Below are 143,042 nucleotides of genomic sequence, written 5' to 3'. Positions count from 1 at the left end.
CTGTGACTTGCAAGCAACTTCAAAGAGCTCAATAATTACAGCTCTGCCACAGAACTATTGTGCCTTGGGTGGGACTGATATTGTTCAAAAGGAATAAATGAATTATCATAAGGCTATCAACTAAATCCAGAAAAGGTAATAAAGTGCAAATAATTGTCTCTTTCTGTTTGGAGGTTAATTTATTATCCCAAGGTGTTTTCTTGATTCAGCCTCCAAAGATGTGGCTCACTGGGCACCTTCATGCAGGTTTCTGTGTGCAGAAACCACCCCTTTTACTTGTCTGGTGTCACATCTGAGGGCTGGGCTGGAGAGAAATGTCTGGAGGTTCCATCTTCCCGTCCAGTGGGATCTCTCTCGTGGGGAGGAGGGATGTTTCTCTTTCTGGTACAGTCAGAAACTGAAACAAGACCAGAGATCTAATTCTCTCCAGCCACTAAACCGCTGTCTGACAGTCACTGCAGGCCTGGTCCAGGTTCAGAAAAGGCTCCGTCAAGAAACTTAAAATTCTGAGGTTGGAAACTATCCATGATAATCCACAAACAGCAACAGTACTATGTACTTTATCTAAACCAGGCAGTTCTGACTGACTCAGGAAATATATGGATATTCTGGGGAGGGGGTGAAATGTTTAAATACTGCTTAAACAAACGACAAGTTAAAAACCTGAAAGTTTTCCAGATTCACTTTTATTCTGTGTTTGGAGTCTTAGCTAAAAAAAAAAGTAATTAAAAAATACATTAATCCCCAGGATTGCCATGCATCCTGAAGAGTTTTCTTTGTGTCCATTCCTGCTGGGGAAGAGGGGGAGAATCAGTGGGTTTGCTTTTGCTGGTGATGCTTCAGGAGTTCACAGGGGTGGATGTTCCACCTCTGTTTATGGCAGAAAATGCTGTCACCTCCTGTTGCCTCACTGTTCATGGAGACAGCCAGGCTTTTAGCTCAGCTTTTCAGCCCATGGAACTAAGTATTTGTTTATGGGCAGTCTCAGAGCTGTCTCAGCGAGATTAAGGCTTGTCCAGCCGATGGGATCCCGGGTTCAGCCTCCTGCCAATTCGGGAAGGGCGGGCACGATGGATGTGCTTTGGTCCCGGTTTGTTTTCAGAGCTCTCATCTAAAACACCAAGTCCTGCGGTTGGGGAGACAGACGGTGCTCAAATGAATAGATCAGCTGCTTTTCCGCGAAATATTTGGAGCCATAGCTCTACCTGCTGGAACAACGGGAGATGACACTGCACCGAGGGGCTGGCACGGGAAAACTGCCTGGATGCACCGAAAAAAGTTCTTTTCCCTCCAGGATTCCCAGTTCAGCTTCTGTTTGCAATTGGAGAAAGTTTCACGAGGTTTTTGGGGTTACAAGGCATGAGGCTGGAGAGATCTCTCTCCCTTCCTTGCAATCCCTGCTGGAAATGCTTGTGCTGGGCCACAAACCAGCCTTTCTCTACTGGGGAAAATAAATGAGGGGAACATGAAGGTTTAGGACCTGCTCTGGTTTCATCTCATCTGAAATTTCTGGTACTGGCTGGTTAAGATGAGCTTAGTCAGTGGCCTATTTTCTAATGAACAGTAAACACAAAAAATTGGCAGGGTGGTTCATGGATAACATTTTCAGGAGCACCAGTTGAGCACTTCTAAACACTTCATAAGGTGCCACTAAGTTTCTATGAAGGCAGCAACAGCTAAAAATCTAAGTGACCCCTTTGGGGTTTATATAGTACAGTGATTTACATAGTTCTTTAATACTTCGTTTACTTTCTTTGATTTTGTTTGCATGTTGGTTTTAGGAAAAGCTTTGTACTTCATACCACTCAGGTTCAAATTAGCCTTATTACACAAGGAGCTTTCTCCAGAACTTATGCTAATCTTTTTTTATTTCTGTAGTGCTTCTATCTAAGATTCTCAGTTCTGCTTTTTTGCAAACACTCATTCGCAAGCCAAGCCATACTGTCAATGTGATCATCTCTATTATTCTCTTTCTGATGCACAAACCACCAGCACATCTTCCAAAGCTGGCCAAAACAGTAACTTATTTCACAAAGAACTGAAGAGAAAATAGATTTTAAAAACATCATCAACTCATTTGTGTGCCTTTGTTAAAAATGCATTTTGGTTCTAAGAACTTATTCTCTATTTCAAATTTTTATGTTTGCAATCAATGTTTTTTGCTGCATTGCAAGGGATCTTTGCTAAGAAGCTTTTTTGCTTTATGTGTTTTGTGAGAAAAAAGAAATGGATTTGCTGTTAGTTCTTTTTCCTCCTAATATTTCTGACACCTCTCCAAGACTGAACATGGCATGTAAACTCTCCAAACCTGCAGAATCCCAGGATGGGTCAGGCTGGAAGGGACCACAGTGGCTCATCTGGTCCCCCCTCCCTGCTCAGGCAGGGCCATCCCAGAGCACACCTGGCACAGGATTGTGTCCAGAGGGTTCTGGAATATCCCCACTGAGGAGACTCCACACCCTCTCTGGTCTCTGTTCAGGGCTGGGTCACTGCCCAGCAAAGAAGTTCTTCCTCATGCCCAGGTGGAACTTCCTGGGCATCAGTTCCTGCCCATTCCTGCTGTGCCATTGCTGGGCCCCCCCAGCAGAGCCTGCTCCATCCTCTGCCCCCTCCCTGCAGCCCCTGACACACCCTGGGGAGGGCCCCTCTCAGGCTCTGCTCTGGAGGCTGAACAGCCCCAGCTCCCTCAGCCTTTCCTGCTCCCAGAGTTGCTCCAGTCCCTGAATCATCTTCACAACCTGCAGGATCTGCTCCAGGACCTCCATGTCCGTCTTATCCTGAGGAGTCCAAAACTTGACACAGCACCCTAGAGGTGCCTCCCAGGGCTGAGCAGAGGGGCAGGATCACCTGCTGGCCATGATCCTCCTGGGATCCCCTGGGATCCCACTGGCTCTCTACAGCTGTATCTGGTTTGCCAAAGGCCCAGCCCACATATATACACCCCATAGAGAAGCAGCTGCTCCTCCTTGGGAGATGGAAACAACCCCAAGAACCCTCCAGAGCTGCTGCTCCTGCAGTGCAAAACCACAACCAGTAGCTAAGTCTGAGGTGAGACTGAAGTGGAGCTTGATCAGAGACTCAGAAACCCCTCTCTAATATCCTCTCCTGCTGGCTTGTGCTTACCTTTAGCACAAAGGGGAATTTGCTGCCTGTCAAGAGGGACAGTCAATGGAAGGTGGAAGGACACAGTGAGTATTTTTTCCATATTGTCATTATTACAATATATGAAATAGCAACTTGGGTTACCGTAGGAGAAGCTCCTTCAATAATGCAAAGCAATCAGCATCTGACAATATCATTCTAAAATACCTTTTCAGGCCTGGACCAGATGCTATGTGCATGTAGGCAAGGGCAAAGCTCATTTTTTTTCTGTAGTGTTGTTCCCAAACTTGTGCTGTTCTGAGGACTGGACTGTTGTGGTGAGAAGAGCCAATGCTCGAGGGCCAAGGAGTGCAGTCTCATGCTGAAGTAAATTCAAAGAGTGGAGCTTTCTATTCCTAAACTGGGACGGGCATCCCTCAAAGGGGAGAGATGCACAGGCATCTGGAGTGGGCTCTGTGCTGTCTCATGTGGTGTCTCTGCTGGAGAGAACCACCCCCTGCACCAGGAAAGGGGCTTTGAGCTTTTGCTTGAGGTCAGTCCTCTGATGCAGTGGCCAAACAAGGCTCTTTTCCAAGGTTTTCATCTGTAGTGTCTATAACAAGACTCACACAGCTCTCCCAAGGCCTGCAAAATTGTCTCCTCTTGCTCCAACAATACACTTTTAGGAACAGCTTATGCTGTTTTTGCTTATGCTACATCTGCTTCTCCTTGGGTGCATCTACAAATAGAACTGGACCAACACTGCACATGATTTATGATTGGCCTCTGCCAAATTCAACTCTAACATCCTCCCAGGGGCATAAAAAGTGGCCTTAAATGTGTCCAGAAAAAGATCAGGTAAAATAACCCTTTTTATTAAGGTTGCTCGCAAATTAGAAAAAAAAAATTCCAGCCAGAACAAGCTATGAAATTTTCATAATTTTATGCAAAAATACTGAAACTCTTGGCTCTCAGTGTAAGTTTTTCACTGGAAGCCTCTCCTTGTCTGGAAATTAGGAATTTCAATATGAAAAATCATGGTAAAGCAACATGAAGCAAAGGAGCAAAATACTGCCTGCCTGTGGTTCTCCCTGCTTCAGCCTCAGGGGCAGCAACTTAAAAGAGCAAAGGAATTTTGTTGGAAATAACTTATTAGAGTGGAAACTAATTTTCTGATTGTCATGGAAGCTAATAACAGGAAAGGGCTGTTTTGTTGTACTTGTTTGTCTGAAACTCCAGATGCCTCTAGGCATCTTTATTGCTCCAAAGAAAGCAATAATGATGATAATTAAAGGGTGAATGGATAATGTCATTTATGGCTGCAGATCTGCAGAGATCCCAGGACAAAGACCCATAAATATACAAGTTGAAATGCGTGAGATGTTAAGATCTCAGTATGCAAGCTCAGAAAGTAGGGAAACATGCTGATATGCCCATCTGTGGTACTGATAGGAGATACCACCATACATCTTAAAAACTGGGGAGTACCAAGAAAGAAAGCCACAGGTTTTGGTCATCAAAACCCCTGAATGTTGCAGGACTTAAATAACATCATAAGACAGAACCCTGGAAACCTTTGGAAAAAAAAAAAAAAAAAACAAACCCAAAACCAAAATCAGCTTTTTGGGGTCAGAAGCATTTCAACAAAAGTCAAGCACCTGATTGTGTTTGGGGCTGGGGGATGTGCTACTGCCTTTAGTTTTTTTGAAGTGAAGATGGAAGTATAGGTGAAATCAGTGTTGTCTGGTGGGCATTTTGGCCAAAATGAAAGGTGAAGTAGGTCTGTTTTCATCACGACACTTCTCCATGTCAGCTGGTAAGAAAAAGACCCGACCAAATGCAGACAGGAGCAGTTTGGGAATCATCCTGAGATGTGCTCAGAAAGTTTCATCCTGACTTTAGACCAGTTCAAGTTCACCACTAAAGTTTTCTGGAACTCCTTTTGCATCAGCTGAGCACGATGGCAATTAATGTGTAGGTGGAAACACCTTGTGACCCAGGCAGGGCTGGTGGAAGGATGGGAGCTGAGCTGTGTTCTGCATCTTTGTCTGCATGGAATAGCACCATTCTCTGAGAAATAAAGGCTTCTGTGTCTCTCCAATCAATTTTGAGCAGGTTGTTTGGAAGCAGCTGTGAGACTGCCTGGGGTGACTGTTTCAACACTGCTCAAATTTAAGTGCCTCACATCAGAATTAAAAGTGACCCCGTGCTCTTGTGGAGTCGAGGACTGGAATAGGAAATCCAAGAGTTCCCCTCTCTGCCGGCAGGGAAAAATGCTTTCTCATTTAGGGGAAACAGAAGGAGGGAATCGGGTTTCCATAGTGATCCATGAGGAAAGGACGTGGTTACCTGGTAACAGGACTGCTGAAAAAGCCTTCCTTATATTTGTTTATTGATGAGAGACCTAAGCCAGCTCTTCACTCACAGCAGTCGGGAGGTTGGACCTGGAGCAGCTGCTCTGTACCAGATTTGAGCACTGGCAAGTAGAGGGAGACACCAAAAACTTTCAGTGGGACCTCTACCACCTAGAAATGACTGCTCCTGTTTCTAAATGAAGTCTCTGTTGTCAAAGGCTTAAGGAAAGTGGCTACTAATTTGGAATAGTTGCTGCAGTCTCTGCTCCCCCTTCTCTCATTCTGCTCCTCAGACACAAGCAACTCCTGCAACACCTGGTATTTCCCAGGATGTGTTCACAGAGTATTAGGAAGCCAAATCCCTTTAAGGAGATGCCTGGAGCAGGTTCAAGAGCTCCCCAGAAGCCCTGAACAGGGATAGAACAGAGGCAGAGCACCAGGCAACAGTGTCATAATTTGGCCAGCTTTGCCCAGAAAAGCAATCACAGATAAATTATAAATCTACTGATTGAGGAAATACTGCTTGGGTAAGGAAGAGGAGGAAATATTTAGGATCATCTTGTGTTCTTCTGAGAATGTTCTCATTCCCTGGGAACAAGGCCATGAAGATTGTGCTCAGCATTAACTTAATGCCATTTCATGTCAGTTCAGTTAAATCAGGAGAAAAGCTAAGCCTGTGATTATGAGTTGTTTTCACTTGTCTTCACTTGTTCTAATTCCAGCTTGAGACTTAATTCAAAATCCTGTCTTTGATAGCTGACTCTGAAATCCTTCTGAAACAAAGAGGAGAAAAAGAGAAGTCCTACCTGGCTGTGTAATGAGGAAAACTAATCAGACTGAGCTCTGGAGCACACTTAAGTTATTGCTCTAACATAGTCTTTTGTCCTGTAAATATTTAGTTCCTTCTTTGTTTATTTAAACAAAAACTCCACCACACAATGTCTTACCAATGTTCTTATGGCAATCACTTCCCTGGAATGACTTTCTGTTCAAAATGGAAATATTTCCTTTTAGTTGCTTGAAGATATGCTCGAGTGCAAGCCTTCCCCAGGTCTGTTTCTTTTGGTAGAGATAAAAAAGATTTTTAGGTTGAGCACCAGCGGTGTACTTATTCATACTTTCAGATATTTTTACATATTTATAGATGTGTAGTTGTACCTTAGGAAATTGGTCTCCTGAATAGTTCCCTCAGTCCCCCCGTGTGCTTAAAAGCTTTGTTAAGCTGACATCACTTTAAACAAAGGCCCCTATTTTCCCTAAATGGTTTTGCTTCCCACATCACCCGAAGAGAGAACACTGACTGTGAGAACTATGTGTTACTCCTTCAGAGCCGCTGCAATCCAGTGATAAGGATACCATTTATTTTTAATTTTTAATTTATTCAGTCTGCTGTTGAGTCATAGCCAGAGTTTGATTTTATTTTTTTTTTTACTTTCAATGAGACAGATTGACAGGGATAAGAAAAGCACAGCTTCTGAGCAAAATAAGTAACCCCAAAAACCTTGACCGTTTTTTACAGCCCCCCACAGTCAGTGTTCAATGTGCGACCCTCCAATGGCCGTGTTTGCAAAGCAGCTGCCGGGTTCGGGGCAGGTTTAGGAACAGAACTCATCCCCGACATCCTCTGGAGTCAGCACACCACAGATTCCACGTCCTGAAGGCAGCTGGCGTGATGTGCTAATCGATTCCCTCAGCACAATGGCAGCCTCCGAGTTTAATCCCCAGCTGTTTCCAGAAATTCAGGCAGCAGGACAGCACTGAGGGGGTGCTCAGAGAGAGAGGATGTGGGGGACAAAAGGGCATTCCAGAGGGCAGAGCACAGGAAAACCACTTCCATTCTTTCAGCTGGTAGCAAATGAAAAAAAAAAAACCCAAACAAACAAACCCAAAACCCAACAAAGTTATGTTTCTCTGTCTGAATTACAAGAATACACAGAAGCTTCAGGTAAAATGTGCAAAGCTTCCTTTTAGGTGTTTCACAAAGAAATGGCCATGTTGCAAGAGATTTTACTGTTGAGGTAGTCCGAAATCTGGCTGGGAAAGCTAATTCCTGGAAGAGTGAGGATTCTCTCTGCCATGTGTTCTCGACCTGCAGCCATCAGTTCTGCTGAGTTGGAACTCCTTCAACAACATTCCCACTATTTGTATTGACTGGAAGGGCTGTTGTGTTACATCAAATCAGCAACTGCTGCAGCAGAGTGAATAATCAGAACAGCATAAACAGGAGCTTCCTTCTTATCTGATCCATATTTATGGAAGAGTCAGTTTTCAAACCTCCTGACAGGCTTGTGTTTCTAAGCAGGGGTAGGGACTGCAGAGCCTGCACCTCCCACAAAAGGTACATGGCCTTTCTAACCATCCACTTGGTATGTTCAACCTAGTCCCGACAAAATTCCTTGCAATCTGAACCCCAAATCGATCTTTTAACCCCTCTTTATCCTAGACAGCTTCAGCCTCGGGCTGCTTTGGTCGCCTCTTAGTAAGGCAAGTATTTGGCTGTGGAAAGGATGTGCTGCACAACAGAGCAGTGGGAGCAAAGCCAGTGTCTACACCTGTAGTGAGATAACCTGGGTGGGATTAAAATTCACTGGAAACCACGTGGATTTCAGGTGTTTCTCTGCCACCGTCTGCTCTGAGCCTGAATTCCCTGCTTTTCCCAGGCAGAAGTACTTGTAAGATGCTGCACAAACATGAACTAAGGAAAGCTTCCTTTTTGCAGTGCAATAAGCCAGGAGATGGTGCCTGAAACGAGTCATAGGTGGTTCTAATAAATTGGCCTCAGGAGCACAATCTTCTGCTTTTGTTATTTAAATAAGTTTACAGGTCCCCCATGAGCAGAGTATCATAAGCAATGAAACAAAAGATGCTCCTGTGTGCCGTGCAAGCACTGTATAAAAGAAGAGGGGAAGGGGAAAAGTATCCCAATGTAATCAGACCAGATGAGTGGTTTTGACACGGTGTCAAGTAACTCCTCTTATTATGAGAAGATATTCAGACATAATTAGGCTTCGTGTCACAAAGACTCAGAACTAATAACTCTGCAAATGTTTGCAAGCTGGGCTGATAATGTTCTCAGGGTCTCTGAAGGAGGTGCTTTACTTTCTGTCTGTTATGTGTGAGGACAATCTTAGAGTTTGCAGATACTCTGGAAGGTCAGACTTCTCTGGTGACACTAATTACTCTGGGGATGATAACTACCTCCTCACAGCTGATTAACTTTCCTTCTTATGTGGTGTTATAAAAGTTTACTTTCTTCATGATCCATTTAGCTTTCTTTAAAAAAAACTCCAGATGTTAAATACCGAGGGGGAATAGCCATGAGAAGCTTGTGTTTGTGTCGGGTTGATTTGAAGGACTGCAGTTGGGATTGCACTCAAATTCTGCCCTCTGATGCCTCCAGGTCATGGGTGTGAGCCCCTGTTGTCTCACACCTTGACACCTGTGAATCTCAGTCACTTCTAGATGGCAAAACACTGTCTTTAAATGGTTTTTGACAGCATTTTTACAGGCGTGAAGCTCTACAATAAAAATAGATATGCAGGAGCAAAGTTCACATTCTGTAAATCACTTTATTTGGGGTTTTTTGGGGGTTCAGTTTGGCTCCATCCCATCATGGTGACAGCTGATACTTAGGAGTGCTCAAAATCTCAACAAAAATGAGGAACAGCAGTTGATTTCAGCCTTTCAGCACACTGACAGGTCAGAAAACAAACACAGGAGCAACATATTCCATACTCTGTTGCTGATTTGATGGTCATTTCCCACGTTCTTTTGACCACTCACATTAACACTGCTTTAAAGGGATATTAAAGTGAATAAGACAGAAGTGGATGAGACATGGAAAGAGAGAAGACTCAATTAAGTTAATTAATGGCTGAAAAATAAGAGTAAAACCAAGAAGTTTCACAGTAAGTTGCAAGTGATACCAAATTCAGAGAGCAGATTGGAGGGAAATCTGTCCTTCTTATTTAGATTTTAAGTCACCTGAGGGACACCTGAGTGCTGCTCTATCTTTAGCTCAGATTTTGCCAGTGATGCATCTCCTATCACAAAAGATGTGCTCATATGAGAAGTAAAAGGATAATTTCACATAGAAATGATATTATTTATAGGGAACACCCAGCACAGGAGACAAATGGAGCTGTGGACACTTCCCTTCTGACAGATTAGAGTCTTATGGTTGAACTTTAACCTAAGGGAGAGTGGACTATAATAGAATTTCTTGCACAACCTGGCTTAGGACAAAAAAAATTTGTCATGTGACCTACAAAGTAAGAATATTATGGTGAAGGCAGTTTTAAATGTAGAGCATTCCTGCCTATAAGCTGCTGTCTTAACATTGTTTTATTAACTGTGCTTCCTATCAACCTTGATTATATGGAAAGCACACCAGAATTTATTATCCAAAGGGTATGAGGTCCAGGTGACACAATTTCTGAGGCACAAGGAATAGAGGAGAAAGAGTGCTCTGTAAAGTACTTTTATGTGTGTGTATATATATATATATGAATTATTTAATAGCTGCCTAAGTAACGGGGAGTAAAGGGATTTGTGGTACAATACAGCAAAACCTTAGAACAAGGAATAGAAAGGATTCCAAGTATTCACAAGGCTATTTCACAAATTCACCTCAGAGATATGGCAATTGTTTCCAAATAATTTAGCACACTCTGAAAGCCTGGTAACCTGCTGTGCCATGAGTTCATCCCCAGTGCTCAGTGTTGCACTGCTGTGACACCTCCTGAAAATCAAAATGAGGAGTCTGCACTTATTAAAATTAAACAGCCATCCCTGGAGGTAATTGAAGGGCTGGGATGTGCACTCTGCAATTCCTCCACGGAGCTAAGAATTGGGTTACTACCCTAACAGTGTTCTAAGGACGGGTTTGAACAACAAAATAGATAAATTGAAAGGTAAGGAAATGCTGGATTAAGAAGAGAAGTTCACCATTATCATAATTTTATGATTTTCCTCTTCATTAAGTACAAATCTGAACACTGCCTAACAATTCACAGAGCTGTTGACTCAGATGATTTTAGCAGGAGCATGAATTAACTCACTGAAAAGGTGTATTTATTTCCACTTCAATGGAATTTAACTTAGAGTGAACTGAAATCTTGTTACCGAAGCCTTCTCACAGCACTAGTGGGAGTAAGAAGGGAATGCAGCCTGGGTTGGTTTGTTTTTAAGGGGAAGTTCTTGAGATGTATTTAATACCTAAGATGGTATTTTTAAGTCCAGCTGAAGGAAATGTTTCAATTAAGAAAAATAACTCAGTCCTAAAAGCCTTTCAACACAGGCATTACCTAAGACACCACTGAGTTTCAGCTGTGCAAAAGCTCTGGTCACCTCACCAGAAGATGATTCTAGAAAATATTTTTTTTATTTTGATAGAAGAAACATTTTAGTCTTCATCTATAAATAACTTAGTGCAGTTTTCAATTCTCACACAACTAATGTTTTTACTGGAAGAGAAGAATCTGATTTTGAGAATGCACTACACAGTTGAACATAGAAGTTTTACCTTTGAACAGGACCACTGAATGGGCTTTTAAATTCTGTTTGCCATGGACTGGAAGATTCAGCAACTGAATGAGATCAACGTTGTTTTGCTGTTGGCTTCCCACATTTATTCCAAATCATGAAACTAATTGTTTCCAGCTAAGCTTCATCAGGCTGAAAGCAAAACTGCCCCTTCCATTTTCTTCCTTTCTGTCAAAATACCTGTGCATGGTAATTTATAACTGCTGGGCTTCTCATTCTTGGAGTTTATATGGCTGTAGTGGGTGTCACAATAAATGGTGAATGCACATAAATCTGTTTGTTATAAAGGGGCTTAGCAGAAGAAAATCAAGTGTTTTGTGGGGGAGCTTTTAACAGGCAGCTGCTTGATTTGGGGCAATTCTAATAACTCTGAGGAAAATGCTGAAATGAAAAAATCTGACAGAACTGTGCAGCTACCAAGCCTTTCGCTGTCAAGCTTTAAAATTACCGAAGTCTTACTTTCCTCTTAATGCTGTCACAAACATGAATTACTGTAAACTTAAAGTTAACTTGTCACGTTCTGGGTCATCAGGCACTCTGACTCTGCAATGCTTTTAGCACTTTATTGAAATGCAGTGAATTTTGCCAAGCCTCATTGCCCTCAAGGGCATCAGAGAGTCACTGAGGTTGGAAAAGACCTTCGAGGTCATGGAGCCCAACCCATGACTGATGCCCACCTTGTCCCCAGCCCAGAGCTGAGTGCCATGGCCAGTCCTTCCTGGGACACCTCCAGGGCTGGGCACTCCAAACCTCCCTGGGCAGCCCCTGCTAGTGCCTGACCACCCTTTCCATGGGGAAATTCCTCCTCCTGTCCCACCTGAGCCTCCCCTGGCACAGCTGGAGCCGTTCCCTCTCCTCCTGTCCCTTGTTCCTTGGCAGCAGAGCCCGACCCCCCCCGGCTCCCCCCTCCTGTCAGGGGGTTGCAGAGCCAGAAGGTCCCCCCTGAGCCTCCTTTTCTCCAGCTGAGCCCCCCCAGCTCCCTCAGCCCCTCCTGCTGCTCCAGCCCCTTCCCCAGCTCTGTTCCCTTCCCCGGACATGCTCCGACCCCTTTATGTCTTTCTTGTCCTGAGGGGCCCAAAACTGCCCCCAGGATTTGAGGTGTGGCCTCAGCAGTGCCAGCACAGGGGGACAATCCCTGCCCTGGTCCTGCTGCCACACTATTCCTGATCCAAACCAGGTGCCCTTGGCCTTCTTGCCCCCCTGGGCACACCCAGCTCACATCCAGCTGCTGTCACCAGCACCCCCAGGGCCTTTCCCAGCTTTCCAGCCCCTCTGCCCCAGCCTGGAGCTGCAGGGGGTTGTTGTCACTGGATCAGGCTTTAATTATCATCCTTTCAATTAATGAGGGAAAGCTTTTTCTATCTTCTTGCAATAGTTGTTGTATAAACACAGCTCCCCATCTCATTAACTGCCTTAAGCTACAATATAAATACAAAGATTTGATGGTGGAATGTTATTGTCTTTTCTCCTCCTGAAAAAAGTAGATTGCATGATACATCACTGTCCAGTGGAAGCACAAACTGTTATTGTGGAGGAAATTAATTGCTTAATTCCCCTCTCTAAGCTGCAATCTAATTAGCAGAGTAGCACTAAGCACTGGTTACCAGCTCTCCAGTATTTCTCCGAAATGTCTCTCACTCTATTTTGCTTTTTTTATTCACTCCCCAGAATGAACTCTCAATATCAGATGGTATTTAAGAATTTAAGCATAACTGCAGGTATTCTCTCCAGATTTCATATCAATCAAATTGTTCATGCAAGTGATCCTAATCCCAAGCTTATTTGTACTTCTGGAAAATGTTTCAGTGTATAAACACAGTACAGACACGAAATACAGAAGGTAAAATATGCTGTGGTCTCAAAGGAAAACGTGCAGTTGCTTTGGATTACACCTAGTATTTCATCAAATATCAAAACTTCAACAAATTACATGATATGACTCATAAGTTCACCTTTCTTTGGAGAATCCTGTTAGTAGTCCCTAAATAACACAGTTAATTCTTTGGAATGTAACCACTGTGTGTTGATTTCTGTTCTTCAGTAATCCTCCAGCTCACTGCTGGTTTTCCAGCATTGCTGAGAGACTTTGAATGATAAAAAGGCTTTATAATCTCAGCAAATGTTGCCCAGCACATCCACCAGCAATATAAATCATCAGGTGTAAGCCCATGTGCACACTCTTTCTGCTGTGGATAGGACTGGCAAAAGCTATGCTGAGAAAACATTAGGAAAGATCCTGTATCAGAAATTGGTTAAAATCTGTATTGGTATTGCAGAACTAAACTAGGTTCAGACCAACTCACATCCTCTCCATTTCAAATCAGTGTTAAATCCGAAGAGCTCCAATTCAATCCATTTCCATTTTAAAAGCTTTCAAATAATTTTGTCTCTGCAGGGTTCATTTCTTCCCTGCCTTATATTTCAGAAATATTGATAACCCTGCTTTCTTCTTTCTCTATCCTGCAAACCATTTTATGTAGAACACAGAATTTTCTCAAGACCTGGAGTCAGGTTTCAGATTTTCTACTGCTGTGCTTCCCCTTGCCTTGTTTCTTGGCTGCACTCCTCAATGAGCTTCTAAAATTAAATACTTTTTCTATAATTAAAAATTAATCTTTTCGCTTTTCTCCAGAATAGTAAAATGAGTATTTTTAGCACAAATTTCTCCCGTGACCTTGGCTGGAATTAGACAAATGGTGCTTTCAAATTCTATCTATAATTGGTTTAAGTTCTGATCTCCTCCAGGTGCTTTGCTTTCCTCAGTATCTCATGGCATTAGAGGGAAGTTGAATTGCTAAAATTAACTCCTTGTGAGCCTGCAGAATGCTAAAGCAAATCAGAGGGCTTGGGCTTTAAAATAAGCCAATGTTGTTTATTACTTTTCAGAAAGAGTTTTCCTTGTATGAGCAGAGAAAAGATGGGGAGAACTTCAGAGAAATGCCTTATTATCACCTCACTAAAGCTATACTAGAACATGTGGACAATGTCCCAAGTAAAGTTTGCCCAGAAAAGCTCAATTCTATTATTTCTTACAGTATGAGTGTTTGATCTTGTAGCTTCAGTGTTCTTTCAGAGCAGCTTTTCTTCTGTGTAGTAAAGACTGGGCTGTTGTTAATGTTGACTTACTGCCCAAAGTTGTGTTTGGGCTTCCAGCAGCAGAGCAGGTTCTGCTAAATAACAGATTGCTGACAATCAGCTGCTGGGGTAATTTGCTCACAGAAGAAGGAAATGTCAACGAGCACTATGTTTGCATATAATTATGTTACTGTCTTTCAGAACATCCCCATGAGTGCTGTGTTAGGCGCAGTTAATCAAATAAATCCCCGTATCTAATTCCCCCTGTACTTCCCGACCTGGAAGTGTGTCAGTTCTGGAGCAAGAGGAGCAGGGGAGAGGCTGGGCTGTGCTTTGGCCTTTGTGCATGCACAGCACTATCAGCAGGTGCACTCAGATCAGCATCACTGTCCCTGGGACATTTCCTCAGGAAAAAGCTGATGGAAAAGAGACAAGGCTTAGACAGAGACAGGTGAAAACAAATCACGTGCCTTTGTTCCTCAGCAGTGATGCCTCTGAATTTAGAGGTGGTAGAAAGGCTTGAGGACTTACTTGAATTCCTTCTGGTCTGGCTGTATGGTCCTTAAATATAAATAAGCAGGACACTTTGTTGGTTTTTAACGAGCACCCAAATTATTTCAATTATTAAATAGCATGGAGCCTGCAGGGAAAGCCCTGTGAGGAGAGGCTGAGGGCACTTGGTTTGTTCAGCTGGAGGAGACTGAGGTCAGACATGGGGGTCTGCAGCTCCTCCTAAGGGGCAGCTCCAATCTCTGCTCTCTGTGACCAGTGACAGGACCCAGGGAATGGCCTGAAGTTGTGTCAGGGCAGGGTCAGGTTGGATCTCAGGGAAAGGTTCTTCCCCAGAGGGTGGTTGGCACTGACCAGGCTCCCCAGGGCAGTGGGCACAGCCCCAAGGCTGCCAGAGCTCCAGGAGGGTTTGGACAATGCTCTCAGGGATGGGGTGGGATTGCTGGGGTGTCTGTGCAGGGCCAGGGGTTGGACTGGATGATCCTTGTGAATCCTTTCTAACTCAGGATACTGTATGAGTAAAACCCCAGAGCTGAAGGAAAACACATTTCTAAAGGCAAGTCACACTCGTGAAATGACCCAGCCTGGAACAGCAAATCAGTTTATTGGGAAGAGTCACTTAACCCAGGTGGCTTCAGGGACTGTGTTTGCTGGGTGGCCCCACAGGGAGGGCCCAGCTCTCCAGGCCCCTGAGATGGATGTGGGGTGTGAGTGCTGAGTCAGCACCTGCCTCTCCTGGCTCTGCATCAGACATCCCAGTGGCCCTGCTCCCGGGTACCTTATGCACCCACAGTGCTGGGGGAGGAGGAAGGGGGGGCACATGTGTGTCAGGAGTTCAGAACACTGACCCTGCTTCCTGGGGGAGAGCCAGCCCTCCCAGGGAGGGAGGAATGCAGGGATGGAGGGATGGAAGGGAGATGGGGAGGGAAGGAGGGATAGAAGGAAGGAGAGATGGAGGGGAGGGAAGGAGGGATAGAAGGAAGGAGAGATGGAGGGGAGGGAAGGAGGGATAGAAGGAAGGAGAGATGAAGGGGAGGGAAGGAGGGATAGAAGGAAGGAGAGATGAAGGGGAGGGAAGGAGGGATAGAAGGAAGGAGAGATGAAGGGGAAGGATGGAGGGAGAGGAGGAAGGAGAGATGAAGGGGAAGGATGGAGGGAGAGGAGGAAGGAGAGATGAAGGGGAAGGATGGAGGGAGAGGAGGAAGGAGAGATGAAGGGGAAGGATGGAGGGAGAGGAGGAAGGAGAGATGAAGGGGAAGGATGGAGGGATAGAAGGAAGGAGAGATGAAGGGGAGGGAAGGAGGGATAGAAGGAAGGAGAGATGAAGGGGAGGGAAGGATGGAGAGGAGGAAGGAGAGATGAAGGGGAGGGATGGATGGAGAGGAGGAAGGAAGGTTAGAGGGGAGGAATGGATTGAGGGAAGGAAGAGATGAAGGAGGGTCAGAGGGGAGGAGGCAGGAATGAAGTGGAGGGATGGAGGGAGGGACCCGCAGCCCCCCGGGGGGGTCGATGGCGGGTCTGTGCCGCTCTCTGGTGGCCGCGCGCGGCACCGCCGGGCCGGCATCCCCAGACCCCTTATTCTGGGGTAAAATGGACAGAAGGGACAGAGCGTGCCGAACCCAAGCCAGAGACATCCCAGAGCAGCGTTCTGTGCGAGCTCAGGGCAGAGGCGGGTGTGTGAGAGCAGCCACAGGGACAGGGACACATCCCGGGCAGCAGCACAGCGGGTGTCGGGATCACCCGGGATGGGGGGGACCGGCAGGGACCTCTGGAGATCACCCAGTCCGACCCCCTGCTCAAGCAGGGTCACCTGCAGCAGGTTGCACGGGACTGTGACCAGGAGGGGTTTGAATCTCTCCAGAGTAGGAGACTGTCCCTCTTCCCTCCTTCCCTCCATCCCTGTGGGATCGGTCACGGGTTGGACTCTGATCTCAGAGGTCCTTTACAAATATAGTGGATTCAAACTGACAGAGAGGAGGTTCAGATGGGATATGAGGAAGGAATTCTTCCCTGTGAGGGTGGGCAGGCCCTGGCACAGGTTGCCCAGAGAAGCTGTTGGTGCCCCATCCCTGGAAGTGTCCAAGGCCAGGTTGGATGGGGCTTGGAGCAACCTGGGCTGGTGGAAGGTGCCCCTGCCCAAGCAGGAGGTGGAATGAGATGATCTTTAAGGTCCCTTCCAACCTAAACCATTCCATGATGACACTACACGATCCCTGTAAGATCAGAAAGTGAATATCAAAAGCAGGTCTTGCCCAGGGATGGCTGAGGCTGAAGGGAGATGTGACATCCTGCTACAGACAGTGGGTCAGATTGATCAGAAGCTGCTTGCCCACGCAAACCCCTGGCATCAGTTCACAAGTACTCCAGAAAATCAATTCCTGCGTTCCCGTCTTTATTCGGTTTCCCCCACAGCCACTAGCTGCCGCTGTGAGTAAAGCTCTCCTGGAGCAGCCAGCAAACACGACCTGCAAACTGGCAGCGATGAAGAGCATTTCATTTTTTTTTCTCCCTCCCAGTTATTTTTCCCTCTCCTCCGAAAGATGCACACTGCTCCTGATATCTGGATTTTTCTGAATTGCCAATAAGGAATTGCTGTTTTCTACCTTCTTGTGTGGTTGAATAAGACACACCTGGATTTTCTACTTGAGTATTTTTTTCCTAAGGTTCCACCACTTATTATTGAACTTACAGAGTTAGCAGGCATTTTCCCAAAAGTCTTAAACTACCTTCATCCATGAAAATTTTTTGGCTGTCATTCACCAGAGATCAATAATTTCTATCTCTGAACTACTGAGAAAGATGGAGAGAAATCTGCCATCATTTTTAGGATCATCTCTTTTCCTTCCTGGTCAATAATTCTCCCTTTTTCACAAAAACTGAAGTATAAGATGTATTTGCCTCACCTTTTCTAGGATAAATATTTTAAATTTTACTGTTCTTTGTAAATCAGACTTGGAGAAATTTAAAATTTCTACATAAATTGGGTCAGATAGGCTTAATTATTCATTGCTTGTGTGATTTGTCTTGTGTGTTGCCTCGTCCTGTTAGTTCTGCTGAGGGGTTAGTAGAAGAGTTATGCCTCTTGAAAGAAAAGTCATCTTTGTGGGGAAAAACATTTCCCCATAAGCTCCTTCATTTTGAGTTCTCCCTGCCAGCAAGAGTGCCCCCATCCCACAATGGCTGGTTTTCCCACTCTGGGAATGATTGCATGTTGTAAGCCAGGAAATTCACAGTGCAGAATATTTATTTTTTCACTCTCAGCTTAAATATTGTGAAACATTGCACCTCTGCTGCTGAATATTTACAGCCATCAGTTTGTAAACTGTCAAAACAATTTAAATTATTTAGAAAATGTCAAGTTCTTATACGGGAAAAAACACGCAAAAATCCTTATTTTCAATTCCTTATGGTACCCCAGTAATAAATGCATATTAGCCCATTCCCATCTCTTCTATTTGTCTTCTTTCCATTAACTCTCAGGTTCCACAGCTCCAATAGAAACGACAGATTGGGCATGAAAGCTGTTAAGCTTTTGTGTTTTTTCTGTATCGTTATAATTTTTGGTCCTGGAAATCTGAAAGAAACATCTGGTGTAAGTGTATTACTAACCTTGTGATATGACAGAACCGTGGTGCAGATGTTATTTTTACGAACAGGACTCAGGAATTAGGGATTAATCAAACCAAATGTGTGTTCAGATGTTCTCAAAGTCACCTCGGCGATGGTCCCAGACCCCTGGATTGCTGTATCTGCACCAGAATGCTGTTAAAACACTTGCAAATTACATGTTTTTCATGTTGGGGAGACTTGGGGAAGCAGAAAAAGGGGAGGGATGGGTGAGTGACAAAAACCTAAGAAAAAAGGGAGGGATAGAGGGAAGGGAGAAGGAACAAAGCAAGGAGATAACCAGGGGATGGGGTAGAAAGTTTTCTTCTGAAATAAAAACCTGGCTGAGGAACTCTGCTGTCTTGATTTCACCTCCACCCCTCCTTCTCATCTTTGCCTGCCTTTTGTTTGTCTGTGGTCATTGTTGCTGATATCCCAGGCAATTATTTGAGTTTTCTGAGGTATTTGTTCCTCATCCAACACATGGGTGTTCAAATCACAGAATGTTTTCTGCTGTGTGTATAACTATTGCTGTGTGTAAGCCCGGGCTCAGAGGAGATAGTGGTCCAGACAGTGAGCTGGTACTGAGCCCAAAGTCTGTCCTGGCAGGTAATATGAACAGGGGATGGGGAGGTGGAAACATTGGAGCTTGTGGAGACCATCGTGGTCCATCTTTGCAGCCTCTGGGAGAGCTGGTCAGCAGAGGCCTTTTGGTTGTTCTGTGGGATGAAAAAGCAATGAACAAATCTTAAAAACCGATTCAGTACAAAGTTCAGCCAACTGAGGAAAAAGATGATTAAACTAGTCTTAAAACTTAAACTGTTCAGTTTGGTCTCTGACATGGCAAAGGTTCCAGCTCAAATGAGGATGTTTTCAAACATCACAGCACCTGTCACGCTTCTGTTTTGCAAAAAAGCCCAAGTGGAAGAGAAGCAAAAGTGTCAATGACTTTTGTAGAGTATTTGATCTCTGTGGGATCCTTTGACTTGATTCTCAGTCAAGGATCTCATTATTTAAGTAAAAACCACACTTGTTTAGCTTGTTATGTAGCTTTTTATTGTTTGCTCAATAATAACTTTTTTTCTTGGAAGGTTTGACCTCGTTCTTCTCTGTCATTGCATTCCACTGCTTGCTTTCTGCCATCTGCATTATTTTTATCCTAATCTAAATATTGAAGAGTAATTTAAGAGGACAAGAACAATGATAAGCATCTATTAGCTGCTTACTGCACTGCTAAGGCTTGTATGGAGTGTAGCAGATTCTTAAATATTTAATATAACTTACTCTTCCCTTTAACCATTCCGTTCTCTGTGAAGGATCTCATGAAATATGAATTATGCCTGTGTAATGTTTTGCATACCCTAGTGGCTGCCTCATTTCAGTCATATTCCATATACACTTTCTATGCAAAAAAAAAAAAAAAGAGGAAAAAGGTTTAGTAGAAGTTACTCTGCTCCTAATTGAGGTTCCCAGGTTTCCAGAGCCACTCCAAATTCCCTGCTAAGCACTGAGATCAAGAACTGGAGTTATAAGGAGCGAACTCATCGTGACAATTCCTGTGGTGAACCAAAAGATGATCAATTTAAACCCATGAAAATTCAACCCCAGCTCTTAGTTCAGCCTTTATGATGGTGTTGAAAGGAGAATTTTGCAGAGGGTTGATTTTCCAAAGCAGTTCCTCACGCACCATCAGGTACAGACCCAGCAGCTGCTCAGGGGTGCCCCAGTTCCCTCTGCCCACGTGAATGTTAGCCTGAGGCTCAGAGGGGGGCAGGGAAAGAATTCCCTGGGGGAGTTACATCTGGGAGAAGCGCTGGAGGCACCTGGACACCACTTTGCAGTGGCTGAGATCAGCAGCAGGAGCAGGTGCTGCTGTCACTTGGTGACACTTGGCCCTTGGTGACACTCGGGCTGAGCTGTGGCAGCTGGGGACCAGCTGAGGCTCTGCCCTGCTGGGAGACTGCAGCAGATGGAGGACATGCATGGCACTGCTGTCTGTGGGATGAGCCCCATTCCAGGCATCTCAAATTCCTCATCCCCCTCCTGCTCAGCCTTCCACCCACACAGGGGCCGTGCCCGACTCCCGACACCCCTCAATGGCAGCCAAGGCAAACTGTGAAAGGACTGAATTCCTTCCAGTTGCTTCCCCATGGTCAGGTGCTCACCTTGGAGAACGTTTTGGGAGCCACGGATATCAAAGTATAAATTGCAGCCCAGAAAGCCAGACATGCCCTGGGCTGATCCCCCAGCGTGGGCAGCAGGGCAGGGAGGTGATTCTGCCCCTCAGGTGAGACCCCCCTGCAGAGCTGCTCCAGCCCTGGGGAACAGCACAGCAAGGACATGGAGCTGCTGGAGAGAGTCCAGAGCAGGCACCAAGAGGATCAGAGGGATGGAGCAGCTCTGCTGGGAGAGCTGGGATTGTTCAGCCTGGAGAAGAGAAGCTTCAGGGTGACCTGATTGTGGCTTTTCAGTGCCTGAAGGAGCTAACAAGGAAGATGGAGAGAGACTATTGACAAGGGCCTGGAGTGACAGGACAAGAGGGAATGGCTTCCAACTGACAGAGAGGAGGTTTAAATTGGATATTGGGGAAAAATTCTCCCCTGTGAGGGTGGGGAGGCCCTGGCACAGGTTGCCCAGAGAAGCTGTGGCTGCCCCATCCCTGGAAGTGCCCAAGGCCAGGCTGGACGGGGCTTGGAGCAACCTGGGCTAGTGGGAGGTGTCCCTGCCCATGGCAGGGGGTGGAATGAGATGAGCTTTAAGGTCCCTTCCAACCCAAACCATTCTGGGATTCTATAAATTTGGGATAAATTCTTCCCAGTTACATAAAGGAGCTGTTTTGATATATAAGGTTCCTAATGAGAGATTCTCCACATGTAGCATATCCCTGCCTAGGCAATACATTCCATCTTACAGGTATGATATTTTTGTAGGGTCTCAGGTAATGTGGCAACACGAACTTTCCTTTAAGAACAAGATGTTTTAATTTGCGTGATCACAGAGAAGCTCTTGCTAATCTGACCCTGAAAAGCTCAGAATTATGACCTTAAGTAGAAACCAGTTTGACTCCATTGTTTTCAAGAGGCCTCCTGTACTTTCATCCCTTTGACTTGGCAATGTGTAGTAATTCCTACTGATTATTTTTTTTTCCTGTTTGATGTGAACAGGTCAAAATGAGGTGCTATTAGTTCATTTATTTATGAACTGAAACCTAGTGCAGGCATTATTCTTTTTGGGGAATACCTTGGAACAGCTTAGAAGAAATACTCTTTTCTCGAGTCTGTGCCAGAGAAAGATTGATATATGGAAGAAGTGGCAGCACTTCTATCAAAATATTAGTGTATTTGCCCCCTCTCTAAAAGAACCCACACAATCCCACCCCTCTTCCCCACAGGTCTGTTTTCTGTTTATAGCAGAATGGCTGAATAGCAGAGAAAAAAAGAAAAAAATCCTCAAAAAACCCCTTTATTTTCTGTAGCAGAACTGTTTGTGAATTTATGTTCTCACATTCTTCTCCCTTTCTCTTTCCAAAAGTACTTGAAACAAGACATAAATCAGTAAATATTTCCTCACCATTTACACACCACCCAATTTTTAAGCCTTCCCAATATCCTTTTGTATTATAAACACACAAACTTCACAGTGCCTTGGTGAAGACAAACAGCTTTTTTAACCCTTTAAATTTCTTAGCCATGTGTATTTAACCTACAAGCAGGTGTGGGATTGGACCAGACTTCAGAAGGTTCCTTCTTCAAAAATCTCTTCCATGAACTTTCATAGATACTATTTTTTATAATCCCAATAATCTAATATGCATTTCATTGTACATCTGGGACATCCTATATCTTTAATTATCATAACTCACGAGACATGAAAGCCCAATTCCAGCAAGGAATAGAAAGAAAAGAGAATAATAACAACAAGAAGACAAAGACTTCAGCAGGTATTCAAATTATTTTACAGAACCTGCCATTTTTACTGAATTTTAGCAAATCTAAATTTTCTTTCTCTGGTGGCTCATATTTCAACTGGGTAAGGTGGTACTTCTGCCTGTATTGCCTTCTGGGTTTTTTCTTGGTTGTTTCTGAATTTTTTTGTATGAGAAAAATACAGAAAATGCAACAAGAAATGCAGTGTTAAACACTGGGTGCCATTTGGAGGGTGCACTATTTAACACCTGATATTAAAGCAAGTCAAAAAGCCAGGTTAAAGTGAGGAAATCTCAATTTTCTGATCAAAGCAGTTCCTATTTTTAGTGAAGCAAGTACCTACTCAGCTTTTATTTTTACCAATTCTATCCAATGTTATTCTCTCCATGTATTTCTTTCCCTGTTTTCTATTTATTTGAAAGGCTGTTGTGGTTACTTTCCATGTTCTATTTATTAATGAGGGAAAATACTTGGTGTTTTCTCATCCTAACTTTGCTCTAAGCTAATTTATATATACCCAGGAATATATACCCAAGAGAAAAGCCAACTGAGTTTTTATCAGGGCATAAAACGATTTCCAGGAGTTGGGCAGACTGTACCTAGGAGGTTCTGAAACCAGTAAGAACAAAATATTCAGAAGATTTTAATTGGAAAAGTCATGTTTGTGTCTCTGTGGAATTTATTTTTCCCCCTAGAGTTTTTGCCATCATTTCAAATTAAGACCCGTGTACCACACGTGCAGTGATGTCACGGGGGGAGATGGTTGTTCCTCGGCTCCTCTGAGGTGGTTGGGGATCCCTTCCAGCTGCTTCATGTCATTTAGTGCTGTCCTTGGTTTCACTGCACCCCAAACACATCTGTCTTGCAGATTGGCTTGGGGTGGAATCTTCATCCTGCTGAAGTCGATGGAAATTTTACTACTGGCTGCAATTGCAGCTGAGATCTCGGAAGGACAGCACCGGTCACGTCCTGCAAGTTTCTTCATTGCAATGAAAGAAATTACAGCACATAGGAAGGCAACTTCCCTGTGCCTTTGGCATCCTTCTAACTTCCTCTTTCTTCCTCCCTCCTGCTCCTTCTCAGGGATATTTTGAAGCATGCTGTCAGCAAACTGCCACGTTTGCAACGGCAACTGCGCATCAATGATTTCTAGGACAGATTTCATTCTAACTCAGGATAAAAATAAGATGTGACTAAAGAGAGTGAGCATGTGAAATGTAATCTGTGTCTTACAGCATCTTCCTGGAGCTGTGATTCCTCCAGCCTGTAAACAGGCAGCCTCTTGTACACTGGAGTGTCAGGAAGAGGGCAAGAAATGCAGTCCTGGGTTTGTGTGGGCCATAAAGTTCACAGCAGTAAAGAATGGGATGGTGAGAGAGTATTTCCAAGGGCCTGGAGTGACAGGACAAGAGGGAATGGCTTCCAACTGACAGAGAGGAGGTTTAAATTGGATATTGGGAAGCAATTCTTCCCTGTGAGGGTGGGGAGGCCCTGGCACAGGTTGCCCAGAGAAGCTGTGGCTGCCCCAGCCCTGGAAGTGTCCAAGGCCAGGTTGGACGGGGCTTGGAGCAACCTGGGCTAGTGGAAGGTGTCCCTACCCATGGCAGGGCGTGGAACAAGATGGGCTTTAAGGTCCCTCCCAGTCCAGGCCATTCTATGATTATATGATTTTCCTGTAGTGTTTGTCATTTATTTTTTTTTTTAGTACCACTGTAACTCAGAATTACAGCATGTGACTGTAATTGGAATCTCCTTCATCAGCAGATTCCACAGGATTTTATGCTTGAAGCCAATGTGATTCCTTGGGTTAGAAATGGACAACTTTCCTGGCTCCAACACATCAGTAGCAGGGCTGGGAAGATGATGGATGTGTCCAGTGCCCTGGTCCAGAGCTCTAAGCAGTCAGAGTGAACGAGTCAGAACGAATTTGGCTTTGTCTCTGGGCACTGTTTCCTTGTGTGATGGAAGGCTGACATGGGAACTGCATCTCTTCATGTTTGATCTGTAGTGACAGCTGCCTGTGCCATGGTCATTCACAGCTCTGTAGTTCCTCACTGTGAGCCCTGTGTCTTCATCCTTCACTGTCTTCATTGCTTTCCAGGGGTTGGGTTCAACTGAGCATTTGTGCCTTGGATTGCAACATGTGATCAGATTAAACTGGTTATATTTTTTAGGGATTGTACTACTTCTGGTTCTGCCTGTGCACATAACTGAAAAGTAAGATTTTGGAGAGATTTGAGAGTCCATGAACATACTGTGTGCAGCACAGGGCTCTCTGCTTCCCTTCCCTCATAAGCCAGGCACCAGTTTATTTTAAAATGCCAGTTTGGCAATGCTCCTACAGGCAGCAAGGTGTAATTGTTCCTTTTCACCAAACAAGCTGCAATATTGGTCTTCTTCCTAGAAGAGACCAGCTTACAGCATCCTAAAATAAGGTCATTAAAACTGCCAGCTTAGTTTTGCTGTAGCCTTGGGACTGACAATGCCTTAGGGCTGAGAGGACATGACTGAGCTCCTGCTTCCTAGAAATCACTACCAAAAAGTTGCCTGTCTGTTTGTCCTGCAGAACTGTCCTGCTTGCTGATAACATCAGCTGAGCACTGCAGTGGTCACTGATGCTCCAAGTCCTGGTTCCCAGACATCTGAAAGCAAAAGCAATGAAAACACCTGGACAGTTTTCAGTGGAAAAGACCATTTCTGCTTTCCCTGAAGGTCTGCAGTTGGCCTGCATTTCCTCAGGAAATTAACTCCAGGACCTCAAATCATGATTAGCTTATCAAGATAAATTCTTTCACTCTGGAAATGCTGGAGTGTGTCAAGAGTTATCAGTGGTCTGACTCTCACAGCTCTTTCATATCAATTTTGTCATGTTTGCTCCGTTTGTTTCAAACAGTTCAAGTATTCATGAAGGACAAATGGGCATCTTGCCCTGGGAATGTCATCCTGGGCGTGAACTCGGGAAAATCTGCACTAGAAATGATTCATTCTGACTCCTCTGCAAAAATGGCACTAAACTGGCTTATTTAAGGGTATCAGATGAAACTTTTCTGATGCCTCTGCATTTCTGTGCTGGGTGTAGGTGCTGGGAAGGAAGGCACAATGCTCTTCAGTGGAGCTCAAGAGCATGAGTCAAAAGCCTGTAGTGAGAGATGGCTTTTGTAAAATCCCCGGGGTAATTCACAATAGTTTTTCCGTTCTTCAAATCATATCTTTGGATAGAACAGTCAGACCTTGGGTGTAAAGCTTTTTTTACAGATACCCCTTTGTGTTCTGACACTGATTTGGTGCCATCAGGTACAGAGAGCTGTCCTGCAGTTCTTAAATTTTGGGGGGGCTAAAATAGAACCTGTAAAAGTGAGCCAGAATGGGTTTGTTATTTTATTTCGATTTTACCTCTTTTTTTTTTCACAGAACCAGTTAAGCTGGAAAAGACCTCTGAGATCAGAGTCCAACCTGTGACTGATCACTACCTTTTCCACCAGGCCAGAGCACGGAGTGCCACGTTCTTTCTTCAGTATTTGATGAATTCCCAAGGCCCCTTTGTGGTAAAGGTGGTACTATGATTGAGACCCTTCTGTAGCTTCTGCTCCTCTTTTTCCAAATGTTGTTATACAAGAATGTGATGAATGATGATGCTGATCCCTCTGAGACCGATTAACATATCTTCCTGGCAACTCTGATAGTCTTCTGCTGGCAGCTTGATCTCTAAACAACACTCTCACCCATCTGTCTACTGAGCAGTGTCCCAACACGAGGATATCAGGATATTTTTTTCTACAGTAACTCTTTGGTGTGAAATCCTGTCAATGTGCTAGGTTAGGCTAAGTTACAGAATATTCTTGACTTTTGGGAAGGAGATCTTTTTAGGGCACAGACTTGCTTGATCTTTGCAAAGGTGAAGCTGCCAGGCTCCTCAATATCCAATATTCTGTTAACATGGGATAGCACTTTAGGAAAGATTTCTGATTATTCCACTGCCTTTATTACTCCCATTACTTACTTCTTTGCACGTAATTGTTGTTTTCAGCAGCAGCTGTTTAACCATCTGAATAATTTCATCCCAGCAGAAACCTATTTGGGAATGATCTTCTTTTTGCATAATCTTTCAGCAAGGCTGTGATAGTGCATTGTCTGTTGTGGGCACGTGTTTTGGGTTCCCTTGTGCACCCATCCTATGCCCCATTCGTGCCAGTTTTGCTGTTTTCACTTATTTCAGCTGTCACCACCAACTCCTGTGTTGGAAGCACTGAGTGAAATCCAGACTCTTTTCCAGGCAGCCCGTTCACAATTTAAACTGCTGTGGGAATACTGGGGACGTGCAGTCTCATCATTTTAGCTTGGTTCTGACTTGGTTTCTTCTTTTGCATTGCCCTGGGGAAGTCTGTAGCTTGTTGTGACTACATTTGGACTTCCAGCATCCTGCTTGCTTGCCTTGTTTCAGCTGCTGTGTGTCCCCTGTGCATCATCACAACTGGCTGAAGGAACAAACATCTCTGCCTTCTCTGCCATGTACAAGTATTTTTGGAACATTTCTTTCATGTCTTTCATGTAGTTAGAGTTTTTCTCTTTCAGCAGTACCCTGTGATGCCATTTCTGAATCCCAGGCACGCACTGAAGAGTCCTTCTGACTTTTTTCTAATTTGCTGCCAGTGCTTTACAGTGAAGGCCAGTTGCAGAATCTATTTTTAATGTTTAACACATCCAAGAGTTCATTCTGTCACTTGCTCTGCTGCCATGATTTCACTTTGGAAAATACTATTGTTGTAGGGTATAATTTGCTAAAATACAAGTTCAAATATAAGTGATAAAATATTCCTTAAACTTGAGAAACTTTTAATGTGACATTGATCCTTTGAAGGCAGTTTTAGGGAACTGAAAGCAGGAAGCTACAATTACAGAGTATTTTGCAATATTCACTACCATGTGTTGCCTGCTAATAGCAATAATAATAAATGGCATTTGTTTATAAAATCTGGGTGCCTCTCCAGATCTCATGAGCTGAGAGGCCCTGTGATTTGCTCCAAATTTTACCGTGGTTGTTAAAATTTTGACTTTCAGTTCCACTGCCATGAATACCTTTACGTAAGAAGAGGAACTGAAGGTTTTCTCCTCAGCATGTAGTGGGGGGAAAACCTAACACAAATCAAAAATGTGCTGTATTTCAGCACTGTGGCATCAAGAACACTGTTCCTTGTGCAAGCTCCTGTTTGCTGGGTTCCACTGCTCCAGCCCCACTCATCTCCAGGAACTGAGTTTGCATTTTCTGTTTCCATGCAGCATAGGAAGGAAGGGGTATTTTTGGAGTTGTGTAGCATCCTGAATTGATCATTAAAATAATCAGGAGTTCTGGATTTCAGGTTTTCTAAGTGTGTGTTTAATACTTAGAAAGCATTAGTGGCCAGTTTGTCACTAATTTTAGAAAGGAACCATTTTGAGCTCTTATTTATGAATATATGATGTCATAAGGATAAAATGTAATGCCAGCCCTCCTTTAACAGCAGACATAAGCAGGTTTGCAGGTGTGAGGGTTTTACACTGTTTCAGTGCATTCTCTTAATTCTGTGACCCCCAGATCCAAGCAGCAAAAGTTAATGAATCCACAGCAGGCCTGGAGGGAAATGCAGCTCTACCTCTCTTCTTTCAGACCTACTACAGCAGAGGAATTAAAGAGCTGATCAAATGCTCAGTGCTGTCAGTGGGGAAAAAAAAAACCAAACCACCCCTTGAGAAGACTTGGAATTCCTTTCTTTTCTGAGCAGGGAGTTTTCTTCTTAGCTTAAAAGATGTATTCCTTTTTTACAACCTGCAGTCCTGCACAAAGCAAGGAGTACAAGAAAATATTATTCTAGTCAGACTCAGCAAAACAGAGATTTTTGGAGAGCTCAGGAGCCTGAGGACTACAAAGAACATTTGCAGGGCAGCATTTTTTTTTTTTTTTTGACTTCTAATTTGATTAATGGACATTTTGGCTGCAAGTACTTGAAATGTGGAAAGCAGGATGAGATGAGATGAGCAGCTTGTAACGAGATTCATCTGCCTGGCTCAAGGAAACATAACTTCCCAAAGAGCAATCAGATTGCTCTGTGATTGCCCTGTAATTCTGGGGGGTGTCCTGATGTACCTAGAGGAGAGGGAAAGGAGGAAGTCATGCTGGCTACTCCAGAAAAACTGTTGTGAAAGGTTTTATTCCAGCAGTACTGATCTATCCCTAGTTCTTCCATCTGATCCCAGTGTCCTCAACAATTAGGATGCACCATTTTTCTCTACACAACAGTGGCCACTTCAGATGGAATTGAAGCCTCAAAGGCTGCTTGGCTCAGCAGCACTTTTTGAAAACCTGGACAAGTCAGAATTCGAAATTTGAAAGCCAAACTAAAGATTTGCTGTGATTCACAGTACAACCCTAACTAAGTGCTTGCTTTTCAGTGGGCCCAGTACAGAAATAACAGATGAAAACCACACCATTTATTTCGGAGCCTCTACAGGAGCAAATCTTAGGAACTCTCTTCTCTTGTGTTTGTTAAACCAATTTAGAAATACAAAAAAATAATTCAACCTCCTAAGCCAACCTTTTGCTGTGGAAGGATCCACCAAGACAGCAGGTTTTCCAGTGGTTAGTCCAGTCCATTTTGAGATTTCAGCATTTCCTTTGGCAGAAAATGATGCTCTCCTGTAGATGTTGATGGTGGGAAGTTTTGCCTGATACAATCCCTTAATTTCTTCAGTGTGTTTGGTGCTTTTTCACTGAGCCCAGCAAAACTGTGGGTTTCTCACTTGGTTTTTTTTTTGACTAGGAAATAGGAGGTATCTCCAAACTAGCTGTTTTCTGATTTCAGCAGTACTGTTTTTAGATGCTCTGATTTAACTGGCTCTGCTGCACTGTAATTATCCAACTGCATTGTTGATTCACTTAAAAGAGCTATGATTAGGTAAATGTCTCTGAAAAGACATTATCACCAATTGGAGTAGGAGTAGTGAAGTCAATATTTTGTATGAAATAAATGTCACTATTATTGGCCAGAAAAATACTTTTAGATTTAGGGGAAGCAAATACTGAAAGGATCTGGTTTGTTCAGGTACCTGAGTTATACAAGAAAACAAAACTGGGTTTGGATTTCTTAGCTTATAGTTAGTTGTTGTGTTCTGAGAGCAAGTTTGTTTGGGTACCAGCAAGCCAGACCTGTGTCCTGGAAGCTGTTATGCACAACATGCACCTGACTTCAGTGCTGTGCAAGGACAGACCTTCCCCTGAGGAGGAGGGAAGAGCATTAGAATTAAAGGAAAACAGACAGAAAATGTAGGGAACAAATAAGTCTGCAAATGCAGGTTGGTTCTCTTTGGAATCAGGATGACTGAGCAGTGGTGTGGAATTGTTTGTCCAGATCACAAGGCACACGTGGGAGTGCAGAGAAAAGAGTGGCACTGCAAGCACTGGGAGCACTTTCTGCATTTGAAGAAGAGTTGTTCAGATGTCTGCAAGCACAAGAATGGGTTTTACTGTAGACTGCTCTGTTACTAAAAGTGAATGTTCTTTACCATCAAAAAGAATATTTTTGTCTTTGTGTTAGTAGTGACAAAACCTCAATCTTTTCCTGTCTTTTTCTTTTTCCAACTCTTTAATATGTTTCCAGTCTGAATAACACAAATATACATTTACTTCCAATGTCCAGTAAGTAAAAATACCCTGAAATGAATGACAGTGGGCCAATTTAACTGAGTTGAAGTGCCTTCCTAGTGTGTCACCTGGTCTGAACTCACACCATGTTAAAACAAAGCTGCAGGAATGAAAGGGCTACGTAGGAGAAATATGTTGTTTAGGACAGAACCATGAAGCCAGGGCCAAAGGATGATGAGGATTAAGACCTGAGCATCCCCAGTGAATGCACCAGGATCACACCTGAAGGCTGAAGAAGAGCAGACCCAGATCTTGAATGAGGGACCTTCCCTCAAGATCTTTGGGCCCCAGGGCAGTAGATCAGAAGTTGCAGCCAAACTTGGCAAAAGCCACACCACAGCAATCAAATCTGTGCAGTCAGCACCGAGTGAGCTGCTGTGGGAAAAGGGGAGGGGGTTGCACACCTTCAGCTGGGAAAAACATGTCCAGTGCAGAGCTGTCTAATGGCATGCATCAGTTTTTGTCACAGCCAAGAGCCTTTGGATGCTTTGCATCTGAGCTGCTTTTCAATGCCAGGAGGAATTCATGTGGTGCCTCTCGTGGCTTGTGCCTGCACAAACAATACACCCAACATTTCAATGACTGGTAAACTGCTGTCTGAAATTTGGGTTAAGAATAGCAATTGTAATTAAACAAAACTTTGAATTAGAACTCAAATGAGGCAAAAAAAAAAAAAAAAGGGCAATCCTTTTGGTAAGGAGTTGAATACTTTTGTTTCCTAGTTCTGCTGCTCCCTTTAGCTTCAATTAGCTTTCATTCCAAAGCATTTTACACAATTCCATGTGAATGACAACCATCTGTATTAAAAGGTCTCAGGCTCCTCCTTCCACTCCCATAAAATTTCAGATGTTCAGTTCACTTCCAGCAGCAGTGCCAGCGTCAGGCAAGCTCACTGTGCAGTTCCTCAGCAGATCAGCCTGGAATTGCCTACACTTGGGATGGCTTCTTGTTTGTTTGCAAAGCTCAGGAGAGCCCAGTTTTCCTTTATCCCTGGAAGACTCCCTGCTCAGCAACCTGTAATAATTTGGGAACCAATTCATGCTCTCTTTTAGACCATTTAACATCTTTCATCCTGAAAGGTCCTGGAGCAGGAATGTCACAACTGCCCATGGAGCTCAGGCACATGGATAGTCCTGTGTCAACTGGGACAAGTCAGTGGGGCTACAAATACAGTCAAAAGTGCATCTGTGCAGAGCCCTCTGTACAGTCCCTCCCCCCCTCCTGAAAAGCAGCAGGACTATGACACGTGTGCAGCAGAAATGTTGTTAATAACTTTAATTAATGTTGTCAGATACATCTTTAATGGAGTTTGGGTACAGGAGGAGATCCAGTGCAAAGTGATCGGGGCCACAGTGGTTTGGTTCACATCTGCCTCCTTCATAAGTGTCCTGAGGATCCTTTAGGGAGCACAAACCACAAGAACTTTGTGTCTCTTCAGAAGGTTTGGATCTCCTGAACCACAAGGCAGCTCCTCATCAGGCAGGAATATGACAACACGTTCTGCAGACAGAATATTTCAGTTTATTTGCTCCGGAGGGCCTTGATACAAACACATCCCAGTTTAACAGCACAGGGAAAACACTCTTCCACCCTGTCTGCTGCAGGACCTCCTCAAATACTGTTTGGTTTTCTTCCACTTCTATACAGCCTTCCATGATTATTTTTATGTTGGACATGCAACAGTTTGTAGTGGATTTCCTTCCTTGACAAACACAGCAGCATTTTTGGAGTGTCTAACGCAGATTTCCAAGGCATTGGGGGGGGGAACTCCCATGGGGTACAGGCTCCTTGTATCCAGGCAGGGAGGAGAAAAGACACAGAGACACCAGATTCCTGATGGCCTCTTCTCTCTGCTGGCAGATGGAAAACAAGCTGCACTTTAGTCTTCATGTCCAGCAGCTCCACTACTGCCAAGATCCCTGGAGAGCCAGGGAGGAATCAGGCCACAAACGTCCTAACACTTCCACCATCAAACCCAGGGGGGAACACTGTGGTTTATAAAAATAAATCCAGCTTTATGAGCTCATCCTAATATATCAGAACAAGAGACACAGCCATGTTTTTGTTTGTTTGGACTTATTTTAAATCCCACTTCCTGTTTTACTAGCTCATAAAAAAATCAAGGTCATGTAGTCTGTGGTAGAATCTGACACAACCCCATTAATTGCAAGGAGGCAGCTCTATTTATGCTGCTTGAGGCTCTGGGCCTTTTAAACAAGCTTCATGTGTCAAAGATTCTTGGAGAATACCTTGATGCAACGAGGAGAAATAGAGATTTGGGATTCATGGTGCAACTCTGCATGATAATATAACTCACATTGCTTTCATGTCCCCTAATACCAGTTTATTAAAAAAATACAGCTGTCTACATTTTATCCCTTCTCTACTTGTCACAAGGCAATATTTCATGTGTATTGATTATATTCAAAAAGTATCCCAGTGATTATTTCTCCTCCTTTACTATTCCTGTATTTCACACCCCGTAAGGCTTGATCTGAGACGTGTTTATTAAAAGTGACAGCTGGGAGCATAAGAACCTGAGCACAATGAAGACCTTATCTACCTTGCTGGCTTGTGCTCTGGGAAGTTCTGCTTCAGGCCAGGCTGCTCCTTGAAGGATTTTATCATTTGAAAAGTCATTATTACACAAATGTGTCCCTGGAAACACTGATAACAAAATCGGTAGGGGGAAAAAAAAATCAAGATTTAAAAAACGGGCTGATTTTTAAGTCCTTTTCAGCCTACAGGTTTTGAAAGGAAGTAATTTTGTGTGTCTGTCACAGTTTGCAAACATTTTCATGCAAAATGCTCTTTTGTCTTCTAATATTCCCTCTTTGATACCCTTTTTGTCTCTCCCTGTATCCTTTCCCAGTCTGCTAAACAAAGGAAAGAAATAAGGGGAGGAAAACAGGAAAAGGTGTAGAAAACAGGGTTTTCTGCACATTTTCTTCTCTCCTGATAAGAAGAGGCAGAAAATTGAGATGAAGAAGAGATAAAACGCTTTTCTCTTAAAAAGGTCTTTAGCCAGTAATTTGCACATTAATAGTAATTAATTAATGGCATCAGTTCCTCCCACCATCACCACTCCCTCGTGGGCATACTTTCATTCTGTCCTCTCTAGAGGCAAGATGGGGGGAGAGTATGAGAATGTGGGGAGCAAAAAGCCTCCCTGGTGGATGTCAGCACTAGAGTTAAGCTCTTTTCCAACTCTTCCACGAGGGCTGGGAAGGCAGATTAGGGGTTGGTGGCACATTCCCCTGAAGGATGTGTAAATCCTCACCTGCAGTCCTGTTTTCCCACTGGTGACAGCACCAGCACTTCTGTGGTCAGAGGGATTTCTGGCCAAGTTAGTTAGGTACAAAAAGCTTTGTTAGGTACAAAGAGAGTGACAGCAGAGGGGAATTCCCATGGCCAGGGCCAGCCTGGAGTTGGAGCTGGTGAAGGCACCATGGAGGCATTCCCACAGGGATGCACCAAGGACAGGGGCTGTCCTGCTGCGTTAGGAAGGCAGCTGTGACAGGGGACACAGGGGTTCATGCTCCAAATGCAAATGCTTCATTATGTTTTGAGTGGTGCTGTTCTCTCTGGTAACAGAGGCAGGTCTAAATCTGAAACAGAGCCCCAGCCCTCAGGGAAAGGGAATGGATACTCCTCAGCCAGGGAATTGTGCTGGAACTGGAGGATGTGTCCACCACGAGCACAGTCCAGCTGCTCCTGTACTCCAAGTGCAGCAGCAACCAGATTGCAGCATTTCAGGGGAGAAAGAAACTTATCCAAGAGCCAGTTGGTTTGGAATTATGTGTCAGCACATAGGGAATGTTTTTAATTTCACCCTCTCTCTGTTACAGACATTACTCCATTGCTAAGCAGTACCAATCACTTCTAAAACATGAGCACAGCTGTGTGTATATCTGTGGATGGTAGGATGGACAGAAACAGGAGTATTCCTCAGCTGAAGCCTAAAAGAGAATTTATGTCCTCTCCATGTGCCCAAAATCGAGCACAGCTCCAGCTGGAGGAAGACAGGAAGGTCTGAGAAGCCTTTATAGTTTTACAGTCCTGGAGAGGATTTCTGGAAGGGCCCTGGGGGTCAGTGATAGACCTCAATGACCCTGAGCAGCCTCACCTGGGGCCCCCACCCACACCCATGGGTGCAATTTAAGCTCAGCCCCCGAGGCCTTTGCTCCCTTTTGAGCCATGTTGGAGAAGTGCTGACCCACAGCTACTGCTACAACCACCCTTGATCTGGATCTCAGGGCATGGACTGACTTCTTGGCTTGACCTGGGACCTACAGGTAAGGCTGGGAAAAGGACACAACCTGATGACAGCAGCCCAGAGGAGAGAGCTGGGGATGTTTACAGCTGCACTTGAGGAATTAGGTGTTGTATATTAACCTGTTTGGTCTCCCTGGGGGCACAGGAGCTAGGACTGGCTCTTGAGTAAAACATGCAGTTGTTAGAACTGGAATGTTCAGTTTAAGCTTCCCCAGACCTCGGGGTGAGACCTGAACCACTGTTGCATTAGTGATGCTTTAAAACTCTGTTGCCTCTAACAAAGCACTGGAAAAAAACCCTTGTGTTAAGTGTGCCCAGAGTACACAAAGCTTCTTCTACAACTGACTTTCCTTCAGGGGAAGCCTTTCAACAGCAACTGTGGCAAGTTTTTGAGCCATTTACCTAGAAAAGAATGGTCAAAGGTGTTAAGGGTGGTTAAGTGCCAGGCACCTTATGGACAACGAAGCAAATGCAAACTGGGTATGCAGCTCCTAATTTTCCCCTATAAACCCTCCAGTTGATAATCCTGTGGTCTAACCAGCCTGCATTCCTTTCTGCAACCAATTCCTGCTTTTACAGAGAAAGACTCTGAAGAGCCAGTCCACGTGATACTCCTGATCTTTATGTGCAGTTGTTATGTCATGGTGAGGCTTGACTGTGAGATCCAACAGCTCCTGTAAATGTTAACTCATGGCCAGATGACAGGAAATGTAGGATGCTCTCAAGTCTCATCTTAGAAAAAAAAAAAATGGGCTGAATGCCTGAGTGATGAATTTGTCAGGTGTTTTCGCTGTGATAGCTCCCTTCCCACACCTACTTCTACTCCAGCCAGCTCTGCTGAGTATTGCTGACTAACTCTTGCATGGGTGACTCAGAAGAGCTCACTCTGGTTCAGTATTTCCCTGTGTAATTATAAGGTACCAACGTTGTTAATAATGTTGGTGCAACGCAGAAACATTCCCCTCATTCTCCATCTGTTCTGCCAGAACAAATGTTATTGCTACAAATGACACTTGGGTACCAAGCCCCACAAACCTGGCTGCTTTCTCATGCCACTGCTGTTCGCTTTTACCTCCCAAATAGCTGTTTACACTGCAGAAGATGAAGGGAACCCATCTGTGTTTTGGGAGGCACGGGACCACGTGTGTGGTGGAGGGCAGCTGCAGGCACTCTGTGAACCCACGGCAGTGAGGGGGAGCAGTGAAAACAGCAGCCTCTGTGCTGTCCCACTGATGGCAGACATCACATTTGATGTTTAGCCAAACGCTTGTTCCAGACATTTTTTTTCTGGGAGGAAGTGCCAACGACTGTTGGAGACACTGTCAGAAAGGCAGGATGCTCCATCCAACTGGGAATGCTGGGAGCGCTGCACCGCTCGCTGTAAGTGTCTGAGCAAAGGGAGTGCTGGGGAAGTGTAAAGCTGTGCTGAAATGAGCAAAAGGATGAGGCAGAACCACACTTGTTCTGGGCTGCAGGACTGTAAATCTGGTGCCAGTGGAGTCCAGGTTTTCTTCTCCCCTCGTCTGAGTCCTGCTTTGACTCAGGAGGGCTCCTACTGCCAACACTTTTACCTCCTGAGCCTCTCTGTTCCTCCCTTTCCCCCTGAGTGGAGCCAAGCAGGCTGCTCATCCCTTACAGCCCATCCATGAGCCACGTGTTGCACCTCACTTGGCTTTTGGTTTAGGGAGCCAAACGTTTTGGCTTTTTGTTTTACTGCCCCCGTGGCCAAACTTTCCCTTCCACCAGCGTTGCTGTCTGCCTTTGAAGAGGTGGGCTAAATGATTTTCTAGTCCCACAGTACAGTGTAACACTCACAGCCTCAACAGAGAGCTCCAGAACCTTCATCCACAGCCTGACCACCTTCAGAGAGCACCCAGAACCTGCACAATGTTCCAGGGGAAAAATGAGAATGTGAGGTCTCCCAGGCACCTGTCACCAGTCCAAATGCAGTGCAGCAGGTCTGCCCTCCGAGTGTGCGTTTTGGAGACAGTTCCCAGGGTTTTCATGGTGAGCAGTGCTGGTATTCACTCCTTTTGTGGGTGCAGATACAGGAGGGATGTCAGTGATAATCTGATGCAGTTGATGCAATCACAGCCATACTGGCTTTGCTATTCATACCTTGCTATGTCTTGGGAATACTCATTCTGTGGGATGCAGGCAGACCACCCATTCAAAAATCATCTGAGTTTCAGCCAAGGCAGTAAAATTGAATTATTCATGACTGCTTGTCACCAGCTTTGCTTTTTGCTCACTTTCTTTTTTTTTTTTTTTTTTCCTTTTCTTGGAAGAAAAGTGGATAAAGTCTCTTTTCTTTCTTCAGCACTCTAGCTTTGGGCTGCTGGGAATCTTCCAGAGCAAATCAACAATAATCAATGCAAAGTGAATTAATGCAAGTCCCAGATTAGACAATCATGTGGAATTTATCAGGTACATATGGGTGTCTATTGTTAAGGTGCCTTTGTGATTTTCCCTGAGTTTCCAGACTGTCCTGATGCAGCAATAATGGACAGAAAAATCAGTCTGACGAGAAAAAGGCATTTCTAGAAAGTTGAGGGAATTTTAATAAAAGAAAAAATATTTCACTGCACATGTTGCATGCAGCTCACCCATAAAACAGGTGTAGCAATTCACTTTTAATGCAACTCTTCTGAAATGCACTGGGCCTATAATTATGTATTTCAATTTATAGATGAATGATACAGAACTACATCATCAATAACATGGATTTGTTATAACCATTATTTCTGTGACCCAAAACAGGGTATTTAATATTTTTTTATTACAAGTCATGGTCTTTATTAGTGTCTTTTCTGGGTGTGTTGTAGCTCAGAGTGGCAGTCTGCTGAATACAGGTTTTGATCACAGATTGCAGTTCAAAAACCTTCAGAATACTGGTGTATTGGTCAGTATATGCATAAAGGTATCCCTCTCACCCTGCCAAAGCAAGGCCTATCAGGGCTGCTATTCCTCAGCAGTTAAATATTACTGTGAATAAAATGGGCAATTAATTTAATATTTTTTCACCTTTTCAACTTCAGCAGTGTGTTATGGCTCCTCCCTTTTGAAACAAGTTGGCATTTCACATGGGGGACATGCCTGTCCATGAGTTGTCCCTGACAATTCACCTGCAATTATTTCATCTTTTACCTCTTGGTGATTGCAGTTGTTATTCCTGCCTCGTGTGCTCGTTGCTTTAATTTCATGCTCATAATTTAGGTGCTGTTGAAAGCTAATAGCACCATCACTGCTCTGTTGTAAATAGGACAAGACATATGAGATGTCTTTAGGAGTTTATAATTGAAAATAGATTGACAGCCACAGCCAATGCACTGCATTCCCAAGTAATCCTTCCTGGCTTTGTTGGTTTTTTTTTTTCTGATGGCTTCCAAATGTTTCACCAGCTGATTTCAGGGTAGGGCTCTGGCTCTGTGGTTCATAAGGACTCCCCAGATCATTTCTGCAGTTCACATTGCCAGCCCTCTGTTCACTGGGTGCTGATGTCAAGGTTTGTACCCGGGATTTGCATTCCTACTTTCACAGGGATGAAAGAGATGTGGGGCCCAGGCCACAGAATTCCCATTCCCTCCTTGGTTATCCAAGGGTGTGACTTCACAAGGCACCCTCCCTGATTTATGATGTGCTGGTGAGAAGGGCAGCCTTGTCCTCATCAGCAGCCTCACTGCCAGGAGATCACCTCCCTCAGCTCAAAGCCAACAAGTTTCTTTTCTTGTTTCTGCAAACTGATCTGATTCAGCCCATGGCTGCAAAAATCTGTGCTGGATGCAATGAAAATAGTGGGAGGACACAGCCAAGAGAGGAGAGACAAGGTGAGGAATCAAATTAAACTACACCACTAAGTGCCACTAATAAAATTAACATTATTGGCAGGTTTAAAAGCAGTTGTTCTGATGAGTTGCTCCTAAATCCTTGAATAGGAAACTAGGAATTGGAAAAAAAATTAACAAGAGGCTAATGTAATTAACTATTTAATTCCTCGTAATTGTGTTCTGAAAACCACTATTTTAGGTCCAAGCTACAAGTAGACAAAAAAAGGAAAGGTGGTGTAAAGTGTATGTCACTTCTTTTTGGAGAGCTCATTGTATGAAATATGTATTTTGTTCAGGATTTCATTCCAAAGAGGGAACAGAGCTTTCTCCACGTTGTAAAAAGCAGTCTTTTCTTTTGGAACTCTTGAGAGTTTTGTCTCAGCAAGTATTTCTGTTGCAATCTGGATTTCATTTATCTCAAACTTGCCTCTCTGCAGACAAGTCACCATTCCCTCAGGTCATCTCTGTATCCCAAGGGATGACCAGTGCAGCTCTGCAAGCAGGTCAGTGGCAGTGTTCCCTTTCATGATCACAGTTCTTTGCTTTATGGTTGGTTTTTTTTTGCCTAATCTAATGACAAACAGCTCAGATGAAGAAAGCATTGACTGAGGAAGGTTTGGAGGAGCCCTGCATGAAGTGATGTAGGTCTCCTAAAAATACATCCTGCTTCTTTCATCTGCAAATCTTCAAAAATCTGCAAAATCTGCAAAAAGAGGCAGGGTAGGAAGGGGGCTGCCTCAGAATGCCTGGCAGTGGAGGGAAAAGCAAAACCTGGCACATGTAAAGAACTAGGAAGTGTGGCAAAGATTTGGGAATGTCACTTGCCATATGTGCCTGCCAAGTAAAGAAATGCAGCAAAGTGCTTCTGCCTTGTTAGCCATGGGGTTTTTTTAGGACAAGTATCTTCATTGTCTTTCTTCTGGTGCTTTTGTGTTTTCAGCCACGTGGAGTTTTTATTATTCTTGTTTTAGAAAATCAGTTATGAAGCCCATTGCCCTCACTGTTTACTTGTCTCCTTCCTTAGCAGACACAAATGCAGGTAACTATGGAGCAAACAATGGGCATTTCACTGGAATATCATTAGAATTTCCACCCTGGCTGCAGATGCCTTCAGGTCTCTTGGCCAAGCAAAATAGCACAAGTTTTTGCAGCAACAAAATGGATCAAAAGGCCTCTCTTTTCAAGCTCACAGCTATTAGATAATCTAAGCAGCTTCTCCCATGTAATTTTTTTCAGTCTGTGACAAGCACAACATCCTCAGACCGGCAGAGGGTAAAAAAACTAACAAACCTATCCTGCACATCCAACCCAATTCTTTCTGAGGCCAAAAAGATGTAAAGATTAGTGTTAGGGATCCCAGCCAGGAATCTGTCTTCATCTTGTGCCCAGAATTGCCTGAAGAGCTGAAGGTGTTGCTTCTTGGGAAGGTTGGGCTCTTGTTTGCCCTAAGAATATTTCTGAATGGGGCTGTGCCTCCCTGCTCTGTTCAACTGGGCAAGGCTGCCTGCCCAGCCTTCCTTCCCATGCTGTGTTTTCTTTCTTTTTTTTCCTTTCTTTCTTCCCTCCCTCCCTCTCCCTCCCAGTTATTGTTCTATTTCTGCATTGTGTGTGAGGTGCCCACGTAGCTTTTCTCTGTTCTGAGCCTAATTAAACCTAATTGCACTGCCTGGGTAGCCTTGTAGAGCTTTGTCTGCAACAACCTGTTTGGTTTAACTCAAATGTTCACTAGATGTGCAAAAGTTTCTCTGGAAAAAACACCAAATTGGACACACCATAGGGAGGGCCTTGCACCTTCAGCTGTTAAAATACCCTTAGAAAGAAGACAACGTCTCAAGTGTTTGCACTCCTTTTTCCCTTTAAATTAATGACCTCAATTAATGATCAGAAGTGTGTGTTAATAGGCAATAAATTGAATGAAATAAAAATTCCCTGGGTCAAGGCTTTTGCCTGTGATCCTGCTGCAGGACCAGGAATACTCAGGTGAAATGCAAGAATGAAAGGTCAAAAGAAAAGCTTTCAGTAGGAGCCTTGGGTCCAAACTAAAGAATACAGGAGAGCAAGGAAGTGAGGCAAGGGTGGTTATGGGGATTATTACTTTGTCTAGACCATGTATTTCTTGGCTAGGGCCAGGAAAAGCAGGAGTCCTGCGAGATTCATGTGGCATTTCTGGGTATGTGCCCGTGTGACTGCACCCATGGGTTTACACCTGTAATCCATCCCAAAAGTAACTGTAAGCCAAACAAAAGCCAAACAGCACCCAGCTCACTCCTGTGCCTGAGGTTGGAGTGTGTTTAGATCACTGCAGAGCTGGGAGCTGGCAGGTGATGCCAGTGCAGCAGATCACCATTTCAGTGGTGTGACACCTCAGAAAGAGAAGTCTGTTGTCCAGCTCTGAGCTTTTTCTGCTTCCAGTCACTGCATCCTGTAGAACTATTTGCTACTAGGACTGGATCCTTGTTGGTCCCTTCCAGCTCGGAATATTCTGGGATTAGTTTAATTATCCCTCTGGTCTCACAAGTCTGTTCTGTGTGGAGCTTGGTAAGAGCTGGTCATCAGGTCTCCTCCAGTGTGATGGAATGAGGGCAGGCTTCCCAGTCCTCAAGTCACCCATTTTATCCTTGTACCTTATTTTGGCTTCTTTGAAACGTGATCTGGGATGAACTGCTGCCTTGTAATTAGGAAGAAGGGAAGTTGAGAGACAATGATCTCTGAACCTTTTCATTTTTGCCGTTGAATTTGTCTTTTCCTGGGGGCTGAGTATTTGGAAAACACCAGACTTAGAAATATCCATGGTTCTTAGACTTACTTGCGTCCTACAACGCAGGTATGTTTTTCTAAGGACATTTTTAGAAGTGGGTAGGCTTTTCCTCCAAGAACTTGGAGCTGTCTGTGTCTATTTAGTGCCTTAAAATGGTCCTTCGCAGCGCTTCAGCGGAATATTTTTGGGAAAGGCTAATCAAATCAGCTGCTTTTGGCACTAAACCTCAGTGCTTTGAATCCATCCCTTCCCCCAGCAGGAAATGCAGCCTCTCTTATTCAGTAGCTGCACAGGCAGCACGAGCATTACTCCAAATAGGAAAGTAGCTTAAGCTGAAGGCCTGGAGAAGCTGGTGTGAGTTTTCCCTTCTGGATCCCTGTGCATGGCATGGGGCAGTGCTGAGCCAAGACATTCTTATTTCCATGCAGGGGCCCACTGCAGCCAGTGATTCTGTGTTTATAAACTCTTTGAGGCATCAAGTCCACCTCCTTGGCTGTTAAAATATAGAGAGACCTCACTGCAGCCTAGGCTGGAGCAAGACTGATTTTTAGACATGTTCACAACGATGCAGCTGGGCTTCATCCTTCTGGGTTCTTCTACACGTGCATGTTTGTCTGTCTGTCAGTGTGACCTACAACAGAAACCCACTGAAGCAACTGCAGAGCACGAGAATATTGGAAATATGTCAAATAATATGTTTCTATCCTAAAGCTTTGACACGTCACGTGGTGTGTATTTGAAAGATGAGGTGTTGGGGTTTTAAGGCTTGTTTAAGTTAAACTGCTGGGAGAAAGAAGAAAGGAAATGAGAATGAAGAATTAAAACTGGCTTTTTTTGGAGCTCTCCTGAGCTGGAATGAGTATCAGCAGTATGATACCTAGAGTACAGAATTACCATGATCTTATTGAAGTAGAGGAGCTTCACCCAAAACCTCTTGAAAATGTCACAGAAGTCGCATTTCCTATTCTGGTGTGTTGTCATGAGTGTGTCCTAGATGCAGAAATTGTATTTGATCTCTGTTTTCTGTGCAGAGTCACTGTGGTGGGAGTAGGATCAGTCAGATATTTTGCTCTGTGCTCTGTCTGTCTGTCTGCACCTCCCTCTCTCACACTCCCTTTAATCTCTCTGAGCAATTTTCTCTCCTCCTGCAGGGGCGACTGAAATGATCCTTTGAAGCAACGCAGCTTTGACGTTTGGAAAAAAGATAAATTCAAAACCGAAAGAATGCTCTAATTAAGCAAAACATCAGTTAAAGCTCAAGCAAAAATCTAAGATTCTCATCAGTTCTTTCATGTAGGCTTGAGAACTGCTCAGTGTTAGCAGAGGCTCGTTAGAGGGTGCTTGCACACGGTCCAGATGATGGAGCAGAGACACCCATGAGTGATGTGCAAGATTGGATGGAGGGCAATTAAATATCCACCACCCTTCACATAACACGTGTTGTGATCTACTGCCCAAGTAGTTCAGGAAAAGAGAACTTTTGTCTACACTGGGGCCATAAAACATTGTGTCAGAAGTGGCCTTATATGGTTTTAGAGTGAAAATGGGCTAAAAGTGGTGTATGCTCTGAGAACTGAGCCCTCTGGGTCCACATGCTTGCACATGTGTGTGCTTAGACATACCAGTGTGATTTAACAAATATATGGCAAGTTTAAGAAAAAAGATCTTCTCAAGGCTGTGGTCTTTTGTTCTTCCACAGCGTTGCCCCCCTTTGTAGGAGTGTGGCAGGTGGAGGGAGTTCTGAAAGCACAAACTTCACCTGCTTTTTCCTGTCTTATGGCCACCTGGTATAAAAAGCTGAATTTGGCTGTTTTGAGTGGTTCTGCACACAGGATTCCCACAGCTCGTGGTTCCAGTTGTGGGCAAGGCAGTGATAACTTTTATCGTGCAAATGACGCACAGTTTAACGAGGAGATGTTTTGAGTTTAACTCTGGGGAGGGTGTCAGGGCCAGCAGGTTCAGCCCTGCAGTGCCTGAGCCAGCCAGTTCACAGAATCCACTTCATACCAGTAGTGAGATACAGTTAAAAAATGAATAATTGTGGCGTGCCCACACACCGCCCTTCGAGAAGCTGCTTAAGTGGAATGATATAAATCATTCGCATTGTTTTACTCACTTTCCTCTTCTTTTCTGCTGAGTGAGGAATAATTTTCTGCAGTGAGGTTGTGCACTGCTGAGTTGGGTTTTTTCCCAGATGCTTTCTTAATTCATTTAGTGTTGTTGGGTGAAAATGCTGGAGGAGCAAGGTGGGTGGAACTCACAAGAGCCCCCGATTTCAGCCCCCCTCTGAGTTCTGGGTGTGCCCAATTCCTGCCATGGGTGGTCTTCATTCAGTCATAGGGGTTTGTTTTTTGCTCTGGGGCTGCACACAGCTAAATGCATCCTTAAAAATATGACCACACTGGGAAAGCTGCACAGCCCCAGGAGGAACAATGGATTAAATGGACCCAGAGGCAGAAGGTGACAACACTTTGGCAGGATTAGGAGTTTTACTGCCTGCATTAAAAACGTGCTAGTGCAGGAGGAATAAATTGTGTGGGGGTGGTCCCGTGGTGTGAAGAGTTTTGCCTGCAAGAATCTACAGCCTTTACCTTGCAGTGGCCATTTGGGGCTGGGGAACAGCTTCTCCCCACTTTGCAGTTGTCCTGGTGGTGCTCCAGAGATCTCCACAGTGCAGCTGAGATGTAGATGCCTGGGTGGGAATTATTTCCTCAGGCACAGGTTAAATAAAAGTAGTTTTGGGGGAAAAAAATGTGCTCTGAAGTACTAATATCTTGAATTGCTAGCAGAACAAGGAAGAGCCTGTTCTTTACTCCTTCAGTCACCAGGCTGCTGCTGACAATGGTTTTGGCATGCACAGCACACACACAATGACTGCCCATACATTTATGCAGCCTCCTGTGTGATCCTGCAGCCTTCTCTGATGCCCAATGTGACAGAAAATAAGATCTAATAGAGTAATTCTTGTGTTCCTTTACTTCCAAATGCATGTATTTTAGTTTCCTATCACTCTCCCAGAACATTTGCTGGCAGCAGATATGGTGATACCCTTTTAAAGCTGACTCCTCTGAAAGCTTCCATCAGACCTGACGAGGAGTCTGTTCCCTACAGATATTTGTTGGGGCTTCTTGGCTAGAGCATCTTCCCAATCTTTTGACAAATTCAATGTCTCAACACTGTGAATCTCACACCCACCACCCCCAAAATACTGTCAGAGCAAGTGGCTTTCTTTAGAAATGTCCTCTTTCCAAGTTTGGGATGCTGAAAGTTCCCCTTCAGATTGACAAAGTCTAGCTTGTGGGAGGATCTGGTGATGTCCTCTTTTATCTTATCTCCATCTGCAGCACAGCAGTTGTTCCTGCCCTGCACCCCTCCTGCCTGCCTGTGTGTTAACGAGGCTGGAAAGGCAGTTTCTTGGGGCTGGTCCTGGGAGCAGGACCTTGTGCTGGGGCACCTGCAAAGGCTGGGAGGTGAAGTTGTGTCACCTGGTGATCAGAGAGTGACAGATATTAATTGCCATCTGCTGACTAACAGCGACAGCTCTCTGTGACACGGCATCTGCTTGGCTTGTTCTGGCTCTGTAGATTCTCCCCCTGTGAGGAGAGAGGAGCTGGGTGAAGAGCTCTTTGGAAGGAGAGGGGATGCTCCTTCCCTTAGGGAGCAACTGAATGTGCCCAAGGGAAAGAGAGATTTGGCTTCTGGGGCGGATCAGAGGAAGCAGCAGTGAGGCAGCAGCTTGAGCACAGTGAGGACACCAAAGGGCTCTGCTGATGGGAGAGAAAATGTCTTAGAGCTGTGTGTGCATTGTTGCAACCCACCAAAAAAACCTCCCAAATAAAGCTAGAGAGTCTGCCTTCCTTGGATACAATGTGCAGGGGGAGATTTGTTCATAAACTTTTGAAATAAGTCCTCTGTCCAAGTGACTCCTGGTCACTTTGGCATCTTCTGAGCTAAAAAGGCAACAAATCAGGTTTTTGGTGTAATAAAGACTTGCTTTTCCTAAATTTGAATGCCTTTTAGGTTGTCTTTGAGGAGCTCCCTGTGAAAGAAAAAGTCAATAGATCTGCATCAAGGCCTGGGCTAGTCTGGGATCCCATCACACGGTCCTGTGGCTTTCATAAAATGAATTAGCAATCTGAGCCCACTGAATCAGTTGTAGTAGTAAATGACACCTTGTCCTCACGTTACCAGACTCCACAGAAAATCCTGGGATTGAATCATTAGATCCCCATGAAGATAAGGTGCTTTTCCATCCCTATTTCTTGGGGAGAAGGAGGGAGAGTGTTTTCTACCCAGTGTTCACAAACGTGCTGGTGTCCATTAAATCCCCCTTGTCCACGTGAGAAAGAAGCACAGTAAAAGGAAAGTAGGTACTTCCCACAGGAAAAAAAAAATAAGGCATTAAGGGTACACAGCTGAACTTGAAAAATGTTATACAGTATCACTTTGAAACCCTTCAGTGGGTTTGCAGCTGGTCTAACCAGTCTTCTACATCATGGAATCTTCCCCTACATATTATTCATTAAACAAAGGTATTTATTAGAGCAGCACATGGCAAAGATAACATCTCTAGCATGGGGGGTGGGGGAGCTCTAAATATTCCTTGGAGCACACCTTGATTTGGTGTGAAGGGCAGGTTGTGCTCCTTCAGTGGCAGGGACAACGTATTCCTGAGGAGAACACGCAGATTTTCCACTGCTGGAGGAGCTGGGAGCCAGCAAATGCCCTACAACTGCTTCCACCCACCCCACCCATCCTTGGCTGTTGCTCCCAGTGTGCTTTTCCACCTCATTTTTCGGCGTGTTCCAGTTTGGGGTTTTGTTCAGCAGCAAAAGGAGGTTGAAAAACTTGGTTTGCATGAAAGCAGGAAGGGTTATTATACCTGTAGGCTTGTGTGCTTTGGGTGCCTGATGATGGACAGCCTGGAGCACAGGACTTTTCCAAAGGAACTGAGTGGCACAGGCAGCGTTCCTGAGGCACACGGGCCTTTCCTCCAGTTGTTTGCAGAGGTCGGGCATTTTTCTGTGCTGATAAATGTTTTTCTCTTTTAAACGTCCTTGAACTGACTCTCTTCAAGGTATAAGCTAGAAAAACTCCTTAAGAACTGTACACTGCTCCCTGACTGAGGTTATTTCTCTCACCCAGAGCTGTTCTTTGCCAGTGTCCTGGTGTTTTGATCAGGGAGCCGAGTTGCTCATGGCAGCAAAGTTGTCCTTTAGGCAGGAATGCCACATAACTATCTATATATGAATTATCCACGTGGATGCACCTCTCAACCGCTTGAAAGTAGAAACCTTGCAGACTTTGGAGCTTGCCTGAATGTTGAGCTACCTGCTGACATTGCTTTGTACAAATCCCAAACCCTTCAGCCATTCCCTGAGAGAGGTGATGCTCGGGAACAGCTGGAATTTTCTCAGTCTGCCTTTACTGCTCCTCTCCCTCATAGTGAACTGTTCAAAGGTGTCTGTACTGATGCCTCGCTGCTTTTCGTGGGCAGTAGAGGGCCAGCAGCTTAAACTCAGAGAGCTTCTAACCCTCGAATATATGAGATTTGAGTTGATCTGTATCTGCTGTTGGAGAAAGGTGAGCTGCAGGTGCTGCTGCAAACAAGTGTTAGCCAAAGGATAAATGAGGTGGAGTGGTCTAAACAGTCCTGGGCAGCCAGTCATCAGGCAAGTAAAGTATCTGGATACATGAAGAGAGATCAAACACTGTTTTATTTTTTTATTGGGAAACAGCAGTGGCTGTGCAAAGACAAATAGGATACACTGTTGGAATCTTACGGAAATTTCAAATCTCTTTATGGTAATTTTTTTTTGAAGAGCTGTTGCAACAGTGGGTATAAGGGAGCAAATATGTGAATTTATAACTTTATCGCTTTTAGTCCAGCATCAGAGTCATAATGTTATTTATTAAAGTCATTTCCATGTATGGATATTGAGGAAGATATTATTCCCTACAGCATTACTAATGTGCTGCTATTAACACTTAAAATCTATTATATAGGGCTGCTGTGAGTTTGATCTTCAGGGTATTAAAAACTGTACTTTAAAAAGAAAGAGACTCTCTCAAGGAAGAGAGTGTGTAATAAACTCAGCAGTGTAATAAACAAACTGTTTATAGAAACAAATCAGAAAATATAAACTGAAAAATATCAAAATGAAAATATTTTTGTAAAAACCTGAAATCCCTGCAAATTATATGTGTGGGCTCTTTAGCCAGAGACATCTCATCTTGACAAAGACCATTAGCACTTCAACTTTTAATCATATGAGGTGCAAGGATCCCTTTTGCAATTGGGGAAATGCAGCCAGCCCTGGCATGGAGTGTGGCAACCACTAAGTAGCAAGGCAAACAGCAGTCCCAATTGATTCATCACCCAAAATCTAGGAAAGGATGGCCAGAGAAGTCCTATAACCTAATTCCCTGATCTGCGTGAAAAGTCTCAGCCTGGGTTTCTGATATTTGAAAATTACCCAGCCCTGGTTAGTTTACAAGAGAAGATGAACACATGAGGAAGGATCATCCCCTGCTGTACTTCTGTTTAACTCATCAGAACACTTGGAGATATCCTGAGGCTGGAAAGTTCTGGGACCTCTGAGAAGCAACATGAGATGGTACTTCCCTGATTTGCTACGTGCCCTTCATCAGCTCATACCTGCTTTTACATCTCTCCTGTTGTAAGTGCCCTTAGGTGTATTTTGGTGTTTTACCCATTTTGCCAAATAGTTATCAGCATCTCAACTGGATGCTTTGAGAGAGCCAATTAATTAACATTAGTGAAGCATTTGGTATTCTTGGATAAAAGACATTACAGAAAAACAAATTATTACCCCTTCTGTTGCAAATCAAGATTTCCACTCTGTTCCTAAACACTTGTATTATCTAAGGCTGATAGCTAAAACCAACAGCTCATAAAAAAAAAGAAGTAAGATACAGTTGCCTGAGGGCACCTTTAATTAGAGAAGATCTTTCCTTTTCAGACGAAAAGACATCTACAGTGAACAATTTCACTAGCCAAGAAACAATAAAGAAAAGGCTTCCCATGATAAGTTAAATAGGAGGTAATTACTTTGTGGATAGAGGAGGGAAGAAGCCTGAGAGGAGCATCCCACTTGTAAGCCACTCAGGTTATGAAGGAAGCCAAAGACCTACAGCTCCACTAAGAACCAGAAGTTAGAGGTCTGTATCTCAGCTGTGCTACAGTTGAGGAAGTTATTTAATCATTTGGCTTCCCAGGTGGGTTTCCTTTTCCACTGTCTGCAACTGTGCCTTTGTAGCACAAACCCTGTTTAAAATGGTGTGATTGTGGTTCCTCTTCACTTCCCCTGAGCTTCCCATCCTCAGCTCCTCTGCCAAGAACCCCTGGTGCCACCTGGGGAGATGGAGCAGCAGGGATGTGTAAAACAAGTGTGCACAGAAGCCCAGCAAAGTAAATCCGGCCCCCTGTTAATTTTAACCAGCTGGTGAAAACTGAGCTGTCTCTGCTCTTGTCCCTTCATTGTTTAGAAAAAGGACTGGTTGTGAGTTACTGTTCTTGCAGATGGAGGGGAAATTTGTGCCTCCAGTACTGTCTGTGGAATGAGGCTGCCTGGAGTGGCCGTGCTGTGGCTCAGCAGAGGACACTGGCAGGGAGTGCTGGGAGTTTTCCACAGCCTTTACCCGCTATCAGGACATCAACCTTTTTCCATGAACTCATCCTTTCTGCCGCTCTGTGGTTTCCTGTGCTTGTTCTGGGGCGAATTTCCTTCCGTCCACAACTTTGTCGTGCAGCTTTTACTCCAGGAGGCCGGAGGTTTGCCTTGATTTGGTAGCTGTGAACTGCTGAGGACACACAAAAAAAGCACTAATATCTATCACCCTACGTTTCCCAAAGCCCTACGTATTCTTTCTGCTGCCACAGCTGAGACATCTGAAAAATGTGCCAGTTCAGCTTATCGGGCACCAGGAAATATTTGCTGAAAACTATTACCAGTCTCCTATTGCTTTGGCAGCCTGAGAGTCTCCAACGGGGTCTCCAACAACATGTGGAGGACCAGGTTTCTTGCAGAGCTGCCTTGGAGCTTGGCAGCCTGGCTGAGCACAACTTCTGGAGGTGCTCTCACTGCTTTTACTGTGCCTTTTACTCAGCCTTTACTGTGCCACTCAGGATCAGATCCGAGCAGAAGATGTGAGTCTTTTTCTGATGCAACTGGATTCCTCTGGCTGTTAGCAAATTATTCTGACTGATGTGACTCCATCTGGCACCAGGATTAATTTGAATCCTGTGGAGTTTTTTGCTGTTGTGAAAACTTAGCTTAACTAAATATTTCTCACAGCAAGGTGCTGTAGTGGGGTGATATTTCACTTACCCAGCATAATGTGCAAATTAATCCTGGAAAATGAGGCTCTGATCTTGCAAGAGGTTCCTAAGAGAAGTTTTGTTTTCCATGCTAGTTCTGATGGAAGCCAGCTGGGCTGTGGAGAGGTGCAGAGAGGTTGCTCATTCAGCTGTGGCTATGATCCTGGTAGTCAGCATTAGAATTAATTGGAAGTACCAATTTCTCTCATTTTTATGCTTTTTTGTAGTTTTTAAAGCAAAGCTTTTGGAAAACTTCCAGAGAGAATGTAACCTGCACATCTCTGCTTTGTTGAATAAACAAATGAATGTATTTGAGGCTTGTGATGACAAATTCAGATACCAGTTCCTACTAAAAAAAGCCTCTCTCAATAGTGATTCTGTAACACTTGTGGATCAAAGACTCAACTCAGGTTCCTTTGCGTGTTACATAATTGTGTTTTAATCATTTGGTTTAGATTTTTAAAACAGACACAACTTAAAAGAAAAACAGACAGTGATGAAAATGTCTCTTCCAAGGGCTTTAGTTTGTCCTCTGGACCTACTGTCGGAAAAAAAATGCCAGATCTGGAGAAGAAACTGCTCCCTGATTCTAAGATTAACTCTTCTTTGCATTCAGGGACAAGGGCAGTCAGGGACATTCCTTTCATTCCTCCACAAAGACTAGAAGGGCAAACTTGTGTTCCCCAGATTTCTGGGTCAGTTAAGCTGATGAAAAATCGTGGCTTTTTTAATGCTGGATTATATCTTTATAGGCTACATGACTCTTGGCCTACTTAGTCACGGACTTGGTGGTTTCACCATTTAATCACAAAAGGCCCCATTAATTCAGCAGGTATGACAATGACCCAGTGACAACTCACACACTGCTGCTGTTCTCTTTGCAGTCAGAAAATAAGACACCAGGGCACTTTGTTGCACTTCAACAGCAATTATTTCACCTGAAGGCTGCCAAGGAGGACTCCTTTGTAGAATCCTTACTTCTCTTCATCTCCTCTTCATTCCTTCACCAATGCCACCATTCAAAGTCATTATAGTTTGGACATAAACTAGATCAAATCATTATAGTATGTCACTGATGTCCAGCTTTCTCTGGAAGGGGAAGGCTGTGAAGCACAAGCAGCCCCTTCTGAGATCAGGAGACTCCATGTGTTGAAGCCTGTGGTACTGTGACATGAAATTGTGTCATTAACACCCAACATTTGAGCTTTCTTGGCACTGTCACTCCCTCAGGCAGGTAGGAAACCAAAGAAACGTGCCTGCCAGATACCCCAACCTGGCTATGATTTGATGTGGCTGGAACTCCAGGTGGGACTGATTTGTGTAAAACTTCCTTTGCTTTGAATCCCTGCGGGGTGTACTTAAAATCCCGTAAATCAGAGCAAATCTACGAACTACAGCTCTGGCAAAACCACCAGTTTTTGCTGTGGATCTCCCCACACACAGGTCCATGTGCTGACAGAAGAAGGGGTGATGCTTCCCAGTGGCCTTCCAGCTCCTCCGGCACTGGAGCAGCTGGAGCAGCACCGTGTCTCCTTGAGTAACACCACCTTTGCTGGACCTTTGTGTGGATGTGCTCCTGCTCCACCTGCACCTTCCTGGTAGGCATGACGTGTGTGTGTGTGTGTGTGTGTGTGTGTGTGTGTGTGTGTGTGTGTGTGTGTGTGTGTGGCTGCCTGCCCGCTCCTCCCTTGTTTCCCTGGCTGCAGCAGGGAAAGGGCCCCTCAGCTGGGCTGTAAGAGAGATATTATCAAACTATTACAGAGTGCCCAAAGGAGGGCAGTGAAGGTGGTGAGGGAAGCTGTGTGAGGAGTATGAGGAGCTGTATGGTGTGTTCAGCTGGAGCAGAGGAGACAGAGGGCAGATCAGTTCCAACTGCCTGGGCAGGGGCAGAGGAGGGGCAGGGACTGAGCTCTGGGGGACCAGGGACAGGACACAGGGAATGGCTGGAGCTGTGTCAGGGCAGGCTCAGGTTGGATCTCAGGAAAAGGTTCTTCCCCCAGAGGGTGGTTGGGCACTGCCCAGGCTCCCCAGGGCAGTGGGCACAGCCCCAAGGCTGCCAGAGCTCCAGGAGGGTTTGGATGATCCTCTGGGGCACAGGATGTGATTCCTGGGGCTGGTCCTGTGCAGGGCCAGGAGTTGGACTCGATGAACCTTGTGGGTCCCTTCCAGCTCAGCACACCCCGTGATTCTGTGACAAGCCGGGGCTGCCCCGACAATGCCCGGCCGGAGCGGGCACAGCCCCCGCCGCGACCCTCTCCCAGCCGCGGGTGTCCGGGCGTGCCCTGCCGGGGCGGGGCCGGGCAGATTGGGGATTTCTGCGGTCCTGCTGTATCGGCGGGTCCCTCCCCGTGCCCCTCCCGGCGGCGGGGGCGTCCCCGGCCCGCCCGTCCCCGCCCCGCCGGCGCGGCTGCCGCGTTCAGCATCGCCGGGAGCCCGGAGCAGCGCTCCCGGCCCCGGGGACACGGCTCGGCAGGGCAGGGCCCCCGGCGGCCCCCGCACCCTCCCGGGCTGTCAGGAGGGCGCTCCGGCTCCTGCCCCCGGCGGCGCTGCCCGGGGTCGTGCGCGGTGAGTGGGGTCGGGGGGAAGCGGGCGATGGCACCGCCGGCTCTGCGAGCCCCGCACAGCTGGGGGAGGCAAAGAGGGGCTGACCCTGTGCCCCTCCCCGCCGGGCACGGGGCTCGGGGAGCGGCCCCGGGGACCTCCCGGTGATCGGGGTGGGCTCGGGGGGCTCCCGGCTTTGTTCGCGGCGGCGGAGCGCAGCCCTGGCAGCGCTCCATGGTCCTTGGGGATGCTGGAGCTCGGGCTCGCAGGTTCTGCTCCCTGCGTGAATATTCGGTCGGTGTTTGTGCAGACGCTGCTCTCCTTCTCTTCCAGTCTGAAATAGCGATCTCAGGTAGCTGGAGTTGGCTCCCGATGTGATTCCTGGGGGCTGGGAGCTGTAAGCCTTGTTCGCGCAAGTAAGACCTCTGTGCCTGAGCGAGATGGTTTTTGCAGGATGATTTTGCATGTTTCCACCCTGGAGTGCACGATCTCCGACAGCTCCTGCAGGAGATGGGCTTGTCCCTTTCTCTGTGTGTGCGGTCCCTGTTAATTTTGGCAGCTCGTAAGCGATCGTTGGTAAAGGTCCGGCGTCTTCGTATTCTTCAGGAATACATTAAAGTGGATGTGTGCCAGTGTTTTGATATTGTAAAAGCCACAAGAGCCTTAGAAAAAGGTTCGAGGAAATGATTTAGCTCTTCTGATGTTCATCGTTTCCAGGCAGTGTACTTGTAGGCATCTCACGGTAAATTGCAGGAAACAATGTGTTTACTAACACGTTGATGAATAATGGAAAGACAGGTCTAAAGCTAAATGTCGATGCTTCATTTAAAATAAATACTTGTAATTGATTCTGTCTCACGCATCTATTAGCTTTTAGGGAAATTAGGTGGTGATCAGGCAGCTTTCTTACCACTTGAATAAAATAAGTAGTTCAGTATAGGAGAGCTGTAGGATAATGGACCCACCTGGCATCTAGTGCAGAGATGGATGTGGAGCTGTGGTGCTGCCTGGCAAAACTGTTCTTTGTAACTTCTGTAGCCAAAGTGGAGGTAAAACTTTGTTCTGGGAGTCAGGTGAATACTCTGATTCCTCTGGGGTAGGTGAGTAATATGGGACTTACTATGGAACGTGTATTGACAGGGGTTTCATATTTATAGCATACCCCATTGATTGAATGACTTAATACTTCATCCTTTCTCATCAGTAATCTAATTAGGGGAAGACTCTGGAAGGAATATGGAATTAAGACACATTCCCATTGGATGCACAGTAAGAAAGACATTACAGAGCAGACAGTGTCAGAGGAGTTTCCAGAAGTACTTGCTCATCACCGGAGACAGAGCCAGGTTTCAAACACTCCTGGACCTGTGCTTACGCTCCAGAGAAAATTGCTGGATTTTCAGGCCTTTCTTTTCAGTTTTCAAAGTCTTATATTCAGAGTGCTTTGGGGGACAGTGAGGGAGACGTATCTGTGTAACCCAAGGTCTGAATCTTCAGTGCTTAAGAAGATCAAACCCTGAGCACTTGAAAAACTATGAGCCTTGGGTTGCAGTCAGACCTCCTGCCACTTCCCTTCTGGAGGCATTTCCTTTTAATTTTTACAACAGATAGAATTATAGTTGTAAATTCTAGCTGCAATAAAGCACGCCAGTAAAATTGCAGCCATCAGGATTAATGAACAGCTCTGTAAATGCATATGAAAAAAATGCAAGATCAGTAACAGAACTCAATGTGGCACCTAATCTCAGAACAAAAGTGATAGGTAGTGGCTAAAAATAGTATTTCCTCTTTCAACAATAGAGTTAAATACTGCAATGGATGTAAACTGCAACAAGGTGGATGGGTCCAGAGCTGGAGGCTTGATCACTTGTGCCTGCTGACCGTTCGACCTGCTTCTTTATTTTCCTTTAAAGTATCACTCTTGCACGTGTGTTTGGTAATAAACCACAAATGCAACCCAAAAAGCTGGTGTTTAAAGGGAGGATTGGAGGTTGTGCTGCTGCAGCACGGAGGCACTGTAATTTCTAGAATGTGTTCTGACCCCGTGGAGCTCAGCACAAACTGCTGAGCCGTGCCCGGGTCTGCACGAGCGGCTGGTCCCACGTGTGGGCAACAACAACATCCTCCCAGCAGCAGGAAAACCAGGAGCTCTGGTTCTGATCCCTGAGCCCTGTTTGAAGTGGTCCAACGTCACTGCCCGAGAGATGCCTTCGTAATAAGGTCAGTGAAAAAGTCGCCTCTCCAACAGCCCTGTCACAGCCTCTCAAGGAACTGTTGAGTTATGAGAGCTGGTAATTATCTGCCTTCATCTGTGGCCCGGGACTCATTGACACTGAGCACAAAGAGGAGGAGCAGATGACAAATCCTTGGCCAGCAGCACATCCTCTCCGAGGTGTTTGCTTCTCCCCTGGTTCCTCAGGATACCACTGGCAAGTTTGGGGTGTGGATAGAACAGTGATTAATTATCCAGTGCTCATTTAGCCCTTGGAAGATGGAAAATACTACGTGGGGATGATTTGAATCAAGTGCTGTTATTCCCTGCTATTAAAGAAATTGCTTGCCTGCTCTGCGTCTCAGGTTGGAGTCGTAGGCGATTTTAAAGCATTATTTAAACTGTGGTTTAGGTTTGTTTAGATTTGTTTTAGCAGAGGGGCCTGGGAAAGTCTTTCTGTAGGAAAAAATAATAGGTAAAGATTTTCTTGTTTCAGCCTTTTTCTTTTTTTTAGTAGTTGCAAGATCTCTGTGTTAGGGAAGGAGGAAAAGGGAGTTGAATGGAACCGAGAGAGGAGCTGTTGTGTGAGGTAAAATTCTGATATTGTTCTCACATGCCACCCCGCAAATACATTTGCATTTAAAATTTCCAGGCGAGCCGAAGCGTAGGACCGGTGCAGAATGCTAAACAAAACCTGACAGCTAACTCTGAAAACACCACACAGCCGGGCTGGGCATTCCTTTGCTTGGACAATTGAGTTGGAAATCTGTTTCTTTTAATGATTATGGATCCGAAACAAAGACAGAGCCTGACAAAAATGAGATGTCAGTTCTATTCTGAGCTGTTTTCAGCGGCAAGATGTTTACTTTCTGTCACGTTTCCCTGTGACTGTTTGAAAACTCCCAGGAACTGTAAACCCCAAACCCCTTTCTGCCCATCAGATAGCCACAATATCCTCCTTTGTGTCGCTCAGGCTGAAATTCAATCTGCTTGGGAGGCTGAGGAGTGGTTTGGGGCACAGTGGTGATCCCAGAGATATTGGATATCACCCCAGAGGTGCCCTTATGTTGATGGTGTGAGCAGACAAAGCAGCAGCTCTTTTGGGGAATGTGGTGAAGCTTCTCCTGTACCAGAGGAAAGCATTTCTGCTCAGGGTGGTGTGATAGAGAAGCTGGGGCGATGCCAACTGAGGAGGGAACAAAGCTCAGTGGGTTTTACCTTTTCATGTGTGAAACTCGTGTGTCTGCAGTTGCTGGCAATAAGCTGTCCCTGGGCAGGCAGAGCACTGGTGCAGAACAATCTGAGGAGACCGAGGAGTGGGAATGGGAAAAGCAAATGAATGATGGGTTAACGTGTGAACTGGGTGTGAAGGAGCACCCGCAGTCACAGGGCTGGAACAAATGGAGGGCCCGTGCTCGGGCAGGGCTGCAGGGAAGCAGTGACACGACACAGCTCAGTTGGCCGTGATATTCCAGTTAGGAATGGAAGAATAACAAGATTTATATGTGCAGTGTAGGTGCATCTGGCTCCCTGGCTTAAATATGGGGACACCTGCCCTTCGAAAGTTTCTGAGGGAAGGGAAAGAGCTGCTTAGGAGAGCAAAGGGGCATTTCTGGGGAGTGATTAAAAATGCTTAACATAGATAATCTAAGAAGCAAAGACACCAGCACTTTCAGGTGTGGGTGCTCAAAAGATAATAATCTCTTAGCCTTTGCAAGAGGGTGCAACTAGATTTCACTTAGAGAGGGTAACTTGAACATCAAGACAAGCTGCTTGGAGTGAAGCTAAATAATCTTCCCTGAAAAATGCTGGTTGGGTTGTTGGTCAGGGCTGTGTAAAGCTCACAGAGAGCCCTGGAAGATGTTCTGCAGGGCTGGTGGCTCAGGGTCACACCTCCCCTGGCCTAGTGCCCGGGGGTCAGGGTGGAGGTTTTGGAAACAAGGCTCTGGAGTCAGCAGGGCAGCTCCCGTGCTCAGCTGCCCGCTGTGGTCTGCTGGAAGGGACCGTCATTCCCTGCTGCCTCCTGTATGGAAGGAGATGGACTGGATGAAGGAATAAATACTATTCCATCCTTAGCTGCTGATCCAGGAGATATTTGATCACTTATCTTGCTGGCAGCTGACACTTGGGCCATTGTACTTTAAAAGAAATGCCGTTCTGATCACGCAGGGAGGGAATATGGGAGTAGGGAAGTGATGGAAGACACTCCTGGGGTGAGCTCAGCAGGCCAGGCTGGAAATATTGCTGGGTTTGCATTGACTCTGTTAATTTGTGTCCTTGGACCCATGTGGGAATCTCCTCTGGAGGAAAAGCTGGAAAGCAGCAGGCTCAGGGTGTTTTCCTGCTTTACATTCCAGCCATTACTGGTGGGAAAAAAAAAATTAATGGATATTCTTGGATATTCTTGCTTCTTCCTTTGCTGAGTCTAGACACAACACTGATTTCTTGCTTAAGTTAAAGAGTTGTGCAGCTCTGCTGAAGTTGTAGGTGATGCATAAAGGGATTGGAAGGGCTCAGGGCCATGATCCAAAATGTGGGAGATGCTGCAGCTTTGGGTCAGGCCCAGCAAGTCTTCAGTCCAAGGTCTCACCTTTGCTTGTGTTTGGAATTAATCACTTTCTTTGGGGTTAAGTTATTTTTTTAGAACGTGGTTCCAAGAATATAAAGATGTTGCGATTTTGAACTTAATTGTTTTGTTATGGTGCTGCTGTGTGCTGGTTTCTGTTTTCATATTCAAGGTGGGTCAGCTCATGAAAAGCCTGGTGGGACCCCTGAGTGGTTTGGTGCCATAACATGCCATCTTTCCTCCACTCCATTTCTCGTTGTATCCCAGAATAAACCAGAGTCATATAAGTTAGACATGCTCTTCCTGCAGAACAGGTGGAGTTATAAGGGCTCCAAGATGGTGTGTTGTTGCTAGATAGGGAGGAGTATTTTTATTCTGACTCACAGTGGCTGCTTTAAAAGTTTGGAGACTGTTTGTCTTCAGCATGAATGGTTTATTGGAGGGCAGGCAGGGAAAACATTGAAAAGCATTTACAGAGCTGGCTTAAGGATGAGCCTCTTTTAATTAAGTGTAACTTGAGTCCCAAAATTTCCTCATCTGGTGACTTGGTGCAAGGTTTTCACTTCCTGTGTTGTCCATTTGATGTGGAGATTTAGAAGAAAAAGAACTGTGAAATTTTGTTGTCTTGGTTGCAAAGGAGATCAGAAAGCTGAGAGAAGTTAAGTGATCTTCCAGAAAGTGTGTTAACCCAGTTTGGATGTGCTCATCCAGCCCCTCTGTAATCCAGTACTGCTGGTTTTCCTTTCACCACTATATTAATTTTTCTTCCTGTAAAATATTCTGGTGAGGTTCTCTCCAGGAAGAACAGAGGGCCACTTCTTATTCCTTTGATTATCTACTTATATCCTGATCTGGAGAAATACCAGCAAACTGCATTTGGTGATTTTTCATTGATTACAGTGAGTAAATTAATTTCATATCCAGTTTTTCCTCTGTGAGGAAGCACCCACTGCTGTCTGCATAGGTGTGACTTGGGTTTGTAGCATCAACTAGTTTTTAAAAATATGGGCCCTAAGGATCCTGCACAGAGCCTTGATGCACCCCTGACTTCTCTGTGGTGGCAACTGTGACTTTGTGGTCGTGGCTTTGTTTGTTTGTTTTGCTGGGGTTTGTGGTTGTTTTCTTTTTCCAAGTTTATTTCCATTTTTGCCCTGGAGGACTAGGCAAAGGCTGCTGTCAGTGGGTTATCAGACTTCACAGATGATTGGTTTGGCTTGGCATGACAAAGCCACTCCTCCTAAATAAAGTCCCTGGTATGAATTATCCCGTAGTGTGTCCTGTCAGGGAGGTCTGACTCACTCCAAAGTGCCAGGAAAAAGACATTCTTGTAGTAATCCTGGCATCCCTGAAGACAGAAAGTATTGGAAAATTTGAGAGTCTCATGAAATATCCAAGCCAGTTTTGTATAACTGAGAAGCAGCTTGGAAGGTTCAGATAAGAAGCCAGATGTTGGCCCCAGCTAGTGAGATTTGCTTGCATGGATCACATTTGGCTTTACAGCATCCTTCCCAAATTAATTCTGTAATGCATAATTCCAGCACGAGTCGATTTTCCATTTTATTCTGCATGACTTTTGTTCATTTATCATTATTAAACAATTTCCTGGAGATACTCAGGCTTAAGTGTGTGTTTTGTATGACTACCAGAATTGTCTACAGTTACACAGACAGGAGAGAAAATACTAATCCAGATTAAAAGATGAATTTTTCCCATCTGCAGCACTGTCTATACTTTGTTAGAGTCGTCAGGGACTTCTCAGTTTACCTGAATATTTGATTTGAAGAATGATCCCAGCCAGGAACAAGATGCAAGGTTTATGCTTAGCATCTTCACATACAATAAATTCTTCTGCTGTTTTTAGGGTCAAGTTTTTAACATTGGTAATACACTCCTGGCGTCATCCCTTTTGACTTTTTTTTTTTTTTTGCTGGGAAAAGAATATTTATTAGCTGATTTAAATTCAGTTAACTTCATTTCCCTTTCATGGAGCTTTTAACAATGTTTAATGAGAGATGCAACTGAATTGCAGATCCTGTTATCTCCCTCTGAATACTGTTGAGGTCTTTCCTAAACTCCCATGAAGGTTTCTTGATCGTTCTCATTTTAATCCCGGCTCTCATAATTATTTTGTAGCATATGGGAACTTCTAGATGCTAATAGATGCTAATTCTGGTAGCCTTTGTCATGCTTATTTAACAAATAGTTCCAGTCCCTCATTTATCTGCCTTAGTTGTTTATTGGTGATTTTTTTTCTGCCTTTAAGCCCCTGGGTTGAGGCACCAAGACCACCCTGTGTTAGGCAGAGTAGAGACACAAAACTAAGTGCAGACCCTGCCCTGCACATTAACACTTGCTTTTTATGACTAAATGAGGGACATTCCTCTTCATTACCTGGTACTCAGACCTCTCCAGACACTCAGTTAAATCTCCAGTTTGGGGGGAAAAGAACTAAAACTGAGCACCACTGTTGCCAAAGCAATCCTTGTGCTGCTGGAAGCTGTAAGAATTAAAGTTTGTAGAGACTACCCATGATCTGCGTGTTTAGGCAAAAATGTGGTGCTCCTTCCTCTCCTCCCTGCTTTGCTTTTCCTTTCATTCAAGCAAGGGGGGTGATGAATGCTTGGGAGGAATGTGTCCCTCCTATTTGTCTTCTTTGCTCGCCTTCTTTCAACAGCTTCTCCATTCAGTGTTAAACAACAGGAGAAGAAAAACGCTTGAAAAATAAAGATATTCTGTTGTCAGCCCATGTGAAAGAAGGATGTTCTGCTTCTCCCACAGCTGGGCAAAGTAGAAAAGTTCCTTGCTGGCCCTAAAATCTGGAAGAATGAGAAAAGCAGATTGAAATTGCAGATCACTGCATGGCTGAGCATGAGCTCCTGTGTGTGGAGCTCTGAACCCTTTGGAGGCTCCAGCCTGGAGTGGGTTTGGTAGGCAGCAAAGGTTCAGAATTAACTGAACTAGGCTCCTTCCTAAGCATTCCTTGTTTTTCCTTTGGTTTTCCATGCAGGTGCTCATCTGCACACGGATGGGTGTGGGTGAACATGCAGACACATGGTGGGTGGCAGATGGCTGAGCCTCTGCTCTTGAAACAGGGACCACCCCTCTGCAGGTTTCACGTGTCCTCCTAGAGCCTGCTGCAGCCTTGTTTGGGGAATTAAATGGAATATGACTCCTGGAAAGACACATTGGGTGTCTGGGTGATGTCTTTCTTATGCTGACACAGCTGGTGGAAGAAGTGTGTGGGGCTTGCCCTTCCTTTGGGCCAGGAAAAGGCACATCCAGACAGACCCTGGATGGCCCCTGTGGGGTGATCCCATCAGCATCAGCTGCTGGGAGGGTTGGATGTGGCTTTGAACAGCTGGGACACATCCATGAAAGCTCCTTCCTTCATGCTCTTACAGGAATGTGGAGAATGCTGCACGGTCAGGAAGCCCAGTGGAACAGCTGACAGGCACATCTTTGGGGGTTCCTGCTCTCTCAACCTGAGCTTTCCAAAGCCTGGCAAGATATATCTGATATCTCAGATACATTCTGAGTCCTGAAGACCTCAGAATGGCTTTTTATCCAGGAGCCCTGCTGAGCAATATTTACATAACTGGGGGCAGGATCCCCCGTGGTTTGAGCTTTGGGTGTGACCCAACTCTCCACCACTGGATGATCCCATATAGAGTCCAGAGGTGGGCTGTGGTTTGGGGTGGCCACAGTGATTAGGAGAACTCCTGGAGGGGCATGAGGGAGCTCAGGCAGCCATTGCTACTGCTTGGGCTGCCCCAGAGCTCTGTGCACACATTCAGAGACCCCAGGCAGAAGCAGAAGCAAATAAAAGCCATTTGCTTTGGTCCCCCTCCCCACTGATTTTTATTTATTTTTTTCGAACTCCTGCATCTGCTGCCTTGACAGTGTCCTGCCTGCCCCTACAAATGAGACAGCAACGGAGCAGATTTGTTAAGCTTATAAAGAACAGGAAGAAACTGTGGATTTAGTGGAATTTGAAGACAGTTCAGGCCACTGAGCAGCCCAGCATGGTGTGCTGGAATAAAGTGCTGGGAGATGATGCCCTTGGTCAGGGTGATCAAAGTCACAGGGGGTGTTTGAAGTGAAGAGAGACTTGCTTATGTTTTAAAACCACCTTGTTTTGCTGACCACAGCAAAGCCCCCCTCTTCCTGCCATGGGAACAAAACCTTTAGCATGCTGGTGCTGCAGATCCCTCTCAGACCAAGACTCAGCTTAGCTCCTAATTTATTGTGTTTTTTGCTTACTGAGAGGAGGTTAAATGGATTGTGGTGCTTTGGGTGGTGACAGGAGATGTCTGGGAATGGTGACTCTGGTGTTGCAAAGAAATCTCAGTGCTCATGTCTTGCTTTGCAGGTGGTGAGCCAGGGCTTGGACTGTCGTGCTGCAGAGTTGGGGAAGTTCTGGAAGGAATTATAAGTGCAGGGTTTACATGAACACATGTGAAGTCAAGGGATGCCCATGCATTTACAGTAGCCAAAGGTATCTATTACTTAGCACTGAGTTTTTAGCTGTAGCAAAAGTGTAAATGTGTCAACTGGCATGATCCAGGAATTAATGGACAAATACATCTCAGGCTTTGCTGTGATTGAACCACCAGCCATCCTGCAGGAAGAGCTTTCAAATCCCACTCTGCTCGGCCCATGGGCAGGGTTTCCTCCCTCGCTTTCTTTGCAGCTGGTGAGCCAAACCAACATCACACCTGCCTGCCACTCACCCCCCAGCTCTGCCAGGGCCAGGCCAGCTGTGCAGCAGCAGTTGCCTTCCGTCTGGGGTGAGGACAGATTGCCAGGACAGAGACTCAGGAAGTAATTAGAAGGAGAATTTAATTTGCTCTTCAGGCATGCTGAGGTCTAAGTAGCTCTCCTTCCCCCTCCCCGACCAAAGCATTGGAGGGGGGGAGGTGGAGAAAAGAAAATGATAGGAGGGAAGTAGAGGGAGGAAGGAATCGAGCTGCGTCCTCACCATCTGTGCACTTGGACTGGTGCAGCTGCTCTGCCACTGACACGCTGCTGTGTCTGAACCCAGCCCAGACAGGCAGATGACCCGAGTTGTGAGCTCAAATCACCGAAGATTAATGCTGGTAAATAGCCTGGTCACAAAAAACTGCCCCAAGGCAGAGCCTCCAGCGGCTTGAAACCTTTAAGTATGATGTCCCTTTTATCTCGTTTCTCACTTCTCTTCATCGAGGATTTTCTCAGAATTCGGGAGCCAAGCAGAATTTCAACACACATGGTTTTTCTGGATGGAATCCCATACCTCTGAATGCAGCACAATCAGTTTTGGAACATGAAAAGGTTATCTCGAAGCAAAGGGGAATGGCCAGTTGGAGCTGTAAGTGGGACTACTTCGGTGCTTAAAATTAGTTAAAGATGTGTTTAAATGCTTCATTAGCTCAGGGCCTCCATCTGCTACCAGGGGCTGCCCAGTGTGTGACAGTCCCAGCTCGGGGGGCATGTGGACAATGCCCTCCTTTTATTTGTGAGGAGAATGCACTCTGCAACAAGTGCTGTGGAGAACAGGCAAACACTGAGTGCAGGGTAACAGACCCAAAACTAACCAAAAACACCGAGGGTGTAGTGTGCTTCTGTGCATGGCTTCAGGTACCTCTGTTGGAATCTCACTGGGCAGGCAAGAGGTGTCTGAGGGGTTCCCCCAGCACAGGGTGTGTGGAGTCCACCTTTCCTCTCCCAGAGCCACAGGCTCTTTGGGGTGGTCTCATAACAGCCTGGGTCCTGATCCAGCATCTGTTGACAGCAATAGAATACCTTGTGTACCCAATATAGAAAAATCCAACACAAGGCTACTTCTGATGCTCCTCTCCTGGTGTTACTAATGACAGAGATTTTCCAGAGATTAGTCACTGCCAAGTGCCCCTTCCCGAGCCTGAAGGACCATTTGGGCAGTTGTTAATCCCTGAGAATAGCTCTGCAACTGAGTTATTGCTGAAAAACTGGATATTTCTTTGGAGGCTCAAGGTGTCTCTCGTAACTGTTCAGAGGTGATGATGAGATGACAGGTTTTACATCCCTGGTGTTTGCACTGTAGCACTATAAATTAGTGATGGCAGGACACAGAAAGATGAGTTGGATCCAGGTGCTTTTTGTCCTGTAATGGCTGCTACTTCACTTTACCTCTTGTTTTTGAAGTCAGTTTATTTCCCACAAAACCTTTCCCTCCACGGTGCCTCCAGCACACCAGGTCCTGACTTTGCTGCACAGTTTATCCAGTGATGGAGCATTGATGGAGCCAGAAACTTGCCAACTTCTGTGTAAGTCCAAGCCCAATACATCTCCACAAACTTTGTCAGCTAAGAGGTGAGGGACCTGCTCTGTCTCCTCCCCCAGTAATTTATCCTCTGATATCCAGGCGTGTCATCCTCACTAGAGAGGAGTCAAATACTGCTTTTATACCCTTTTCTCCCATTATTCCCCAGGGGCTCAGGCAGCAGTGTGTGCTTTGAGAATGGCAGCAGATGCAGGCTGTGGAGCTGTATTCTCATGTTTCTGGGTTTCCTCAGGAAGCTTTTGACTAAGCAGCTGCTGCCTCGTGCAGAGTCACGATCTGAGTCTGAGAACGTAGTGGAAACGTCAGAGGAAATATAAGAAGTTGCTGCCTGCAGCTATTTGCTACCTTTCTTCCAAATCTGCAGGGCTGGTGGAGCAGAAAGCATCTCAGTATTGCATCTGGCAGCTTCACTGGATCCTCACCCCCTTGGCACCACTGGATTTGCACAGGGACAGTAAAACACAGCCCAGGGCCACCCTTGCTTTGGCAGAGCAGGGAGGGGCAGGAGGGGTAGCAGTGTCATCATTTCTTAAATCTCTCTTTGCAGGCTGGGAAACCATTTGTAATGAGCTTAGGATAAGCTGCCTGCTTATTATTCTTATTAATTTTTTCCCCGTTTCCCTCTCGTTATTAAACGCAAGTGACAATTACTTCTGCTTTCAGGATTCCTGACTGTGGAGTGCTGTCTGTGTAAGGATTGGACTCTCTTTTTATCCTTTTTTTTCCTCTTTCCCTGCAGTCCTAGTGGCCATGGGAATGGAGGATTGCAACATTTCCCATTCCTTTTGCCCAGCCCGTGCCACCCAACCACAGTTTCTGTTTGCAGCCCGGGCCTTGTGAGCATCTCTTGTAAAACTCCACTGCAGGTTCTGCATATGTCTCTAGTCTGGTGCCAGTGCTGGCTCTGTGATCCCTACAGTGGCCAGAAGTGACCCCAGCTCTGCTCTAAAAATAGACCTGTGAGAGGTGTGTGCCTGAAGGGTGCTGAGCCAGCAGCTTGGTGGTTTGAGTAGAGATGCCCAGGATAACGCTGGTGAGCCTCAGAGCACGTCCAGCAGAGCCTGCAGATGTGGGAAAAGGGGCAGATAAAGTTGTCAATGGGGTTTGTGGGTTGGGACTTTGTCATTCCTTTTTTTTGCCACAAATCCTTGCTGCCTTGGAAGTCACTTGTGGCTCTGCTCTGCTGTCAGGTGCCTCTCCTTCCCTCTCCTGATGCTCCATCCCAAGCTGGCCGTGCCAGGAGCCGTGGGGTGGGATGAGGAGGGGGAGATTTGTGACTCTCAGTTGCCCAGGATCCACCAGTCTCTTAATCTCTCCATTGTTCCTGGCAGGAAGCTGCTGTCCCTGGCAGATGTTTTCCAGGTTGCTTTGTGTGGTCTGGCAGCTCTGCAGGCAGGGGCTGGGAGAGGGGCTGGGGCAGGCTGGCTGTGGGCAGGGCCCTCCCGAGGTGCAGGAATTGCTTATAAATAGGGGGGACACGTTGAAATGTTCCCTTTTTTTGTTTTCCCACCTCCCACAGTTCTTGGGAATGAGGAAGGAGGCCACGGAGAAATGTTGGCATTTCAGTGGAAAGCAAAGGCAACTGAAGTGGAATGCTTGCTTTCTTTTATTTTTTTGGGGGTGGTGGGGAGAGAAATGCTGCTGCAGAGATATTGCAAAGCTGCTGTGCAGAGACTCCTGCCTGGATTTGTTCAGTTTTCGAATTGAGGGGTAAAGCAGTTGACAGTTCCTGTGCCTGAGATTGCCTGAAGTGACTGAGCCAGCAAAGGAGACCCAGCAGGGGCTCAAGTGAAATTCTTCCAAAATGCTCTGGTTTACACTCACTGCATCCTTTCCCAGTAAAACCCTTCAAATGCTGCTTCAAAAATTCATGAGTTTGAGTGCTTTAATGGAAGCAAAGGAGAGACTTTTCCATCTCATCCTTAAAAAGCCCGTGGAAAGTTCAAAGGGAACTTTTAGTGTTTAGTTTTGCTGCACTCACCCATCCAAGAACTCTTCTCCCTGAGTTAACCTGAAGCTTTAAGGTTGTGTTGAAATCACTGTGGGATGTTGACTTTCACTTGCCGTGTAAATGGGGAGCCTGTTAAACAGGGCACCAGTGTGAATTTAGTTTAAAATGATACATGCTATAGGATTTTCTAGTCTTTTTCCTGCTGAAATTGTTGAATATTTTACTGTGATTTTCATTAAGGCAGAGCCATCCCTGGAATTGTTCAAGAGAGACTGGCTTTACATTTTCTTGTTTGTTTTTGGTATGTTCTGGCTTTTTCTTTGTCACCACAGAGTTAAAGTCAACACTTTTTAATGCAGAGCTTTCTGCAACTTTTTCATCTGGCTTCTTTCAAGAGTAACACCAAGGGTTTTCAGGAGAAATTGTTGCCTTTAGGTTTTGATCTTCATTAGTTTATGTCCTCAGAGATATAAAAGCAGATTAAGTGCCACTATTGCAGCAGAAAAGAAACTCAGCAATACATGCAGCAGAAATGGGCTGTCAGCAAAAAAAAAAAAAAAAAATCAGCAGTGAGAAGTCAGCCTTAAAAACAATCTAATTATTTGTCTGAGGTACAATGTTGCCCCAGGGAAAGTCAACAGGAGCTTTTCTGTGGCCAGAACTCATCAGAATCCATCCTTTAGTTATAATTTGAATCTACAGTGTGAGCTTTAATTCCATTAGAGGAAATTTTTTTTTAAAGGAGAAAGATCAAGGAAGGAAAGTCCAGAAGACAAAGTGCCATCTTTTTTATATCTGGCAAAAAAAAGGAAGAAAAAGTCCTTCAGAGGTTGAAAGGTTTTGGGAAGCCAGGGATAGCACAGGCTGAACCCTGTGGTTCTGCTTGTTGGGACCAGTTGTAGGCTGACCAGTGAAATGGCTGGGGAGGGGATGGCCAGGAGCACAAAAGGCCTCTTGCTTCATAGTCTGGAATAAAGCTCAGCAAGCCCAGAGGAAAATCTGCACGTATGTAACTGGAGGAATGAAGCCAAGAGCACAGATGGCACATTTTACATTCATGGCTTTGCACTTCATTCTTCACGGGCACTTTTTTTTCCCACACTTCTGGTCGATTGAGCTGAGCTGGTAAAATCCTGAAAGAGGTGAGCAAGCCTTTGCAATTCCCAGCCGTGGCCGTGCTGCCCTGTCATTGCAGCCCCAGAGTAAAATCTTCCAGTAGGAGAAGGTCCTTAGTGGTGCTGCCGTGGGTCTGAGCAGCCAGCCCTGGATCACGGCAGCCCGCCGGGCTGATTGGGGTTTAATTGCAATCACCAGTGCTTTGATTCTTGGCTTGGACCTTTGTAGGCTGCAGTCACTGAAATTATAGAGCTTATTTCCTGGCCACTCAGGGCTGGATTGAAAGACATGCACAGTAATACCCGAAATTAGAGTCCGTGTGACCGATTCCTCGGGCTGGAGCTGCCTGAGCAGTAGGTGATAAGTGGGGCAACTCTGTCAGCTCCACTGAAATGCTGATTTACAGCAGCTCTCCTTGTCAGTCCTGAGGAGGAGCTGACATTCCCTTCACTGAGCAAGCTCACGCTGTGTGAGAAATCAAATTTCACCCACAGTCACAAATAAATTAATTTTAAAATGCAGTCACTTAGAAAGGGAGGGCAGCTGTATTATTTGTCATGCACTTGTGAGGAATGATCCTGCGTTTTACCCTTTGTTTTTTAATACTCTCTAACATTTGGACAACTCTCTACCAGGAGTAGCATTTTGGTTTTGAACAAATTCCCAAACAGCTTTTTATTTTTCAAGTGGCATCAGCAGCCAAGAATCATCTGCTGCATCTTTTCCTCCTCTGCCTCATGTGTGGAACATCCCTGGAAATGACACTGCCCTGTGGCTCAGAGCAGCTTGAGATGAATCTGGACTTTGTGGCAGCTTTAGGGTCCAAGACCCTCCAGAGTCAGGTTTTTTTCCATGCTGGACAGGAGGTCTCTAAAGCTACAACCTGATGGTTTTGCCTGCAAAAGTATTTTGGGTTCTTCCCAGTGGTTCTCCTCGGAGACTCGTGTTGCTGCTTTCCCTGTGCTCAGGTGGAGGGGTGGGTAAGCAGTGTGTGCCTGAGGAAACTGGAAAGCAGTTCTGGAATTCTGCCTCTGGGAGATGCCTGGTTTAAGGCACGGCATCAGTACTTGATAACAAATGAATTCTTCATTTGCTTTATCTGCCAAAGTAACGCACTGATTGCTCAGCAGGAGTGAGGAATATGCTTAATTACAGTGTACAGCAGCATCATGGGTTGGTTTTTTCAGGCATTTTCCTTTTTTTTTTTATTCCCCCAAACCTATAAATAGTTTAAGATATACAGGATATTAGATGAAAGCAAGATAAATGTAATTCACAAGTTTTTAAAAAATTATGATTTATCCTTCGTGCTTGCATTGGTGAAATAGCCGAGCTTTGATCATCAAAGTTAGGTTGGTTTAAGTAAAAAAGGCAGTGGAATTTCATTCTGAAATGACCCCCTTAAATCCTGAAGAATAGCACTGTGATGTAGTTTTATTATCCTGACTAATCAAATTATCACAAGTTATAGGCAAAATGGAGGATTTTTTTTTTGTCTGCTGGCACAGAAATGTCAAAGCACAATCTCCAAGCAAAACAGTATTTCCATATCCATCGGTATCCAATCTTCTGGGAACTGATTAACTATTATTGCACTGTCTGTCCATAATATCTGTCTAAAATCAGTGGGATTTCTCATATACTTTCGAGCAGAAAATGATGAGTCTTGTTCAGTCTGCCTTTTAACCAGGGAGGGGGGAAAAAAAAGCCAAAACTGATTATAAGACTCACAGAATTATTGGGGTTGGAAGGGACCTCTGGAGAACATTCAGTGACACAGGAACTCGTCCAGGTGGGTTTGGAAAGCCTCCAGAGAGGGAAACCTGTTATTTTGGGTGTGTGCTTTGATAGGATCCACTTCCAGCTGAGATCAGTGGATCTTTTGGAAGCCCTCAGTGTCCTGACCACTCTGGGAGTTGCCAGGCACTGCCAGTATAAACCCAGCTCTATCAAGAAAGCTCTACCCTGATAGAGCTTGTTTGCTTAAGGCAGTTTTCCATGTGCTGGTGCCACATCCAGCTGTGTCCACAGGAGTTTTTGTTGGCCTGGTGTGTCCGCACCCAGCGTGCCACGCTCACATCTTGTGCTTTCATTGACATCCCTCATCTCAAATCCGTCCATGTGGCACCTCCCAGGTGCCACTGAGAGGTTGCTTTCCCTGCCTTGCCCCCAGGTGCCCAAAGCAGCAGTTGGTGGCTCTGCATCCTGCAGGCTGGGGGTGATTTCTGCTCACGGCTGAGCTCCCGAACACGCTGCAGGCAAAAAAACCTGCTCCACACAGCTCTGCCTCAAAGCAACACCCTAAAATGAGTGGTAACAGAGTGAAGCTCAGACAAAAGGTGGGAGTATAAGGGGATTATTCAGTTCTCTCAAGCACAGCAAAGATTAACCTTAAAATACATATTTTTGCACTCAAGCAGTGACATCCTTGGGAAGTGGGTCTGAAATGCCACAAAACAAAAGCAAGAGTGGTTTGTGCTCAGGGTGAACTGAGCCAAGCAGGGCAGCTCTACATTTCTAGTTAAATTTAGCAGTGTGTTACTAATGACTGTGCAAAGTGCAAGGCATGGAGAGCTGTACTCAGAGTGTGGATGCATGTGAATACCACTGTGTATATGTATGTATATATGTATGTGTGTGTATAGAGGTTTTTTCCTAATAGTGTTTGATATTTATTGATTTAAAAAAATATTTAAATTATGAGGATGTTTGTATTCGAGTCACATAATTCTAAATTCTGTGCTGTACCAAGTTACCCACTCTGGTGTTTTTGTTGTGTTAATAGTCATCTTAGAGAGGCACTTCAAGACCAGAGCAGGGCAGGCAGTGACGTTGCAGCCATAATTTGAAGCCCTAAAGAAAGAATTTCCAGTATTTCCAGATGATGCATTTAAGACTTTTGTGGGCCTTCCAGGGCAGCTGCTCTCCAAAGCAGATCACAGCAGATCGTGCAGCATATTTCCAACCTCTTCATGTCACCCCCTTAGTGCTGGAACACAGAACCACTTGCACTGTGTGTGCTCTTGGAAACTCTCTTACCCTCTTTAGTGATAAGTGTAGCTCTCAGCGTTGGTGCCAGTTAATTGCTCCCCCCGAAGGAAATAAAACAAAGGGGAAAAGTGCAAGAAGAAATATTTGTGTCAGTGATGAGGTGGAACAGCACTGATTATCCTGCTTATTTTACTTCTCTGTGTGCCATTAGGGGGTTATCAGTGCACTCTTGAACCATATTCTAGAATAGCAATATTTGCAATGCTGCTTTTCTCTTAATCTCTTGTTGCAGAGCTGCCTTTTTTGCAAGGGGCTGAATTTTTTTCAACCAGTTTGTGTCGCCTGTCAAGAATTTCCATGTGACTCTCGGAAACCTGCTGCAAAGTCTTCCCTTTTTGCCATTCAACCCCGTTTTCTTCTCCCTTTAGCAGGTAAGCTCATGTTTCTGCGACATTATTTGCAACTGGGAAACGTTTCCGATTTCAGACACCTGCAGGGTTTTGTTGGACTCAGTAGGGTTAATGCCTCTCCTCCAGAATTTCCCCCAAACCCACTGCATTTTCTGCCACAGGGAAATATGTGAATCACAGTGCAGCACTCTGGGGTTTTTAGCATCAGTGCATGTCAGCCTGCATCCCTCTAGCTCTGGTACAGCTTAAAAACATGGTGTGCGTGGACTTTCAGCTGGGGGTCTATTTACAGCTGAATCAGGATTGTGAGCAAGCCATACAGAAAATTGCTCGAATTTCTGCTGTCTGACAGGAGCCTCTAAATAACTTTCATGTCCCTGGGGGGAAAAAAAGCCCTGAAGGGGAGGGCCAGGGTGGGTGATGGGAGAGCTTGGGTGTCACCCAGCACGGCGACCTCGAGCTGCAGAGAGGGTTCAGATGCTGTTCCCCGAGATCCCAGTGAGTGCTGCAGGAACAGATGAAGGCTGGCTGTGCACTGGAGCATGGGAGGGATTCTCCAATGACCTGGGGATGGTTGATGGGTCCGTGGGTGTGGCAAGAAGGGGCACTGAGCAGCCCAGCAGGAGGAATGTCTTCCCCAGCTGCAGCTGTTTCTGCAGAGGGGCTTGGAAGGGCCCTCCAGATTTCCTTAATGTTCCTCACTGGAACTGGAGTCACGTTTGAGATTGAAGGTTTTTGGGAAGGAGGAACTTTTTAAGGATTTCTTGAAATGGCTTTCAGTAAATGCTGGTAGTCATCAAAGGAGAGTGTGCATGGGGGTGTGCGAGTGCACTTATGTGAAAGGAAAGTAAATGTGCCTAATCTGTCTTTGATGTTGTTCTGTTTTGATTTTAACATCATTGTTGCATGTAGTTATTTTTTTTAGAAATCTCAGAAAACAGTTGCCAGTTTCCTCCTCCAAAAGAATTTTCTTTCTGAACGTATTGAGTGGTTTATTCTCTGTTAAACACTTACTTTATTACTAAGCTGCAGGATCTAATCTCTGCCATGGCTTCAGCTTTTTTCCCTGTGTTTTTTAAGGGAAGAGGTCTTTTCCAAAAGGTTGGCTCTTGCAGACTTCTGGTTTGATTTATTTGGTGGTAGTGGATGCTTTCTGCCCAATCTATATCCAGTGGTAAATGATGGGAATTCCTGTTCTGTGCTACTTTATTGCAGTGGTAGCTGGATTTTCCTACAGCATTAGTTGGTCTCATCCCAGGCTTCAAGAGTGAATGGTCCCCTGTAACCTGCAGTTTGTCAGGGCCTTGCATGGCACTCACAGAGTCATAATTTGGGGGTGGAAGGGACCTTAAAGATTATCTTGTTCCAACCCCCTGCCACTAGACACCTTCCACTAGCCCGGGTTTCTCAGAGCCCCATCCAACCTGGCCTTGGACATTTCCAGGGACGTGAGCAAGGCTGGGACCTACAGCAGAACTGAGCTTGTTCTGTGACCTGGGCACAGATGTTTCAAAGTGAGAGGAAAAGGAGAGAACTCATTTTGACTTGAGCTGCACTTTTTTTTCCCCTGAGGGTTTCCAGGGTGTTGTTCAGCTGCTGCTGCTCTGCCTTCCCTGGCAGGTGGGTTAAGGGTATCATCAGTAGCAGAGAGGGGGCATTGCACAGGGGGAACTCGATAGTCCCAGGTCATCAAGAATATGAGTATGGGCATTGCTGTTCTCCTTATTCCTCTGGAAGAGGTGAGGGAAGAATAATCCAGGCAGGAAATCTCCCAACCCGCATTATTTCAAGTATGCCCCAAAAATTTCTGCTCCTGAACTTAACAACCCTCTCTAAGACAAACACCCACATCTGCTGTTAACTAAGTTACCAGTCTACCAACTAATCTGTTCCCAAACATGAGTTCTGTCAGCAGCAACTCCAAATACAGCTCCTGGGAGGGTTCAGCCCCTGCCAGCAGAGCTAAAAGCTGCTTTAATGCTTCGCTGAAATATTTCGGAAAGCTCACTGTGAACAATCCATCTTTGTTTTGTTCCTTGTTAAACTTTTCACTCTCGGTTTTCTAAATAACTGCCCCGCAGAGTAAACAGAGGACACACATGTAAACCTTCTGTTTTTAGCAGAGCGTTTGCAAACCATCCCACTGTAAACTGTTTATAGATTATTGTGTAATCTGTAACTGTACCGTGATGGACAGTCAGACTTCCCACCATGCAAGGAGTCATAATCAAATATCATCCCTTGAGCAGCTTACCACCACCCTGACAGAGTGTGTGCTGCCTGGAAATACCAATTCCTTCTGAAAAAAACCCTGCCTGCCTGCTGCAAACCCAGCATTTTATAATCGCTTGGGGTTTTTTCATTGCTAAAGCCATAACTTGCTGGCAATATAGTAAACCTTAAGTGATGCTTACAGCTTGATTGTATTAAAATTTTATATTCCAACAGTGAGCATAAACCCACAAGTACTATTTGCTCTTTATTGTGGTGTGGTGTAATTTAAAGGTCTTAGGAGTCTGGCCCTACCGTAACAGAGACCATAGAAAACAGGTATTGAAGGTGTCATCCATTTACATCTGCAGGCCATGGACTCTGTAGACAGATGTGTAGAGGTTTTACTTTCTGGATGAGCCCTGTATTGTTCCATGGAAATGTCACAGGTTTCAAATGAAGCACATACAGAACCCTTGGAATGGCAGGAGCCTAATCAGAAGCAGCAAAATAATAGGTTTGCCTTCCTCACAAGGGGACAGAAGTCAGTAGGAGAGTGTTGAGATAATAAAAGAGGTTAGCAATGTTTGCTGGGTCACAGGGGATAAGCACTCATGCTTTTCATAATTAGTATTTTGAGAAGTTCCTGGCAAAGTTGTAACCCTTCGTTTGCTCCCTTTTTTTCTTCTCCTCCAAATACAAAGAGGAGAACCTGGCAGTATTTTTATTTATTGTTTAATTCTTCTTGTTCACTGCTGGGGGGTGTTAACTCTCAGCTCAGCTCTCCCCTAACACTTCAGCTGACTCCCTGGCCAGGCTGTCCCATGCAGGCTGCAAACTTTATCCTTTTCCCTCAATCCCTCAGTGCCTTTGGTCAGCAGCAGATTCTTCTAGAAATACTGATTTAATACTTCCCAACTTGAAATACCAGCTGAGCCTCTAAACCAAAGATAGCTCTCAAAGATTTCTTCATTGAGGGTCAGGGCATGTGCTGGAGGAAATGAAACATTCATTAGTTGGATGCCAGATTATTTACACTTGTGTAATGATCAATCAGGCAATAAGAGGCTGGGGATGACATTCTTCTTAGCTAATTTTAGACGTTTACAGCTTGGGATGCCATATCCGTATCTGAGCTGCTCACATTATGTTCTCTCTATAGTCAGTGGAGAGAACAGGCACATCCCAGTGTGACTTTCCTCGCCCAGGATGAAATATCCTTCCCGGGATGTGCTGAAGTGCACCCTGGACCTGCTCGGTTTTCTCCAGCAGTGAGAAGTGGTTTTTTCTGTACACCTCTACTTTTGAGACCCACTTCTGATGTCCATCACCTCATTTCCCAGTACTTAGTGCTAAATGAGCTTAAAAAAAATAGAAGAACAAACTGGAGTGGCCGAACTTTATCACGGGAGTGTCTTAATTGAACCTTTGAGTTCTGACCTCCCAGGTCACTGCACTGCTGTCACTGCAGTGACTGACTCTCTTCACAGCTCTTGCAGGGAATTTAATCAAAAGGAAGGAATTATTTCAAATATTATTTCCACTTTTATTCCAGTTACTTACTTGCCATCTCACTAAAACACAGGCAGTAGTGAAGTGTAGATAAAAGCGTAAATATTTTATCTGTACATCTACTTATCTAACATTATATAAAATAACTCAGTATAACAGCTGAAGACTTACGTTTATTACATTTAACTTGGCTAAGTGAGGGTGAAAATAGGAGCTTTCATTCCTCTTTCTTCCCCAACTCCACGCAAATGCAACCCAAATAACTGTCATAGAGCTGAGCAGAGGAGAACAGGTCACCTCATTGAGGCCAGAATAATCTCCCAGAAGTTAAATAATGAGGATTACCAGAATAAGGCCTTAAAAGGTCATGTGCCTGGCACCAAAAAAAAAAAGAATCATAATGTGGGCTTGAAAATTGGTTGGGATTTTTTAATGTCTTTAGAATTTGGGTTCTGCATTTGAACTGAAATGGGAAATTCAGTTTATGCACTGATTGACCTTTTTAAAATAAGCAACTTGTAGTCTTAAAGTTCTGTCTACAAACATGCCAAGAATCTGAAATTTTTACAGTATCTTTTTCTCACTAAAATATACAAAAATCCATGTTTCAACACCTAGCATTGATAACCAGGTAGCATTTTTTAATAAAGGTCTAAGAAAAGTGTGACATGCAAGTGGGTCCTGATCACATTTTCATTAAACCTCTTAACTAGGACTTAACAAAGTATCTAATAATGTTGGATGCCTTTGGTTTTGACTACAAAGGTTTAGTCTCTCATAGGGAGGGACAGTTTTACACTATTAAGGATTCAGCCTTTAAAAATTAAGGCTCCTATGCTTTGTTAGTTTGTTGTTTTGGTTTGGGATTTTTTTTAACACTACTGGGTACCAACAGTAGAGTTGGGAAGCCTTTAAAAAGAATGCTTCAAGACACGTGAACCAAGAAGATTTTTTTTTGTTGAAAGCATCAGATTGAAAACAATGCACTACAAACCAACACTGAAACTTTTCATTCTGTTCCAGCAGAATAAGTTTGGGTGCGTTTACGTTTCTTGTGACACGCTGGAATTCTTGCACTAAACAAACCAAGGAAACCCAAATGGAGTCAATGAACCAAAAACCTGGATTCAGAAGCCATTTATATTTATGCCAGTCTGAGTCAAAAGTTCAGTTCTGGATACTGTCCTTCCTCAGAGAGTTCAGCTCTGGAGCCCAAACTTTCTGTTGGAACCAATCTCCATAACAGATGACTCATAAAACCAACATAATGACTTGCACATATGTGCACACACATATCTCCTGTTTAACATGTGGAGTATTAGCTGAGGGCCAGGATCATTTTAGATTTATCTTATGAAAAAGTGATTCAAGTCCCTGCCCTGTCCTCCTCCCTTTGGTCTGGTCAAATATTTGTGCTGGCTCCTATTGCTGCACAGGCAAATATTGCAGAAAGGAACTGCCTTATTTATTTATTTTTTTTTGGTTTTAGCAAGAAGATAAATGGTTTGGTTTACTTTTTTCCCTGTGTTCATCAATCAAATTAAACAGATGGCTTAAAAATTGATGCAAACAAATGGCATCCAAAGTCCCCTTGTGCATTTTGTAATTGCACCCAGCTGTGATTACAGTCCCACAGAAGATATTTTTGCATTTTCTTTTCTTTCCCTACACTTCACTGGTGATTCACTCCCTAGAAGGGATTCACCCCTTTTAGGAGAAAGAGAATTCACTGGTTTCATGACCTTTTATTTCTGCAGTAGAAATGGGTGAACTCACTTGGAATAAATACGAACCAAGCCAAAACATTACACAGGATAAAATTAATTCCAAGTCTGACCTTTCCGAGACTGAGGGGGGGGGAAAGGGAGATCCTTTTTTTTTTTATTTCCTTTTCCATCTTTTGACTGATGCCCCTCCAATTTGCAAGTGCTAAAATATCCCAGCAGGGGCTGAAGCTTTAAGGATGCAGCAAAGCTGGAAGACTTGCAGTGCCACTGCTCAGGTATGTGCCAGGAGCAGGGTGGGGGAGCCCTGTGGAGAACAGAGCAGAAGTGTGAGGTGAGGAGGTTCTAATTGTTTGCCAGGGTCACAGAGTGCCCTGTGGGAAGCACCTCCCACCCAGGAGGGGTGCTGGCCTCAGCTTTGTCCCCTCTAACCCGGGGATGGCTCCCCCAAGCTCCCTGAGGGAAGAGGGTGCCAGGGATGTGTCCTGCCTGGCGTGTTTGCCCTGCAGCCACTGCCCCTTTCATACCAGCTGGAAAGCCCAAAGGCAGACACCTTTTATAAAAAAACCCCACAGGTGACAGAGCAGAGGTCGATTTATAAATGTTTGTGGGAGTGAAGCTGTTTAACCCTGGGAGGGGCTCGGTTAAAAAGTTAAAATCTTGTTAAAAGCATCGTGCCCGGGAGCAGGTGCTCACAGCTGTTAAGGTTCAGGTTTTATTGTGGGGGTTTCTGTGTTGTACATGGCTGTTTTCCAGGGCTCCCTCCCCATGCATCTGAGAGATGGGGACACAGCCCCAGCCCAGCCCTCCCAAGTGGCCTCAGCACCTCAGGTATCATCACACCCAAACCCGGCACGTGGCTCAGAGGGGCCTGAAATAAAATGTAAAATAATATAGGCTGACACAAGCGGGTTTGGCAGATTTTTTTAAGAGTCAGGGTGAGCAAAGGCTGCAGTTTCTCCTGGGGCCGAGCTTTGTCCACCCTCCTGTGATCCTCCAGTCACTGGGAAAACGCTGAGTTGTGGAGTTTGGTGTGAACATATTTGTAAAGACTAAAGTATCTCAAAAGGACTTGAGAGACAGATTTGAGTGTGGAGCTCACCACTTCTCCACTCATGAGAGGTTTTCAGTTTATTTATTTTTCCGATGACATTCCCAAAACAGAATGTGGAAGGAAGGAAACAGTTCACACAAGTGCTGGATCCAAGCCTGACTGACTATCTGGCCTATGGGGCTTTCTGTGTGAAGGAGCTGTGCATCCTAGAAACATGGCTTTTGGTACCAGGATCTCAGCAGGGCATCTGGGAGCCTTGCTCAGGGTTTGAGTCCTTCAGCCTTTCTGTTCTGGAGTGTGGGAGCTCAATCTGGCCCTGGAGCAGCCAACCTGAAAGACCCTGCGTGGCTCACAGCTCCTGGTGCCAGGAAGCCTCAAACCTTTATGGTTTTCTGAGGGGGACCAAAAAAAAAAAAGTTTTAAGTTTTCTGTAGATTTAGAGAGCTTGAACTGTTTTGCAGTGGAAAATCACTATAGCCTGAGTTTGGAGAACAGATCATTTGAAATGATTAAATGAAGCCTGGTGGACACAAGAGCTGGAGCAGCAGGACTTGGCAGGAAGGAGAGACAGGGAAGACACCATAAAGCTGGTGAAGGTGCTTTCTGAATGATGCTCTGTTCTTGTCCTGCATCCCTCAGTGCCTTGAGGAGGTTGGTGTTAATGCTGGTTTTAGGGAGTACCTTGACTAGTTATCTAGTTGTTGCTGCCTTGTGGGGAAAAGAGTGTTTTCCTGATGGAAATGTAATGGAATTTGTCTTACCTCGTTGATAATGAGGCATTCCTTCATGGTGATAACTCAAACAGGGATGTTTGATTGAAGACTGAGACAGGCTTAAGAGCTGGAGTGAGAGTGGAAGGAGATTTTCCAAACCCTGGTGCGGAGTTTAAAAAATTCCATCACTCTGCCTTTTGAGATAAGTTATTTCACAGAGCACCCTGAGAAAACACTCAGGATGTGATACATGCTGAGAGGTCGTAGTACTGGGCCTGCTGACCCAGTGAAATGGGGATTTATAGGTACAAGTGTAAAATAATGTGTGCAAAGAAGCCTTTTTTTACTCTTGCTGTTCCCACTGCCCCATGTCTCAGTCTGCAGGGACTGTCTCAGCATGTTTGGATGAAAGATGGCAAAAAGGCCCCATTTTTATGTTCCTAATGAAAGGCTCCACCGTGCTGAATGCTGCAGAGCCAAAGTGCATGGCGAGTTGTTGCAATTTTGGATTACCTTTTAAGTCTTTCCGGTGAATTTTGCATTCCTTGTGATGCAAAGGGAGAAGGATAAATTTTCTGTAAGAATCCATTTGTATCGAAGGCAAGGCTTTTGTAGGACTTCAGGAGAGCTGTAGTACCCTTTGAGTAACAGCAGTGTAGTGCCACCAGAGATCCCCCAAGTGTGCAGAGCTGTCTCTTGCCTTGCTCAGGTCTGAAGTGACCTTCCTGACTTAGGCACAGGAGGTGGCAGCAGTCTCAAGGTGTGGTTTGTGTTTCCAGCCATGCTCAGATTCTGAGGGACAACATCACACAAGTGATATCCCATCTTCCAGAGCAAAGCCAGGATTATCACTCAGAACTACCAGCTAGCCACCAGTGCAGCTGATTAGAAACTCAGCTAGTTACTGAAGTGGGTTCTTTGTCTTGGTGACCTTCCAAAGCAATCAGAGCCTTCTTGGAAGACCTTGAATCAGAAAATGTTTGGGTAGGAGAAAACCAGCCCTGTGCAGCACACACTTGTGATCTCTCAGGGTTCACGGGTTTGGAAGGCACTGTACCATATATAACTGTAGAAGACAGCACTGAGATACTGTAGCGGCTGCATCAAGGTCAGGGTGTTCCAGGATCCAATTAAAATTATGCAAGATAGGCAATTTAGGAAAGAATTCACATAGAGCTCAGGAAGGGAAGAAAGTCATGTGCATTATGAGCTCAGTTACTTTGCAAGATTAATTTTCCACTATCTCATGATCTTGTAATAAGAGCACAAAGTATTTTAAACGTTTGATTTACTTATTGATCAGAACTCTTGAGGCTTTACTTCCTAAATCAAAATTAAAGGTTTGACTTCCATTTAACAGCAAAGTCATGAACTTGCTTTGGAATATGCAGTGGTCACAATGGGTTGTGAGTTCAGTGAGTGGGCAGCAGTGAAACCTGGAACAGGCACATCTGGTGCTCAGAAATCCACCTCCTTCCTCCCCTGGAGGGGGCTGTGAATGGAAGGTGATAATGCCACAGGCCCTGTAATCCAGAGCATTGGTCCTCACCTCCTCCAGCATGACCATTATGTTTATTCTGATCACTGCACTAGCTTTAATCCCCAGAACCCATAAAGAGGTAGGAAGGAATGATACTGCCAGCCAGGGGAATTGCTGTGTGATGGAAAGCTTGATGTTTTGACATGGTGGTGTAACAGGCCTGTTCCTATCCTAATTCTCTCTTAATGCCTTTCTCCTGAAGGGGAAGGAAAAAAGATTTAGCTGTCTAGTGTATTTTAAGAACTGCTTATGTTGCTGTGCTCTGTAAACCAAAACTGCTGCTGACAAAGGGGTGGGATTTCACGGATGCTTTGAGCAGGCAGTGTTGATTCATGACCTGTGCTACATTAGGCTGGGGACTGGGGACTTAGTCTGAGCTCAGGGCCCTGTTTTGCTGCCTGGAGCACAAACACCAAGAGAAAAGGGTAAAGAAGAACTCACAATTCAAACATGAAGCCTTGATTCACCTGAGCCAGCTGAGGAGTGGTTTGCAAACACTGTGTTAGTACCAACATTTTGATCTCCCTCTCCTTTTTCCTTTATATTTAAAAACTGCCAGAACATCTCTTTCTACCGTAGCCAAAGGGCTCTTCTTAGAGGGTGTCACCTTCTGTGTGCTCAGGAAGGAGATGGTGTCTTGGGCATTTCTTTTCCACAACATAAAAGGCAAACCCCACGTGTGTCCCTCATGCAGGTGAAGGGGCAGAGAGCCCAACTCTGTCCAAAGGCTTGGGGGCAGCTGTGGTCATGTTGGCAGGGTTGGTCACAGGATGCAGAAGTACAGGAGTACACAGGAGGTGTTCCAAAGGTTGGGAAGATGTGTAAGTAAGCCCAAGCCCCCTCTTATAAATCAGATCAGTGCTTGGCTGTGGAGAGGGCAAAAATCAGGCAAAAGCAAGGCTGTCCTATGACCAGCCTCAATAAACAACAGCCAGAAGCTGTCCTTGAGAGTGCCTTTATCTCCAGAGGTTGCAGAGAGTCAGTGGGATGGAGGAGGAAGGGTGTCAATAGAGCCTGCTTGGTTTTGTACTTTCTTTACTCTCTTTATTCTTTGTTTTCTGACCATAAAGGAGCTTTATGTGGATATTGCAGCAAAGGAATTGATGAGTCATAAGGTTTACAACTGCATTTCCCCCTGGCTCTCTTTATTTTTTCCTGATGGTCCCATCTCCTTCCTTTCTGCCTTTCCCCTCCTCTGCTGGTGCAGCAGGACGTGCTGTGCCTTTAAGAAGTGTTTTGTCAGAGGACTAATTCCTGAGCTATGGCATGTGTCGAGGCATGCCCTCACTTTGGTGGTGTGTTTCATGAAAAACTAAAGTGCATTTGTCTAGGGAGGTTTTTAACTCCTTTCTGCCATGGATGTGCTTTTACCTTTCTGTTCTTTGCTCACTCAGCATCACCATGGGGAGCTCTGCTCTCTTCTCCAAAAGAGATGGGGACATGAAGTGAAGTAGGGGGCATTTTTTTCTTCTTTTTTCCAATTAAAATTTTTATTTATTGAGTCGTTCTTTTGCGTGGCAAGTTCTTTTACATGGCAAGCCAAGATGGCAAATTCTCTTGCTGTTTTTATCCTCCCCCTGGCACGGATGTCGCTGCAGTGCTCACCTGCCACTGCAGTAGCAGAGTGGTGTGGCCCAAGACACCTTTGACCTATCACAGTCACACCACTGGCAGCTTTATTATAAATTTCACATATTATGAATTTCTTAATGTTCTTTTTCCCCCCTCATCATGGTCAAAAAGAAACTTGTAAGGAGACAATACAGTTATACTGTGAAAATTAGCATAGCATTACGTAAATAAAATGTAGGGGGGGTTCTCTTCTTTTTCTTTTCTTTTTTTTTGTTTGTTTGTATTCTTAGCAAATCTCATTCTTTTTAAAGCACATATGTACTTGAGGAGGTGTGCCTGGATTTTTTTTTTCATTTGCTAGGGACTGCAACACGGTCTCAAAACCACAGCTCCCAGGGAGAATATTGCAGATGTTACAGGCGGACCAGGAGGTGACTGCGGAGTCACCCTTGTTTTAAAAGCCATGCTCGCTGCAAGGTCCTGGATTCGTGTGCTAATGTTGTCTCCTAATAACAGCATAAATCCTCTTGGACTCCCAGCCTACCTATTGTTTTAGGCCTCCAGGTAGAAAGTCCAGGTGAGCAGAAATTCCCGGCACCGTGGCAGCTCCGGGACTTGCCGTGCAGTCCCCACGGGACGTGGGCCCCCCAAATCTACCTGTCTGGTAGAGACAGGCCTGGTTTTATGAGGAGAGATGTTGGAGTGGAAAGGGAGGGAGCAGGAGTTAGGATGTGCCTTCCACACCGAGGTGGTTGTGTGGCTCTGATTAAGCCACTTGACCTTTGAGCCGAGGGAAATGGTGGAATTAGCACCGGGTAGGGCTTGCTGGGTTTCAGTGACTTGATGTGACAGTGCTTCCAGTCTCAGCTCTCTGACTGAGCTGAGTGCAGTTGTTCTGTTTAAGAAGCTTGTGTTGAGCCTACGGGAAGGCTCCCCAGTCCTCCCCTCCCTCCTGGCAGCATCCACTGGGCGTAGTGTGCTGGAACAGGAGGCAGACACCCTGGGACATCATGGGGTGGCCTGGGCAAGTCACTGGCCCTTTGTCTTCTTCACTCTTAAAGCTGAAGTGCAGATCACATCTTTTCCCTTCATTCCCAGGGGCTGCTCAGGCCCAGGTGATGCTGGGCAGTCAGGGGTGGCCATGGACACACAGCACAAGGCAAACGTGAAGTGTCACCCAGCAATTATGGGGGGAGGTAACACGTGTTGGAAGTGAGTTATTTTATCAGAAATCAACGTTTGATCAGGTGAAATCACGGGAAGGAGAAAGAAGTATAGAGGAAGGGAAGCCTGTTACCTCAAGCAGGAATTTTTCAGGCGGCTGGAATGCTGGCTCTCCCGTGTACTTGCATGCACAGGCTCTGAATCCAGTCCTGGTTACTGAGATGGATGGGTGGCATAAAAATAGACTGACTTCTATAGGTGTAATATTTCACCATACAGAAGGAAAGAGATCTTTTTTTTTTCCCCCCCTCTTCTCTTGGGATTCGGCATTTTATGAGGAAGCAAAGAACTGCTTTTTGCAGCGTTGTCTGGCGTATCCAAGGCTGACACAGCAGCTCCTTGCGTTTAGTCAATTAGCTACTTGGGGATTTTAGGGAAAAAAAGCAGATGAAACATTACCAGGTAGATGCTGACATACTGGCACCACAGTTTGTAAAGTCTCTGGTGCTGCCAAGGATCAAAGAGTTAAAAATTCCCAGGGTTTAATCCAGTATAATGACATTTTGCAAGGCCTGTTAAATCATGGAAAGTGAGAAGCAGAAAAGCAACCGAGCTAGGTGGAAAATGAAATTAGGTGGCATTATGTTGCCACGAGTTTATCTAACTAGTCATTTCACTTAGCAGGGCAGACACAGGTTTTATCTGAGACCTCAGCAGGAGCTCAGCCCGAGCTGTGCTCCCTGGCTGTGTTATCCCCAGAAATGGAGTGCCCTTCCTTGGATTTGAACAGGGCAGTGTTCTGCTGGAGCTGTGCTTGGGCCCTGATTTGTATGCTGTAGAAGCCATCTCATTCCTTAGAATACAACCATATATTGTTGTGTTTGTTTTCCTTCTGCTGCCATGTACAGAGTGAATTGTCTGTTTGTTTGTTTGTTTGTTTGAAGGGTTTAAACATCTGGAAGAGACCAGGGATAGCAATGTCTTTGTCCATGGCTTAGATGAGGAGCTGCAGGTCCCTTACAAAGTGAAATGTTATGTGGATCTACTGTGATGCTTGTTTGTAAACTTGAGAGCTATACCTGAGGATTTTGGTGTGGGAAGGGCAGTCAGTATAACGCTAATCCAAGCAGCTGGATAAAACCACTACTGCTAAAACCAGCACAAGGTAAAAATGGATTGATTTCCTTAGGTAGTTCTGCAGCTGGTTCACATGGAGGTAATACCAAATACAAACTTTGGAAGTGAATGTTTATATGCAATCATCTTATCTGACTTAGGGTGAATAGTGAGATAAATTGGTTTTTACTAAATATGTCAGTAAATGATGCACATAAGGCAGAGCTCTCTCTGAGAAATTCAGCTCTCCTGCAGTGTAAGGTTTGCCATATTATTTGGACACCAGAAAATGCAGTTGTAGCCTGAATCTAGACAATAGGTTATCACAGATGAAAAGAGTAAGTAGAAAGCAGGAAGAAAAAAGAAAAAGAAAGGATAAGTTCTATATTGCAGCCCCTTTGCAGTGAGTGGGAGGTTACTCTGCAAGGAGCCTTCGTGGCTTTTACCAGACTATTTGCAGACCAATGCCGTAGCAACAGAGAGCAGTTCTTACACTCTGGCTCAGTCTATTGCAAACAATTCCTTTTCTGAGAAAGCTAATCACTGTTTTGTTACGTTACTTCCCAGCAGATGAGCCAGGCACTCCTGAATTTAAACCAGAACTGCCAGTGAGTGACAGCGAGCTGAGCACAGGCTGGAGGCTATCCTTCAGCTGACTGCTGCAGTCAGGGAGAGAAAGGAGATTTTTCCTTTGAAGATAAGACACCTGGGGCTTTTGTAGAAGCGAAGTATGCCCTGAGTTGTGCAGCTGTTATCTCAATTAAAAGGCAGAGAAAGACAAAGCATCTGGCTCTTCTGTGCACCGCCAGATATTCCTCAAAATGCTCAACCCCAAGCCAGCACTTTCACTGCGCAGTCGCGTTGCTTGTGAATCCTCTGCCGTCCTGTGGCTCTGTGGCACCGTGAGGAGGAGCAGCCTGGGAGGGAGCTGAGTGTGTGGGGTGAAGGGAGGGTGTGGATGTGTCTGTGTGAGCGTGTGTGCAGTGTCGTAACGTGGCAGGGCACAGCCAGTTATGAAACTTCCCAATAAAGTCTCAGTGCGTCAGTATTGGTTGCTTGGGGTTTGGTTGCTTTGCTTTTTTGTTTTGGTTTTTTGTTGGTTTTTTTTCCTGTCCGTTGCCCTCCAGTTTCATTTCCATTTATGAGTGCAGAGAGAGAGAGAGAGAGAGGGGGGGAGAGAGACTGGGAAATGCCCTGATGCCCCCAAAGCTGCTGGAGGAGCCGAGCAGTTCCCATGACAGGTGGAGCACAGCACCGCGGCGCTGAGCGACATTCCCGGGACGTGGTGCCCGGGCACAGGGGGAGGGGAAGCCCTCGCACCCGGGGCACCGAGGGGCCCCTTCAAAGCGCTGCAGCGGCAGCAGCAGCCGCCAGAAAAGTTGGACTTTTTATTTATTTTTTTTTTTTTTGAAAAAGGACTGGAGAAAATTATTAACCACGGTTGATGACGTCAGAGTTGATCTGATTAAAGGTTTGTTTTCTTGCTGGCAGAGAAGGTGTGCTCCGTAGAGACTGGTTCTCTCTTCTTTTTTTTTTTAAGTTCCTTTTTTGCACAGCGGACGGAGGGAGCTGCCCCGCGCCCGCCGCGCGCGCGTGTGTGTGAGCAGGATGGTGTATCTGTAGCCACGCGCGAACACACATTTGACCATGAGGACTCTTCGCAGGTTGAAGTTCATGAGTTCGCCCAGCCTCAGTGATCTGGGCAAGAGAGAGCAGGCAGCCTTGGATGAGCGGGGGACCCAGCAGCGCCGGGCCTGCTCCAACGCTACCTGGAACAGGTAAGGGCTCGCTCCACGGGCCGCCCTCCCGTGCCGGTGTCCGCTCGCTGTCCGCTCTGCCGGCTCCCAGGCTGGAATGCCTGGCTCCCAGGCTGGAATGCCTGGCTCCCATCCCAGCCCCGTGCAGGTGGAAGCGGGAGCGGCGCTTTCCCCCCGTCGCTGTCGACCTTTCTCCAAAGGCTGACGGCAAAGAGCCTTCCCTGCAGATGGCTCAGCCTTCCTCCTGGCACACGGAGACTTGTTTCACTTGCTTCGTGTTTGCCCGGCTGCAAATGTGACTTTGTGTCTATCTAGATACTCTCATTCAAGGTTTATTTTGGTTTTATTTTAGTTTGCTCTTTTTTTAAAAATTACACACGGCTATTAAAACACATTGTTTTTATCCGCGTAACCATGTTGCTGGTTGTTGATACAGATATGACAAAGTCTACTCAATTTGCTCCCATTATTACAAAAAATATTTACTCTCTATATGTGTATGTGCCCACGCAAGCACCTGCACTTTGGACAAGCCCTGCTTGTTTCCTTTATTGTGTTTATACATTTGAATTTTATGGCTGTTCTACAAGAAAACCCATACAAACATTTTGTTGTGAACGGGAATTAGCCCAGATATTCAGAAAGCATCTTAATGACCGTCTTGGTGACGCTCTTAAAAGATGAACATGAGTCTCTAAGTTGTTAGGAATTAAATTCTCAAGTCATTTTTGAAAATGAAATGTCATCTCCTGGGTCACAGCTTGGCAAGTGTCACTTATAAGGTTTTATAATTGTATGGCAGTACAAGTGTAGGAAGAAAAGTACCAGTGGATTACAGACACGTTTGTTAAAGGTAGTTCAGTTTTGAGAGAAATGAACCATATAAAATACCACATCTTCTGTCCTTCTCACCTCTTCATTTGTGGTTTCATGTCAGCGTCAAGAATTAGTTGTTGAATGGCAGCAGTGCACTGAAACTGTGCTGGTCACAAAGGAGATTGAGTTTCTGCTCAAATATCATGTTGTTTATTTGACCCAAAGTTGCACCTGAGGTCTGGATGGGCAGTGGTGGTAATTAAAGGATAGACTGGGCAACCTTTGTGCCAGTTGGACTTCATTTGGCCAGCAGCCTCACAGGAAGCAGCAGGGAGTAAGACACTCCTTGGTGTGAATCAAGGTGACAGAACACAGTCCCAGAGCCTTTTTGTGGTGGTGTTCTGACAGCTTTTCCAGGTCCTGCTTCTGGGGAGGGGGCTGTGGAGGCAGATGTGAATGGGGAGCAGGTCACGCACCAGGCTGGCTGGGAGGGGGGAGCCTTCCAGGCACAGGGGCTGCTGGTCCTCAAACCAGAGGATTTTCCTAACTGAGATGGAGCAAGAGTTTGTTACTTTTAATTTGGACAGGACAAATATAACTCTGGCCAGAAGTGTCATTGAACCAGACATCTGTACCTTTCATCCAAACAACTTAAACAACTGTCCCACTGCCTGTTCTGGAATGGGTGCCCGCCAGTCATCCTGTCCCTGCTTTGCATGGATTCAGACCTAGCTGTGTTTTCCTGCCCTGGGTTGCCTTTTCCATGTGCAGGGGTTCCTGGGCTGTCTCTGCTCTTTGGTGGCACGTGCCTCCAAAATGCCTTGGGAGCACTGGCAGGGCTGTTGTGTGGTGTCAGGTCAAGTGGGCACCGTGTGCCTGCACTGAGAGCTGCCTAAAGCTGTGGCAAGTACTGCAGATTACGAGCCATGGGCAAAGGGAAGGCCTCTTGTTTCTTATTTAACAGTGCAAGGCTTTCTCCTGAGTGAAAGAGAGAGTGAGGGTAATGCCTCTTTCAGGCGCAGAAAGGCTTGTATCCTCTGTTGGTTTTAAGGAACTCAGGTCATCTACAGGCTGTAAAACTGGGGCTTTATCCTCAGGAGAGCCAGGGTTTAAATGTTGTTGGATTAGTTGTGTTAAGAAGGTACCCACTTTAGCTTCTGCCTATCACCAGTGTGTGCCCATCTTGACATGTATAGGAGGATCTGGTCTTGAGGGAGTCGATGTTCATCTCTCCTGGAGAGACCATCATGTCAGTGGGCATCTAAACTTGGCAGAAATCTTGTCCAGGTTTTTAAAATCTTGGGCCGTGGAAGATTTTTTTTTTATTTTTCCGCTGCAAATTTAAAACAACACAACACAGGACTAGCACACCATCCTTCTTTTTACAGGGATATTTTTCCTTCCAAACAAAAGGATTGCCTGTGCTCTTTTGTTCTGTGCAATATTGAGCATTAAGAGCTTGCTGATCAAGAAGCCGAGGTGCGCTGGCAGAGCTCTTCCCTCTCACCAAGCCTGGCTGTTCTATATTTAAATGTCTGCTGGTTTCTTGCCTAATGTTAGCAGCCTTACCTGGGTGTGGCATGTGTGTATCTGCTTTTGAAAGAGGCTTTGAACCAGGCTCATCAAAACCAAGGTGGGGAGAGTTAGAGCACAGCCCCGCTTGGGCCCGGCGTACGCGAGTCTGTGGGTCCCGAGCTGAAAGGAGGATTTTTTGAGGCAGACCAAGGATGCTGCTCCAGCCACGCCAGGGAAAAGCTGAAAAGCTTCAAGCTGGAGTCATCCTGGTGGGGTGTGTTAGCAGCTCTGTCACTGTGGGGTCCTTCTGAGGAGGACGTGCAGCTGCCCCTCTACAGTGCCCCGGTGTGTGGCCGCGGTCCGGCTGCCCAGCGATGTCCCCTCCGCCACCTCCGCTCTGTTCAGACCAGTCTCAGCCTCAGACTGTTCATACCAGAGGGTTCCTGCTGCTCTCTGACACCAGGGGAGGACAAGCTGAAGGAGCCAAATGTCGGGTTCAGCGTGCAGGGGGTCAGGCAGCACTGTGGAAGCAAGGGAAGTCTCTTCCTCCCTGATAACTTCCCTTCACCTCCAAACTAAAACTTCTCCACAGCTGTGAGATCAGAGGGAAAGTGGTGCCGAGCTGCTGTCTGCTGTTATGCAAATGAGACTTTATCTCATGGCTTTCCTATGAACCCCAGAAGATGTGTGCAGCAGAGCACCGTCAGTGCACGTTAACTGGCAGCCAACAGCAGCACTGCCCGGTTTCCCCACAGCTCACAGAATTTGCATTGTATTAAAATAGTTCAGATATTTTTCACTAGCATTGTCTTCTGTTCCTCTTCTCCCCCCTCCCCCCCCATTTCTGCTTCAGGCAAAAACTGAGGGCTGAATGCTGACTAAACCAATTGGACTGAGAAACCCGGGGTTTTAATCTTGAGCCTTTTGCAAAGCCAGGGGGGCCCTCTCAGGGCGAATAAAATCCATGGCGAGGTTTTCCTTCTGACTGAGCTCACGCCGGCTGCCTGATCAGGAGCTGATGCTGTCTCAGTTGTGCTGTGGGAAAAGCCTCTGGTCAAAGGCACTTAGATCCTTTTTGGTGTAAGAAAACGGGGAAAATCCACGGAAACATGAAGGAGTGGGAGACAGCAAAGAGGAGGCGAAGAAAACGCAGCTGAGATGCTTGTGACATTAGTGGGATCAGCAGTAAATCCGAGGAGACATATGGAATCACAGAGGGTTTTATGGTTAGGGCTAATTTTTTATGGGGTTGTAATAAGCACAATAACTTGCTGTAAAGTAATTTTTACAGTTATGCAAACCATGTTTCATCTTCTAATTAAAAATGAATGGGTTTTTTTCAGATCACAGGGAGGCTTTTCTAATGGAGAAAATATTCCAGGCCAGCATATGTATCTGTGACTTCTGCTACTAGGAAATTTTCCTTCTTCCAATATTTCGTGGTTGTTTAGAAATATTTTGAAATTCTTCTGCCTGTCTGAGGATCACCCGTCTTTTTTTTTCCTGACCCTTTGTTTGGAATGTTTGACACAGTGTGTGGATGGAGGGTAGACAGAGCCTAACTGGAGTGAGGGGGAGGAAAGGGGCTGCTGAAGGGACTTCCCACTGGTCAAGCCACCACTGCACCACAGAGCATGTTCCAGCCTTGACTGCAGTAATACAAAGTGGTGGTGATGATGGAGAATTGCTGCTCCACATAGCCCTCCCTAATTATTTATCCTTCCTTCAATGCAGTTATAATTGGATGCCAAAGTCTCCTTTGTCCTACAATCCATAGAAATACTGACTCAGTAACACCTCTGGGAAATCCCATCACCTGCCTGTCTCAGCTTCTTCATGTGTAAGACAAGTGTTTGTAGTTGGTGAAGTCAGTGAACTAATGCCTCCCAAACTCTTTGAAGAAGGAGTTTTGCAGACCAGCTTATTTTCAGTTGCATGATCCAGTGCAAAACTGAAACCTATCCCTCTTTTTGCAGGCTGCTTTACCTTGGTAGAAATTCCAGGACCATAAGTGAACTAGCAGCTGGAAGCTTATTTGGAAGGGGTCAAAGCCTCGTGGAAAGCCTGGGGAGTTGCAGCTGGACTGAAGCTGTGCTGAAAATGGGCTCTTCCCAATTGGATTAGGCTAGTTCAGAAAAGTGAGGTTTTATTCTGTAGCAAGGATGTCTTCAATAAGGTTTTGATGCAAGTGTATCAGGTTAGTTATTGTTAATTAGCTGTTCCTCTAACTGTCCAGAGGAAACAAGCCCTCAGTCATTTAGTCCCTTTTGAAAATGAAAATGTTGTCTTTAACTGCCTGGTAGTCACAGGGTGTGATTATTCACACAGCATTGTTTTTGCTCCTGGACCTCACCTGGAGCTCTGGGAAGGGGAGAATTTGCAAACACTACATAAAAATCACCCTAGTATTTTCACCCATGCTGTTTGCATACAAAGGCAGTGGCTGCTTTAGAGAACTAAAATTACCTGTGTGCTGTGCAGGCATGTAAACATGGGCCAGTCTAAATGCTTTTCCCAGGAAATGTGGAGCTGGGAGAACTGTGGCCTCAGTTGAAGCACACAGGTCAGGATTTAGAGACTTGCGAGTCCAGCTTTGGAGTTGTTCCTCATCTCTGTGGCCAAACTGATTCTCACCTGGCAGAAAAGGGTGTTTTAATCACAGTAGTTTTTCCTTCTTGGCTTCCAAATGTCAGTGAAAGAACATCAGTGAGGATCCAGCTCTGTGCTCTGGGAATTTACACCTTTCTGATCCCTTTGTGCTGAAGCAGAAGGTGAGGAAGGTCCGTGCTGTGAGTGCTGGAGCTGCCATTCCCCCCATCCTGCACAGCTGAATAACGAGTCCTGGAGCTGCCTCCTCCTCCTCTGGAGGATCAGACAAATCCAGAACGAGTTGTCTTTCCAGAGAGGTGAAGTTCCTTAGGCTGCTGGCTTGATTTTTGTGGCTGTGCATGCTGCCTTGGTTGTACGTAGTTTTCCTTTGGCGATCTGTACCTGTGGTGGGATAGATAAGTACAATACATTGCTGGAGCCATCTGACATTTTGTTTCCCCACCAAAAAGACTGGTCTCTTCAGTTTTCTGATCCTGATTTCCCCTCCTACAGCCAGCCTGCTCTGTAGAGCTCTCTGGGCTCTGTTTTGTTTCCTGTGTTCTTGTGCACACATTTACAGACACAGCAACTACAGGGAAGGTGTTCAGAGTAATATCAGTGCACGAGTGACCCATTATTAACTTTCACATTGTAAAAGAGTCACAGCAGGGAGTTTACAAGGCATTTTCAGTTCAGGTTAACTATTACAAGGTGAGTTTAATTGCATTCATTATTGACTTAAGCCTCAGTGAAGGCTGGTCACAGGCACAGTAAGGGTGATCCACCCACCTCAAGCATCCTACAGGACTTTGGTTTGTAAGCAGCAGCTCAAGATTTTCTTTACACCAAAAGGTTATACCATTGTGACCAAACCCTTTTAAATAATCACTCGTAGAAACCATAGAGTTGCTTTGATTCAAGCAAGGGTTGGGTTTTTTCATTAGCTTAATGTAACGGAGAAGATTTGAGCCAACCTTTTAATATCTTTACACCGAGGCCACCAACAGCATCCTGGTTACTCCAGTTCCTTTTTGTTGCCTCTTGGGCAAGTGGAGGGCCAGATCATGGTGGCATTCCCGTGTCACCTGCAGCCAGGGACTAATCCTGCACCCTCCATACAAGCACTGCTGTCTGCAATGGAAAGGAAAGGTCAACATAGTGAGGCCAAGACTTGTTTTCCAGACAAGGATATTGTCCCTCACTACAAGGGAGATCCCAGGCAGGTTAAAAGATGGCTGCTGGGATGTTTTATGCAGGCAATAACTTAAATCCTCACAACCTGTCCCCCTTAGTTATTGCTTAAAAAGCTTGCTCTCTCTTATTTCTTTAAGGAATAATAATGGACCTGTTAAGCTGGAGAGAGAAAACCTCCCCCTCATTCAGAAAGTAGTGCCAGAGAGAAAGAGAAGAGAGCAGGCTGGCTTTTAGGAGAGATATTTAGTCATTGTTCTCTGCAGAAGGCTGGCAGGGAACATTGCAAAGTTCATTTCCGAATCAGAGGAGCGTGTAAAGACTGCTTGTTTTATTCACTACATTAATCGTTCTTCCCATATTACTCATAATATTAAAACACCCAAGTCACTTCCCTGTGTACCAGAGACATTTAGCTGCCAATTTTCAAATAATCGTAAATTGAGTGTGTCTGTTGGAGCCAGCCAAAACAAGCTGGGTGAGATCATGAGTGTGTGTCTGTGCCCGTGGGTGGAGGGGGGAAAGAGGGGCTGCTGGGGTGAGGGGGGAATGGATAAGGGAAGCATCTCCAAAAGAGAGAAGAGGATAATGGTTCTTATTTTTTATCTGCTTCTGGGTTTCTCCACAGTGTATCCTATCCTTCACCTGCCGCTTTTAATTTCCTTTTCCCGCAGCTGAACGTGGCAGAGCTTTCCCAGCAGTGCCTCTCTTTGCTGCTGTGTGCCTGCATTTCGAATCTCTCGGTGAACAGTGGTGGGTTTACCTCCCACCCCAGTCCTGTGCTCCCAGCAGGCACTGGAAGGGACTGTTTTACCTGGGAAGGTTCAGAGTGGGTGCCTGAGGGCCCCGGGCACACTGTGCTGCCTCCTGGCACAGCTCCTGCAGTGACATCCCCTTGCAGGGGGAGCAGCCCCACGGGGCTGGATGTGGCCCTGGAGCTGACCAAGCCTACAGGAAAGATGGAGAGGGACTATTTACAAGGACATGTGGTGGCAGGACAAGGGGGAGGCTTAGGTTAGATGTTAAGAAGAAAGTCTTCCCCGTGAGGGTGGTGAGGCCCTGGCACAGGTTGCCCAGAGAAGCTGTGGCATCATCTTTATAGTACACACGGGGTAAAGTCAGACAGAAATAACTTCATTCCCACCACTGGCACTGACTGGGTCACTTCACTAAGAGCAGTCATGTTGGAATTCATGTAGCAGTACCACGGGCAGTGGAGCAGATAAAAGCTGCTTTTTTTGTGTGTTAGTGTCAGGAAGCTATAAAAGCATCTGTGTGCATGTCAAATAAAGGCTGAGCTCACCCTGCACAATGTTCTTAGTCACTAAAAGAAGCTCCTTCTACCCCAGCTGAAACCTAAAAGACCTTAATGTTTTGGGGACTTCCATTCCATAGTTAAATGTGGTAGAAGTTGCTAAGCAGTTACAAGAGTGGAGGAGTGTTTGAGAAAAGGGGGTGAGCTGACAGATGGAGGGACTGTGTGAGTCTTCTTTCCTTCTGGAGTCAAAACTGTGAGGCTAAAAAAGGTGGCACTGGGTTGGGGAAGGACGCTTCTCCTCATGCTGGAACAGGTTTAGTCTCACTTTTCTCTGGCACTGCTTCACCTTTGTCCTCAGACCCAAGCTCAGTGAATTTGGGTGATGTGTCACCACACTAATTGTTTTCAGCGTATTTCAGGAGCATTTCAGAGCTTCCTTTTGAAGCACACACTCATTTCAGTCATCCTTTGAGGTGCTGTCTTGTCGAGGTCAGGGCACCATTCAGTGTCTCTGCTTCAGCATGTGAATTGCCAGGTACCTGCAGTACCTGGCAGGTTTTTGTCTTTCAGCATCCTGGAATTCTTAGGGCAGGTGGCCAGAGACAGCGTCGGGTGTGTGGCTTTGTACTGAGCTAGAGAGTTCTGTGGTCTCAGTCCTGTCATTGATTGCACCTGATTGCAGCAGAAAGTCATCACCTCTGAGCAACATCTGCCTCCAGAACAGTTACAAATGGCACTGAAAGCGAAAATGGAGCATTTTTGTGGGACAGATGGTTGGCCTGTGCTGAGCACGTCGCTTCCTCTCCTGCTGTCCCCCTTAGAAACTCTTAACCTGTAGTTCTTTCAGCACAGCCTTGTCTTTGCTGTAGCTGAAGGGTAAATCTTTGAGAAATGACTGAGTGGTAATAGGAAACAGTCTTTGTAACCAATTGCCCCGTTTCTGTTGTTCCGTTTTCAAAAATGAATGAGAGACAGGTTAAATGGACTTAAAATACATAATTATCTAGTGCTCATGGGGGGTTAAGAACTAAAAATTCTTGAGATTACGTTCTAGAAAAGAGATGCTATATTTAGGGGTAAAAGTTCAGGTATAGTGTCAAGCCTGTATAAATGATGATTTGTTGATAATGAAGTCAAATAACCACAGCTCAGACAAATATATGCCAGCAATGCTGGGAATATCATCACTGATCTCATAGCAAAGCTGTTAATTGTCTCTCTAGTGAGCCACAGAGACAAAACCATATTTCAGAATACTTCAAATATACTTAATATGGAAATATATTAAAAGTTACACTTAAGATTCTTAAAATACCTAAAATATATAGGCCTAAGTTTTCTGAAATTACTGATTTCAGATGTGCAACTGTTAAAGCTACGAAATTGGAGCAGAACAAAAAGAGCTGATTTTCAAAGGTGTCATCTCTTTTCCGGGCAATAATTCCCTTTAGGGCACGGATGGGGTACCAGAAGTCACCTATGACTTCTAAAAAAGGTCCTGCAGTGTCTAGAAAGAAATGTTGAGCTCACTGTGGAAGTGAGACCCTTCTGAAGTGTTTGTGGGTGCTGATGTCTCCTCGTGTCCTCTTGCAGCATCCACAATGGAGTAATAGCGGTGTTCCAGCGCAAGGGGCTCCCAGACCATGAGCTCTACAACCTCAACGAAGGAGTCAGGTAAGAGACTCGGCTCTGGCGGGGTGCTGTTGGCAGCACTTGCACTGTAGAGCTCCTGCAGCACTATTAAGGTGGGTTTTTTCCCCCCCAGTGGTGGTTTTTGAGTCAGTTTGGCCTCAGTGAATGGCTGTTGCTGACGTGTGTCGACACCTGGCCGTGCTCTGAGAGCTGGGCTGGGTTCCTCCTGCAGCAAGGAATCCAGCCAAGAGAGGAGGCTTTATTTCTGTCTTGATGTGCTGGTTTAAAACTGAGGAAGGGAAAACCTGGACCCCTCTAGTGATGCAGCCCTGTTCCACTGCAGTGATGCTGCCGTTTCCATGGGCCAGGCCTGGCTCTGAGGTGCTTCCCTTGCATCCCTGGAGGAGGGAAAACCTCCAGGCACTCAGTGGGACATGGCAAGGGAAGATGTGCTGCCTGGTGGTCCCTTGGATTTAGCTGCTCCTTCCTCACAGCCTGAGCGTGTGTAGAAGTTACAAAGCTGTCTTGTCAACATTGGTTAAGGTTCCTATTTCCTTCTCATACTATGATGGCACTGTTTGCAACAGACTAAATGCACACCAAGAGGTGTATAATGGGACATTTTTTCTTTAAAAAAAAAGGGAGAGGGGGCAAAAATCCTACTATTCAAGTTATTTCAGGTATAGTTGAAAAGTTTACCGAGAGATAAGCTGATATCTGGATTTACAGCACTTCACCTTTTACTGCTTTTTCAGCACTTAGTATTGCTCACCAAACCTTCTCTGGCTGGCAAGGGCAAGGCAGCAGATTTTCTTGTAGAAATTTGTCCCAGTGCTTTGTAAAATAAATGGTGGAGAAGAATCTGCACTTACAAAAAGACAGACAGCTTATTGCATTCCCTGACTGTCTTCAGATAAGAACCTCAGTTATTCCCTTCCCCTTACTGCTTATTCCTACTCTGTCTGGGCACTGGAGTCTGACAAAATCCCCACAATATCCAGATATTCTGGGTTTATCTGTCCCTGTCTGGTTCCCAGTCTGGGATAGCTGGCCTTTAATTGTGGGAATACCTTCAGAGAAGTGCAGACAAATGGCATTGGGCTTGTGTTCGCTCTTCTTCCCTCTCTCTGTCTTTTTAAAATGAAAAGAAACTTAGTCAGTTATTTCTTGCTTCTCTGGGGAGAAAATGACATCCAAAGAATAGCTTCTCTAGGATGGCTGTCAGTTAGCCTGATCCTTCAATCATGCTGAGGTAGTTATTGGGATAATGGTTAATCATCATTATTGTAAGTGCAGTTAGGATTCTTCAGCTTTACCTGAATGACAAAAAGCAGTAGTTCTGGGCTGAGATTTCCTGGCCCAGTGCATTTGCCTGGTGGGGGACAAAGAGGAAGAATTGTCTGCTGCTGTGACAGAGGCTGATGGCATCTTGTACAAACCAACAAATAGAAGACAGATAGAATTGTGCCCAAATTTTGCTTGAATTTACCTGGGTGTAGACCCTGCACCTTACAAAACTGTTGTGTTGAATTTATTGCAACACCCCATGCAGCTGAACAGGCAGCTGACTACAAATAGACTGATTTTTAGGGGTTTTTTTCACATATCCAGCCACAGCCTCTTTCCAGAAGCTGCTGCACTCCTGCTGTGCACCTCATTTTAGTCCACAATGTTTTAGGACCTCCTAACTAGTTGTACCCAAAGCCCTTTTGCCTCACTTAAGTTCAGCTCAAAACTAAGCTAAGAAATTACTGATCTGACACATGCCAAAAATACCTGTCCTACTGCTACTGCTGTTTATTTCAAAATAACTTTCTTTGTGGTCATGTTACTATTGAGTGCAAAAATATCAGATTCATTAGCAAGACCTCAGAAGTGGAACAAGTGTATGCTTGCCTTATGATTGTTTTAGGTGCGTTCTCCCCACAACTACATAATGAAAAAAGAAACACACAGCCATTATTTTCCACTGGGCAGCACTCAGGTAAATGGTTAATGTTAGTTAGTTACTTTTTCTAACAGTTACAGGACAGTAAAAGATGTTATTTTATCTTACCACTTTGATTACAGCGGATTCTGGAATACTTTCCATAATATAAACCCCTGAATGTCCAAGTTGACTCCCAGCCCGAGTGTAAATATTTGAACAATATTTGCTCACCATTGTTTTGGCTCAGGAATGTCACCTATATTGTTATGACATACATGCAAATAAACACATAAAACTTCCTTTTCTGAGCACACATCTCAAGGCTTTGAACCCTGATGGTTTAAGGAAACATCAGTGGGTACAAATCTGTACAGTACCACTTACTTTTCTTCCAGATTAGGCTCATAAGAGCTGCCACTTGTCTGTACCTTTTGACACTATTCTTGCATTCCTCTGGTGTTAGAAAGTGGCCTTAAATATGCAGTTTCACAGCACTCAGAATCCCTGTTGCCAATAAAACCTGCGTGGGATTTGAGTTTCTCTCACACTGCTGTAACTTTTGATCCAAAAGCCAGGCAGTAGAAATCTACATTTGTATATGTACTGTTTAGTTTTCCCTTGGTGCAAGTGTGTGATGCTTGTAATCCAATAGTGGTCCTTTTTTTATTTCATGTACCATTTCAAAGTGTTTATTTTGACCACTTGTAAAACAAGGAAGAAGAGGAAGGAAAAGGAAATGCAGTGGAAGCAGGATGTCCTGTATTAAAGCTAATACATATTTATAGCTGCCTCTTTTCTGAGTTTCAGGATACTGATTTGATGCAAACAAAGCACATTTTAGTGGCATTTCCTCTTCAGCAGCAAGAGTTCAAACCCAGTCAAATCACTTGTTTCCATGTGCTTCATTTAACTGTATTGAGTAGTTATTACACAGTGTTAACCTTTCCATTCTGAGTAATGTTGCAAGAGTTAATTTCAAAATGAACCAAAGAAGCAGCAGCAGGAAGAAAAATAGTCATGAGCTACTTTAGCATGTTTTATGTGAATTTATATTTTCTTAATTTATTAATTCATTAGATAGGCAATGAAGACCTGATGCCAGTGGCAGACAAGAGTGGCTTAAAAATTAGATGTATTTGAAATGAGCCCTGCAGTCTGGTCAGGGATCTCTTTCAGGTTTAATCAGATTTTCCCCTGGATTCCACCATGGTGTCCACATGTCTAAGGTTGGTCAGTAATCGGAATTATCCAGGATCTGACTGATTCCTGTTCAATGAAACGAAGCAAGGGTGAAAAAGAAATCACAAGCAATGTCTCGGATCCAGTTTTGTTGGGGATCCCTTTTAAATGAATACATACAAAAACCATCAAACCCCAGTGTTCTGATCTGGCCTGAGGGCCTCACTGTTTCACTAGAAATTAATTAAGTAGCTTGAAGGACCTTTATTATTAGGGATTCGAAAAGCAAGATGCATTAATTGTGCTGTCAGTTCTCCTGCCCTGTGAGCAGAGATGTTGTGTGGCCGTGGTGCTGCTTGGTGTGGTGCAGTCCAGTGCATGTCATTAACTTCAAACAGGTTGTTTAGTTCATTCCCAGCTGAAAGAATGGAAATGTGCTGGGGTTTTGTTTTATCTGTCTATCTGTTTGGTTTATCTATTTGGTTTATGTCTACTTATTGCTGGATAAGTAGAACCTTTTTTTTTTTTTAATTTCCTGTCCTAAATGCCAGGAATTATCAGTAGAACCTAAAATATGAAAAGAGAAGGTATTTGCAAGACTGTGTTCAAGGCAGTGAGGAATCCAGGTGGAGCTGCCAGCTTGAGGAGAGGGTAGGAAGCTAAGGAAATGTCAGCAGAGAGTATCAGCATTGTTTTGAGACAGTGGCATGAAGAGATGCCTGGGAATAAATTCTCTCTTGCAGGAGAATTCAAAACTGCAACTTCCTTGTTATTTTAGCCTAAAAATAGTCTCTGTATCCATGTTCAAAGCAAGATGAACCTTTAGTGCCATTGCAACCACATGCCAAAGGGTCTGGCAACCCAATGGCTCTTCATGGCAATGAGAGACCTGTGGGTAAAGCCTGAACTGGGTTTTAGAATTCTTGTCTGTGGATAGTTTGTCTGAGTCAATCAAGTTTCAAGCTGAAAAGGATTTTGATGCCTCTGAGCATCCAAAAACCCCTCTTCTTTTTGTTTATTTTTTCTTTCATTTCTGCCTGGAGTGTTTCCACAGGGTGCTGTGGGGTCAGTGTGGACATGTGCTTGAGGATAAATAAATCAGATACTCTATTTCAGCCTGCTAGAGACTGACCTGCTCCTCTTTGCCCTGAACTTTCGGGAGATCTCGAGAGGCTGTGCCAAAGCATCTGTTGCAAAAACATCAGAACCAGCTCCTGTAGACTTTCATGGAATTGGTTTGATGTCTCTTTGTTTACTGGTAAAATAATTTGATTAAGGAGTTATTTGTCAGTCGAAGACATAACACAAAGAAATAGATGACAAGCTCCTGAAAGTAGAATTTCATTACTACCCTAATTACAGCGGGTGTTTGGATTTTAAATCAAATTTGACCTCATTTCTTCATGGGACCTGAGGTGGTCACACAGACAGGTTTTCAAAAGAGCTCCAGGCCAGACTTGCATGTGTTCAGAAAACCCAGCTGGGGCTGCATTTCTGTGAGGCCTGAGCTGTCATTTATGCATTTAAGTAGTGACCTGGCTGCAGAGAACTAATATGTGAGCCTTAAATAACACACAGCTTTTTAGCAATGTAATGAGTTTTCCCTGGATACAAACAGTGAGCTCATGGACTGAATCGAATTAAATTTCTGGATTTGAGGGTTGTTTGTGGGATATTTTTTTTTTAGCTTTGTTTGCTCTTCAGAGTAGCTTTGTAGGTTTGAGTCTGGAGAAATCACGAAAGGCAGAGCTAAACTGTTCAATTCCTGCCTGCTTTTTCCCTGAAAGCATATAAAACTGAAATTGTTGAGTCTCCTGAGTGGAAAATTGTGGCCCTTTCAGTGCAAAGTTTCACACCAGCAACAAAACACACAGAGTATCATCCCGCTGCAGGTTTCTCTCCAGGTATTTTTTCACAGCTCTGTATTTCCCCCTTCTGCAGGACAGGGATGATTTGGCTCTTTGAGGACGACAGCCAAGTCACGTGCTCAGTTTTTGGCTCAGAGCCACAGATGGTCAGAGGTCACCAGGAGTTCTCCCGTGTCACCAGGCACCAGTGAAGCCCTGGCACTGCAGGGGAACAACTGGAGCATTTTTAAAAGGGTTGGATGTAGGATGGAAAGCGTCCTCTTTTCATCAAATCTTAAATTTCCTTTCCTGGGTGTTTGTGCAACTGAGCCGTCCAAAACCACAGCAGATATTTTCCAACACACAGAAAGGCTGGTTGGGAGTCTTGGTATTTGTTGATCCTGTTGGCCCTTTTTGCAGTTAGTCATTATTGACAGGCTCTGTGCTCATACAGAAATATTTTGCTGTCAGTGACTTCCCCTCTCTCATGCAGTGCACAGCTGATCACACGGATTCTTTTCTTACTCTTTTCAATACAGGCAATTACTGAAAACAGAACTGGGATCCTTTTTCACTGAATATCTGCAGGTAGGCACGTGCTCTCTTTATTTAAATCCAGTGTTGTTATGTGCTACTGAGCAAAATCATGTCACCCACTCTAAATGCTGATCTGGAGACCCTTGAAGCCATTCAGAGATGTGCACTGGCTTCTCTGAGCTTTTGTCATTTATGGGCTAGTAAGATTTGGATTTTATATATAAATATATATAATTAGATAGTGAAAGCCTGAGCTGCCCCTGTATTTCTGTATGACATTGCTGTCTTTCAGCAGATTTCACACATTCTCTTTTTTAACTTAAATTTCAAGTTCCTGAGTAAACCAGTGAAAGACATTTAGCAGTAAGTACCACTGTCTGTTTTTGAAGCAATATTCTTTTCGCTTCTCTAAGATAGAGTCCATGTTTTGAAGTTTGAGAAGCACTTTGTACTGCACAAAATACATGCTGTGTCCTGAAAACATCATCATTTGACGAGTGTCCCAGGTGATTTAAGCAGGATGGACACAGGAGGAGCCCTCTGATGTTTGATCATTAAAATAAAATAAAAGATCCCCCTCATTGTCAAAGGTTAGGAATGAACAAAATGTGAAATGTGATGGCTGCAGGGAAGTGCAGAGTTGAGTAAAGGTAGTCTATATTTTATTTACAGAATCAGCTGCTCACAAAAGGCATGGTGATCCTAAGGGACAAGATCCGGTTTTATGAAGGTAACTTGGCTTTTGAGCTGTGTCTGTCACAGGAGTTCTAGCAAATGCATTCTGGAGGCAGTGGGATGCTTCCCATTATCTTCCTGGGACTATGGATTAGCATGTAGGAATCCATTCCTACAGCCTGTTGTGTCCTGCCTTGGTGTTCTCATGAGCTTTCATCAAGGGGAGGTGATTGCCTGGAGCAGCATCCAGGGGGTAAAGGAAGGATTGCCTCCACCATGGACACCTCCTTCAGTTATAGCCTGCTTAATGTTCAGGAAAAGTGGAAAAATAGACTGAGATCTCTTAGGAAACAAAAAAAGGAGCAGGAAGATCCCAGTTAGTCGAAGTATCTCAGTCCAGAATAATGCAGTAGGTTGTTTTAAGAGCTTCCATAAATGAGGTAAGACACTGTCTCTTTTCAGCAGTCACTTCATTTGAGTGTCTGCACCCTCTGGAGGTGCCACCTTATGGAAGTGGACGTGAAGGATAAACCTCCACCTGATGGGTTGTTTTACAGCCGCCCCTGTTTTGTGTCCTGTGCATTTAGATGTGCTGTTAAATATGTCAGGTTGTGCCAGGGGAACTTTAGATCTGATATTGGGAAAAATCTCCTCCCCAAAAGGGTTGTTCAGGCACTGGAACGGGCTGCCCAGGGAAGTGGTTGAGTTACCAGCCCTGGAGGGGTTTAAAAGGTGTAGATGTGGCACTTGGGGACGTGGTTTCGTGGTGGCCTGGGCAGTGCTGGGGGAATGGTTGGACTTGATGATCTTCAAGGTCTTTTCCAACCTCAGTGATTCTCTTGATTTTATACATCATCAGGTGTGAAGTGGTTTGGGTGTATCTTCAGGAATTATTGCCCATGTAAACAGTCTGAAGACCTTTGGGAAGTTAAGTTCGATTTTAAAGAAATCCATCTCTCCTTTTTCAGAGCTGCAGCCATGATATCACTTAGTTTAAATAAACTGCTCAAGCAGGAGCTTGGAGACAACCATTTCCATTAGTCTCAGCTCTCTGTAAATCCTGGATGTGACCTTTCACTGCTGACAGTACCACTGATCAGCAATGGTGCTATGGGACCCAGCTTTCCTGATGAAGAGACAACAGCCCTGGACACCACAAAAAGAGAACCAATTTCACATTAAAAACCCCAAAACCCACAAAAAGAGTACTGAAACTCTTTAAGCTGAACACCAAATTCCTCAGTGGTATAAAATAACAGCTTGGAGAGCACAAGGGGAGCTGTAAGGATCTCAAGGCCTTCACAGCTGCTTTTCAAATCACAAAGAAAGTTGGATTTTAAGTATCAAATCAGCAAATGAGACCTAGCAAGGTCCAACCCTATTTTTTTCTGATTTTACCAGCTTGAAAATCAAAAATACTATATCTGGTGTTTGAGATCAAAGCTGAGATGAAAAACTGAAATGTGAGACCACTGAAGGGCTTTCAAATATAGGAACGTGTTTAGGAAATACAAAGTTTTAGCAAACTGTTGACTTTAAGCTTATGTTGTTTTTTTGATTTAGTGTGTCCTTTTGTGGGTGCCCCCTTAAAATATGGTCAGAAATTCTGGTAAGGTGGGGATTAAACAGGGACACCTTCTACTATCCCAGGTTGCTCCAAGCCCCGTCCAGCCTGGCCTTGGGCACTTCCAGGGATCCAGGGGCAGCCACAGCTTCTCTGGGCAACCTGTGCCAGGGCCTCCCCACCCTCACAGGGAGGAATTTCTTCCTAATACCTAATTATTTATTCTTACATTTCTTTCAGGAGTTTCAGTTAACTTCTAGAAGCCCTGTGAAAAGTGATGCATGCATTTTTTATGTCATACAATATTGATTATATTGTGCTTCATTAAAATGAGCATTTAGAGTAACCCAGTTTCCTGGAATCCAGCAAATGCTTATGGTAAATGTAGGGACCTTTGCCTGATAGTAAAAAAAAAAGATATATTTTTGAAAGGACATGTAAGTCCTGTTCCTTCATGTGGAATCATCAGCAAAGCATAGGAATTCTTCCACAGCCCTCAATAAAAGGCCTGCCTGCCTAAGGCATTTAACTCTGCAGCCTTTCTGAGCTGCTGTACAGAAATCCATCACTTCACAGAACAAGCTGCCCACAAGGTGGAATAAGTGTGTGACAGTAAAGGCATGTTTATCTCACCAGGTAATTTGACTTCATACAATTCTAGCAGCAAGGTTTGGAAAGGACCAGATTTGTAGGGGCTTCGTTTCTACTTAACCTCAACTTGTGGGCAACTAACATGTTTAACTCTTTCAAACCCTGCCCTGGAGGTGTGGAGTGGCTGGGCTTCTCCTTCATGATCGAGTGGTGTCTTGCAAACACTTCAGTGTTCCAGGCACTGGTAGATGGGTGTTAAAATGCAAAGGTGGTGTCGTGGTTGAACCCCAGCTGGCAGCTCAGCCCCACACAGCCACTGTCCCACTCCCCCGATGGGATGGAGGAGAACTTATGGGTTGCAGTAAAGAGAGTTTATTAGGGAAAGCAAAAATTGTGCATGGAAGCAAAGCAAAACAAGGAATTCCTTCCCCACCTCCCGTGGTTGGTCAGTGGTTCAGCATCTCTGGGGGAGCAGGGCCCCATCACACCCAACACTGACTTGGGAAGATGAACACCATCACTCCAACATCCCCCCTTCCTCCTTCTCCCCCAGCTCTGTATGCTGAGCATGACCCCACGTGGGCTGGGATGTCCCTGTGGCCAGCTGGGATCAGCTGTCCTGTCCTGTCCCCTCCCAAGCCCTTGTGCCCCCCAGCCCCTCGCTGGTGGGGCGGGTGGGGAGCAGAAAAGGCCTTGGCTCTGTGCAGGCCCTGCTCAGCAAGAACTAAAAGATCCCTGTGTTACCAGCACTGATCCAGCACAAACACAAAGCACAGCTCCTACAGCTACTGGGAAGAAAATTGCCTTAGCCCAACCAAAACCAGCACAGGTATTTTTTATTATTATTATTATTATTACTGCTACAGCTCCCAGGAAACTTTGGACTTGGTTCCCTGCTGTGTTTCATTAGAATTATTGGAAGAGAAGTTTTTTGAAAGTTTTAAAAACCTGAAACAGAGAACACCCTCTTCAGTGTGTAGGACAGAGAGAACTCCTGCCTGGTGGTGCAGAAATGAGGACCTTGGTGTGCTGCACGAGCCAGCAGCTGCAGTACAGCCTGGTGATCCACATTTGTCACTGAAAGCACTTAAAGTCAGCAGCCCAGGAATAATTCAGGAGCTGCAGATGGGCCAGAGCTGGTGCTGTTGGTCATGTGCTTAAAAATGCAGGGGGGTCAAGTATCCCATAATCAAGATTGGCACTTGGCTAACTTTGCAGTTAGCACTGGAGGTGCTTTCATGCGTAGTTGCTTTGTGATATGTGTGTAATTCTGGGCAAAATGTTCCCTGGCTGAGGCCCAGAGCAATACAGAACTTAAGAATAGTATCTGATTCTGACACCAATAGTAATACTGATTGATTGCCATTGAATTTGCTTCCTGATAAGTCATACTGTCTCATCTGAAAGCCTCCTAATCATTGCTGTGTTCATCTCCATAGTGCTGGTGGAGGTGCAGGGGCGTTGCTCGCCTTTCACGGTTGGTTTTTGGGGCACAGGGATGGCAAAGAGCTTGTCCAAAAAGTCACAGGGCCATTTTGGGGAGCAGGGATTTGAAGCCAGCATCCAGCTGTTGAGCCACGTTTCCTCTCTGTGGATCTGGGCTCCTGAGTAGCCTCAGAATCTATGAGTTTACCAAGAGTTTACTATTAGTTTACTAATTAGTTTACTATTAGTTTACTGATTTTATGTGTCACCTGAAAAGCCACCAAAAGGGTAATAATTCCACACTGCTGCCAGTAGCTGCTACGTGATTCATCTTAGTGTTTAATAGGAGATTCACATGGTTTCCTGCATGTTTTACTCTTGGCAGTGAGCTGGTTACAACCTAAACACTTCACGAGTTTGTTTTGTGTTTTTGCAGGGCAGAAACTACTGGATACCTTAGCTGAAACCTGGGATTTTTTCTTCAGTGATGTCCTGCCCATGCTCCAGGCTATTTTCTATCCTGTGCAGGTGAAAAATTACTCTGTTACTACAGAATCTTGAAAAACTGGAAAAAGCAACTTTACTGGTTCGTGAGCAGATTGATGCAATCCTTCATTCTCTCTCCTTGGGCCAACCTCCCAGTGCAGCTGTTCTGTACAGTCATGTCATGCAAATAAGTTCCTTATGCAAATGGGTTTGAAGTGCTTGGGTGGAAAACGTGAAGGGGAACTTTGCAAACAAAAGTGGAGTGCAGGGAGGCTGGTTAGTCCTTGTGCCAGCTCACACTAAAAGTGAAAAAAAGGGTTGTGACTGATAAACTGAGATATGCACACCATGAAATAAGTGGAGCTGTGTGGACTTCAATATATGCATTTCCTCCTCTGCACTGTGAATTTGTTCGTGTAGTGTGAAAAGGGATTATGTTTCTGAGATCAAATCCTGTGCTGCTGGAAGGGGACAGCAATAGCCAGTGGAGTTACACCAGTTTAGATGAGCACAGATTTTGACTCCAGTAATTTTAAATCCACCACAGATGCTTGATCTGCTTTGGGTGAAGGCTCAATCTTCTAATTTACTGGTGGCCACAAAGTGTTGTTTATCACTGAGGTCCCAAGGAAATCTGTACCAGAGAGGTACAAGTGACCTTCTGGGGCTGCTCATAGGTGCCTTCAGATGTTAGTGGGAGCTTGGTGCCTGAACATATTTGGGGAAACTTCAGAAACCTTCTCCCGGTTTTCCAAGTGAACTTCATGCCTAAAACAAATGCCCAGATATTCACAATATTACCATTTGCATCTGCAGATAGTGACAGATACATGAAATCTGATTTCAGTGGAAAAGCTGTAACTTCACACAGAATTTGATTCTGAAAGGGAAGAGCTCAAAAAACACAGAGGGCTACTTCACTCATAGGCTTGTGTCTTACCAGTAGAAACTTCAAAACAACAGAAATAAGATGGTATTAAAAACATGCTGAAACACAAAGGGAGGTTTTTCTAAGTGCCCCATAATTTAAATCCAAGTTATTTGGGCACCTAGAGATATAAGCAGGCTCTCAGCCTGGTTTTCCAAAGCACTTAACTAAATTAGGTTTTGGAAATTGCACTGAACAATCCTTTTCTCTGTTGTGTTTCTGAGGCCTTTGAAAATATTTTAGTAACACGAGTCTCCTCCCCTATCAGATGGAAATAATTACTTGAATTTTCAAAGGAACCTTGAGGGGTAAATTCAAGTAGATCTAGTTGCTGATGTCCTGAGGTTACTTCACAAAGCCCAACTGCTGCTTATGTGCTCTTCTAAATTCTGTTCATTAGCAACTGAAGCAGGTTTGGGGTCTTCTCTTCTTCGGCATAAATATTAACAAAGTGTTCAGTACAAATATTAACAAAGTGAAAAGGAATGGGTGGGGTTGGGTCAGGCTTCTTTAGTCCAGACTTAGGTAAGTCAACACCACCTGAATACCAGACCTTCCAGAAGTGTTAATATTTGGCCCACAACTCTCACAACAGCGGGCAAAAATATATGTGTACAGCCATATATACCCAAGGAAAAAGCCCTAATGCCAGCAGGAGGAACAGTTTTACAACTCCTCCTAAGGCAGGAGCTGTTAATCTCTGCAGACAGAGGTGGTGGTGTATTCTTTTGTGTTCTTCAGCTGGGAGTTCCTTCCATGACATGGTAATGCTGAACTGCAAAAAGATGTCTTTGAAAATGCACTTTGGAACTTCAGCTCTGCTCCTCCTGCCTTGTAGTGAAGTCTCTCAAACTGGAGAGAAAAGAGGATCCACAGGTGGGGCTGAGTCAGGATTCCAGCCGTGATTTGAAAACAGTAGCCAACCAGTGTAGAAAATCTTAGGAAATAATGGAAATTCAACCAGTTTGCAACCCTGCTTTTTATTATTTTTTTTCAAACATATGATACATTTCATTAGTGATATACTGTTAAGTACAAAATATTCATATATATATGAATATATATGTAATTCAGTGCTCACCCCAGCCCTTCATCTGCACACACACTCAGTCACTGCCTGTAGCCTTCCCTGCTGCCAAATCAGATTTACTGTGCAGACTCACAGGCTGCTCCCCAGCCTTTGTTATGTTCCTTTGGCTTTTCACTTGGGTTTGCCACTCCTGCAGTCCCTCAGAAGGGGAGGAAGGAGTTTTGACAGGGGATTTTTGGAAGCTGTTTCTCACCCTGCCTGTGCTGGGCCCTGCTGTGTCTGTGTGTGCCAGGGGAAGGAGCCCTCGGTCCGGCAGCTGGCTCTGCTGCACTTCAGGAACATCATCACCCTCAACATAAAGCTGGAAGATGCATTGTCCCGTTCCAGAGCCAGAGTTCCACCCTCCATCATTCAGATGCTGTTAATACTCCAGGTAAATTGGTTACTTTTCTCAGGCTGTTTTTTTCCCCCTGTCTTTCTGTGCTGCGTTGCTGAAGTCTTTGCTGGTTCATTGAAGACTCCTGACCCAGAATTCCAGAACAATCAGCTGTGGTCCTGCTGTCTGAAAGTAGGAGGCTGGAGAGATGCCTTGAGATCCAGAGGGTCTGAGTGCACAGACTTGTATTGAAACTATGGGCCTTGAAACACCAGGTTTTGCAAACAGACCAGTGTGTGTGGTAATGGCAGATTTCCATTAAATGCTGGGTTTTGCTGCACTGGCAGTTCAGGATATGAAGCTTCACATCTGGAGCAGGCAGCAAAGTGAATATGCAATTTATGGTTGAATCAGGTCATATTTGGTCACTGGAACCAAATTCTATCAAAGCTGGTGATACAAAAATCTTAAGACCAGATAGTGCTATTTGCCTTCAGTGTTGGATTATTTTTTTTTAGTAGTAATGAGGAGAAACAAAATGAGGAATTCCAGGCAAAGATTTTTTTACTTGCTTAATTAAAGAAAAGCATGAGCATGCAAGGAGAAGGGGGATGAGGCAGAAGGGAGGCAGAGAATCAACAGTGGATTCTTAGAGGTTGAGGAAATTGAGATGTTCCTGGCTCGTGATTTTATTTTTTTTATAAATATGTTTCTTTGCTGTTCACAGTATGAATTAGTTCTGTGTCTGAAATTTTTTTGAAGGGCACAATAATCTAATCAGGCCAGTGATGAAAATGGAGGCAAGGAGTAAGATTCTCTCTGCTGGGTCAAGAAATGGGATTTTCTCAGTGTCCATTTGTTGGAGTGTATAATGATGTGTTTAACCTGGTTTTCTCATTTTGCCTGTTTAGGGTAAAAGGCCAAATGCATTCTAGTTGCAAAGCTGTTGATGGAAATCAATAACCAAGTGAGAGGGAGTTTGCCCCTGGGTGTTTATTTCTGCATAGGTTACCTCTGGTTGTGTGGTGGGGATGGTGAAAGTCCTTTCTTGGAAATTGTTCTGCCAAACTGGTGGTTTAAAGTCTAATAGAAATTGTGGGAAAAGGTCAGAAGAAGATCTGGGAATTATCTATTTACATGCTTAGCAGTGTTAGTCAGTAATTGGATTTCAGAACAAAGGCTTTTTTCCTAACTCAAATGTCACATTAAACAACAGCAAATTTTATACATTTGTGACATAATAATGGAATTTTCTTGGTTCAGTTTAACTCCACGTGTTAATAGGGATGGAAGGGACATAAAAAATCAGCTGTCCAGTGAGCACGTGGTGGCCTTGTGTGCTTGTATTTCCCAGACTGAGGGATGATGTCCTGATGTGGATGTTGTCTAATCCCTGTTTGTGTCCACCATGACTGGATTAAAGTGGCACAGATTTGGTAACTGATGCATCTGGTATTATGTTTCAGCTTGTCACGGTGTAGGGGAAGAGCTCTGTCAGTTTGTCAGGATTTGTGTGGGATTTCAGGGACCTCTGGGAAGTCCCTGACTGACCTACTGCAAGGTGCACACATTGCTCACTTGTCTGGGCCCTGGCAGGGAGAATAAAACAATCCCTGCCAAACACCTTCTGAATAAAAGGGCCTGAAATTAAGTTGCACCCCTTACTCTGTTGTTTGGTGGGTTGTTTTCCCTTCTTTGCATCAAGTCGTTTTTCCTGTCCACAGTGAGCAGTTTGCTGGAGTTCCATGCCAGCCGTGGATGGAACACCCTGGTGTGGGACAGCACCCATACCAGTCCTCTGGCACACATGAGAGAGGATATACTTTGAGACAGATGGGGTCATCAACCTGACACAGATCTCACAATTTGTGCAGAGAGACAAATACCTCCATTTCAGACTATTAAAAAAGCCTTGGAGAAGGAAAATGTATCTTCCCTATGTCTCCTTCTGAAGGACTAGAAGAACCTTCATCTCTGGGATAAAGCTGTGATGAGTATTATAATAGCAGCTTGTGTATCTGAAGCTTTGTTGGAAGATACTCTCCTTTGAAAGGAGAGAAATCAGTCCTTGGTTAATCATTATACTTGGGTTCTTCAGTGTCACCAGTGCTATAACCTGATCTAATGACAAACCAGCAATCTGCCAGGAAGGAGGCAGTCCCCAGAACTGGGGGGAGGAGGGATATTCCTGTGCTGGTAAAGTCAGTGGCAGTTCTCTCACAGTTTGGAAGAAGGGCCTTGTACCACTCCAAGTGTGAGCTGCCTGCGCAGTGTGACCCAGTTAGGAAGCACACACTGAAATGTTCATCCTTTGTGGCTGCTTACAGGCAATGTAAGGCCTCCAGGGTGCTCCCCTTGCACTTGCAGGGCCTTCAAGAGCAGAGTCACGACTGAGGGAAGGAAAAGAAGTAAAACTGCTTTTGAGCAGTGAGCGATGCTCAAGAGCTCTCGAGACTGCAGCGAGTTGTCAGTCTCACCCTGATGACCTTTCACTTTGGGTGAAATTCGGGAGCTGGAGGGAGAGGGATAGACAGGAGAAGAGTTTAGAAAAGAGCTATCTCCTTTGTGCTCTGTGAACCAAAGAGAGCAAAACTGCCACCAGAGGATAAACAATCTGACTTATTTCCCAAGGCGTGTTGTCAGAGATTACCTTTGCCACCGAAACTGGAACATCCTATCTCCAGGTACCTCTCCTGAGGTCTGAGAAATTCAGAAGAGAAGAACTAAAGAGTGTTTATCTGCATCTTCCAGTTGACATCAAGATTATCTGAGTTCACAGAACCTCTCTGGGTGACCTGGGGTATTTAAAAAGCCAAGAAGAGCACAACATGATATCTCTCGTGCTGAGGGATGAGGCCTCACAGAACAGAAAACAATATCTCATGCTGAGGGATGAGGCCTCACTAAACATAAGCTCTGAAGAGAAAAATAAAACCTGTGGTTTCCTTTCTGGCTCTCTGAGCTTCGTTTGAACTCCCTTGCCCGTTGTCTTTGTCTGTAAAGGAAGACAAAATAAATACATAAAACTGCCCAGTGGGACCTATTTGTTATCTCTGGAAAGTTCCTTACACTTTAAAGGGGGCAGAAAAAGTACATTGCAAGATCTGAAAGCAAGATGCAAAGAGGGCTGTTTTTTCATCTCAGCAGCCACACAGCAAACCAAAGGCAGCCTAGTGGTTAAAAAACAAAATAGCCTTTGCTATCACAAAGCTGCAGCCACAGATCTGCTGTAGCACTGCAGTGTGTGTCAGCTGGGATCAGTTGTTTATGGCCATATGTTTTCAAATTCGGTGATTGCTTTTGAGAGCTTGTCCTGCTGTAAAGTCTCTTCTACCTGAAGGCATCGGTTGAACAAAGTGGTCTGGGTGTGAGGTTTCCACGTGCTTTTAGTTTCTCTTTCCCTTTTTTTCTGAATTCCTGGTTTAGAAGACACAAAAAGAAGAAACCCAGGTATTGCAGGCCTTATTTAAATGCAAATCACCATATCAAAAAACCTGTGCTTCCCCTGTGTTGTGCATAAATTTGTTTCCTTCCTTCCTGGTGAAGGGGTGACTTGTCTGTGTTTCCAGCAGCTCCACAGGCACAAAAGGGAAGAAATCTTGCAGCCAGGACACTGCCTGACACAAAGGGGAGAGTCCTTTGTTGCTTTGTGTTGACATATGCAAAAATGGAGAATCTGGCCCTCAAGATTTACACTTTGGAGTATTTTGTGGATACATTTGCTTCTGTGCAGTATTTTCTCTTGCTGTGTCTTGTTTATTGTCTCTATCAGCAAGTGCAGTTTGCAGTAATTAAATTGACAGGAGTTTGTTATCCTGGAGTGAATTTGTATTGCTGGGATTTTTAGCAAGGCACAGCATTTATTTGTTGTAGGAAAAAGATATTTTTAAAAGAAAATCTTGACCTTTTGACCAGTGAGGAGTACTTGTCACATTTGATTTTGAGTTCCTTCGTGTGGTCTCTGTTAGTGTGGTGGTTTTCTGGTGCTGGGAATCACGTCTGCATGGAAGCAGCAGAAGTGCTGGAACTGTTTCATCTGCATCTTGCCTGGGGCAGGTTGGGATGTGCTGTGTTAATGAGACAAGAAGCTGGGAGCTGACCAGAGAGCTCAGAGCAGTGACAGCAGCAGTGACCTGACCTGGGCTTCACCCCCACAGACACGGATGGATCTGCACTCCTGGGGCCCTCCCTTGTAACCAAGGCCAGTGGAAGGCCATTGCCACGTGAAGGGAACAGATTTCATTTTGAGATCGGGTGCTCTCCCAAACTAGCTCTCAATATACTTGACACCACCGTGTGTTAACACTTCTGTAACCTGAAGCAGTGGAAAAACAAGGAAACAACATAAAATGGTACAGTTCTCCTTTGTTACGTGTGACCCTGGCTCATGAACACCATGGCACAGGGATTTACACGTGCATCTTGTCCCTCATCTTTAGCAGAAGGACAGTTCTTGGGAACATGACTGTAACCTTGTCCATACCAATTAAATATGATGGTTTTCCAAGGCAGTTTGCATTGTGCAGATTCCCTTTGGGTGTGTGCTCACAGTGCATTTTAAGAGTACCTTGCAACAAGTAAAGTGTCAGTTCTGTGCAGGATACCAGTTAGTTAATCAAGGGCATGGCTGCAGGTGGAGTTGGTCAAGATAATATAAAATGTCTCCTGGAGTTTGCCTGTGTTAATAAAAGTGGCCTATTTAAACTAGTGCAAGTTCATTGGTAGGCAAATCCTTAATCCTTAAAATAGACTTGGCCATGCTGATCCTCATGGAGTGAGATGATCATTTTGAGGAATTTAGGGGGACAACCTAAACGTTCCAAAATCTGCCACAGACCTCTTCTGCTCACAGTGTCAAAAGCCTTAGTGAGGTCGACAAAGGTTACATAAAGACCTTTGTTCTGTTCCCTACACTTCTCTTGCAGTTGTCTGAGGACAAATACCATGTCTGTGGTGCTCCTGTTGGCTCTGAAACCACACTGACTTTCAGGAAGGATACCTTCTGCTATAGTGGGTATTAGTCTGTTCAAGAGTATTCTTGCCAGGATTTTGCCAGCAATGGAGAGCAGAGTAATACCACGATAGTTTGAGCAGTCAGATTTAATTCCTTTCTTCTTATACAAGGTGATGATGACTGCATCACGAAGGTCAGATGGTAGTTCGCCGAGTTCCCAACAGCGCACCACGAACTCATGGAATTTGGTGTGGAGTGCAGGGCCCCCATGTTTCCTTTCTTGAATACCCTATTCACCGTCTTCTTTAGCATGATGCTCCAAAGGGCCACAGCAGACCTCAATGATCAGGACGGTATCTACATTCGATACCGTACTGATGGAAGTCTATTCAATCTAAGGCGACTGAAGGCCCACACTAAGACCTTAAACCATCTTGTCCGGGAGCTGCTTTATGCTGATGACGCCGCCCTTGTTGCCCACACAGAAGCAGCTCTGCAGCGTTTAACATCCTGCTTTGCAGATGCTGCTGAGCTCTTTGGGCTGGAAGTCAGCTTAAAGAAGACAGAGGTCCTCCATCAGCCTGCACCTCAGGATGTCCCCCATCATCCCCACATCACCATTGGTCAATCAGAGCTCAAATCAGTCCAACAGTTTAATTACCTCGGTAGCCTCATCTCCTCAGACGGTAAGATTGACGGAGAGATAGACAACAGATTAGCAAAGGCATATAGTGCTTTTGGAAAACTCCATAAAAGAGTATGGCGTAATAAACACTTGAAGAAAAGCACCAAGATCAGTGTTTACAAAGCCATAGTGTTGTCTACTCTCTTATATGGATCTGAATCATGGGTCATCTACCGCCACCACCTGCGTCTCTTAGAACGCTTCCATCAACGCTGCCTCCGTACAATTCTAAACATCCACTGGTCAGACTATGTCACCAACACATCTGTTCTAGAGCAAGCAGCTATCACAAGTATTGAGGCCATGCTGATGAGAACACAGCTGCGTTGGGCAGGTCATGTCTCCAGGATGAAGGACCACCGCCTCCCTAAGATCTTGCTTTACGGTGAACTTGCCACTGGCTGCCGCATGAGAGGAGCCCCGAAGAAAAGATACAAGGACTCCCTGAAACAACATCTCAGCCTTGGCCATATTGATCACCATAACTGGTCTACTCTGGCCTCAAATCGGGAGGCCTGGAGACACACCATCTATAACGCAGCTGATGCCTTTGAGAAAGCACGCAGGATCACCCTCGAGGAAAAAAGGCAACGCAGAAAGAACCGTGTATTGCAGAATACACCATCTAAGGAGTCTTTCTGCTGTGCCTTTTGCAATCGGATATGTCTGTCACGGATTGGCCTCATAAGCCACCAGCGCGCCTGTAGCAAATGTGGATAGAGCCTTCCCAAATCTTCGTTCGCGAAGCCCAGCCATGAAAATAGAGCAAAATCAGTAAAATTATTCTTAACTTGAATTAGTCCTTGCAGAACCTATAATTTTGTTGAGTAAGAGGGAGAAGGTTTTAACTAATTGCATTCATCTGTACAAATGACTTTTGTGGACCCGTTTGGGCCAGTAGACTAAAACTGGCATAAAGGCATAGAAATTTTGACTATTGAAAAGCTCTGAGCAAGGAATGTTCCCACGATGCAAGAATCCTTTGAGTCAGGGTGCTTTAACACTGTAATTCATGGGTTGTCTACAGGGGGAACATAAGAAAGTTAATCTAAGCTACCTTTTAAAAAAGATTAATTAAACCTCATTACAACTCTGTATGGACACTCATTCTGACAATTAAAGGGAGTGGGAAGGGAGGGAAGTTTAATTAATGGCACTTCAGTTCTACGTCAGAGGCTTTAAGCACAGTTTATCTTAACAGCTTTCTGTTCTTAATTCAGTTAGTGTAATTCCATTTTAATTTAATTTAATTCCAGATAGGCAAATTGGAATAGGGAATAGTGGCTTTTGAATTGCCCAGGGCACTATAGGTGAGGTCCTCAGGAGGTGGCTCTCACTTCTTCACTTTTAGGATCAACCTCAGAGCTGGGAGCCATCCCAGGTGCCACCAGCCCCGTGAGTGGTGTCTCCCAGCTGTGGCAGTGGTGGCACCAGGCACAGAAGGGGGGCTGGGTTGTGTCTGTGCAGGTAACAGGGTCAGCTGGTGCTGTTTGGGGTCACTGGTGCAGCACCTCCTGCTCATGAGAAGAACAGCAGGAGGAGTTTCCAGCAGAGAGGCTGTGCAGGGCTGTTTTGCAGTGTCTCCAGCGTGGGCTTCCCTGTGGTTTTCAGAGACAAGTGGCCATGGGTTCCAGTCAGACCTGCTGGGCACAGAGCAGCTTGGCTGGTCCCCTGTGCAGGTGCCACTGTGCCCCTGCCTTCTCACAGCCTAGAGCTGTCTGTCTGAGCACAGGCCTGGCAGAGAAACTTCCTGCCAGGGGGTTCCAGAGCCAGCCCAGGTGCCTGTTCTCCTGCTCCTCAAACCTTTCCTGCAGCTGCACGTGCTCTCTGCATTTTGAGCACTGGTAATAACCTCTTCTCCCATCATCTTCCTGGCTGCTCCATCACCTTTTACCTTCCATATATTGCCTTCTGACTCTTTTCCTCCCCATCCCCATCTTGCTCTCCCCTGGGGCAGAAGGGATGGAGGCAGAGAGGGGAGTGACTGGCAGCATGTCAGTCACACAGAGCACAGCTTGGAGGCTCATCCTTGCAGTCAGCTCCTTCTCTGATCTCAGTTTCCCTCTGCTGGCTTTGGTTGTGCCCATAAATTGGGTCAAGACCCAGTAGCAGCCTGTTACCTGCCTGCTTCTCTGCTATAAAATTTTACTCTTATGGGAAGGCGTGTTTCCATTTAAACTGACAGGGTGATCAAAACAAATTATATGAAATGTCTCAGCTTCTGTCTCTTCCCAAGAAGGTGCACTGAGAGGGGGAAGAGTCGTGGAAGGTGTGGAAGCTCCTGCTCTGCCACACCACCTAAGCCCCATCCCCAGGCCTTTCCTCTCCTGCTCTGTGGTTGCAGGTGCCAGAACCAGCAGCCCGTGGGTGCAGTGGGTACCAGGCTGGTGGCACAGGGGCTTCTGCAAAGGGCAGCTGCTTTGTGGAGTGTTTCTCCCAAAAATAAAAAGGCTAATCTGTTATAATTTTCTCAAGGTAGGGGAAGGATGGAATGAGTCTCTTGGAGGCATCCTTTCTGCCCTGCTGGGTGGGCAGGGTTAATTGTCTTCTATCAGTAATTTCACGGTCTCACCCTTGGTTTTGCTGCAGCTGCAGAAGGAACAACTATGTGACAGGGTGATGTGCAACATGTACTGTGAAATTCATTAACTACCCAATTAGTACAAGCAATTAAAAGGTAAACAGTTCTTCATGTGATAGAGCAGGACTCAGATTACATTATTTGATTTAAACCATTATCTCCTGGGAGCCTCCTCCTGTTTCCAGTGAGCCACACAAATCCCACATCGTTGCCCTCGGTGCTCTTGATGTCCCCCAGAGACTGTGGGCTTGGCTCCTTGTCACAGGGTGCTTGTTGGGCTCCAGGGAAAAAATCCATCCCTCATTCCTCCTGTGTCACTCGAGAGCCTTTCTTGGGGTTTCCTTCTTCAGTTGAAAAGAACAAAACCCTGGAAGAAGCTGTGGGATATTTCTTTTGTTTGTCAGAATGCCTGAATGACACGAGGACAGCTGTGCAGGCAGTATGAAGCTGGTGCAGCTCTGCTGAAGCCCCTGGGTAGCAGAGGGGGAACTGGGTAGCAGTGTTGCCTGAAAAGCTGTAGAATGTGGTTATACACAGAGCTGTGTTGTTACCACTTGAAACAGAAGCAAGGAGAAGGCTTGCTCCCTGCAGGTGGCTGTGTGATACTGTGTGCACTAAATCAAAGCACCGGCCAGCGCTGAGGGGCAAAAGAAACACTTTGGCTTCAGTAGTAGGGTCCTATTGCCAAGAGGCATCTGTTGGTTCCAACCACACAGGTTTCCATTACTCTGGTGGTTGCAGGAATTCTGAGTGCTGCTGGATTTTGCCAGTCCCTGGCAGGTGATGGAGGAGAGAAAATCATCCCTTTAGAGCCACTCCTGCAGTCACATCCCTGATGCCCGGGCTGTTTGTATTTGGGGAGGGCACTGCTCAGTGCTGGAAACTCAGATTTTGTCTGCTTGTGTTTCTGTGTTTCCTCTTATTCCCTACACACTGGATTGCTGAGGGAGGGTACCCATTCTAGAGCCAATCAGTTACTTTCCAAGCATTTTGAATTTGTCAAGACATTTTTAATGAAATTAAACTGTTATGTAGAAAGGTGTTGCTTTCAACAAAGCTTTAGCTACAAGCCAGGAGGGCTCCTTCAGGCCTGGGCACCTGGGCTCCTAAATTATTGCCTTCTGGGATTGATGGAAGCTCAGCCTCCTTGGGCAGGAGAATAACCACAAAGTGCCAGGATAAACAGGTGATCTGCTGCTTCCTGGCTCACAGGGGTGAGTGTTGGTGATGGAAACGGTGTTGCCACCAGAAATAGCGAAAATTTTAAAAATCCAGAAGGCAGAGCTCATCTGCTCAGTCTATTCAAGTGTGTTTCAGAAAAGAAGATGATTCCTGGAGTAGACTCAGTCACCTGTGAAGGGTGAAGCAGCTTGGAGGATGCTGAGGGAGGAATGCTCATGAATGGCTTAAAAGGGGAGTGTGACTCTGAAAGGCAGTGTCAGAAATCCTCACAAGCAGGTCAAAGCAGCCAAGTGAATGTTTGTGGCTCCACAAAAGCATCGAAACAGCCTGGATGCACTGAAGGAGGGCTCTGCCATCCTTTTTGTCCTTGAGTATCCACCTGAAAATAAATGTGGGATGGATTTTCTTGTAATAAATGAGAAAACACTCCGAGCCAAGAGTAGGTAAAGGCCTTGAATGCTCAAAGTCAGCAATTCCCCAGCAAGGTTAGATGAGCTTAACATGTATAGATCAGCAAGAACTTCAGGAGGGAGCCTAAAAAAAGAAAGAGATTTATTCTCTTGGACATGAAACATCACATCTAATTTGGTATCTCACAGGCTGGTTCTGCAGGGGCTGCACGTGCACTTCTGTGCACATGTGTGCTTGCCTGGGAGTGCAATGTGACAGTCCTAAAGCACTTGTAAATGCACATAAACTCACTCCAGCTCGACTTTATTCCATAAGGAGCTCTTCAGAGACACTCACCTTCGTACAGATTCCTTTGGTGGGTTGTTTCAAAGTCACATGAGGTTATTTGAGTGCTCTGGTCTGTGCTCAGGGGAGTCACTCAGCTGGGAATCAGAAACCTCTAACCCTAAACCTGTAAAAGGCAGAAATTCATACCATTATTTTTGTTGGAACTTTATTAGCAAACTGGCTGTTCAGCCTCTGCTTCAGGACTCTAAGCACTATATTTAAAGCCTCAAAAGTAACTTCCTTGCTTCCAGTCATTCATATCTTTTATTAATCTTCATCCTCTGCTTTGTCTTTTGCAGTCTCATATGAAATGTTTAGTGACAGGTTAAGAAAATTAACACACAGGATTTGGGGAGTCAGGGGAAGACTGGCCTGTCTCTATTAGTGTTTGGTGCTTTCTGGGAAGCAGAATCCTGTTGCTGGCTCTCCCTCTGCAGCCAAGCCATTTGAAAACCTCTGCACACAAACCCTGTCTGGGTGTTTAGTGATCCTTATCTTTTGTCTGTGTCTCAGTGCCACCAGTGAAAGGAAGGGAGAGACAGAGCAGCTTCTCCCCCTGACAGTGACATGACTTGGCACGTGCTGGAGAGTCGAGGGAATATGACAAGATCTTTATTTCTGAGGCAGCCACAGGGCCCTGAAGTGCTGACTCCTGTCAATGAGGCAGTGGCAAGCTTCTCTCCCTGCCCTGACTGCTGTTGCTATGAGAAGGGCAGAGGCTTTACCAGTCTGCCAGTGACTTAGGATAAAATGGAGAGAGGAAAAAATACTGTGAGGCACCATTCTCGTGGGTTCATAATGACTCAGCCATGAACTGTGCAGCTGCATCTGTCCAGCACGTGCAGAAAGGACACCAGTGCCCAGGAATGGGGATGTAATGCCCAGGGCAGTTGTAAACTGGTATTAAATTATTCACCCAACGGGGGTTATTCTGATTTAAGAGCATTTGAGAATTTGATGTGTAAGTCTTACCTTTCCCACTTTGTTCTTTACTGTGAGGTAAATACCTGTTTGTGAACACAAAACAGAGGTTTACTGAAAATGGGTTCATTGTGAATTCTCAGCCCCCTGCACCGGGCTCAGAGAGCCCTCTCAGAGAGCAGACTGCTTTCTTCCAGCTTGTTCCAGTCTGCAAAGGTGTGACCTCTGCTTCCTCCCAGCCCAGGCACATTTTTGTGTTCTGCTTTTGGACTGCAGCAGAGAAACCCCCACAGGGAGGAGGGCACACACAGTTCAAGCAGATCAGGTTCAGCTTAGTCAACACAGGCTTTGACAAAGCAAAATTTAGTCCTCACTCAAAGCAGTTTTGCTCCTGTTCTGAAACTGTTTCCTGAAGGCTAAAAAATGTCAGAGTTGTCTGCTTGGGATGAAAGTGGCCTGAGTCATCAGGGAAACCCAGGAGGAAGTACCTGACATTTTCTAGCCCGGCAAACACAGACAAGTGGGATAGAAGGAGGTTGAAGGAGGTGATCCTTCCCCTCTTCTCTGCAGTCTTGGAGGCCACACCTGCTGTGTCCAGTTCTGGGCTCCTCAGCACGACAGAGACATGGACACAATGGAGACAATCCAACAAAGGACCATGAGGATGATACAGGGACAGGAGCATCTCTCATGTGAGGAAAGAGTGAGAGAGCTGGGGCTGCTCAGCCTGCAGAAAAGATGGCTTGGGGGCATCTTATCAATTGTTACAAACACCTGAAGGGGGAATGCACAGAAAATGAAGCCAAGGACTTTTTGTGGTGCTCAGTGACAGGACCAGAGGCAATGGGCACAAACTGAAACAGAGGAGGGTCCCTCTGAACATCAGGAAACCCTGTGTGACTGTGAAGGTGACTGAGCAGGAGTCAAGAAAAGTACTTGGCAAAAGTAGCAAAACAGTCCATCCTCTCCATGTTCAGGGGACTCAGTAGTTAAGCTGGTTCTTTATTTCTGGAAACTAGTTACTCTATCAATTATTGAACATCTTCATCTTGATGGTTAAATAATTTCTAGCACAGATTGTTTATGCTTAAGGGCTACCACAAAGTCCCGTGCAGCAGGTTTTTACAGCCCTGTCTGCCAGAAGCACCAACAGATTCTGCAAGAAAGCCTGCACTGAGCATGACTTATTTCCTTTCTTTGCTTGTGCATTTGTCCTGCTACCACTGTTGGCAAGAAAACATTGAATTAAGTTAACTTTCAGTCTGACACTGCACGGCTGATTCTGTGCCCTGGGTTACCCTCGGTGCCAAGATTGCAAAGGCTGAGAAGAATCCATTATCACATCTGATACCTCCATGTGTAAATGGAGATGCTGCTCCACAACAGTAATTGTGTTTGTGTAATACTGGGAGATTTGCTCTGCAGGGCTGACTTCCAGGGACCATGGTGGGCAGCTGGAGGTGAAGGAGCCGGGTACCTCCTTCTGCTTGGGCTTTCTGATTTGTGTGGAAGCCCAGGGGGTATAAGAGCAAGGTCTCTGTTTTTCAGTAGAGTGCTGTGCATGTCCACTGAAAATGGGGCTGGGTGGGCTTAGTCAATGAAAGGGCCACAGTGGTGTAGAGAAAACAACAACTGTACACACCTGGGGACGACTCCTGAAGCCTCTTCTCAACCAGGTAAACCAAAATATAACTTTGCTGCTGTAGGTTTATCTGAGAGCATTGCAGGATCAGTAAAAATTCGATTATTAACTTTTAAGTGTGTGCATGCATCTGTTCAAAGGCAGAGGGAGGGCTGCAGATCTCTGTCCAGGATGTGACCCAAAGCTAACTAGGGGCTTGTGCTGTGCCACCAGTGGTGCAAGTGGCAAGGACTGGGGCCCCATTTATGCCCATGCCTGCCCTGAGGTGGGGCTGGTCTGTGTTGCTCAGGTTCCAGATGTGATGCAGTGAAAGTTGTTCCTTGCACCAGAGTGGGATAACCAGCAGTCACAGCCTCTAAGAGCACTGCTTTCCCAAGCTCTTACGAGCAAGGCTTGTCTCTTTGACACAGCCAAGCAGCAGCTCTCACTGTTCCTGTGGTCAGCAGGGTGTGCACTGCAGCCTGCACACCCTTATCAGTTCTCCAGCAGTGCTGGCTGGATAACGTGTGTTTTCACTCCAGATACTATTCCATGTCTGCCTTGCGGTGTGTCTTGTGACTTCTAATTTCAGTTTTCCCTGGGAGTGGCTGGGCAACTATTATTATCCAGTATGTGTCAGATTATCACCACTGCATGAGCGTTTCTTTCAGTCATATTGATCTGACTCGTCACTTACAGAAAGAAATGGGATTCTGGATGCGTTTGTCTTTCCTCAGAGGAATCTGCTGCTTTTGAGCAGAAAGCAGTTACATTTCTGAGCTGTTTTCCTGTGTGGTTAAGACATGAGGCCAGGACCTCACTTTGCTCTGGGGCCTGACCCTGTGAATGCTTCTGGCAGTGTGTTTCCTGTCACACAGCACCAGGTCAGGACTGCTCCAGCTCCTCGTTGGCCGAGCAGGGTGAGTCCAGCCACCAAGGGGACCCCTGTGCACCCACACTGAGGGTGCCCCACAGGCTGAGGGTCAGGGGGTGTTATTTGTACCTGAGCTGAGCTGTACACAGTCACTTCTTGTCCATGGGCAGAGGGCTTTGCCCTTCTGGTCCATCAAGTTACCAGAAGTGATCATTGCTGAAATGATCGTTAAATAATCCAAAAGTCTGTCTTTTACTCCTTTCTCTCCTGAGTCCAGAAGTTGGTGACCCAGGGATTGGCTCACAGCTGGTCCTGCTTGGTGTCCTGGGGTAAAGCTGCCCCTTTGTCAAGGACCAAGACATGCTGTGCCTCCCTCAGTGCCATGTCTGCTCCTGGCAGAGAGTGGGACTTGCTCCAGGAGCCCTGCTTTGCCCACCCTGGCTGGAGAAAGGCAGATTTTGTTTATGTTTTATTTTATTCTTTTTTTTTCTTAATTTAAAAGCTGTGCAGCAGTTTGCCAGTTGAAACAGAAGACAGCCTTCTGCACTGGTACTCATTCATGTAGAGGTGCTGCTCAGCTGAAGTGTTACAGCTCAGCCTGAGTGCTGCATCCTTTAATCCATGGCCAGTGCACACTTCAGCACATCCATGAGCTGCAGGAGGGTGTGAAGTGGTTCCTCCACTGCAGCCAGTTTTTAGGGCACAAGCCTTAGACACTGGTGATACTTTTTAATGTATGATTTATTAGGGTAATGATCTTACAGTATTCTGTGCTAAAGAGGGAAGTGAAAAGCAACTGAACAGTACCACCATTTCTAGATGTTACTGGTGGTGGGTGCTTTTAGTCAGAACTGGAAACCACAGAGGGCCTGTGGTTTTTATAAACACTCAGCAAAACACTGAGTTACTGCTGGTCAGTTAAAAGCAGTTTGGTGTTTAAGAGTTCTTTATGATTGTTTTCAGACACAGATGAGTGAGGAGTTACCTGGGACAATGGGCAGTTGTCCAGCCAGAGCTGAAGCAGCTGCAGTAAAGATGAATGCAGAGAGGCTCATGTGGCAGAGGAGATCAGCAGATGACAGGGCCTGAAAGAGGAGCTGAGGATGGATGTGGGGTGTTTTGGAACTGCAGATGTGAAGGGGACAAAGCCGAGGGTTAAAACGAAAGGAGTCAGGCATGAGGGAGTGCTGGCCAGGGGGAGATCCAGCTCAGCCACTGAACTGGAGTTACATGGGCCAGGCAGCAAGGAAAAGCAGCCAGGGAGCAAAGAGAACAGCCAGCAGAGGTTGGGTTCTAGTCTCTGGCCATATATGAGACATATAGAGACATGTAGAGAAGTCCTGTTTTAGGAAGAAATTGTTCCCTGTGAGGGTGGGGAGGCCCTGGCACAGGTTGCCCAGAGGAGCTGTGGCTGCCCCTGGATCCCTGGAAGTGCCCAAGGCCAGGTTGGACGGGGCTTGGAGCAACCTGGGATAGTGGGAGGTGTCCCTGCCCATGGCAGAGGGGGGAACTGGATGATCTTTAAGGTCCCTTCCAACCCCAACCATTCTCTGATTCTACACATGGAAAAAGGAGACTGTGACCTTATGTGGGGTTGTGAAACCCTCCCTCTATTCTTCTGAACAGATGTGTTTGTTCTTTCCTCTGTGCTTTTGCAAGAAGCCCTTGTGCCCTTTAAAAACACAGTAGGAGTTTGTGGTTAATTTACAGAATTAACAGGGACAGAAACCTGAGCAGTTTAGAGGGTCCAGTCTCCTGGAATGACTTATAGGTTTGACTTTGGTTTTGTTCTCAAGCAGAAGAAAAGTTTTGTTCCAGCAGTTCAGCAGATGGGGCAGCATCTTCATAAAGTAGATGCATCAATAACCTGTAGTCTTCAGGGTATATGGCCCTTCAAGGAGTACTTATATATTTACATATCAAAAATAATCTTGCATAGGGCCCTTTTAATGCTTTTGAACTACTGTATACAATTTTTTGGTCCTAAATGATTTAATTACAGGTTAATGAAGTTTGGGACATGGATACTGTGTTAAATGCAGAAATACATGTCTTTGTTCTTGATAGACCTTCTCCATTTGCAATGGTATTCACTTATTCAGGACTCAAATCCTCATTTTCCATGCCTTGAGAGCAAGGCAGGCTCTTGTCATAATATAACATTGTCATCCTTCCAAAGATAATGATGTGACTCCTGTTGCATTTCAAAACACTGTGACTGAGATGAGGATTTGATCCAGCAGCTCCACTCTTCCAAAAGTGCCGAGGTACTTGCAGATATTTGATATTGAGCTATTTTGGCCCTCAATTGAGAAATAAATAGGTCAGGCAAGGCCTTTGAAAGGAATTTAATAGATACATCTCACAGTCACAGAGAAGCATGAAACTCTCCTGCTAAAATGAAATTGGGTTCATGAAAGGTCACAGTTATCTTTTAAAGCAAGTTTTTGCATGTCTGCAGAGCAAATACTGCATTAAAGATAAGGGGAGAGTCTCTGTTTTGCTGATAATGCTCCAAGTTTTCTTTTTTCCTCCAAACTGTGGTAGAGCTTCCTGCCAGCTGAGCAGCCAGCCTGCTAGATATGACTTTTGCTTTGTTGCTCTGTAGTGACATACCAAACCAGTAAGGCACCAAGCAAATACAAGAAGAACCATGAGCTGCCAAAGTAACAGCAAAATACTATTATTATTGTTATTATTTTTTTTTTTTATTGGTGACTCTTAAGTCCTGTCATCAGTTTTTCATAAACTATTTTGGCACTAATAACCACTCCAAGCTGGCTTAACTCTAAAGCTAATTTTGCCTTTCTGAGCACAATCACTTACAAGTTTGGTGAAGGGTCTAAAAAGGACTTCATGTAACTTTAAGTATATATTGATATCGATGTGAATAGATGTATAAATGTCTAGATGTATCTATCTTTGCACACAGATATATGAAATATTTATGGTTTTATATCTATATAGTTATAACCATGCTTTCCTCTCTCCTAAACTTCCACCAGAAGTGCCTTCCCACTGAATTTGGTGTCACACAAACAAGTCATTTTGCCTGTGGCACAGTGGATGGGGTAGAAACCTCTGGTGGAGAGATAAGAGTTTGAGTGCACCCTCAGGGCTGGCAGATAAAGCAAAACAGAAGCTTTCCCTGACCTCCTAAAAGCTGATCTGCTTTAGGGGGTGTCTATCCTTCCCCATGAAGCTCCTTTGCCCCATGTAGCAAGGACTATTTCAGCTTTCCAAACCTAAACTTTGTACTTGGGCTGGGCTGGTTCATAAATAAGTGATGGTGTCCTTCAGATCATATGGAAAGTTTGGGTTTGGAAAGCTGAAACAGTCCTTGCTGAACTTTAGGATGTACTTGTGTGTGGTTAAATAGAGGCCCAGGGGGCGTTTGTCAATAAATAGCACAGCAGGAAAACCACTGTTTGACAGGTTCAGGAGCCTGTTACACTCCTGCTCTGCCAGAAGCTCCACAGCAATTAAATGGTTTAAGGGAACTGCAGGAAAGGCTGGAACAATGGCCAGAGCAGGAAGGATGTTGCAGGTGGATACAGCACGTTTGTGTCAAGGTGCAGAGCAGAAGAGAAGTCAGCACGGCTCCAGCAGACACCAGCTGTTGTTTTGTGACTTTTCAGGACGTTTTTAAAAGCAGAGCTGAGGAAAAAGGCTTGTGACAGGCTGTGTCAGTGCTGGTGGGTTTACACTGTAAAGGTGGTGTTTTGTGGCCTCTGCACTACAAAAGTGTGAACTGAAAGAGGGTGAAGGGAAAAGGGGGTGGGGATTAGCACTGCTCTGGGGAGAGCAGGGGTGAAGGCTGAGGGCAAGACTAAAGAAGCAGCTGATTGAGGTGATTTTGGAGTTGGGGTTTTGAGAGAAGAGGGTGTTTCTCATGAGCAAGGAGCCCATGGGCTCTCCAGGTACAGCAGCTGCAGGGCAGCAGTGATGGGGATGAGGTGAATCTGTGACCCACACGGAATTCAAATTCTGCCCAAATTCCAGTTCTGTCCAAATTCAGATTCTCTGCTGGCCATTATTCATTTTCCATTCATAAACTTCTCTGAAGCGACGAGCAGCCGAGGGGTGAAGTCAGCCATTCACAAACACCTCTGACAGTCACCCCAGACTCTGGTTAATGAGTCATACTGAGCTCTGAATACATCCTGAACGTCAGGATCCTTTCACATGCTGAAGGAAGTGTTGCAATTTTACTCACTTGATCTGCATATTGCTCTCTGGAGGCTTTCATCCCAACGTGTTTCTTCTTACAGTAATTCCAGGGGCACGTTATGAAATCTGGGATTCTGCAAAATTCAAGCAGAGCTCTTGCTGAGCATGGCATGTAGGATCTTAAATTCTGCAACGTGGTGTGTCAAGCATATGGCCACATAGCAACCCACTAAAATGTGAATTTGCTCCGTGTTGCAGGAGGAATCCTGCACATGAGTGTGCAGGGCTCTGCTCAGACAGTACAGGAGCACACAAGGGGAGAATAACAGCTCTGCAGGGCTTTTCCATCACCTCTGCAGCCTTACAAGCCCACTTGGGGGTGGAAGTGCAGAGTTAACAGCTAAAGGCCAAAGATTTTCCCTGTGGGTGACTCTTACCCTGCTAATTATAATGTGACTTTTGCCTGGATAATAATGGCAAGTGCCAGGGAAGGGGTGAGGAAGGAGAACAAGCTTCTTCACTGTAAATATTCATTGTTGAAAATACCCTGGAAGAAATACTTCTGAGGGTCTCAGTTTAACCTTTTCCTTAGTGCTGCTGGTATGGCTGAGGTGGCAGTGACACCCTGTGGTACCAGACGCTGTCGTTCAGGAGTTCAGTCCCCTCCAGCTTATTTTCTGTGATTCTGTGAGCTCTGAAGCATCCTGTGACTTCTGTGAAGGCAAGATTTGACCAAGATGAAGGAAGGCCTTTTGAATATCCCCCATAGTGATTCAGTCTGTTGAAAATGCAAGGAGGATACAACCAGTGTAAACAAGCAAAAAGTCTGGGATGTTTCTAATTCCTCTTCACTGGACCAGACCCTCCATCATCCCTGAGTGCCTTTGCACTAAGGAGGATGCACCTTCCTGGATTTAAATGCCCTGGAAGTAGCTCTGGCCTGACTCACATCTCTTGGCTTTACAGTGAGAGGAATCAGCTGTGGGAACAAACCTGGATCACACCACAGTGCACCTTTGCCATGGCTCAGTGAGAATGCTTGCCCTGGTGAGCCAGGAAAGCTCCTGGTTGGAGGGGGCTCATCCTGGGTATTTTCTCTTTTTCAGGGGGTTCACGAGTCGAAAGGTGTGACTGAAGATTACTTGAAGCTGGAATCCCTGATCCAGAAGGTCGTGTCTCCTTACCTGGGCACGTACGGTCTGTACTCCAGCGACGGACCCTTCACGCACTCTTCCTGCATCCTGGGTAAGAATTTGGGCTCTGTCTGGCACAGCACAGAGGCTTCCCCAGAACCTTGCTCCATACAGGGCCAGGATCCTCACAAGAGACAGCTTGCAGTACTCACAGGAGGCAGTCAGGCTCCCTTTCTGCGCCCCTGCTCTTTGCAGTGTGCAGAGTCACAGTGAAACTTGCCAGTGGCAGAAGATGAAAACAGAGCATCATAACAGTGCTCAGTAATAAAAATCAGTGAAAGTGAGTCTAGAGTGTGTTTAGCATTTCCACTCTGCCTTTTAACAAGACAGCTTTAACACAGGGTGTTTTATGGACAGGGAGAGAAAGAAGCAAGAAGCCACCTCTGAAGTGCTCGGTGGTTCATTAGTGTTCATTAGTACACAAAGATCCTACAAGGCTGTTAAAATTAGGGAAGAGAGCAGGAATTTATCTTAGAGCAGACTAATACATAAGCCTTCAAACAGGTAAAAGCTTTCTGCAGAGTAGAAGGGTAATAAGGTGTTCTCCATCCCAGTGGAGGTAAGAAAAATAGAGCGAGCCACACATAGCAGGGGAAATTCAGGTTACATGGAAGGAAAAATCTCTAATGTCACATGAACTGCCTCTGGAGGCTGTTAAATCTTCACTGTGAGGCACTTCATACATGTCACCTACATCAACATCCATAAGGAGCAGGGGGGGTAAACGTGGGCCAGCCTGGTGGCAGAGGCTGAGGCAGAACCTTCTGGAGTCCCCTCCAGCTTATTTTCTGTGATTCTTTGAGCTCTGAAGCATCCTGTGACTTCTGTGAAGGCAGGGTTTGGCCAAAATGAAGGCCTCTTGAATATCCCCCATAGCAATTCGGTCTGTTGAAAATGCAGGAGGGATACAACCAGTGTAAATGAAATAGGAAATGTGATAGCACCTGAGCATTTTAATGTAAATGCTGTGATGGCCTGTTTGAATAGAGCAAACAGAGGGGAAAATAAGTTCAATTGTGTGTTTTCTGTGCAGTCAATTTATCTGTTTGCTTGTCAGAAACAGTCAGTAAGGAAGTTGATTTTCCCTTGAAGCTGAATGGAAAAGTGGTTGTGTTGCAGTTTAAGAAACAAATCAGTTTTAGGTGAATAAATAGAGGCCAGTTATTTATGGAAAATGGTTCAGAATTACTACTTTGTATTCATTGCTTGCCACTAAAATGCCACAAGCATTTAAATGGAGCCCCAAATTGACAGTTTTCTCAATACAAGCTTTTCTATGTGAGGGGAAAAAAACTCACCCAAAGAGAATAAAACACCAGTGAAATGAACTGTTAGAAAATAAATGTTGTATTACATGACTGCAGAAGATAGGAAGGTTCTGGTGGGCCTCTTGCTGTGGTCTGGGGTGTGGAGCTGTAGCAGAACCCCTGAATAGGTCTGACTGCAGTCACTGAGCCTGGATCCAAGGAAGCTGAGTGCTGGAGTCTCTGCTGATTTTGAACCGATGCATCCACCTCTGTCCAACTGCTTTGACAACACGTGACATGTTGTGACCAAAAGCCAGAGTTCCTGTGGCAGGGCAGCCCCAGGAAACCTTCTCTGTTTGCCAGGTCAGACTCCTAACAAAGAAAAAGTCCAAAAGTGAACTTGGTTCAGATGTTTCACTGCTGTCACAGGCACGACAGCAAAATACAGGTTTAAGTACAGAAACTGGCTTTTTTAGTAGTACAGCATATGATTGGGATTTGTGTCCAGGTAAGCACATAGTTACAGGAAGTTGCCTGGTTTGCAGGGAACATGTACCAGCATCCTGATTTAAAGCAGACAGTGTATTTGCAGTGCCTGTGGTTGACTTCCAGAGGGTGTTTTGATCCCTTGCTCCAGCCATGGATGGCAAAATGAGAGGAGCAGGAAGAAAGCTTCCAAAGCGAGACCTGTTATTCACACCACTTTCTCTTTTGTTAGCACGAGTGAGTCCGAGCACAAAGTTTGCTTGCTTGGTGGTGATTTTTAGAGCACTTCAGCCCTAAACCGCTGCTGGAGAAGGAGCTCTGTGCTCCCGTGCTGCCACCTGCTGCCTATTTTTTGGAAAAATCCCACTTGCTTAACAGCAGCGTTCGGGCAATCAGTGGCTTTGAGTGCAGGTTTGTTCCCCAAAAATAGGTTTCTGTGGGCAGTGCCCTCCAGTTAACATTTCCAAACACTCCTGGTGCTGTCCCCACGTGTGATCTCTGAATGATGCTTTGAATCTAATTTTTCCAGAGTCAATAGAAAGACTGCCTGTCTCAATCCTCGTTGCCCCACATTTAAAGAGACTTGATTTTCCCAGGGTAGGTGGAAAACTTAAAGTTCAGCTGCTAGAAAAGAGTGATTGTAGCCTGAAGAAGAGCAGAACTGCACTTTCTGCTCTTGTATAAGAAAATATTTACAATTTTATGTCACCTCTCCCACAATATTTACTGTTTTGCTCCAGCTGCTGAAGTTGTGTAAATATAAGTGAATTTCAGCCCTTATTTGTGAAGATAGGTTTGGGGGCTTCAGCGTGCTGAAGAAAAGCAGGAAATGTGAAGCCTGCAGACCTACAAAACCAGTGAAGCGTGTTCTTGTGTAAGAGTTTCTGTCACTTAGGAAAAGCTCATGCGTTTTGAGCACTCGTGGTTATTAGAGTGTTGCCTGTGTATTTTGGTGCTGAAAAAAATCTCCGGAGCAGTTAATTAGGGGTGAGATAAGAAAGGGTTTATTTGCCAAGGCTAAGATGTTACAGGACACGTGCCCACCGTGCCTGAGAGGAGGTTACATTTTATAACCCCATCCATCCAATCCCAGATGTGTCCACCCTGTGGCCTTTACTCTGGACCGCCCCGGGTCCACCCCCTGAGAAATGGGTCTGGGGTGTATTTTGGGACCCCCCCCTTCATCATCTTCAGCTTCATCAGAGCACAAAGGGTACATAGTTACCTAATTTTTGACCGTATTCTGTGGTTTAGGCCCTGATATGCTGTTCTGTCAACTGTTTAGGCCTTTGCCTTGACAAAAGACTAAACACTCTGCTGTATTCAGAAGCAGGATTGATATGGAAAGCAGGATTGATATAGAATGGGGTAAGAGGGTTAGGGAAAATATAAACAAGGCTGCTGGAGAGAGGGAAAGGAACAAGGGATAAAGAAGGAAGGGGTTTCTGCTTTTAAAACCTTACAATTCTTACAAATATTAGAAAAATAAAAAAACCATTAGGGGCTTAAGGCATCAGTGCCATACAGACGGAGTTTGTGTGTGTGACTCTGGGTGTTCCTGTGTTCACAGAGAAGAGGTTCTTCAGGCGCTCCAAGTCGGGCGACGTGCTGGCCAAGAACCCCGTGGTGAGGTCCAAGAGCTACAACAACCCGCTGCTGACGCCCGTGGCCGAGTACGAGACCGAGGGCCTGGCCTCCAACGGCACCGGCATCCGCAGGCACTCCGTGTCCGAAATGACCTCCTGCCTCGAGCTCCAGGGCTACTCCAACCTCACCACCATCATGGACAACGGCTCCAAGAGCTCCGTGACCACCACCAAGAGCTCCCTGTGCGGGGAGCAGGAGCGGCCCAGCGCCGGGTCAGGGCAGTGCTCCGGCAAGCTCGGCACGGCCGAGCAGCAGAAAGGACTCTTCCACCCCATGGGCGACCCACACAGGTCTTTTGAGCTGGACAGAGACCCTTCCTTGATTCCAGTTCCCTCTTCCAGCCCCGAGAACATAGTGGATCAGATTTTGGAGTCGATGGACTCAGATCCCGAAGGCATTTTTATCGATTTCGGGCGGGGCTGTGCCAATGCCTCGGCGTACAACGTGGACGTGAGCAGGCAGAGCATCATGTGAAGGAGACTGGGAGACAAACCTTGGGCTTTAGTATTATATATGGAAGTTACTAACACGAGGAGTCAGACTGTGGGCCAGCTGTTTATTCCAGGGCAGAACCTCTGCTGTAGGTCACCACAGCTCTGCTCAAGTGAAGAAACCCAAGTTTGCAGCAGGCAGGAATGTGCTGAGGGGGGAGAAGCTCCGACCACTTCTCCCTGTCACTCTGCAGTCGGATTTCCTCTTGTCTTTATGAACTTGGGGCGTTCAGGAGCTGGCAAGTGTCTGGTAAAATGCTCTCAGTGCAGCTGGCAGTGTTTGTTCAGTAAAACAGCCCAGCAAATAGCTGTGCTCACTTCTAATTTTCTAAAGAGATTTCCTGCAGACGACGGGTTGTTCTCTGAACTGTAACACCTCAGCCAGGGTAAAAACGTATCCTTTAAAACAAAAAGGAAAACCAAACAAACCCCAGAGGGTGTGGGCCTTTATACCACAGAATACAGTGATAAAGAAGTCTCTTTTTCTCTTGTACATCTTGTACTCCTTGGCCTGATGGTGAGTGAGAGTTCTTGAAGAAAGGCAAATAAACAGAAATGTGCTTCCTGATGTCACGCGATGCCTCGTGTCTCATGTCCTGTGTCACAGCCAGTGCTTGGTGTCTGTGAGAGAGTTGTCTCGAAACTGGCTTTTAATTGTGTGTTAATTTGCTCTGAATGTGACACTTCCAAGAAATCTGCGCTGTCAGCTCCTGGAGCATCCGTTGTGCAGAGAGATTCCACGACAATTCAACGTGCTTGTTTCCTTAATAAATGACAATTTATTAAGGCCTCTCGGGGGAAATCCTAATTATATATCTGTATTCTTAAAGAAATGCCATAATGCACGTGCTGTCAGTGTAGATATTTGGGGAGTGTGAACCTTGCAGCCCCTCTCCTCCTGAGCACTCCCAGCTCTGGGATTCCCCCTGGAAGTAACGTGGTGTAAGAGCTGTGTCCGAGGGCTGATGCACAGGGTACTGAGGTGAAGTAGAAATCCTGTCAAATCCTTAAGTCATACTGAAAAGTTTCTCTTAGGCAGAGATAAATAATTGATAAATAATCTCTCCTACGTCCCAGCAGTCTCAAACAGCCAGGGAACACACGATGTGGGGCAGAATCAGTGAGGAGGGGGGAGCTTAACACCAACAGGCAGCGGAACATGCCCTCAGTGAGAGCAGCTCTGGTGCCTGGGAGGATCTTTGGGGTCCAACAGATGAAATGGTTTAGGAAGCAGGCACTGAACTACCCCTCTGAATTATTATTTAACTCGGAGGAAGAGGGTATCCACAGCCGTGTTCTGAGGAAAATCCAAAGATAAGATTCACACCTCTACAGGAAAACATTAAAAAATCCAGTGGATCAAGGCCTCTGCACACCTTTTTCCTTCAAGGAACTACAAATGTATTAAGAGTCATAAGCTTATTTAATTATTGGGGAATATTTAAGCACAGTTTCAAGGGAGAAGAGGACTGCTGGGACCCTTCCCACCTGAGCTTTTGCATGGTTAGTGCCCTCCCCTCTGATGGAAGTGTATGCTGACAATGAACTGACTTCTCCCACCTTGCACAGTCAAAATCCTCCTCTGAGGAGTGTTCCTTGGCTGTAAATGTTGCACAGATGAGAGAGACCACCCAAATTTGTGATGCTCCTACTGGTGATCCCAGTGCAGGCAGGTCAGGGGTGTGGTGGTTTCAGAGACAAGCCAGGGAGTCCTTACGAAGGAAAGATGTGTATCAAAGAGAACAGTGCAGGTTCTTGCCAAAATATATTAATGAAGTGATGTTTTTGGGCTTCCAGCTGCAGTGTCCCAGTGCACAAGTGGTACTGGAGCTTTGCCCCAAGGGGGCATTCTCGGTGTGCCAGTTACTCCTGGCCACCTTTCCTTCGTTAGGATAAATTGTGGCATTTTGTATCCTAATCCAAGAATCAAAGCTCTCTGCTCTTACCCTGGCTGGGACAGGTTCCAGAGCCCTGCTGGGGATAAGACAGAGCAACAGATAGCAGGTACAGCTCCTGTCATCTGGCACTGCAGGGTGAGCATTAAGCAAGCAAGGGGAACTGGGAGACCAACCTAATGAACAGCTGCTGAGCCCTGTGAGAAGTGCTACAGCTCCCTGGAGCACTGCTGGAAAGAGCAGAATAATTGGCTGCAGATAATGCTGCCCAAAGAGAGGCCTTTTCTGTCAGAGAAACGGGGAAAATGACTTTCCCATTATTCAGTTAGCTGCTGGCACGCTGGTTTTGAGGGGGCTTTTGACTAAAACAAAACACCTGAACAACTGAGCTGTGGTGACAGGAGAGCTATGGGCCACCTTCTAGGGCCACCATACAGACATGTGAGGGTGTGAAAATAACTGATCTCTCTACAGTTCTGTTGGACATGTATGGATTGCCCCTTTATTATGATTATATGCTCAAAGAACACCTTGGAAATGATGATGTCAGAAAGCCTTTAGTGTTATTTTTGAGCTCTGGTCTACAAAAATGTGACTGTCATTCCAGAACTTTGAGAAAAGCACCAAAATTGTGAGGCAGGGAGCAGAAACCCAGATACCAGTCGAGCCAGCAGTGCTACAAAGAACATATGTAGCCATTTTAATAATACATAAATCAGTGCTACTGTGCTCTCCAGGAGAATAAAATGCTTGGTGTGCAGCTGAAGTCTTGCTTGCACCTTTCCCCAAAGGAAAAAACACACTTCTAAAAGGAGAATAAATGTATTTTGTGTCAGAGAACCTTCCAGCATCCCTTTCTCTTCATGTGGTGTGGTAGCAGCAGCAGCAGCTTGCTGTGCTCAGTGGTTTCAGAGGTGCTAGACTCTTTCTTCTGTGAGAAGGGAGGAGATGGTGCTTGGGACTAGAGGAGCTGGCCAGCACCTGGAGCTGGGGGCAGGGTGATGGGTGCCAGGAAAGCAGCTGGGCCACTGTGTCCCCTGAAATCCAGCTCAGAGCTGCTCAAGGCAGTTTGCCTGAACTGCAGAAAACCACAGGCCACCTGATGGTTCTCGGGCTGCCCTGGCACAGTTTCCAGCCCACTGGAGAAGAGCAGCTGGAGGCATCCAAGGTGGTCACTCCATCTGGCCTGGAGGACCTGAGGGCTGTTCTCTGGTGTTACTGACACATGAGGGATCTCTGGGGGGTGGAGGTGACACCAAATGATTGAACTCCCCGAGCTACTGAGAGAAGTCCCTGAAAGTGGTTCAAAATGTTTTGTGTGGTCCCAGGATACCACAGAAGAGCAGATATGAACTCCCCCAGATGCTGCATGTTGGCCTATTGCTCCATCAAAACCAGGGGTTGAACTTGACTGGCTTCATCAGTTAGGCTAATGAGTCATCTCCCTGCCTCTCTTAAAGTGCTCCTTCTCTGTGCCACCCTCAGAAGGCACCTCTTGGGGTGATCAGCAGAAAGGAGCTGGCTCTGACCGAGTCTCAGTGTCACAATTATTCTGGCATTTTAATATTCTCCAGGCAGGTAACTTGACTGGTAATTAAATAATGAGCACAAACAGTGCCCCCTCGGGTCTTGTGTTGCATCCTTGGGTTAGGAGCTGGCAGCTCTCCTGCCTGCAGCTGGATTGCCTACCTGGGAGAGGAGCTGCCAGGATGCTCTGCCAAAGCCACAGGAGAGAGGGAAGGGAAAACTGGAGGTGTGAACAGCCGTGGAAGTGCTGGGCTAATAAACCTGCCAGAAGTTTATTAGTTGTCTTTGTAAAATGAGGTGCTGGGGGCTAAGCTTGTGTTTCTGAGGGTCTGCATCAGCATTTTCACCTTAAGATTGCAAACTCTTCCCAAGTGTATTTATTTCCTGATTGGTTTTTGATGAAATATTTTTCTCCCTTGCAAAAGCAAATAGTCTTAGGCAGAGTTTTAGCTTTATAAAATCCTCGCCCTCTGAACTCTGGGTTTGGAAACCAGGATTTGAAGAGAATTCTGAGGGCGCTGTTGTCTTTACCATGAAGATTAGTCAGGATCAGATTGCTGGGCTGGAACTCAGAGGCTGAGATGCCTTAATCCCGTGTCCTCCATGGGCTTTTTGCATAGATTTAAGTCACTTAATAGCCCTATACCTCTTCAGAACATGGGGATAATGTTCTTACCTGTCTTTCTTCGTTTCAAATTGTTTAGTGGATTGTCTGTTGCTTAAAGGTTTTCTGATAAAGTGTCCACAGTGAGGAGAGGAGGCTGTGGATTGGGGAATTGTAAATTAGCAGTGCACCCCTAACATTTCTGTATTTAATTGTGGTGCCATCATATTCTTTTAATGTAACTGCATCCCTAATTTAGGTCTGTACATGCTAATTAATTCTTATTTATCATGCATTCCCTATCTATCTACAAATCTTTGTCTTTCCTCCTAGTTGTGATCTTCACTGACACATTTACAATGTCACTAAGCTCTCTTTCTTTAGCTAATGTTACCTTTTTAATACCCTGTGAGCTCTGACCACTTCCATGACTTTTTTTTTTCCTCTTTTTTTTACTTTTGTCTTACCAGCTTTGAGCTTCTTCTTGCCCATTACTCTAAATAGTTCCCTCTGCAATTCCTCATGGTCTGTAAGCCCCAGGATCAAATATCTCTGCTCATACTTCATTCATCTCTTCCAATCAAAAAAACTGGAAGGCATTAGAATTGATTTCCAAAGACGAAAATTTATCTTCCCACTTGCAGTAGTTTTGTGGAAAATTGAGCTCATAATATTGTGTTCTTCATGATCACTCAAACTGGGTTTTTTTCCCAGATATAGATGTAAAGGTTGCTAGTTTGTGAGCTTTTTGGATCATAGCCTCAGGCCTATGTTTAAATACAGATATGGTATTTGTGCTCTCCAGTTCTCTACAGCAATGTCTGTCTGTCAGAAGTGCTCCCTTGGCTGTGAATTGTTAAGCCAGTTCATTCTTAAACCTCGTGGGTACGGAATCATCTGGGATGGCAACGTACTATAGGAAGCTGGAGACAGTTGGCAACCCTTGGGGTATCCACAGGCAATCCCTTTAAATGGTAAGATGGAGGAGGAAAAGTAGAAATGGAAATGCTGCACCTAAAAATTGGAAGCAGAATGGGATGTGGGTGCCAGAGCAGACAAAAGATGCAAATCATTTGAGGCAAAACTCAACTGACTTCAAATGCAGTTTAGATTAGATATTAGAAAAGAAATTCTTCCCTGGGAGGGTGGGGAGACCCTGGCACAGGTTGCCCAGAGAAGCTGTGGCTGCCCCTGGATCCCTGGAAGTGTCCAAGGCCAGGTTGGACAGGGCTTGGAGCAGCCTGGGCTGGTGGGAGGTGTCCCTGCCCAGGGCAGGGGGTGAATGAGGTGATCTTCAAGATCCCTTCCAACCCAGGCTGTTCTGGGATTCTATAATTCTAATATCTCACCCCACATCTTGGCCAGCACCTTCATAATGACCCTGTTCTTAAATCTTGTTCAAGCCTCCCAGGGGAGGAAGGTGAGCAGAAATTATTCTGAAGGAAAAGGTTGTACACGGCTCCCGAATGGAGAATTTTGTAAGGCTTGTGAGGGGAGGAATTTCTCAGGGTAAGAGTGGAAAACATTTTCAGTTTCACGGGTTCAGTATAAACCCTGATTTGTCATACAGAATGTTCTCGATCTTTGGCAAAATTGGCTTTTAAATTTATTTTCGATAGCTTTTTGTGTCATCCACTCCCGAAGTGAGGAGTGGTGGCACCACGAGCAAACCAGGCAGGGCTCAAGTGGATAAAAGTTTTCTGAAGAAAACTCCAGATTCCCAGGGCATGTTGACTGAGAGGAGGAAGAAAGGGCTTTGTTGCACAAACATTCCTGCAGCTCCCCAGCTGCTGCTGTGCACAGCCAGGGGGAAGGGATCAGCTGCACTCTCCGGGATATGAGGAACGGTGCCGAGAAAAACAAGCTCCAGACATTAATTATTTTCCAGATTGACTTCTCCCCTACTTGGACTAAACACCAAGGACTCTGTTCCTGCACAAAATGGGATTTGGGTGCCAAGGCCCAAGGTGGCATTTGAATTTTTTAACTCTGTCAGCAACCAAACATATCCATGGCAGCACTAGTCCCTCCTTTTCTTCAACCTCCTATAAAAAAGTAATTGCTGATTATTGACAAACAGCTTTAGTATTTTGGAAGTGGTCTTGCATGGGTCAAGCCCTGGAAGGTACTATAGATGCATCCACAGTGTGGGGATCCATCCAGATAGTTCCACTGGGCTCGTCCATGGAGCATCAGGGAGCCTTCTGCAATCGGAGACTGCAGCCTCTGCACAGCTCAGGATCTGGTCCTGTCAGTCTGGAATTGTCAAATGATGGAGGAGAGTAAAGCTGGTGCCACACTGAGCAGGGAAAGAAGCCACACATGGATTCCTCCTCTTTGCATGTGCAGTCTCGAGGACCACGCACGTGGTTACTCTGCAGACTTGGGCAAATCCGACTTCCTGTCAGCAAGTATCACCTAAAGACTTGCTCACATTGAAGCACAAATTTGATATTTCACCTTTTGCATCTTCCAAAAGTTGTTTCTTAAATGCTGTGTGTGGGTGAGGGTTCTTGGTAGTGCTGCAATTCAGTGCTTCGTTTCAAATGCTCCCAGCGGATGTGTAGTCTTGGTTCAGGTTGTAGGAGAGTTAAAATATAGCCCCAAATCACTGCTAAACAGTCCCATACATAGGAAGATAAGGTTGTTTTTCTCCTCATTCTTGGAACTGTCATGTATTTTCCACTTACTTGTTAAGCAGAGTTCAGAGATTTACATGTGTGGTGTGGGTTGTTTTTTTTTTACTTGTTTGTTGTTTTCCAAGAGGATTCTTTAAACCAAACCTGTAGTCCTCCTCCTCTTCTCTTGGCACATGCTGGGGTTATCCCTCTGTTTTTTCTAATACAGGTGGCTGTAGTGTCATTATTTCTTCTGCTGTACAGTAACCCTGCCAGCTACTTCTCTGGGACACTGTGACAAAAGCAGACCACTGGCTTCATGTAAGGAGGTGCTCCCTCAGCAGTGTGCCAGTGGCCAGGCTCCATGCCAGCTGAGACACAGGACTGACTCAGAATGGCTTTGCTGTTTGCTCTTTCCACTGGGATTTGTCTTTCCATCACCAATCCAGCTGCTGTTGCCTTTCTGACCAAGCTTGTTGAATCTACAAGCTACAGAGAAAAATACCACAATAATCTTGTTGGGGTGCAGGGTCTGTGTCCTTGGAGGTGCTCGTGTTGCAGCCTAATTGCAGAAGACAATTCCTCATCTCATGTGGTCTAAAAACTGATGAGCAGCTTCCTTCAGCAGCCCTTCCTCTCTCTTTCCTCCAGACTGAAGCATATGTAAAAAGCACACAGAATAGTAGGAGTGTGGAGAGTAGCAGGAGTCTCCTCAGGATAGATGGTTCCCCTTCCAGCAGAGCTTTTCAGGAGCACCATGTAAGGTTTGCCCAAGTCACTGCCACCAGATGATGTTTTCCCAGTTCAGGAGTCCAAAGGTAATTCTCAGAGGGGAGATCCTTCCTCACAACTGGCTGGGTATAGCAGTTAAGCTTCAGACTAAGATTTTCCACTGTCTTTGTCACAGAAATCCCTTTCTATGGCCTCACCTCTGTGATTCCTTGCCTGAGCAGTGATAACAAGCCTACACCGTTTTCTATTGGGATGAGAGGCCTCGAGAGCACGTGGAGCAAGGTAAAGAAGTGGATCTGCAGGATCATCTCTGTTATCTACACTCAGAAAAATGTCAGTGGGGGTTGTACAGTCCTGTGAGGACTCAGAAGAGCTGCCCCATTTATGGATTCCAGCAACTCAGTCCTGGGCCTCTCTGCTCAGGAAACATGGAGCTTCTCTGTGGCTCTTTCAGGTCACTCACTGACAGATATCACTGCTGCTCTGCAGGCTGAGGGGTATTGCAGCTCCCTTTAGGTGCTTCCTGGGTTTGCAGTGGGTGAGTTTGTGCAGTATCTCTGTGTTACTATCCAAACTGGCCACTGGATTGCACCATTGCTCCAAATAATGCATCTGAAAGCAGCGCAGCTCCTGAGAGCAGAGCCAGCTCTGTGTGTGAAACACCTTCTGTGTTCTTGCTTCCCAGGGTCCCTCTGAGAGAACAGCACCAACATGCTGAGCCTGCTGCAAGAAAATCAGCTTCTGGTTGAGCTTTGTGGGCTGGTGGGGATGAGAAACACAACCACCTTTGATTCCCTCAGGCTCTGGTTCCTGTGGTGTACTCGGCCACATACACGGTCTGGTGAAGAGCTGGGCAAGAGCTGCTGCCTGGAGCTTCAGAAGAACATCCTGTGGTGTCTCATCTCATGGTGAAAGTGAGAAGGCTGAGCAGCTTAGAGAACCAACTGCTCTTTTGAAAGACCCTGGTGAGAGGAAGAAACAGCAGCACAGAAAGGCAGAGTCCAGGCTGCACAACGTATCCATCACAGCGGGGCCGTCTTCTGGGATGAGGAGAACTGGGGTGTGGAAAGGCCTTTTAATGAACTGGAGCAAATGGCTCTTGTAATAACTGTCTTGCTTCCACCCCAGACATCACCTCTCTCAGCCCAGGTGTGCCTGGAGCTGCTGCTGTGGTCCCTGTCCCCCACTCCAGGATCCAGCAGCCTGAGGCACGGGCTGCTGCAGGGCTGCTGGAGCTCGGTGACAGATCCATTAATACAGAGAGGCCAGCTGACCCTCCTACAGGTTTGGACCAGGGTTCCCTCTGCCTCAGGCCTTGTGCAAGGCAAGGAAACCCTATAATTGGTGTTCAGATCCTCCAGTGGGTCTCCTCTGAGGTTTTTGGGGGAGTTTCCCCAAACCTGACCTGCCACAGCTTGTGCTTACATTGCAGGTCTCTGCTCAGTCAGTCAGATTCTTCTTTGTGTTGTCAGATGCCTCAGTGGACCCTAATTCTCTATTGTGACTTTGGATTGACTGCCCAGAAGTTCCAGTTCATTTGATATTTAGCCCATCACCTTAAAGCCACAGTTCAGGTATTTCTATTTCCTCTGGTGACACTGCTCCTCTCATGGGTATTAACTTGATTGCTTGTGCCTAAAACCTCTGATATTAACTCTGTGAACCTTTTTGACAATGAGATTCTTGTTATGCTGAGCAAAACCTTAATGATGAGAAAAACCTGAGCATTATAAGAAGAATTTCTTCACAGAAAGGGTGGTTAAGCATTGGAAAATAGGGTGGTTAAGCCCAAGGAAATGGTTAAGTCCCCATCCCTGGAGGGATTTCAAAGCCCTGTGGATGTGGCACTTGGAGACATGGGTTTAGTGGTGGGCTTGGCAGTGCTGAGGGGTCATCTTAAAGGTGTTTTCCAACCCTAACAATTCTTTGACTGATGGGCCACCTTGCTGGCATTTCTGAACCAAGGAGGATATAAAACTACTTGTTCAGAATCAGCACAGCTGTGGGAGGGGGGAAGAGCTGGCACTGAAAACAAGAGAAGAGCTTTGCCTTGCTTCCCTTCAGGTGGTGCAATGGCCCAGCTCAGCTCAGGGACACCATTCCCAGAGCACAGGAGAAGGGGAGTGAGTCCCTGGCATTGCATCCAGTCGTTGAGCTCATGTATAGCTGGGCTTAAGGCAAGGCAGGCTGCAAAACGAGCTCAGACTGAGGTGCTTAACTCATGTCTAGCAAGACATATTCATTGCTTTATCACTGTGCCCCCTGACCTCAGCTAAATTAAAAAACTTCACTGCAATCAAAGTCACTGGGATTACTTGTGTGTACAGAGACTGCAAGAATCTCTACAATGTACTCCAGCACTGTTATTTGGAGAAGTAACGGTGGAATGTGTATTTATTTCACAGAAAACCAGATATATTGGGCAAACACGACAGTTAAGCTTTGCAGTCATTGTTGAGTTGTAATTTAAGGTGCCCTTAGGAAACGCTGAGTTCAAAAGGAACCTGTATCTTAAAAATACATCCTCAGAGTAGGTAGGAAGTAACCCAGCTTTACAAGTTGCCAAATATTTGGGATTGTTTGAGGCTGTTTAATGTAACTGTGCAGTCATTTTCAGGGATGTTTTGGATGATTCAATTAGGCTTGCAAGAAGGTTTCCCAGTTTGTTGTTGATAAAAGCTCTGTGCTGCTGTTCCTGGCTGTGATACACAATATTTGTCTCAAGAATGACTGAATTTAATATATGTCTCAGAGCATGAGATAAGGGGGTTTGTGTCTTTATCTGTGTGGCATTACTGTGGTAATGCTATAGAGGTAATGCCATACTGAAGAGTGTAGAAGCTGCTTTGTTTTGCACACCTGGCTTAAAAAACCAAAACCACAGTTAACTTGGTGGTGTTGTTGGAGAAGACTGCACCAAGGGGGAGAGAGCAGTGCTTGATTCCCTTTGGGATTGTCTGCTGTGCTGTGCTGCACAGCCCTTCCTCCTGCCCTGCAAATCTTTGCCTGCACAGGACCTTGTGTTGGGGTTATCCCTCTGTAAGGCCAGCCCTTCTGGACACACTTTTCTGGGCTGGGAGAGAAGGCACCATAAAAATGGCTTAGTGCCTTCTGACAATGAGTGGGAAAGGGAAATTTCTGTCAGTATTACAGTGTATGCCAAGTAACAGCCACAAAGAACCTGCTGACAGCTCACTTGGAGGATTTGGGTTGGGTTGGGGTTGTTTTTGTGGTTTTTTTTTTTCTCAGTGTGAATTCTGCCCCTTGGAAGGAAGAAGCAAAGTAAAATTTCTCTCCAGAGAAGAGGAGCAGAGTGACAATGTCATCTCCAGAACCCAGACCCTTACCAGTCTAACAGGGTGCAAGAGACCTGCATTTCCTTTGGCCTCACTGCCGAGGTGGCTCCAGCAGCTGCTGGTTTTCATTCCTCTGGTACAGATCACAGCCACCTAGAACTGGACTGATGCCAAAAGGGATTGTGTTAGGTGTGTTTTAATTATCCAGTTGATGTTGTACTGATTGCTGACATAGCCCCGGGGGCAAAGCTGTCTGATGCCACAGCTGACTCGGCTTCTGGAGGTGAGGCAAGTGGCTGGTGTGCATGGAAACAATAAATTGATTTACCAGCCAGTAGAGCTTTCTATTCAGAGCTGTTAGGCTCCCCCAGATGGGCAGATGAATCATCATAAATACAGCAAATGTGGCATTTCTGGGCCAAGGTTAGCCTTTGAGAAAGCATAAGGAGAAGCAGAAATGGGTTCAAATCATAATTTTCGCTGGTGTTGAGCTGTGTTGCTCTGTTAAGAATAAAAAGTAAATCAATGTGTTATGTTGGGATGAATTCTCACAAAAACTACAGAAAGAAGTCCCTGCCTTGATTCTAAATGAACAGTACATAATCTATAAGAAAAAAGAATATTCTATGCAATTCTTCAGTCATGACCCAGAGCAAAGAATGATGAAAGTTTCGAAACAGTTTGGTTTTTATCCCGTGCTCATTCTTTTGAAACCAGCAAGATTTAAATGGCCGCTGTAGAGAGGCAGAAAATCACATTCTTTGATGGTTTTGCCAAGCATTTTGATGAAGAAGTGTGCAAAGAAGCTCAGGCCAGAGCTGAAACTTGGAATATTTTGTCCCTTACTCCATCAATTCATTTCACCTAAGTAGCACTAATAACATGCCATCACTAACGTGAACATGAAGAAATCTACTCAAAGGCCAAGGCCCCAGTGCTCCCTGCCTGCATGGGCACCTTTCTGCCATTTTCTAAATGGCAGGATTGGTTTTGATCTCTGCATCAAAGCACAGCGAAGTTTTGGGTTGAGGGTTTTTTGGTAAAGAAATATTTATCTCTTCTAATGTGCTTTTTCCCCTCCAGAAAACTTCTTAGGCTTTATCTCCCTGTCACCAGCAAAGCAGAAAAGTTGCTTTTGCCTTCCATCTCTAGTCATCCTCCTCTCCCTTCGTCTTTAAAAAAGGAGAGAAAAAAAAAAAAGTCCTTGTTTAGAATCACAGAATTGATTAGGTTGGAAAGGACCTTTGAGACCACTGAGTCCAACTGTGTTCAGAACTTTGCTGGGCAATTCTTTGCCCTTAGTAATCTCTCTGTCTCCTGAAAGGAAATGGGTAAGTCCTCTAATTTGAAAGGGATGTGATAAAATATCTGTGCTCAGTTTATGGGAAGCACAAAGATAAATATATGCTCTGCAATATTGGCCTTCACCATGTATCAACTGCAGGGCAGAGCTTGTAACCCACAAAGCAGGGACTCTCTCGAGATAGGAGAGTAGCAAAGATTCTCTTCACAACTCTGATACTATTTATTTTGCCACTGAGAGAAAGAACGAAGGAATCCAACCACAAGAAATTGCTGGGGAATCCAAAAGCACCTTCCCAGAACTAAAGGCAGGCAGCTTTTTGCACAGGTTTGACTGAAGCTGCTTAAAGTCGGGGTAGACCTGGCTTAAATGAGAGACTTGAGAGGGACAGTCCTGAGTTTAAGGTGGGCTCTGGATTTCATTGGGGCCTGGCTACACACGGGAAAGCTGAAAATGCAACAGCAAAAAAGGGGAGGAAAATTAAGGCAGAAGGATCTGGAGTTACATATTTATGAGCTAGATAGATATTAGTAGTTTAATTTAAATGATTTTTTTTTCCCCACTAGAGAGAGTACCGTATATTCTTGTCTTGCAACGATGCTTCCTTCCCACTCCTGCAAGTTGTTTTTCCTCCCCCAGAGCCACAGTGCCGGTGACCTTGCATTCAGGAAATACCAGCCGAGCCTTTTTTAGCCTCGGTGCAAACAGCTCGATTCAGCGCCGCTAAATTTCGTCAGCTTTGTTTTTACAACGTTTACAGACACTGAGATGCTACAGTGTGTTTAAACACTGAGATCAGCCCGGTTGTCCTTATCTTTTTGTTTAATAAACACCCAGCGTTAACTCTGCTTTGTCAGGCTGGGGGGATGCGAAGGCACGTTCGTGAGAGGGAATTCAATGAGCTGCGGTGCTGAGAGCAGCAGGTCGGGTTTTGCTCTTCTCCAAGCACAGAACTGTGATTGCAGGTCATGCACACGCCCAAAAAAACCCCAGAGTACTGACTCTTAGTGCATGTCAGACTCTGGGTTTCCAGCTTGCTGCTTTGACCCCTGGCACGGACAGGGCTGTGTGGTGGGTTTTAATTCCTGTCCTGGGCTCTGTGCAACATTCCCAGCCACAGGGATGCTCTGCATGCTGTTGGTTGTCAGCAGCTCACTTTACAATCACCTGGTGGATCTTGCACAGGAGCAGTTTTACTGAAGGCAAAAAAACCCCTGTCTCAAAATGCTATAGCAAAATGTTGTGGTTTGCGCCTCACCGAACATGATTTGATAATGTCATACCAGCCAACAAAAAGAATCTTCAGTTAATGTATGAATTTGGATTCTGAAATAGATAGTAATGACTTGAAACAAACTGCCCTTTTGAGGCATGCAAAACTGTTAGCATTTGGGGATTCTAGATGGTGGGGTTTAGATCTCAAGATGGAAGTTGCAGTGCAAATGTTGTCATTACTTCTTTGTTTCGTGTTGACGGTATAAGGATTTTATGGGGAATGTGGTCAGAAAATGGACACCTGGTTGAATTCTAGGGCTTACCTGGAAGTTCAGGACCTTCAATTCCCATTCCTGGAAATGCAGGCATTAGCTTCCTAATTCAGTTCTGGAGATTGCTTCCTCATGCATTACCTTTACAGCTGATTGACACTTGTTTTCCCTGGCCCATTGTAGAACGAGTTGTGTGTAGTCTATTTTATTTGATTACTCTGGAGGCCAAGATCTCCTTGGAGATCTATTTTCATCAGGTATAAAGCAAAATTAAGCTCAGGCCTGTGACATGCCAGGGAAGGCTGTTCAATTCTGACCATCCAGTGAAGGCTGTTTAATTTTGAGTGATGCTTTCTCCCTGGCAATGCTGAGGCCACCTGCTCCATGCTAAAATGAAATGTGGACAGCCTGGGTGACGTGATGGGACACCTTTCCAGAGGTTGTTACACCAATGTGGGGTTGAAACTTCAGCAGCATTACAGCAGTCCCACTATTTCTGTCTTCTGCAGCTGCTGTGGAAGAGCCAGGCAGTGCCTGCAGAAATAGGGAAAGAATCACAGAATCAGAATCCCAGACTGGTTTGGGTTGGAAGGGACCTTAAAGACCATCCAGTCCCACCCCCTGCCATGGGCAGGGACACCTCCCACTATCCCAGGTTGCTTCAAGCCCCGTCCAACCTGGCCTTGGACACTTCCAGGGCTGGGGCAGCCACAGCTTCTCTGGGCAACCTGTGCCAGGGCCTCCCCACTCACAGAGGGAAGAATTTCTTCCTAATATCCAATCTAAACCTGTTCTCTGTCAGTTTGAATTCATTCTCCCTTGTCCTATCATGACAGTTCCTGATGAACAGTCCCCCTCCAGCTTCCTTGTAGCCCCTTCAGGTGCTGTGAGGTCTCCACCACAACATTCTCTTCTCCAGACAGAAAGCTGCAGCCCACAGCTCTTGCTTAGTTTTCTCTCTTTTTGTGCTACCTGGCAGTTCCTCAAGCCCTGTCTCCTAATCCCTTCATCCTTATTTCTCCTAAGTTCCCTTCCTTTTTTTGCTTTGAGTTCCAATTGACACTTCACCTCCAGAGTAAACCCAGGAGAGGAGAAAGCAATAACGGTGCAGTTGATGATTGCCATCCCCTTGCCTGTTTAGCCCACGGGCTCTTTGGGTTATAAATGTGTCCTGCTGAGTATTTTGCAAGGCAAGGGTCTGTCTCTCAGTGCTTGTTAGGCACTGCTGTATCCAGTGTTCACTGAAAACTTTATGCCAGCTGAGGATGTCTTTATTAGCACTGGTTGGTGTAACTGGGCCTCACTTGACACCAGGGCAATCGACTGTCTCCAGTGCTTAAGAATCACTCTGTTTGTAACAACACTTCAAGCAACCGACTTGTGCAACCTCCACGTCTGCCCGAGGCATTTGCAACGTCACCAAAAAGCCAACTATTGATCATTGTGTGAGTTCCAGCAGAGACATTTGCTTTTCTTCAGTAGGTTTCAGAATAATGCTGCCTTTCACAGCACTCACCTGACTGTTTTCAGAGATTACTTTGCCCAACAAATACCCCTAGAACAGCAATATGTGAGCAGACATTACTGTTTTACATAGTGGGACAAGTCATTTCAACTCTGCCAAAAAATAACAAAGCTAAATGGGATTGATAAGTATGGGAATGATGGCACTCTCTTCACTTGCCAAATGCTCTTTTCCAGCCCTGTGTGCCCTCTCCCACAAGCTACAGAGTCCTCAGCAAATCACCTTTCGTCTCAAACATGGAAAAAGAGATTCAGAGACATGAAGTGTGGTCCT

At 45.3% G+C, this 143,042-nt stretch overlaps 1 protein-coding gene across 5 annotated transcripts; it reads left to right on the top strand.

Annotated features, from left to right (window-relative positions):
* Positions 1–51,385: 51,385 nt before the first annotated feature.
* Positions 51,386–128,355, top strand: PRR5 (proline rich 5). Of its 5 annotated transcripts, none has more exons than XM_064654068.1 (10): positions 51,401–51,537; positions 68,943–69,081; positions 83,331–83,444; positions 92,386–92,466; positions 97,920–97,968; positions 98,590–98,647; positions 102,609–102,700; positions 104,909–105,049; positions 123,825–123,963; positions 127,215–128,355. In XM_064654068.1, the coding sequence occupies exons 3-10, from the start codon at positions 83,341–83,343 to the stop codon at positions 127,763–127,765; spliced, it is 1,215 nt and encodes a 404-aa protein (XP_064510138.1). In that variant the 5' UTR covers positions 51,401–51,537; positions 68,943–69,081; positions 83,331–83,340; the 3' UTR covers positions 127,766–128,355. The 5 variants fall into 5 exon arrangements, with proteins under 5 accessions (XP_064510140.1, XP_064510138.1, XP_064510137.1 ...); XM_064654067.1 differs by having other exon boundaries at positions 83,207–83,444; XM_064654070.1 differs by lacking the exon at positions 68,943–69,081 and having other exon boundaries at positions 51,386–51,537.
* Positions 128,356–143,042: the final 14,687 nt, after the last annotated feature.

This window comes from Pseudopipra pipra, chromosome 5 (assembly GCF_036250125.1).
Source record: "Pseudopipra pipra isolate bDixPip1 chromosome 5, bDixPip1.hap1, whole genome shotgun sequence".
In the NCBI taxonomy this organism is placed as follows: domain Eukaryota; kingdom Metazoa; phylum Chordata; class Aves; order Passeriformes; family Pipridae; genus Pseudopipra; species Pseudopipra pipra.
This window is presented reverse-complemented; position numbering and strand designations above follow the sequence as displayed.

What these genes read in the sequence shown, in the direction of transcription:
- PRR5 (XM_064654067.1), top strand. Translation starts at nt 83,314, where the DNA reads ATGAGGACTCTTCGCAGGTTGAAGTTCATGAGTTCGCCCAGCCTCAGT. An exon ending in CAAGATCCGGTTTTATGAAG is followed by an intron (nt 98,648 to 102,608) that starts GTAACTTGGCTT and finishes GTGTTTTTGCAG; the next exon opens with GGCAGAAACTACTGGATACC. An exon ending in AGATGCTGTTAATACTCCAG is followed by an intron (nt 105,050 to 123,824) that starts GTAAATTGGTTA and finishes TCTCTTTTTCAG; the next exon opens with GGGGTTCACGAGTCGAAAGG.